This window comes from Hyperolius riggenbachi, chromosome 12 (genome assembly GCF_040937935.1).
Source record: "Hyperolius riggenbachi isolate aHypRig1 chromosome 12, aHypRig1.pri, whole genome shotgun sequence".
Taxonomy (NCBI): domain Eukaryota; kingdom Metazoa; phylum Chordata; class Amphibia; order Anura; family Hyperoliidae; genus Hyperolius; species Hyperolius riggenbachi.
In genome coordinates, this window is record NC_090657.1 from 143,503,857 (window position 1) to 143,643,080 (window position 139,224).

General features: G+C 45.3%; 1 protein-coding gene across 1 annotated transcript; it reads right to left on the minus strand.

The window, feature by feature from the left end:
- Nucleotides 1-9,790: 9,790 nt before the first annotated feature.
- On the minus strand, nucleotides 9,791-121,014 carry SGK2 (serum/glucocorticoid regulated kinase 2). Its single transcript, XM_068264542.1, has 12 exons — nucleotides 120,869-121,014; nucleotides 70,289-70,384; nucleotides 68,084-68,141; nucleotides 53,553-53,636; nucleotides 53,121-53,252; nucleotides 35,244-35,356; nucleotides 30,227-30,263; nucleotides 27,135-27,221; nucleotides 23,593-23,688; nucleotides 17,853-18,008; nucleotides 14,060-14,149; nucleotides 9,791-11,891 (listed from the first exon to the last, which is right to left on the minus strand). Exons 1-12 carry the CDS (start codon nucleotides 120,892-120,894, stop codon nucleotides 11,724-11,726), a joined length of 1,143 nt encoding a protein of 380 aa, XP_068120643.1. The 5' UTR covers nucleotides 120,895-121,014; the 3' UTR covers nucleotides 9,791-11,723.
- Between the last annotated feature and the right edge of the window lie 18,210 nt (nucleotides 121,015-139,224).

A 139,224-nucleotide genomic window follows, 5' to 3' on the forward strand; every position in this document is an offset into this window, starting at 1 on the left:
GCCATTATTTAGCCGGCGCAATTTTTCATTGTATGCCAAACAGAGGTGGGGACGTAGAAGAATGAACCTACAGTCCCTATCTTGTTCGTTAACCGTGGACTATCTGTACATTAAATAAACCAGAAACATCTCAATAGTGAAGTGAATAAAGCTAGATAAACTTTTGACCTTTATAAAAAACCTTTAAGGGCCCTTCTCCACCAGCGCGGTTGCGCTGGCTGAATCGCAAAGTCGCAAACCACTAGCGATTTTACAATCGCTATGGTTTGCTTTTTAACATAGGAATCGCGGTAGGTCATTTCCACTACTGAGATTCGTTTTTTACAGGAACGCGAACGCGCGGCGGAGCGATATTTGCCGCGATTTTGCTATGCAGTGCATAGCATAGCAAAATCGTGGCCGCAAACGTCGGGAAATCGCCGGCTTTGCGATTCAGCAATCGCTAGCGTTCAGCGTGAACGCTAGCGACTGCTAGTGGAAAAGGGCCCTAATATCTCAATAACGATAACAGATAGAACAGTGATTTTTGCAGCACAAATGAGCACAAACCCAGCACTAACCAACGACACCACTTTCGTGTCTGTATGCTGTTGTAGGGGGGCTGGGTGAACTTTTGACCTTTATAAAAAACCTTTAATATCTCAAAAACGATAACAGATAGTACAGTGATTTTTGCAGCACAAATGAGCACAAACCCAGCACTAACCAACGACCCCACTTTTGTGTCCGTGCGCCTTTGTAGGGGGGCTGGGTGATGTCATCGTTTGGAAAAAGATAATTGCTATTATCTTTAAAACAAAAGCAGCACAAATGTTTATTTTTGCGGCACAAACGGGCACAAACGTAGCACTAACCAAACATGCTAGAACTTTTATTTGTGCTGATTGTAGGGGGGCCAACTTCACATAGCCTATTGTGGCTCCCAAACTTCTGCCACTAGTGGGCACCCAAATTTCCTGCATCCGTGTTTCTCAATATAATTATAGCACAAATCCCTTTGTTAATGACTGTACTGGCCCTCTTATCTCCTCCCCAACCTCCTCTTTCCATGTGTTTTATCTCACTTTTTAATCTTAAAACTTGGTATAATGAATTGACTGTGACCAGTTCAAGTACCATGTATACCATGTTTTGAGAACCTAGGATATAGCTAACCTGGTGGCATACTTCAGTCCTTCTTTGTACCAATATGCTATGAATCCAAGTGTTCTTATGCATGCACATGATGCTGACCACCCTCTTTGAATAGGAGTATACGTGTATACGTGGGTGCATCGACGCACGCATGCACGGGAGTTTGTGTGTGCACAGATGCATGTGCTTAACCTCCTGAGCGGTATGGACGAGCTCAGCTCGTCCATCACCGCCGGAGGCTGCCGCTCAGGCCCTGCTGGGCCGATTTTTATCAAATAAAGTGCAGCACACGCAGCCGGCACTTTGCCAGCCGCGTGTGCTGCCTGATCGCCGCCGCTCTGCGGCGATTCGCCGCGAGCAGCGGCGAAAGAGGGCCCCCCTAGCCGCCTGAGCCCTGCGCAGCCGGAACAAAAAGTTCCGGCCAGCGCTAAGGGCTGGATCGGAGGCGGCTGACGTCAGGACGTCGGCTGACGTCCATGACGTCACTCCGCTCGTCGCCATGGCGACGATCTAAGCAAAACAAGGAAGGCCGCTCATTGCGGCCTTCCTTGTTTATTATGGGCGCCGGAGGCGATCGGAAGAACGCCTCCGGAGCGCCCTCTAGTGGGCTTTCATGCAGCCAACTTTCAGTTGGCTGCATGAAATAGTTTTTTTTTAATTAAAAAAAAACCCTCCCGCAGCCTCCCTGGCGATCTCAATAGAACGCCGAGGAGGTTAAGAAGTACTTGAAGTGGTATGGTGAGATACACACGTGTACATATAGTACCAATCCTACTAAGAACTTGCTTGTGAGTTCTTTTCCTTATGCAAAGGTTTATAAATCAGTGCTTTATCTATGAGAATAAAGGTGGCCATACACTTATAGATTTGCAGCAGATTCGACCATCAGATAGATTTCTGTCAGATGCCTGTCAAGTCAAATCTGACAGGAATCTATCTGATGTGTGCCACACACTAGGAACAGATTTCCAATAGATTTCAGAATGAAATCTATTGAAAATCAATCTAAATGCATTCTTGGATCATTAGATCCAATGCAAGTGCAACTCTATGGGCCATTAATCTGCTGCCAGCAGTAGATCGACCTAGATTTTCCATCCTGTCAGATAGATCAAATAGATCGAAGTCGATCGAAATCAGCCACAAATCGATCGATAGATTTGATAGAATTTATGATCAATCGACTATATAGAATCGATCGATCGATGGCTGAAGTCGACCAGTGTATGGGCCCCTTAAGTCTTCTCCTAGGTAATATTTGCACTCCTTATCAATAAAGTGCCTATTAAGCCGTCAGCAAACAAGAAAAATATTTTTAACCTAGTTTTTGGTACTGTAACCTAAACTGGTTTCAGTTGCAGGGTGCTAAAAAAATAATTTTAAACAAAGGATGAAAAATTATCTCCAAGGAAAAAGCTCAGGAGATGTGCATAGCGGCAGCCCCTTCTTTTTAATGAGCGCTTCCTCACATTAAGCTGTGCTGCTTTAACAGCGCAGCTTAAAGGGACACTTACGCCAAGAATAAAAACTCAGTTTTACTTGCCTGGGGCTTCTCCTAGCCCCCTGCAGCTGTCCCGTGCCCTTGCAGTCACTCACAGAGCCTCCAGTCCCCAGCTAGTTTTGCAGTAGTAGCACATTTTACTTTTGAAACAGCTATTTTGTCTACCTTTGCTTCAATACATTGTTAAATATGTGTTCTATCTATGTGTTTCTCTCTTTTGCAAAATGCAAAATTATATCCACAGCGTTTATGTTTTGCATATATAATAGGAAGTAATCTGATTTTGAAAATTCTTGAAAATAGCTATTTTATGTTTATCTGATCAGACATCAGAATTTTAAGTGTTTTTTGTTTTTGTTTTTTATAACTTAAAGAGAGTCTGAAGTGCTCCCCGGGCAGCACAGGGGGGATTTGGAGGGGAAAGGACCCTCGTTCAGCCGCGGGATAGTGGCGTTTTAGCAGGGGCACACATGCCCCTGCTATATATAAGCAAAAAAGCCATTTTTATTATGGCTTCAGACTCTCTTTAACTGTAATATAATGTGTAGGACTTTGTATAGTACATTCACTGTTCACCAGACAGAGCAGAGCCAATGCAACAAGACACTAGGGGCCATATGCAAATCACTTTTTCACCTGAGTTTTCTCCTAGGAGATAATTTTTCATTTTCAATTTAAAATAACTTCCCAGCATTTTTCAACTAAAAAGTACCAAAAAGTAGTTGGAAAGGTACTATCAAAATTATTTTTAGTATTTTGTTGCTTTCTGGTGGTTTACAAGGCATTTTTTTGACAAGTTTAAAAATATCAACTTGGAGAAAACGAAGGAGGAAAAGTGAATTGCATATGGGCCTATGGGTGATATGCAATTCACTTTTTCACTTGAGTTTTCTCCTAGGAGATAATTTTTCATCTTCGATTTAACCACTTAAGGACCGGGCTATGTTTTGTAGATCTGTGCTGCGTGGGCTCTCCAGCCCGCAGCACAGATCGTGTAAATGGCAGGGCGATCAGACTTTCCCCCTTTTTTCCCCACTAGGGGGATGACCTGCTGGGGGGGTCTGATTGCTGCCGTTCCGTGTGGCCGAGTGGAGGGGGGGGGGGCTCCTCAAAGCCTCCCTCCGCAGCGCGATTCCTCCCTCCCTACCTCTTGATCCCTGGACGGCACAGGACGCCGATGCGTCCTGTGCCACCTCTGATAGGCTTTAGCCTATCACACGGCGGCAATACCCGGCCAATCAGAGGCCGGGGATCGCCAATCTCCTTTACGGAGCTGCTGCACAGCAGTGCCATATTGATGTAAACAGCGGGGATTTCTTCTACAATTAGCCTGCGAGCCGCGATCGGAGGCTCGCAGGCAGTTCAAGGAGAGAACCTCCGTGAACTGACATGGCGTTTCCATGTAAAACCACAAACGACCAGCCGCCGCTTATCGGCGTTAGCTGGTCGTTAACTTTCAAGCACTTTTCAAATATAAATGTACCAAAAAGTAGGTGAAAAAATGCTATGAAAATTATTCAGAATATTTTCTTGCTTTCTGGTAGCTTAAAAGTCATTTTATTGACAGGTCACCTAGGAGGAAACTTGGGAGAAAAAGTAAATTGCATATGGCCCTATGGGCCCAATCTAGTTCACTTTGGGCCCGATCCAATTCCCTTTTTTTCCTAGGTTTTCTCCTAGGAGATAAGTTTTTATCTTCTGATTAAAAATAACTTTTCAGCACTCTGCACTCTGTAAGTGAAAAAAGTACCCAAAAGTAGGTAAAAGAGTACTTTTAAAATTATTCTGAGTATTTTCGTGCTTGCCGGTGGCTTAAAAGGCAATTTATTGCTAAGATGTAAAATATCACCTAGGAGAAAACTTAGGAGAAAAAATGAATTGGATCAGACCCTATGTATACTCACAGCGACCTATACAGGGCTACCCCTGGCTCAACCCAAGCCTCATTGTGACTGGATGGAGATCTGCAATCTTCCCTGTGAACTTAGGAACAAAAAAAACATTGCCAAGTTCTGGAATTTGCTTCTGGTCTGACGTCTTAGACTGCTAAGCTCTTTTCAGTGGGATTTCGTAAAAATAGAAGTCAGGAAACCAACTACAACTGGATTTGGATGCAACAGCTGTCACCATACTAAACAACAACAAACCCTTGCATAGAAGTATTCTTTTCTTGATCATGTTTTTGATGCTGTTGGTTATTTTCTGTATTTGTGATAGTTTTACCTCTTTTCTGTAAATACTGATACATTATATGAAACATATGTAAAGAAATCATTCAAAATCATTTGGGCATTTTTCCCGGATCTGGGTGTGGATAAGAAACCAAACTTTGACTCTGTAACGATACCATCAAAATCTTCTATGTTTGACATGGCCACACACGATACAATAAAATGATCAAAATGTACGGCAATTTGATGAAAAATCGAAAGCTTTTTTTTAATTCGAGCAAGAAATCCGATCAGATTTCCCATTTTTATCCGATAAAAGTTAATCGGGAATGGTGGATTTTTCTGATCAACTTTTATAAAGATTGAATGGTGTGTGGTAGATTGTCAATTTATTACCTAAGCAATTTTCTCAGAATTTACAATCATTTTTATCATAACTGAGTAAAAATTGAACATGTGTGTGTGTGGTACATAGGTCAGATTTTTGAAATGTTGCAATCAGCCAGAAAAAAAAAATGATTGCAATTCTAGAACAGATATTTAAAAAATTGTGTTGTGTGTGGCCACCTTAAAAGTGTCACAGACCTTACTTAGCAAAGGGGTTACAAGGGAAATCACATCGCTAGACTGTAGGCAGACTGTTTCCATTATAAAACACGTGGTGGCAGATATCTGTAGGTGTGTGAGCAGGGGTAAAAAAGTTTAGATAGTATTGCACGCTATTCCCGATTAGGTTTGGTGTTCAGCTTCAGGGTCCTTTACAAATCTGACCTGCTATCAGAACATGGTTACTACACATTATTATTTAGAGTGGGAGAGAAAAGCAGATGACTGCAGTGTGCAGGGTGGTGGTATGAAAAGATGGAACTTGTTCCTATGTATTCTGCTAACTGGTTGATCAGCAGGGAAGTCAGTATGCTCTGACTATATATGCAAACTGTGATAAATCAAAAAGTGAAGGGAAAAGTTGGCACCAGGGCCGGGCAGAGGCGAAAGAGAGGCTCCAGCCTCAGGGTGCAGTGTAGGAGGGGACGCACAACTCACTTAGCTATCATTCCCCTAGTGTGTTTGAAGCAGAAAGAAATCAGAAAAGGGGATATATGACAGTGACTGCAAGCCAGATAACTAGAGATTAAGGTGTTGGGGGCATGGGGCGCCTCTTACAGTCTAATAGCAATCAGTGTGTGACGGCTGGGGTGGGAGGGACGAAGGGGCGCACTTTGGTGTCTCAGCCTTGGGTGCTGGAGGACCTTGTTCCGGCTCTGGTCGGCACTGCCGGTAGCTGCTTTTATTCAAATAGTGCAGTTGCATCGTGACAATCCATATTGTGCATAGTAAATACATCACATACCGGTGAGCGGAGGCAAGCTGATGTAGCAGTGGGTGCTGGGCACTAACGCCTGAACGCCGTTTTGTGCATAACACGCTTCTACGGAGGCTACCTATCCATATGTCCAAGAATGTTACAATAACACTTGGGCCACCATAGGGTGTCCTAAGCTTTTCACATAACTATAAATATGTCAAAGTAAGAAGATGGAAATCATTTTGAAGTCACCACAAGCAAGAAAATACTTAATTTTTACAGTACTTTTTCAACTACTTTTTGGTACTTTTTTTCAATTACAGAGTACTGCAAAATTATCTTTAAGTAGAAAACTTGGGAGAAAAGGTGAATTGAATAAGGACTTTGGAGAGAGTTGGCTACTGAGGGAAATGTCTGGAGAAAAACTGTGAATGAGACCAAAATCTGTGGAGTTATGTAGCCCCACAGGAGTAGTAAGATTTTCTCCATGAACTTTCCTTGAGGAAAATAGATCACATGTGCCCCAGCACTGCTGTTCATATCCAGACATTATAGCTGAGATGCATTCAGTTGCATTCTCAATCTCCTGGCTCCTGTACGTTGAACCAAAGAATTGTAGCTCAGATGAAATATTAAAGTTCACTTGTGATGAGATGGGGTGCCTTGACACCTTAGGAAAAAGACACAGTGACAACGGGACGAAACAGGTTGTTTCAGCTCATGGAGCTCACCGCTGGGCGCTGTAATGCTGCGCGGGGGGGGGGGGGGGGGGGGGGAAGGAGTAATTCAAGGGTCTACAAAGCATTTCTTGGATCTATAGCATGAACTGATGTTTGCATGTCTAGATCTGTAAGGGAAGTAACTCCCCTGGGTGGACTGTCTGGAGAACTCTGAGTATAGAGGTCTCCACTGTGCTCCATGAGCTTATCAAAGACCAGAGGAGAAGTGGCAAAGTTGCCAAACAAAGGATTCTGGTTGGTTGCTCTACGCAGCTGCTCTGTTTTAGTTTTATTTTTTAGTGATCCAGTTTTCTTTTCAACATCTTGATAAATGTGCTCCACTAGTTTTACAGGTTTGTGTTGTGCTAATTCCCTATATAGACTGGCGTCTATATAGTGGGCCTGTGCTAGGGTCACTGTAGATACTGTAGACGAGAGCTCTCTGTTGTGTGCTGTGCTCACTGGGTTTGGACATTGGTGCTGAAATTTCTCTTTATAGGGAACGCCGCTGTGCTCACTGTAGAGATCAGGGTCTTAACTACAGGGAAGCAGCCCCTGTAAAGGGGGAGCCCAGAGGTGTAGGCGGCCTCCAACTACTAACTGTCCCTTCCACTGATAACACCAGTCTAATAAGGCAAAAAAGGTTGCGCGGTCAATGCTTTTGGCTGTGTACTTGCTTGGCACTTGTATTGGCCTGAGGAAGTGGGCATAGACCCATGAAACACATTGTCTGTGCTAAATAATCCTTTTTGCCTCATGAGACTGTCGTTACTGAGGAAAGCCACCTCACCCTTTTACATTTTTAGTTTTTAACTCAGTTGTATCTACATCTGGGTGCCTCTTGACCCCTTTGTGTATTTCAGCCCACTGATCAAAGTGATATAACAAAGTTTCAATAAACTTGGCACACCTTGTGTGAACATAGACTTTTTAATAAAATATAGCTATGCATTTCTATATTGTAAAATACATTCTAGATTTCACAGTTTATCTAAGCATCTTCTAAAAACAGACTTTTATCAGAAAATTCTCACATTTATAAAAAGAGATGAGTAGGCAAATTCTTAAAGGCATTACCAGCTAGTCTCTACATTGTTTATACAGACGACCTCTTTATTGAGTGACCAGGCTCAGGGTTTAGAGGGAGAAAGAGATAGGGGCCCATATGCAATTCATTTTTTCACCTGAGTTTTCTCCTGGGAGATATTTTTAAATTTGTCAATAAAATGCATTTTAAGCCATCAGAAAGCAAGAACATGCTCAAAATAATTTTGATAGTACTTTTTCATTTACTTTTTGGTACTTTTTTTTGTTGAAAAGTACTGGAAAGTGATTTTAATTCGGAGATAAAAAATTAGCTCCTAGGAGAAAACTCAGGAGAAAAAGTGAATTGCATATGGCCCAGAGGGTCTTATTTAATTCACTTATTTCACCTAGGTGATATCTTCATACCTTATCAATAAAATTCCTTTCAAGTCACCAGCAAGCGAGAAAATACTCTGAATAATTTTGACAGTACTTTACGAAATCTCAGGGGAAAAGTGAATTGAATAAGGGCCATAGAGAGACAAAAGGTAGACAGAAATGCAGTCTGTATAGAGCATAGAGCTTTTTCATTCTATGCTTGCTTCTCTTAGAACTCTCTTCAGAGCAGGGACGCAGCTCCTGCAATTGCACAGGGGGGCCCAGAGCTGTTTGTTGCCCCAACTACAGACCTTCCCTTCCTCCGATACAGGGGACTATACTTCAGATCATTTGCTTTTGTGGCTACACTTGTTATAGGTGTGAAGATAACGATGGCCACGCTTGTTTTATGACCCTTGTGAGATGGGCTCCAAGGTCATGGAGGGCACCAAGGGGAGGGGAGGGAAGGGTGTGAACACTGGGGGGGGGGGCATCAAAGTTTTGCTGGGGGGCCCCATGAATTTAGTTATGACACTGCCTCAGAGTGCGTTATTACAGTGTGAGAAAAGACCAGTCAATGACTTTTAGATCTTGCCAATACTAATTTTATCCAACCAGTAACAAATAGAATCACAACTTAAATTCAGCCTTTCACAACCCATTTAATGTATGAATATTATGTACAATGAAAGATGATGTACAAGCCAAGCCTCAGGGTTCATGGTGTTCTGTGGAAATTAATTGTATAGCACCGCCATTTAGATCAAACTACCTTGGTAGCCAACTAGAAGCTAGCATAGATGACAGAAGGCCAATCCATGGTATTGGGAGCTTTGTGTTGCATGGGTGGGGTGGAGGTCACAGAAGGCATTAAGAAATGTTTAGAGGAAGTTCTCCTGGATGTTTAGAACTTGCCTGGTTACCCATCCTTTTCAAGCATGATGTGCCTTTTAAATGGAAGCCATATTTCAAAGGACATACCTGATGACAACTTATAAAATATAAATTTGGGGCAACGCTGAGATGTGATTGAAAAGTGGCACTGTTATGACACACTTGGAATACAATTAAAAAGTATATTTTTTTTTAAACAAACACTGACAGATAAGAATAGTCCTAGTAAAAGAACCTTAAGGCAAACCTGTGACTTTAGATGGAGAGGAAAACACACTTACCTCGGTAGAGTCCCCCACATCCTCCTCGAGACCATCAATCCAGTGCTGGGACCCTCTGGCAGTTTGCAGCTAAGTTCCCATCCATGAACGAGCACAGCTGCACTGCACAATAGCACTGAGCCTGAGACACTCTGTGCTACTGCGTAGGCAAAAGGTATCTTGCACCTGCACAGTGCGGCCGCACTCATTCAGGGACAAGGGTATGGCCACACACCACTCAACAAGCCCTTCTCAGCGGGGTCACCTAGACTGCTCTGGGAGGAGAATTCCACACAGCTAAGCCATACTCATACTTTAAAAACATGCTGGTAAGCTAATCTTTTTGCACCTGTCTTGATAAATGTTTTGATCTGTATTTTGGAATCACAACAGAGATGAGAGATGGTCTGGCACTATGGTTTAATAAACAGCAGCATAGACACAAATTAGCAGTGGATAAAGTGCATTGCAAGATATGGCTTGACAGCAAACATAGGTAAGTTGTGTCATACCGTGGTGTCTTGATAGATGCCTGGGTGTAGATGGGAGGCAGCAGGTGTGGGTGCCAAAAGGTGCACGGCCTTATGACCGTTTAGTGAGGCAAATGCCAAACTTCTTCTAAGGCTGGATGTGCAACAGGTGTAGGATGCGCGGTGCAATGTATATGGAGGCGCGCGATGATGCGCCTCCGTTAGGCCATTGAGAACTCACCCCTTCCGGAAACCCAAGATCCAAAATTGCTCCGCCCTGGAGAGAGCTGGTGGCACGCACGGCCATGACAGCGGGGACGCGTGTACGCGTCATAGATGACGCTGTTATGCGCTGGCCAATGAAAAAGTGCGGATTTCCTGCTGAGTACGGAGCTGCTAGACAAGCGCTCACACAGTACACCAAAGTGGTTGCCATGGCAACCTCTGTCATCCTGCGCCCGAAATGTACGTGCAGGGGAAAACACAGGTAAATCCACCAGGCGCACCACAATGACAGGCTCTCCCACAAAATTCATCTGTATTTTGCCTGGTTGCTTGGGGTCCAGCTGTAGAAAGTGCACAATCTATTGCTATAATTAGCATCTTGTAGGGTATATTAAATAGGTAGACTATCCGCTGAAAAGAAGTTTAAAGTGGTTTCTACCTTGTACTTTCTGAAATGCTAACTGCTACCTGCTCCAATACCCACCTTCACCCTGGACCAATAACAACAGCGTAAATATTATTACGCCGCCCGGCAGGTGGGCGCAGGATGAGCCACACAGCAAGCGCCAAGTTGAGCTGCTTCGATAACAGCCAGCTGATTGTAGTCCACTCCATGAAGCTTACAATGCGGACTATTATTACCCCAATTGGCACAATGTTGTATTACTATCTCAGTTGAAGAAATCCAACTAGTTTTGAGTTCCATCTACAGTAGCTAGGTAATAAGAAGAGAAGCTAGTAACAAAAAGGGAAAACTGAGAGCCCCTGATGGTGTAGTATGTTATGAGAAATTCACAATCAGTGATATTTACGAGATGTATACTCACAAACACGGGTTACCGCTAAGCATTGGTGTAGCAATCACCCCTGCAATCGCAGGGAGGCCAAGAGGCTTTGGGGGCCTGCAATTAACCAAGCGCCTCTGTTCATTGCAGATTCTGTGTAGTTGCTCCTTTTAATTGCCGGATGAAGCAGGATGGCACCTGCGAAATGCGTTGCACCATGGAATAGGCGGTTAAAGTTTTGTGGAAAATGTAATTTTTTTTAACTGAAACCGTCATTTTCATGTCTTCTATTAGGGAGGTAAAACCACTGCTGCCTCCCTTTTTATATATACACATTTTTTTAAAGATGTTTTTACTCTGTTTGGCACCTCTGTACACACCTGCAGTGTTACATTAACTAGTAGTTAAGATCCAGTGAAGACCGCTGAACATCTGATCACTACTGACCTATAAAGAATAAATTTTCTAACTTTATTCTTGGAGAACCTCCTAAAGGGTAACAATACCTAACTACTTCAATTTCAATGAGAAATAAATGCTGTAGTATCACAAATTGGCAACATTTGATAGCACTATTTACAATAAAGTCCTATTACATAATACAATTGTATAATATATAATAAATTGATCAACATGATAGTCAGTGCTCACATACATTCCTCTCCCCTCATCTCTTTCCTCAGTCCATTAATGGCTCCAGATGGGTCTACAGACAGGTTGACAACAGACGGACATCATATGTCAAGCCTCAGGACATTACTTCACTTTAATCTTCAGATGGGAGTGTGATGGCGTCACTGGTTCATCCAAACCGTATTAACAATCTTCTAAAAACCTACATTTTACATACATGCTCAACTTAGAAAGTCCTCCTCACTTTGTGCATAGGAAAAGCCATAAAAGGCATTTGAGCAGCTGGAACTGCTGCTGCTGTTAGATAGTTCAGGCGTGCGGCTCACAGAATTTGGCACATCCTCCTGTGTGAACTCTGGATCAAAGTGTCGCAGATCAGCTGGACCAGCCTGTATGGAGAAAAGTTTCAGCACTGGATTTAGATATGTAGCTTACGGAGACTGCATCCCGAATGAACTGTATACACAACTGATCACATATTATAATGTCTGTTTGAAAATATAGCAGCAGTATAATTAATTGCTTTAGGTCACTTCTTATGTAGGTCAAACAATAGGTTAACCCTTCCCAATCCTATTTTGCGATGTCCTAAATTGCGGTGGCAGCGATGATCTCCAGGGTCTGTACCTCCTTGCTTTAGAGTGTACATGTCAAACTCCGACCCACGGGCCAAATCTGGCCCTTGGACCCATCAGATGCGGCCCTCAGGTGGTTTCCCCGCTTTGCATTATGTTTGGCCCACTCTAGACTGCCAGAGAAGCTATATGGGGAGGGGGACAGCACTAGATACCAGGGAACTGTATAGGAGAAGGAAGGGAGCCACTAGACACTAGGAAACTGTATAGGGGAGGAGGGGGTCACTAGACACCAGGAAACTGTATAGAAGAGGGAGGACCACTAAACATCAGGGAACTGTATAAGGGATGGAGGGGACTATTAGTCACCAAGGAACTTCATAAAAGAGAGAGGTGGCCACTAGAAATTGAGGTCGTCCCACAACTTGGTCCCAGAGCTCAATTTCGGCCCACTTTGTATTTGACTTCGACGCCCCTGCTTTAGAGCAAGGAGGCAATCCGGCATCAGGGGGAGGGGGTGGAGATGGCTCTCTCACTGCAAGTCCGCCCCCTTGCAAGTGGGGCAGCATAGTTCCATTATTACGTGTCGCTGGAGGGTATCAAAGTGTCAAACTTGGTCCAGCACTTTGATCCACAACGGGGGACGCTGTGCCCTAATGCACCAATGTAAAATTTATATTACATGGTGCAGCGGCGCATTAGGGCTTGCTGTTGGGGTGCTGCTGCCAGATCTGTTCGCCACAACAGAAGATGGGGCCAGTGGCAATCAGAATGTCAGACTCTGGCATTTTCCTCCATAGGTTCAATCTCATGTCAATGTTGGACATAGTCTGACACAGGACTGAAAAGGGTTATCTGGATGTTTACCCTAACTAGAATCCCATAAACAGTGCATGTTTTGTAGGCAACTTCACATACTGTACAATCAGGAAGTCTTACTAGTGGCACAACCAAGGGCATACCCCACGCCTGGTGTGTGTATATGTGAGGGAGGGGGGGGGGGGTGCCTGAGCCCAATGTACAGAGTTGGGTATGCAGCACTGTACACATTACCTGCCGTAAGTGCTGGATTAGATTTGCTCTCTTTTCAGTGCTATGAAGAAGGAGAGTGGATCTGATCCAGATCAGTATGTCTCCCAGGTGTTCTGTCATATGACATGCAGGAGCCCCTGAGAGCAGTACTGAGCTATGAGGCTGCATGCTATGCAGTGAAGAGAGTAGAGTGGATCCAACCCAGCACTGGAAGCAGGTTATGTGCACTGCTCCATGTGCTACTCTGCAAACATGAAGGTCAAGAAGGCTACCTAGTTCTAGTGGGGAAGGAGGGGTGCACAAAGCCTACCTATACTAGTAGTTTGGGCTGGTGTTGAAGGGAAATGTCCAAAGCTTTGCTGGGGTGGGGGTGGGAGGGCTTTAGGTCAAATCTTTGTTCAAATCTGGTGGCCATATACTCACAGAAGGCCACTATTTGATCAACAGCAAGATCCCTGTAAGATCAGTGTTTGTGCCAGACACTATGAACAGATTTTTAATACATTTAGCATGAAATCTATTAATCTATTTGACTGCAGCGGTGCTCTGAGCAGCGCTATGGCCCGTCCATCTGCCGACACTGTCGGCCCATTGGTAATCAATATATTCCGTTCGGCGTGATAAACTGATTCGATCGATCTTGGCTGAAAATCAATCAAACAATTGGTTGGGCCACCTACTGCATCAATTTCTAGCAGATTTGACCAGAGTGATCAAAGGAAAAAAGCAAGAAGTGTATGACCACCTTAATAATCCAGTCCAAATGACACAAGAAGGGTTGCAAATCATTAAACGCAGACACACGTTTCATAAATCCAGGCCAGTTTTGCAGGACATTTCTGTCCTCTCATGGTCTCCAGCCTGGTGGATTGCACTCATAATCTAGTAAAAGTTCACTATCCTTTTAATAGCTCTAGTTAGTGAAGCAGATGTACACAGCAACCACTTACCACATTAGGGTTATACGGTGGGGGGATTCTCTTGTGGTACAAGTCATCCCAGTTAATGGGGCTAAAGAAGACATGGTTCTTGATCTCCAGCTGCAGAACAAGCAATGACATTTCATTAGCATATCATACAAACAAAGACCCTGATTCTCTACGTTTTTTGAGCCTAGAGGCTAGGCAATGAAAGAATGGATGTTTCTTATTCTTAACACAATTTATTCTGTCTTGTCCAACCAAATGCAAGTCCTACAAGTCACTAAAGACCTGTTACTGAATCCCACAGGACTACTCCTTTCCCCTCCCTGCTCATGAATCTCAACTCTCTCCTGTCTGCTCTCCACTCATGCTGTCTGCTCTCTAAAGTGACTCTACCTGACCACTGTGGAGCCAGCCAGGTTTAAGGATTTTCATATAGCTGGATAGGGCAGAAGAAAAAAGGATATGCTGTTACTAAAGGTGGCTGGATGGTGTAATGGTTAAGGGCTCTGCCTCTGACACAGGAGACCAGGGCTCGAATCTCGGCTCTGCCTGTTCAGTAAGCCAGCACCTATTCAGTAGGAGACCTTAGGCAAGTCTCTCTAACACTGCTACTGCCTATAGAGCGCGCCCTAGTGGCTGCAGCTCTGGCGCTTTGAGTCCGCCAGGAGAAAAGCAGGATATAAATGTTATTTGTCTTGTCTCTAAAGACCTCTTTTTTAGCAGTTTCAGGATAAAACTGTGGATTTAAACTTATTGATCCAGTGCAGGGACATTATAAGTGATCCCAATCGTGATTCATTACGCAAATTCTGCTATTATGTGGCAACCCAAAAAAATAGATGAACAATCAATAGCAATTTGGATATTGTGTATATAATTTAAAAAAAACTACATACAAGGTTTCCATAAAATATGTAGCAGAGATATGTTATATGGCAACCTGTGTTGGACTGTAGCATCGCTCTCACTGATTATTAGAGACTGTAAACCCCTTTGTAGTTCAGGGAATGCAGGGAACAAATAAAAAGTCACTAAAAGTGTCCCATTTCCTTTAGATTAGATATTTTGACGCGATTTGAACAATCAAAACTAATTGGAAGGCAATTCTACATTGTTTCCATTAACGGAACGATGTAAGGAGGTTTTACATTCCCATTCGATCATAAAATACAACTTTCAGATCAATATTTTTACTTTTCCAATCGACCAAAGAACCGCTTCACATCAATTTGCGCCACACACAGCGCAGTTTTCTATACAATTCAAGCATTAAAATTCCATTGAAAGATCGAATATGAAGGAAAAAACTGTACCGTTAATAGGCACCTTTAGACTTATCTGTATGGAAACTGAAAAAAATCTGAAACTGAACTGAAATCACACATGTATAATAGTCAGGCAGTGTGACAGATAGTAATACATGCTCATGTTGAGTTTTAAACAAATTATCAAGTTTATCCAGCAATCAGCACATGAGTTTTGTATTACAAGAAGGTAGAATTACAAGGTTCAAACATAAAAATTCAAGACTTGCAGTAAGAATACTTCTATGAAGCCACAACGAAACAATACCTGTATATGCTAATATAAAGGGCAAACCTAAACAGAGAATAGAGACTGAGCTCGCATAGGATTGCCATTTCACAAGGATGCTTTTTGGGGGGGGGGGGGGGGGGGGGGTTGGCATGGAAAAGGGCGGGCTCTGGCTATTGTTGTTCCAGCGATGCCTCTGTATGCTCATCAACATTTTTAACCTTTAACAACTAAATAAGACTATGGGATTCCAGGAAAGTACTATATAAGAATAGTCGAGGGTTTGGAAGAGGCACTCCTTGCCGTATAAAGTTGTGTGCATAGCCGAGATGCAAAGCCACACACACACACACACACACACACACACACACACACACACACACACGACACAAACACACACACACACACACACACACGACACAAACACACACACACACACACACACACACACACACACACACGACACAAACACACACACACACACACACACACACACACACACACACACACACACACACACACACACACACACACACACACACACACACACACACACACACACACACACACACACTAGGTTTTCATTACCCAGATGATAGTGTGGACATTTTTAGTGACATCCTAGCTTGGGCACAAATATTGGTGGTCTTCCCTTCACCAATCCACCAACTTAGGAAATACTTGGTCTATTTCGTAGATTGGTACATCCTCCTTCTTCTCATTACCCCCCATTCCTCCATAGGACCAAAAGATCTGCACAGAAGGAAGCTTAGCAACACATCTGTAACGTATTGGAGGGTAAATAATCACAAAAGATTAATTTAGGTGATATTTGTTCCAAACGTATACGAAGCTTAAAGGGTACCTTAGGTAAGCACACAGGTATGTTCATGCTGGATCCACATACCTGTGTTTGTTGTCTGTTCCTCAACCAGGCTGTTTGTAAACGAAAGGGGAAAGAAACCCCCTTTGTTTACATCCGTACAGCGCTGCGGTCCCAGGCAGCGCTGTACGAGATTGGCGATCCCCAGCCTCTGATTGGCCGGGGAGCACCGTCCTCTCATAGGCTGATGCCTATGAGAGGCGGAAGAGGACGGATCGCCGTCCTGTTCCAATTCAGAAAACGGAGGGGAGGAGGGCAGAAAAAAAAAACACTGCCACAGCGATCGGACACCTCAGGCGGCATGTCCCCTTAAGGACAAAAAAGGAGGTGAGTCCGATCGCTGGGCTTCATAGCTGGGCTGTGCAGGAGGCTGAAAAGCCTGCACAGCCCAGCATAAAAAAAAAAACAGCCTGGTCGTTGGGGAGGGGGGGGGGGGGGGGGGGGTTAACACTGCAGTCCTCAAGTGGTCAAGAGGCAGGCTTGCAGTAATGTTCCCTCCCATCACCCTCCCATTATTTCCACTTCCCCACCCAATTCACTCCCGTTAAGGGGTAGGGATGAGGAAGGAAATGGGAGGGTGGTAAGAGGGAAAATCACTGCAAGCCTGCCTCTTCCTGTTTGAAAATTTGAGTTTAGCCAAAAGTAGAATTTTTGAAGGAATGATTAAAGGCCATCCGAGGTGAAAATACACTAACAATTGAATCTATCCTCCTCCTCCTAAAAATGACTTTTTCGTAGATACCCCATAGTTTTATTTTCTACTTAACCCTCCTGGCGGTCTATTAAAAACCGCTAGGGGGCAGCGCAGCAGTTTTTGTTTTTTTAAATCATGTAGCGAGTCCAGGGCTCGCTACATGATAGCCGCTGTGCAGTGGCATCCCCCCACCCGCTTCGATCGCCTCCGGTGATCTGCAATCAGGAAATCCCATTCCAATTTTATGGCTGTAATTCCTTATCATTGAGGGTTGCGCTATAGTCGACCCAGTCCCGACCCGGACAGAAACTGTCACTTGCATACCTAATGTTTAACTCTTTCAGGCAGAGAAAGAAAAAAAGGACAACAGCATAGTCATTTGTGTGCTTGACACTGTACATACACGTCTATCTCATCATGTCACGTCACCTCGGTTGTCCTTTAAAGGAATTGGGGGGGGAACGAGGAGAGTAGCAGGCAATGCACAAATGTATGTTGATCCAGCAACAAAAAACTCTGTGCTTTACCTTAGTTTTGCCTCAGATCACGTGTGCTTTAAGTAATTACAGTGTGGAGATTCATATTGTTACAAACGCCATTGTGTGTGAGGGGTTGACAGTGTACAGGCATAACAGCTCATGCCTTGTGACTCTATCCGCCATAAAAGAGGTGTGACTATAATACATATAGCCAGAGGGAATACATACAAAGTCAGACTTGGATCCGAGGCGGCAGTGCTGATCCTTATGCAGCAGACCCTGGAGGATGTCACAGGTTGCGGTGGTCTTCCCTCCTGGGAGCTGCAGCGGCTGGTTCAGGATGTTGTCATACATCTGTGAGACGTCCCGGCTGTAGAATGGCGGCTGGGCAAACATAAAAGTGGAAAATGAAAAAGCTGGCATTGAATAAATCTAGGCGATATGGTGAATGTAGGCCAGCGATAAGAAGAGGAAAAGTAAACACAGCATTGATTATTGTTGATGGAACAACACTTTCACAAGATGAAGTAGCAAATTTTATTTTGAATAAAAGGGAAACATGAGATTTAAAGAGAGCACGTCACTGAAACTTTGGAAGCAACCATACTGTGAGCAAGACCGATAGCATGAATGTCAGAAACAGCAAGCGACTGTTTCACAAACTGCACTTGTTACAAGGGATTGGCGGAAATGCCAATGACCGATGCCAGGGATTTCCATAGAAATACGAATTTCTCATTCCAATTTCCACCCAAATATATATATTTTTTTGCATTTTTTGTGACTACAGTTACCTACCATATTTCTTTATTTATTTTTTAAAAGGTTGATTTTTTGGAATCTGCTATATTTTGTAGATGTCTGCTATTATGTATCCTTCATATCCTTCATATACTACCGAATTCTCTGCTTGGCCAAATATTTCCAAGTCTGAAGTATTAGACCAGTCAGAGAATGTAAAAGTTTGCTGAGGAAATCGGATCTGGTGTAAAATTTCTGCGGTATTCCACTAAAATTTTCTTACCATCTCTACTCAAGGGCCCTTTTCCACGGAAGCAGCAGATTTGGGCGCATGAGACAAGTGGACAAAAAGGGCGCCCCATTCACTCCCATTATAAATATCGTTTAATGGGCGCCTAACAGGTAAAAAAAGGCGCTGGAGATTATTAACGTTTTAACAAAGGCGCTGGAGATTATTAACGTTTTAACAAACGGCGCCCGAAGATTTTTAAGGATTTATAACTATGTTTGTGATGATTTAACTTTACAAAATGAGTCCGTGACGAATAACGTTTATAAAGATACTAAATCACTATTTCAAAAACATTTCTAAAACATTATTATCCACCCAAAAAAATTATTTACATTTTTTTATTTATTAATGTCTGTAAAACATTATTATCCATCGGGGGTCTTAGGTTTAGGCACCACCAGGGGGGTCTTAGGTTTAGGCACCACCAGGGGGGTCTTAGGTTTAGGCACCAACTGGGGGGTCTTAGGTTTAGGCACCAACAGGGGGGTCTTAGGTTTAGGCACCAACAGGGGGGTCTTAGGTTTAGGCACCAACAGGGGGGTCTTAGGTTTAGGCACCAACAGGGGGGTCTTAGGTTTAGGCACCAACAGGGGGGTCTTAGGTTTAGGCACCAATAGGGGGGTCTTAGGTTTAGGCACCAATAGGGGGGTCTTAGGTTTAGGCACCTACAGGGGGGTCTTAGGTTTAGGCACCAACTGGGGGGTCTTAGGTTTAGGCACCAACAGGGGGGTCTAGGGGTTAGGGATAGGTACAGGGAGGGTTTTTAACAAACGTAAATATAAGTTTCAGTTTACAAACAGGGAAGATTAACGTTTTAAGAATTGCCGATCTCATACACATTATTTAGTGATTTATAAATTCTTAAAACACTATTTCTAAACGAAATTCTACACAATATTTCTATAAACGATAATACTGTTTATCGTTTACACCACGCGCCCTTTTTTCCCGACGCCCTTTTTTGATGTACGCAGATCTGTTTCCCAATCGCAATCGCCTGTCCTGCTGCATGACTCAAGTGATTGAGCGCCTATACTTTGTATAGGAGCACAGGAAAATCGCATAGCAATCATGCCGCTATGTGAATTTTCTGTGATTCAGCAATTTAAAACATTTTCGTGCTGGTTTCTTTCCTCCCACTGCAAATCGCAAACACATCGCAATCGTGCCATTCACCCCAAGGGCCCTTTCACACCGGGGCGGTGAGGCATTTTTACTGCACCCCACCTCCGTGCAATGAAAGTCTATGGAGACTTTCATATTGTGATGATACGGCGCAACAGGACATTTTTGTCGCATCCCGACACAAGTCAAGAACTACGATACCATGCGGCTTTCTACGCCGAGTTTTGGCGATCTGCGTCGGCCCGGGAGTCATGTTAGCCTATGGCCACACGGGATTTATAAAAAATTACAGAAGCGACGTTGCGTCGCATGCACTGAAGCGTATTTTTACATTTACACATACCCGAAGCAGGAAGTGACGTCACTTTACTTCCTGCTTGGCCAATAGGCAGACAGGGAACACTGTGCAATAGCATGGTGTTCCCTGAAGGCCTGTTTTTGGTGGTGCATCGGGCGCAATGCAACGCATCGCTAACGCTGGATTGCAGTCTGAAACCGGCCTGAAGAATCTTGGCATAATTGTGGAAATAGAAAATACAAAGAAAAGTGATTGCAGCTCTTTAGCAATAGCTTTTCTTAGTGGAATTACATCTTCCTCCAAGTTGCTACAGCTCATGGGAGAAATAGTATTTAATGCTGCTGGGGAGTTGAGCGGCAGCAGGGAGAGCCATCATTCGGCTCGCCATGCACCCAACTGCCCGATGCCTGAAAAATATGTACTCCCAATAAAGCAGAAAATGCAAGGTCCCAGGGCCACCACTGGTTGTTTTAGTTGCAAAATTTTCCAGACTGGCTGTAGTTTGAGGAATCACAAAACACTACTATCTGAACTGGGTTTTTGGACCACAGACAACACCTCTGCACTCGAAGTACACAACATTCTCAGGGGAGTCTCAACAGATCTGCAGGAAATGTATCAGAGCAAGATCATCCACCAGGCAACCTAAGCGGGTGCCTGGGGCCTAGTGGGTGTCAAGGAGCCCACCTGCCACCTTCTCTGAACTCTCTTTATTTCAGATCACCAAAAGGGGGCACCAAATCAACTACCTTTCCTAGGGCCCCATTACATCTTAATCAATCTCTGGAATGTATATAAAGAATCTAGCAGAACTGTATAATCCTGATTGATATATTTGAGTTTAATATTTATATAATTTAAACTAATTTATTTCCAGTGATGTGCAAACTTAAAGGGCAGCATGGAGTGCAGCTTCAAGAGGTGGTGTCATACCTGTAGGTAAGTTAACCCTCTTTGCTGTGGGTGTCTTGCAGCAACTAACCGGTTGATTCAGTTTCAGCTGTTCCTATTTATTTCATAAGCCTAGTGAATTTTAAACTCATGTGAAATTGGTCCTAAGTTGACAATTGCTTCACATGTTTAGACTCAAATGAACGTCTTTACACATATTACAGCTCAAATAAAATGAAACCGCTGTTTGTAATGTACTGTGGTGCAATCGAAAATGATGTATAAATGTCAGGCTGCATAACAGCTCAGCTGGACTTCACACTACAGGAACACTGGGATTTAAGGTGCCCATACACTTGTCAATTTTACACAGCAGATTCAATCACTGTAATCCAATCTGCTGGAGATTGTTGCCCCCGACCGATGATTGATTTGATTAATTTTTCAAACAATCCGTTTTCAGAAATGATCATTCACTCCAGTCAGAAAGATCTATCCTGAAAGAGGGCGGTCTGGTGCATAGCTGTAGATATGCAGCCAATCAACGGACCCCCAGATGGTCTTTCCCCTTCTAAAACGGTGTACCTCCGGGCCCCTGCGGAGTGTTGGTAGGGGAGCCTCACATGTCTGCCAGTGCTCTCCTCAGATCCTCTCTCCATTCTCGCCTGTACCCTGTGATATTGTGTTATATACGTGGCTGGCATAAAGAGAGGACACTGGAAGGAGCGCACCAGCAGACAGGTGTGTGCACTCCACTGCCAACACTCTACAGGAGCCCCAGGGGAGCACTGGATAGGAGAGCCCTAGGGGCACAGCCAGCCCTGCAGTGCAGTGGCAGAGGCGGTTCCATAGATTTTTACAGATTTCTAAGTAAAATCTATTAAAAATCTATTTTCACTGTGTGGAAGTAATAGATCCCTCTCTGATCAGATTTCAGAGAGGGATCCATTTGTTGGTCGAAATCTGGTGACTATCTGTATGGCCCACTGGAGTAACAATAGCACCTGTGAGCTCCACCGTAGGGGGGCCCAGGGGCTAAGTGTCCCGAAAGTGGCAGCTCCTCCTGAACATCTCTTCTCCCCCCTGTACCTCTGAGGACATGCAGAGCAGCGGCAGCAACAGCGGAGCGGTATACTTTACTTAATTCCGGTGGGACAGACAGGTCCTCTTCACTATTCCGTGTATCCGCGCTGTGCAGCCTATTGGTTTGAGGCTTGCAGCTTCCTATCACATGACATGCAGTGACGGGAGAGCCACAAGCTAATAGGCTGCATGTTGTGGCTACACAGAGTAGAGAAGAGGACCTGTCCTGCCAGAATAAGGTAAAGCATACAGCTATGCTGTGGCTTCCATTGCTCTGTATGATCTCAGAGGTGCAGGGAGGAGAAGAAGAGCTTGGAAGGCTTATGGTGGAAGGGGGGGGGGGGGCTTACAAATTTTACAGGGGGGCCCGGGCTGGAATGGCCACTTTGAAGGTGCCCATACACTTTATCACAATGGTACAGGCACACCGGAAGTGAAGGAGAGGGGACACAGGAGGAATGCACCTGCGGACAGGTGACTGCGCTCTGCTGCAACACTCTGAACTGCACATGGGGGAGCACAATAGACGGGAAGACCTTGGGGACCGGCAGTCGGCGCTGCACTTTGGCACTACAGTGTATGGCCACTTTTAGTCTTACAGCAGAATGTTAACTTTATTATGACTGTTATCTACAAAAAGGGACGTATTACAATTTTAATATAGTGTACCCAGTAATTGTTTCTGACTGGAGCCCTGGTGTGTTGAAAGCTTTTTCAACATTATCCATGTTTTCAGATAGCCTATTTATACACATTTTGCATGTGATCATTTGCATTTGCATTTTTCCAATGACAGCGCACCTAGTGCATTGTTCACATCATAAGCGATCTGAACCGTACGTTTTTCATTCACACAGAATCAATACTAGTGTGTGATCCACACCATGAATGGGCTTTGAAAATATGTACAAAAAAAGTGCACAAAATCAAGTATGCTTTTGTCATTTTGCATGCTTTTTCTCATACATTTTACAACACTTATATAATGCACGCTAAATTTGGGCTCATTACTTTGCTGTCTTTGTGAAGCAGTCCAGGGCAGGACTGGGGTAGTGACAGTGGGGTAGTGTGAGCCAACAACTACTTGGACTATTGAAAGTGAATGGTGGGTGGAGCAATTTATGCTCACTCAGACAGACATCTGCTGGAAAAGAATTGTAGTTATATATCTGTCCTGTTAAATGTGCTGCAACACATAGGAAATAATTATATTTAGGGAAACATTGTGTTCAGACATAAAAGTATATTTTATGAGTTTGAACAGACAGTGGCATAAAGAAATAGGGGGAAGTATGAACAATGAGGGTGGAGTTTCTCATGAAACAAAAATGTTGGAGACAAACTCTGACCTGCTCATCCAGTCTGAGATTGCTCAATTTGTCCTCACCTCTTCTGCAAGCTCCATGTCTTTATTGGAAAAGGAACAGCAGACAAACAGAAGAAAGAGAAAATACACAGGACTAAGGAAGTGACAGAAGAACAAGTCACAGCGTATAAAGAGATTCTAATAACTCTCTCTGTCTATAGGGGATACTTGCCAGCCCATACAGCATCTCATAGAGAACGGCTCCCAGACACCACCAGTCCACGGTGCGATCATACGGCTCCTTCTTCAGAACCTCAGGGGCCAGGTACTGCAGAAGTAAAGATAAGTCATTCCCAGTAGCACCACAATTATCCCAAATACCGGTCCATCCTGATTAGATGACGGCTGGTTTACCGAGGGGTAATCCCAAGGTGCAGCACTAACCTGCTTTTCTTTTTTCCTATAAATAGTACTGTAGACATCTGTCAGAGGGACACATTTATAAATCTAATCGTTTTCTTAGATGTAAATTCAGCACCACGGATCAGCAGGTGGTAGGGTTAATCACTCCCGCACAATCATTAATGACATAAACACCATCCCCCCTCAATAAGATAGCTACGGCCATGTTTCCTGAACTCTTCTAAAGCTGTGGCCACCCCTACCTGCTTGCTACGGCCTGCCCCCAGTCCGGCAGCCACCAATTAAGCCGCGGCTGCCGAGCTGAGGGCAGGCTGTACCAAACAGGTTGCGGGGAGGGGGCATAGAGCTTCAGAAGACTTTAGAAATATACCCATGGCAGCTTTGTGGAAGAGGGGGCAGTGTTTCTGTCATCCATGAATTATGGCCAACAGTTGAGTAATTAACCCTACCTTCCGCCAATCCATGCACCAATAATATAGAGCCTTACATTGCAGGCTCTCTATTTTACACTGGAAGTCGTCTTTAACTTTTTTCACTACGGTAATAGTGCTAAAAGTTTGGGATCAAGGTTAGGTGGTGATCTGCCTATATACTGCCACTTCTTTATTTTCCCTTTTAAGATAACAAGGAGATACTTTTATGATGGTAATCCGTGATTTGAGCACCCACTGTGATCACCCTGCCAAGTGGCGATCTGAAGTTGAATGGATCCTCCGATCATAAGTGGAAAACAGCAATTTTCCTAGGGAAAAAAAAGGAGGGGACCTCTACCGACTGCTATTGTGGCCAAGCATAATCCCTTTTTAGCTGAGGTTCTTGGCCTACAAAAAAAACCTTTCGCCTGAAGAAAGGGGAAAGCTTCTCTTCAGAAACACGTTGCGTAATAAAAATTCTATTGTTTTTTTCAACCAAACATGGACTTTGCCGTGCATCCTTTCCACACGCACTGCACCTTCCAGGAATCTTCAGCCGCATGTTCTATCCCCACACACAGTGGAAGTTCAGAGCTACCAACCTTGCACACACTGCCTCCAGGCACTACCTCCAGCAAAAACATACATATATCCAGGCACATCGCCTCTAGTTAGGACATTAAATAAATTATTAGGGAAAGGGAGGTGCTGAAGGGGGTGTGGCTAGAAAACAGCAAAAATCTATTAACCCTTCGCACACTCACATGCAAATGTTCAAACAATTGCATTCACAGATTCACTCATCCAGGCACAACTGTTATCCCTACAGCTAAATTAAAAGCCAGGGTTTTAGTTCACAGAAGAATGCATTCTTATGCTTAATCACCTATACTGCGCAGAAGTACCCAGGTAAACATAGGTGTCCTAACTCTGGCCCTGTAACATGCATAGTGCAGACATGCAAACACATTCATTGCATCAAACCTATCAATGGATTAGGAGCACACATCCTAACTTCCTCTCCTGGGAAAGACAGTGCATCATACCAATCGCACAAGGGAGCTAATGTTATGTGTCCATGTGCACAATGCGCATACACCAGCATAAGCTGTCTGCATGCTGACAAACATACAGGGGAAGGGGGAGTGCACCGAATTGGACCCTAGCCACAGGGGTCAATGATAAGAATAAACATACATATATCCAGGCACATCGCCTCTAGTTAGGACATTAAATAAATTATTAGGGAAAGGGAGGTGCTGAAGGGGGTGTGGCTAGAAAACAGCAAAAATCTATTAACCCTTCGCACACTATTAACCCTTCGAACATTTGCATGTGAGTGCTGTTTTCTAGCCACACCCCCTTCAGCACCTCCCTTTCCCTAATAATTTATTTAATGTCCTAACTAGAGGCGATGTGCCTGGATATATGTATGTTTATTCTTATCATTGACCCCTGTGGCTAGGGTCCAATTCGGTGCACTCCCCCTTCCCCTGTATGTTTGTCAGCATGCAGACAGCTTATGCCGGTGTATGCGCATTGTGCACATGGACACATAACATTAGCTCCCTTGTGCGATTGGTATGATGCACTGTCTTTCCCAGGAGAGGAAGTTAGGATGTGTGCTCCTAATCCATTGATAGGTTTGATGCAATGAATGTGTTTGCATGTCTGCACTATGCATGTTACAGGGCCAGAGTTAGGACACCTATGTTTACCTGGGTACTTCTGCGCAGTATAGGTGATTAAGCATAAGAATGCATTCTTCTGTGAACTAAAACCCTGGCTTTTAATTTAGCTGTAGGGATAACAGTTGTGCCTGGATGAGTGAATCTGTGAATGCAATTGTTTGAACATTTGCATGTGAGTGTGCGAAGGGTTAATAGATTTTTGCTGTTTTCTAGCCACACCCCCTTCAGCACCTCCCTTTCCCTAATAATTTATTTAATGTCCTAACTAGAGGCGATGTGCCTGGATATATGTATGTTTATTCTTATCATTGACCCCTGTGGCTAGGGTCCAATTCGGTGCACTCCCCCTTCCCCTGTATGTTTGTCAGCATGCAGACAGCTTATGCTGGTGTATGCGCATTGTGCACATGGACACATAACATTAGCTCCCTTGTGCGATTGGTATGATGCACTGTCTTTCCCAGGAGAGGAAGTTAGGATGTGTGCTCCTAATCCATTGATAGGTTTGATGCAATGAATGTGTTTGCATGTCTGCACTATGCATGTTACAGGGCCAGAGTTAGGACACCTATGTTTACCTGGGTACTTCTGCGCAGTATAGGTGATTAAGCATAAGAATGCATTCTTCTGTGAACTAAAACCCTGGCTTTTAATTTAGCTGTAGGGATAACAGTTGTGCCTGGATGAGTGAATCTGTGAATGCAATTGTTTGAACATTTGCATGTGAGTGTGCGAAGGGTTAATAGATTTTTACTACCTCCAGCAAGACCCAGCGAGTGGCCATCTATGGAGATCAGCTGATGCAACTGATCCTGCTTGAGAGCACCACAGCTGCCTGCGTCCCCGGCATAGAGAGGAACAACGCCAGACTGCTGACAGACCCATATGGGCTAGTCAGTCAGTCCTGAAGGTGAGATCAGACAACTGCTACCTTTCTGAGTGCACTCACCTCCCATTCCCCTCACCCCTTGTCTATACAGAGACTTGCACCACTATCCAGTGGCTTCCAGAGAGTGGCACCACCACTACTTTGATCCTCAGCCTACATACTGTCTAACACCACTACACTACGCTCCCCTATATATACAGGAGTATTCTATATATACACACTGTCCTTTACCTCAGTGTATATGGGACACTACCAACTGCAAACATTGTAGGCAAATCTTAAATGTCCTATTTATTCTTTAGGTTTCTTGTAAGGTATCCATCTAGGGGTAGCGTAGAACGGCTGAGATTTACTATACCTCAGGTGTTCCACAAAATGTACTGGTGGTCTCCTCTGGCTCCATACCTTCTTTACACAGTCCGAAATCGGTCAGCACAACATGACCCTGGAGGTAAGCAGAAAGCAACATGTATCTCAGTCTAGTTTCTGGGTCAGGGGGGTAACTGATCTGATCCAATGATCTGTTTCTATATGCAGCAGTGAGCCCCTCCACCCCCCATTCCACGTGTACAATCAATGTACAGTTAATGATGGTCATGTCTGGGAAAACACATGGAGAAGCATCTAATTTGTTTGATCAGATGATAGATTTGCAAAGCTCTGCTTTCCTGTGATCACATCCTGCTTTAGTACATGATCATGACTAGCAAATCAGAGACTTACATATCTATCACCTGACCAAACTGATCACATGCTTCTCCACGAGTTCTAGACATGACAATCATTATGTACAGTACAGCTGCATCTCTCTTTTATCTACAGCTTTCTTGGACAGCAGCAACCCTCTTCCATGTCTTTTTTTCAATATGTATCCTCTTCTTCCATGTCTAGTTACCCAATTCCATGTTCACCTGCCCTCTTGGGCTGTACCCACTCAATGCCTGGCACTGAATGATAGTCTGTATACATCAGATGCCTGAAGTTAAATGACACAGAATATATATACAAATCAGAGATAAGAGATGCAAAAAGCAGGCACCCCCAGGGATATTGTTGCTGAGCCGACATGCTCGATTGAGTGCTCGATGTTAACGGTGTGCAATATCGGGATGAGCACCAAACGCGACAGAACCCCTGGTGATGTCCACCCTAGTGTAAAATGTGCCCCCCCCCCCCCCAGTGCAACGTGCTGTACACTTTACCTGTCTGCTGCTGGCTCCGCACTCCGTCCTCCATGCACATACACACGCCCCACATGGTTGCCGGCATATATGTCAGTGCATGTGTGATGTCACACACGCACCCCTGTTACGCCGGTAACCACGTGCGACACATGTATGCACGGAGCATAGTGCCAGCGGCAGACACTGTCAGGTAAAGTATACAGCACAGGGCATTGTGTGTGTGGGAGGGGGGACGACACATTTTACATTGGGGGGGGGGGGGGGGGCAGCGGTAGCGCCGGTGAGGCGGCAGATGCAGCACCACAAGGCCAATTCCCGAGAGATTTCATGCTTAAATCGATCAGGAATTGGCCAGCAGTGTATGGACAGCCAACAGATCTTTCTCCGATCAGAGAGAGATCTGTCTCTTGGTCGATCTGCCCATAAATCGTCTGATGTATGGCCACCTTTAGCTTAAGTGTCCCATGTGTTTTTCTTTTCTGCTGTTGCCTCTCTTATCTGCTTTTATGTCTGTGCAACTGATGTGAGAGGGATATGGAGGCTGCCATATTTATTTCCCTTTAACCATTTCTGCCGCCTGGACGTGAAGCTCATGTCCGGGCGACTGCTCTGCTGCGGTGTCGCGCTCCCGCGCGTGATCGCCTGTGCGCCCCCATGCCGTCCCCGGTAGCCCTGGGATCAGTGAACGGGAACATGGTTCCCGATCACCGATCCGTGTCCCCAGCAGAAAAACCGAAGCACTCTTACAAGAGGCTTCAGTCTTTCTACACATAAAAATTTCCACATCCCCCTTGTGCTTCCGCTTAGCGAGAAGCACAAGGAGGGAAAAAAAAATTCAAGGTGGCCATCTTGTGGCCAAATAGTAAAACTACATCTACATATTATAAATAAATAGTTACCTAAAGGTCTGAACTTTTTAAATATGCATTTGAAGGGGGTATACTACGAACATTTTTTAAATTATAAGCTTGTAAAAAACGTGATGGACACAAAACGGAAAAAATGCACATTTATTTCCAAATAAAATATTGGCGCCATACATTGTGATAGGGACAAAATGTAAATGGTGTCATAGCCGAGACAAACGGGCAAATAAAATACATAGGTTTTAATTATGGTAGTGTGGATTATTATAAAGCTATAATGGCCGAAAACTGAGAAATAATGACATTTTTTCAATTTTTTCTTATTAATCCCGTTAAAATGCATTTATAAAAAAATAATTCTTAGCAAAATGTACCACCGAAAGAAAGCCTAATTAGTGGCGGAATAAACAAGATATAGATCAATAAAGTGTGATAAGTAGTGATAAAGTTATTAGCGAATGAATGGGAGGTGAAAATTGCTCTGATGCATATGGTGAAAAATTCCTGCGGGCTGAAATGGTTAAACAATGCAAATTGTCTGGCTGTTCTAATGTCCTTTAATATTCACACCTTACTGGAAAGATAGCATTGAGAGCAATAACAAAAGAAATGTTGAACTTTAGACTTCCTAAGCAAAAAAAATATATTGATAAAGGGTAACAGGATACATCCGCATACTTGCCTTATTTACTCAGATATAATACTGTATCTTCTGCGGGGGCTAGAGTTGTGCTACACAGGCCACGCATGCTGCATATGGAAACCGGAGTGTAGCAAATAAGAGGGTGATTCAAATGGGCCATAAAAGCTGCTTGCAAAGCATCCGCACATAGAAGAGTACATCTGGGCATCAAAGGGAGGCTGTACATGGAATGGGTGTACAGTACATGGGGGCTGCACATGGAATGGAGTAAGGGCTGCTCTCCACATGGAGGGCTGGGCATGGAATGAGTGGAGCTTCTGCCTGAGAAGGGGCTGCTGTGCTTGGGAGAGGATGCGGTTACACATTAGGGCTGCACATAGAATGGGGCTGCTGCGGTTTACAACAAAGGTAAACTGAAAGGATATACAGGAAGGGTGGTGCTGTACATGAGGGGCTTATGAGTGGTTAAAGAATGCATCTGGCCCTGGTTACTACTGTATATGTGAATTTATCAATTATGTTTTTTTCACAATAATTTCCACTATAATGGTTTAGTGAATCAAAATATGAAAAGGGGGACACGTTGATAGAAAATGGATTGGCTAATTCTGTATTACCGGTAGTGATGATGTGTTGGGACAGGGAGATGAGGTTATCTCAGGGTACAATATCCCCGGTTCCAGAGGTGAGTATTGTCACTAGCAGCCGCCCCTCCTCTGAATAAAGCAATCATTTTCACTTTCTCTTTGCTTCTTACCTGGCTATCCAGAAGGATGTTTTCAGGCTTTAGGTCTCTAAGAAAGTAAAAGGAGATAGCACAATATGAGGAATCATTTGTGGAAAAAAATAGTTCTGAACATTGTTCTTGTGGCCCTTAAAGGGACCCTGAGCAGTAAGCCCCCCCCCCAACCTGGGCTTCCTCCAGCACCCCGTAGTCCGCAAGTTCCCGGCATCCTCTTACTTGGTCCCGCTGGCGGCTCCAGCAATCCGGCGACTTCCTACGCATGCATAAGCAAGCATCCTGCGCCATAAGCATCCTGACCTTGTCCAGATTTGGGTTTTTTTGTTACTGCTCAGGGTCCCTTTAAAAGCAAAGCTACAGTCTTCATAATGTAGACATGTGCTCACTACACATAGATAAAGTCAAATAAAGATATCAGCTCAGCATACAGAAATGTCCCAGTGTTCACCATTTAACTGTGCTCAAAGTGTCATAAAAAGGAACCCAACACAGTATACCGGTACTCACAATATTGATTTTAGCCCCATTTTAGAATACTGGCAGGTCACCCCGACTATGTATAAGTGATTACTTTGTGCTTATTCTGATAGCAAACCAACTACGGTGTGTGGGCATTTCTTCAAGGAAAATCTGCTTCTCAAATGTTCCCTTCCCTTTTCTCTTGTTGTACAATGGCTGTTTGCTCTGCTGATCATCCCTGTGCAGCGCTTTTCAGCACATTGGCAAATGGTAAGTATGAGTTGAGTGAATTCTTACTGAGTAATATGCCAGTATTTTAAAACTGACCTAACATCAGTTATGTAAGTACATTGTATTATTAGGGGCAGCACGGTGGCGTAGTGGTTAGCTCTCTCGCCTTGCAGCGCTGGGTCCCTGGTTCGAATCCCAGCCAGGGCACTATCTGCAAAGAGTTTGTATGTTCTCTCCGTGTCTGCGTGGGTTTCCTCCGGGCACTCCGGTTTCCTGCCACATTCCAAAAACATATGGATAAGTTTATTGGTTCCCCCTAAAAAATTGGCCCTAGACTACTGTAGTACAGTACTACAGTACTTACACTACATAACATAGACATATGGCAATGGTAGGGATTAGATTGTGAGCTCCTTTGAGGGACAGTTAGTGACAAGATATATATATACTCTGTACAGCGCTGCGTAATATGTCGGCGCTATATAAATACTAAATAATAATAATAATTATTGGTCCCAGCTTCATTTTAAGACATTTTAAACATAATCTATAAGTACACTAATGCTTTAACTTAGGAACCACTGCTATAGTTTCACTTTGCAGTTCTAAGAAGCAGCCTAGCATCGGGGCATAACTACAAATCCTGGGGCTCCAGCAAAACTTATCGGTAACAAGCCTTCCCTCGGTGACCCTCACAGCCTCGGGGCCTTACAAGGGCCACAAAACAAGTGTGGCCATCATGATCTCAACACCCATAACATGTATCGCCACAAAAACACCTGACCTGGAGTACCGGAGGGAGGGAAGGTTAGTATTTGGGGGCCCCCATACCTCTGGGTTCTGGGCAGTCACAGGGGCTGCTCTCCTGTAGATACACAACTGCCAACCATAAAATAACCACTCAACTCAATGGCACTATTCCTGCTTACTTGTCTGTCTCCTGCAGCTAGCAGTAGCTGGCAGGTGTGCAGGTGCTGAGCATGGTAGTAATACCGCAGATGCTGGAGTGAAATAATAGTTTTTAGCACCTACATCACCCTTGTTCCAGTAGACAGAGTGAGACTTTGACCTCAGACACAGAAGTAACAGACTGGGAATGCTGAGGTAAAAAGAAACAAAGTGTGTCTAGAATGGAAATGTGTTACCCAGTCGATAAACTGTACTCCCCGACTACTTCTGAGGTCGCTTATTGATCCGGCATGCCGATAATGGCGGCCTAGTCCATTGTCAACCTCCTTACGTCGCCCACGGAAGCTGCTCTGTCTAAAGCCTTTCTGTTTTTCGCTCCGTGCCAAAGTTCCACCACTGCACTGCAGTCCGAATACCTCTTTGGGACTCCTTGTACAGGCTTCAGAAGTACTTTCAAAGACGAGCAGATTTGCTCTGCCCACACACGAGTCTGGGGTCACCCATTTGCAGTATGAAGTCTTTAGAAGCATTTGGGGACATGAGAGCTTCCAAAGCCTTCCAAGGCATCCCAAAGGTGCAACATTTGAATGACGGACAGCAGTAGAACGAGGGAACATAGCAAGGACCAGAAAAGCTCTTGGATCTAGAACCTTCCCTCCCCATAGGTGAGTATCTAATGTCTTTTTCTTCAATTCAGGGTTGCTTTAAACTCTGTGTTAGGCCTCCATTCTCCCCTCGACGTGTGGCTGGGCCTGGATCTTCTGCAAATGCATTATGCGCTTCCACAGTTCAGAGCACGATCACGAGAGGCACGTGGGGCACCTGCACATGCGCAGAAGATCCCACCTCAGCCATGGGTCACGATTTTAGGGGAGACAGGAGGCTAGGCGCAGAGCAAAACTGCGCCATGGAACCTAACAGACTTCTAGGGGCTGGAAGAAGCGCCAGGTGAGTGAAACTTTTATTTTTCAGATCACCTCATGTATTCAATGCACACAACCGATGTCAGATCCTGTTTAAGATAGACACAGTACTTAATAATTATATTACATCCTGGAAATAAAATTAATGTAAGAAAAATAAGCCAACCGTATTAACAATATTCCATTAATATTGCATTTCCAGTAAGTGACTCAGTTTCTTACTATTCTCAATTGGATTATAATTCAACATCAATCAGTTTATCTTGTGTGACATGGCAGCCAACCAGTATTTGATTTCATTTTAGTTTCCATTACTCAGTGAAGTACTTGTCTGAACTTAAGAGGAAAACTTGAAATTATGCTATTGTATTGGGCAATGGGTAAGTTAAGTATAGCATTTGTCATTTAGACTTTATGTTATTGTCTCTCAAAGGTTTTGAGCCCTGTTTATTAAACTTGGGGAACATTTGGGAAGCTGTCAAAAGCAAAGGAAAAATCAGGAACTGCTAATTGTAGTGTGTTGAGAAAACAAGAAAAAGATATGTGAAGTAGTTATACTCACAAAATTAGGTTGCATTTCAAGGTAACTACATTTTGTGAGTATAACTATTTTACATACCTCTTTTTCTTGTTTTCTCAACATGCTACTTCTTCAAGGCAACCACTGAGATTGCCCATGACCAACTGAGCTACTGGTCACTCTGGGTTCCCTATTAAAGTGGACATGAACTCTGAACTCCTCTCTGCTCTAAAAGATACACAACAGCATAATAACTTTTAAACAAAAAAAAATTCTTCATTGCAGCTTATACAAATCCTAAAATAAATCTGTAGTGTTTCTACTTTTTGATTCATGGAAGCAGACATATTGTTTACAGCCTGTACTTTCAAATGGGGCTTATCTGCTTACCTGCCATAGGCAGTCATGTCATGTCACAAGGGGAAGGGAGAGGGGGGAGGGCAGAGATGGATTAAGCTGCAATGGGGCCCAAGGCAAGATAGTAGATTTGGGGCCCCCTTGTGGTCCTTTTTCTAAGCTGAAGTGAAATGAGGTCAAAGAAGGTGGCAGGTGGGCCCCTTGACACTAATTAGAGCCCCAAGCACCTGCCTATGTTGCCTGGTGGATGATCCTGCTCTGGGGGGGGGGGGGGGGGGAGATCAGATTACAACTAGTGATTAGTCACAAATGAGGGGGAATTACACAGGCTAAACTCTTTCACCAATTTAGGCTTTACCCACCCCCTAAAGACCAGGCCATTTTTCACTAATTAGCCAATGCAGCTTTAATGGCTCGCTGCAGGGCTGTACATGTCAGCACACAAGTGATTCCCTCCCCCCCCCCCCCTTATTCTGTCCATCAACAGAGCTCTCTGTTGGTGGGCAAAGATCGCTCCCAGGATGTTTGTTTATTTTATTGTAAATATTTTCTTATTATTTTTGTAAGAAATTTGTGTTTTTAGTTTTTTTTCCCCTAGCTCCCTCCCTCCCCCCGCCAGCCAATCACTGTGATTGCATAGGCTTTAGCCTTTGACAGCGGATCACCCCCGAGCCTGCCAGGGGGACAGCCATGTGACACTGCCGTAGATCACAGCGCTGTACTAGACCGCTGACTCCCTTCCAATGCGCTCCATGCTGCTCTCCATTTTCTGAGACTCCCCCCTTCACATCAGAAGTACCCAGTTAGAAGGCAGAAGTGTCAGAGGATGAAGAGTGTCGTGGAGCGCATTGGACGGGAGGTGACGGCCTAGGTGAGTAGCTTACACAGCCTAAAGCCTCTGCACACCCTCGCTCATCTCTAGTGGTAAACAAAAGAAAACAGGTGACGTTTAACACTTTTGGGCATTCTTTAAGTGTATCAAACAAAACATTTTTTCAACAAAACATTGGGAATCGTCTGTTAGTAGCTTTATAAATGGGCTCCCTTAAGGTGCGTACACACCTTTGATGTATGCCACCCATCGGGTATCGGGGCCTGTTGGGGATCGGGACCTAATCCCCTTAGATGACATTGCTGGGCCGTGCTGCACAGACATGAGTCAGCTGTATAGCTGCTGGCATGCTGTGCTGCTATCTGGGTGGAGGGCGGGACGACAAAGTGGTGCATGCACACAGTGGAGAACGGCATGAACAATAAAGTTGGTTGTTGGTGGGAGCAAGTTGATCGGCTGGAGTGCTTGCGGATCATCATTTCTCAGCAAAACTCTCTTGAGGCAATCAGATCTATTCAAATGCAAACAATGAAAAGCAAAGTCCAGACAAAGGAACTTCTCATTCTACTGTCTGTGAAGGCCCCAAACAAGCTTAAAGTCTCCATTCCATTGCCTTAGTAGCCCTGGTTGGAGTGGCCCAGAGCACCCCTTATACCAGATAATTGTGTAATTGCCCCAAGCCTGCATGCAGGTCGCATTAGGTTATAAGGGGATTTCAGAGATTCTGAGACAGTTTATCTTAATAACCTTAATCTATTTATAATACAATTCTAGGTCATTTTTGTGTGTTTGTGGCCTTACCTGTAGATGATATTTTGGGAGTGCAGATACCCGATAGCGCTGGCCACCTCTGCAGAATAGAAGCGTGCCCGTGGCTCCAGGAAGGAACGCTCTCTTTGTAGGTGGAAGAAAAGCTGTAATGAGGAAATGATACAATGAAAAGGTTTACTAATATACTGTATATATAAATATCTGGTGAGTGGACTACTAAATAGATACTTTTAAAGCAGCTTATACACAGACACAAGTTTGCAAATGGGTATTTACACAGGTCTAGGAAAACCTTTATGGCCAGAGATGGACTTTTATTAAGTGTCTACCCAAGAGGTAAACTAAAGGTCCATACACATTTGCAACTTAATTCAGCTGAAACGGTCCCTCAGTATTATTTTGGGTGTCTTTCCCAAGTGTGGACGCTGGATAGGTAAAGTATAACTGCACGGGTACTGGGGGGACATAAAACACTACGGGGGACAGCGCCGGGGATTTCGTTGTGATCGTCGCTCATTCCGATTTTGCACACCATTACCAACTCACACCAGATCAAGCATGTTGGCCCGAGATTTCCCAGCATGTCCAATCGATGTATGCAACAAATGTTGGCAAGAAATTGGTCGATCGGGCTTGTTCTTAACAGCACCAATTTTCATCTGATTCAATTATAATTATTGAATTGGATGGTCGATCGGCTGTCAAGTTGAGTGATATATGGGCACCTTCAGACTGTAGAGATTACTGTGAGCTTCTTGAAGGACAGTCAGTGACATGACAAGATACTCTATAACAATTTGATAAAGATAACTTCACAGTTTAAAGTGACACTAAAGTGAAACAAATCTTATGATATAATGAATTGTATGTGTAGTACAGATAATTAATAGAACATTAGTAGCAATGAAAAGAGTCTCATATTTTTATTTTCAGTTATATAACTTTATAACATTGCTTCTTTTTCTAATATTTGCAGTTTAAAAACTACACTGTGAATTAAGTATGAAACAGAGCAGGGCTAATGACCCTTAGAACTTCTCTGCAGTAAAATCTTATATGAAGTTGTCCTTCATTGTTTCTTTGATGTTTAAAAGCTTCAAAAAAAACCTTTGCTCTCTGCCTAAATTAGTTTCAGGCTCTTCTGCATAGATAACAAGTGAAGTTTCTTAACTCTTACTGTACTGGAAACAATATGAGACGCATGAGGAAAAAACGACACAGGGACACCAAGAACCCAATATAGTGTAGTATGTATTGAAATGGGGAGGGGGGGTACTTAAAGTGCCAATCACCCACAACACAGTACAGAGGTGATTGGTGCAGACCCGGACAGCAATTGGTGAGTCTGATTACATTTATATATTTATTGTTGCACTATTTTTCTCTCCTACCCTTGCCTAACGCTTATACCTTACAACTAGCCTTACTACCCAGAACCCCCCCCCCCCCCGGCCTACTCTCCACACTCCACCTCCCTACATCCCTCAGTATTGCCTCTATTAACACAATACTAGCCCCAAGGGCCCTGTCTGACTCTGATATCACACTATATACCTATATAATATAGCCTTATTTCTCTGCCGTTTACCACATTCTCTGATCATTCTCCTTATGCATATTTTTGTATTTTTAAGTGTAGTTCCATATAATAAGCTGTGATGCGCTATTGAGTGATCTAATCTGCGACATTGTTCAATTGTAATTACATCCTGAAAAAACTCACTTCATATTTTATAACTCATTAATATTTTAGTATTTTAATTGTTATGGACATATATATATATATATATATATATATATATATATATATACATACTTTTTACTGATGATTAATTACATTGATTGAATATTAACCTCCCTAGCGTTATGATTATTTCCTGATTTAGGGTAATAAAAGATGTGTAATTTTTTCACAAGCTTTTACACCCTAAAAACAAGAAAAAAATACCACATTTAGATCAGCAACAGCTCCTGCATATAACTCACTCAGGCATGGGATTACCACTCTGAGCTGCAGATTTCCATCCCGAGCCTGACTCAGGATTACCGCTAAAGGAGATTATTATACATACATATGGTATATGCTGTGTCTAAAACTAAGCTGTCTCTGATCCACAGCTATATACTCCTGTCTGAACTGCCTGATGAAGCAGGGTCACGCCCGTGAAACGCGTTGCAAATATTGTGAAGTGGATGAATACATTTTTGTGTTATACGTTAAACACATGCCTGTTGTTGTGTCCTTTGGAGTGTGGAAAGAGTCCACCTCTACCATGTACATGTTTTAAAAATGTTATATTATTTTATCCTGTTGGCGTCTCTGTTCACTTGCACTAATATGAGACTTATATCTTTGCTACTAATGTTCTATTTCTTAGCTGTACTTACACATACAATTCACTATATCATAAGTTTATTTTCACTTTAGATTCCTTTTAAAGTGTGCAGGGGCCTTAACACTACAGTGTCTCTGCATATATCCACTGCCAACCCCTATACAGATCCTCCTTTGCTTCAGATAGAGACACAATAGTAAGCTTGATTAAATTACTAAAACATTAATCAGAGTTTGACAAGTTGCTGATCACACTGATTTAATCATCTCATCTGGTGTCTGTAATTACCTTGTTTATAAACTGACTGCACAGCATGCATGAGGGACACAATACGATGACACAGCACTGACCTAAATCACCAGGCATGACACATCCTCCCATGGGAAGCAAACTGTGACGTATTCATTGGCCTGTCGGTGGCATTTTTCATTAGAAAAAGAATACTTGCTTATGACGCAATTCTGGGCTCTGAGATCTGCTTATTTAGGCTGAAACATTTCTTATATGGGTTATAGATTTACAGTATGTCAAAGCCTCTCGGCTAGCTACAAACTTATGTATAGAATCTAGACGGATTTTTCCGCTCTAGGCCTAACGCTAAGGCCTAATGCTGGGAATACATCATACAATTTTCTGTTAGATTTTTCTGTTAGATTTTCTGTAATGCTAGGTACACACGATGCAATTTTCTATTAGATTTACCTGCAAGATTGTTTTTTTTCAACATGTCTGATCTTAATTTCGATCGATTTTCTGATTGATTTTCCGATCAATTTCCTTTCACGTTTATGGAAATCGATTGGAAAATCTATCGGAAAATCTATCGACATTAAGATCGGACATGCTGAAAAAAAAAATCAATCTGGCAGGTAAATCTAACAGGAAATTGTATTGTGTATAACTAGCATTAGATTTTTTCTGTAGAGACTGGTCATTATCTCTGGTGCATTGTCTTCTGGTTATCTCCCGCTGAGTAGAACAATGCCTAAGGGTGGCCATACACTTATAGATTTGCAGCAAATTTGACCATCAAATAGATTTCTGTCCTATGTCTGTCAAGTCAAATCTGACAGGAATCTATCTGATGTGTGCCACCCACTAGGAACAGATTTCCAATAGATTTCAGAATTAAATCTATTGGAAATCTATCTAAAGGGGCCCATACAGTGGTCGATTTCAGCCACCGATCGATTCTATAGAATCGATCAGAAATTGATTCTATCAAATTCCCCATTCAATCAATTTGCAGCTAGTTTTGATCGATTTGATCTGACTGGATGGAAAATCTAGGTCGATCTGCGCCTGGCAGCAGATCGATGGCCCATAGAGTTGCATTGGATCTAATGGTCCAATAATGCATTTAGATCAATTTCCAACAGATTTTATTCTGAAATCTATTGGAAATTGGTTCCTAGTGTGTGGCACACATCCTATTCGACTTGAGAGGCATCTGACAGAAATCTGATGGTCGAATCTGCTGCAAATCTATAATTGTATAGCCACCTTAAATGCATTATTGGACCATTAGATCCAATGCAACTCTATGGGGCATCGATCTGCTGCTGCATTGGATCTAATGGTCCAATAATGCATTTAGATTTTTCCATCCTGTCAGATAGATCAAATCGATCGAAATCGGCCGCAAAACGATTGATCGATAGATTTGATAGAATCAATTTCTGATCTATCGATTCTATAGAATTGATCAATGGCTGAAATTGACCAGTGTATGAGCCCCTTAATTGCTAGGCAGATAGATAATTTCCAACATGTTGTAAATGATCTATCTGAATCACGAGTGTGATAGCACCAGTGGATGATGACGTGCTGTGATCTCCCCTGGAGTATACAGGGAATGAAATCCAAACATTCAAAAATGACAGTGTGATTTTGAAGCCAAGAAGATAAAACACATTGAGAGTAATCTAACACTGGAAGAAAGGAGAGCTATAGGCTCCTTAGCCAAGAACAAGATGGTGACTATAAGGGCAGCAGACAAAGGAGGTGTCGTTGTGTTCATGGATACCATTAAATACAAGGATGAGATACAAAGGCAACTGAATGACACGGATGTCTATGAACAACTGACATCTGACCCCACTACTGGCATCCAAAAGATAATCAACAATTTACTGAGTAAAGCGAAGGACGAACAAATTATTGACAAAGATTTAAAAAACTTCCTGACAATTGACAATCCAAGGATAAAAATTCTATATACGTTACCTAAGATCCATAAAGGGTTGGCCAACCCCCTGGGCCGGCCTATCGTGTCCGGGGTGGGAGCCATTTTTTTCTAACATGGCGATTTTTTGAATAGAATACTTAAACCTATTGTCTTGACCTTGGATTCCTATTTGAGAGATACCCCGGAATTTTTGAAAGTCATCTCGACCTTTTCAGAATTGAGTGATGAAGTTTTACTAGTCACCATGGATGTTCACAATCTGTATACATCAATACCTCATACGGGTGGTCTGGAAGCTGTCGAACACTACCTGCAGATCAGCACAGATTTTGATGTGGAACATTGGAATTTTCTCATGAAACTTTTAGATCTGTTACTGAACTATAACAACTTTTTGCACATGGATACTTTTTACATGCAACACAGAGGCACGGCGATGGGCTCGAACGTGGCCCCATCCTATGCAAATGTATGTATGGGCCTCTATGAGGACGTTTTCGTTTATTCCAATGCATTATTTACTAAACACGTTTTACTTTGGCGTTGCTATATCGACGACATATTTTGCATATGGGAGGGGCCACATTCGAGCCTAGAAGCCTTTGTAAAGGATCTACATAGATCCTGTCCAGAAATAAAGCTTACAGTGGAGAGTAGTTATGAAAGTGTCAATTTTTTGGACACTCTGATAATTAAAAACTGTGGAAAATTGGAGACGGATCTTTTTGTCAAGCCCACAGACAGGAACTCCATATTACACTACTTGAGTTTTCATGTGCCACACATCAAAGATAATATACCCAAGGGTCAATTCAAGAGAGTCTCAATGATTGTGAATGATCCGGTCAAAAGACAGACCAGATTGGAAGAAATGAGATATAAGTTTCTTGCCCGTGGATATCCAATGAGGCGTTTGGTAGAAGACAATAACAAGAGACAATTCAAGAGACGGACTCATTTGTGGAGATGCCCTAAGGGAAAAGGAGTTGACTTCATGAAAGGTTGTAATAATGTGCTGCTTGAACCACCCTGATATTAAACGATATACAGCACATCAAATTTTCATTTTGTCGTCTGTCTGGCCAGAAACACATTATTGTGCCATACAGGAGACAAATATGTTGTATATTTATTAAAGTGCCTATGTGGGTTTGGATACGTGGGTGAAACCACCAAGGCCCTTAGGGATAGGATAGTGTCCCACAAATCCAACATCAGAAACAATAATTTGGAGATGTCAGCTTCACAACATTTTTTTTAAATGTGGCCATAGATTATCTCAGCTGAGAGTTCAGGTGCTAGAGGGGGTCCCAGTCCCAAGAAGAAGAGGGGGTGACAGGCATACATTATTGTTAAAGAGAGAATTATATTGGATCAAAAAATTAGAAACCTTGGAGCCCAAAGGATTGAACAGAGATTATGAACTTACTAGTATTCTAACATGATTATTTTTTAGCCACTGTTGATATGACTCAACTATTTAGGATAGGAGTTTATACTGCATTTAAAAAAATTGTCTTCTATACTTAGGCGAATCATCCAGCCAGATCCCCCTAATTTACTATTGCATTGTTTACATGCTTTAAAGTGGACCGAGTTCCTGATTGGTTCATGACTGACTTTTAGGCTACAGCTTGGATTGGTTTGCTTTGGATGAGGGGGTGTTTTATCTTTTTGATGCAACGTTATCAGGTCACCGGTTGCAGTCTTTGGGCGGACGCTGTAGCCGCTCATTTGGTCGGTGCAGGGACTGCAGTCTTGGAGCGGACGTTGTAGCCGCTCTGCTGATTGGCCAATGTCATGCAACTCTACCGTCGTATGGACTGTAGTCTTGGGGAGGACGTTGTAGCCGCTCTATTGATTGGCTAGTGCTGCGCGGCTTTTTCGGCGCACGTTTTCGAGCGGACGCTGTAGCCGCTCATCTGATTGGCTGTTTCGCCTGAAGTCTTCACACGGACGTTGTAGCTAAGTATCCTATTGGCTGAATTTGAACTTGAACTACACAATGAATGAAGCGCAGCCAAGCTATTTGAGTGCAGGCAGGCGCCTCTGAGTGTATATTTATTTATTTATGGATATATATCATGCAGCCTCTATAAGTGATGACTTGGCTACAGGGTTTCTATACAATTTATAATTTATTGTGTATCATTTAGGAGACACATACTAGCTGCCTTAGCTTTTTCCCATTGGTGATAGGTGTATGAATATTCATGTATGCAAATGGTGCAGTTTTCCATCAGGTCCTCCAATTGAGCATATATACAGAGTGTTTTGTGGAAATGAATGTAGTGTGTTTTGCCATATGATGAAAGAACTATGTTCTGAAACTCCGTGCATCATGGTGACCCGGCACACTAAATTTTCATGCCTTTTTTGATGAGCTATAAATAAAAAGAAGATTTTTTAGATGGTGCGGATCCTGACAACTTATTTAGAAATGATCTATCTGGCAGGTAAATCTAACAGAAAATCTAACAGAAAATTGTATGGTGTATTCTCAGCATAATAGTTAAAACAATTCTCCATGTTGTATGGCTGTAGGCAGTGAAGTTCTTAAAGTAAACCTGTAATGAAAAAAAATCTCCCCTAGGGGGTACTCCGCTAAGTAGGGGGAATCCTAAGTAGGGGGAACCATAACAGACACATCAGTGCTCCTGAGCAGGTGCAGTAGCGGCATTCCAATGGACTCTGGTGGAAATAGCCGCGCCCAATCAGGTCTGCTCTACTGCGCAGGTGCAGAAGGCTCGTACCTGCAAAGTAGAGTGGACCCAATCAGGCTCGGCTATTTCCGCCAGAGCCCATTGGGAAGCCGCTACTGAGTCTGCACAGGAGCGCCGACAAGGAGACTTTTGTGGGGGTCCCACCGCTGGATCCCCTCTGGTAAGGAGGATGGGGGAAGACTCTTTAGGATCCAGTGGCTTCCCCCACCTGAGGCCTCCCAAAGTAAGTACACCCCAGGGGCACTTTTTTCTTACAGGTTTACTTTAAAGTGCACCTGTAAATAAAAAAAGTGCTGCATATAGATACTTGCAAATACCAGGGGAGTGTATTACTAATCTAAGTCCAAAGAACAGCCCTATGAGGTACTAGAGGTCAACAGATGTAAAGTGCACAACATCTATTATACAATACACGTGAAGAGACCTCCCCACATGAGTCAGTGTGGGAGGCTCACATGCCCGACAGGTGTGCTCGGGTTCTTGATGATCCCCCACCTCCCTAATATGTGATCTGTAGGGAGGGGGTGTAGCTATCTCACATGTAGGGCTGAGCAGTGACAGATGCAGGTCAGTGTAACCAATGGGTGAAAAATCACTGCCCCAATTGGACACAACAAGGCCCTGTACAAACTACTGTCTACTGCTCACTAAACTGAGAAAACAACATAAGCGGTGCAAATATATACAGTGACACCAGTTTCGACTTGTTTCACCCCAAAAGGGTTCATCAGGAAAATATATAGTGTACAGTGCAACAATATACAATAGAGACATTAGACACCCCCCCCCCCCCCCCCCACCAACAGAATTCCCAGAAGCACCAGCCCAAGGCTGTTTTTCACCTGAGTTTTCTCCTAGGAGAAAGTTAATTGCATATAGCCCCAGATGCTTGACTTAAAGGACAACTGTAGCAAGAGGGATAAGGAGACTGCCATATTTATTTATTTTTTAAGCAGTACCAGTTGCCTGGCTGTCCCGCTGATCCTCTGCCTCTAATACTTTTATCCCTAGACCCTGAACAGGCATGTAGCAGATCAGGTATTTCTGACAGTTTGTCAGATCTGACAAGATTAGCTGCATGCTTGTTTCTGGTGTTATTCAAACCTCTGCTACAGCCAAATAGACCAGCAGGGGTGCCAGGCAACTGGTATTGTTTAAAAGGAAATCAATATGGCAGCCTACATATCCTTCTTACTTCAGTTGTCCTTTAAGTTTGTATACAGAAGGCAGAAGGGTAATGTTGGGTTGGCACTACAGCAGAACACCTGGTGCGTAGAGCTGTGTACTATAGGCTATATGGTGCGATTCCTCCATAGGCAGCTTCACTGGCATGCTCAAGCAGTGTAGTACATTATGTATGTACTGTACATATAAGGGTAGACAAAAGAGGTATGGAGCTGGCACTGCTGATTTATTGGTACAAAAGTATAAAAAAAATCACAAGTGCAGGCTTGCAGATATGATAAATACAACGGTGCACCAGGGATGCTCGGATACCCCTTTTTATTATTCGAGTTAGGTCGAATTAGAATAGTAAATTATTCGAGGTCGGTCGAATATTCGACTCGAATATTTTTTACTATTCGATTCGACCTCGGAATTCAAGCTCACTATTCGAGTCGGTATTCGAGCTCATTATTCGAGCTGACTATTCGAATTGGCCTTAAATAGCTTCCAACACTTGTTTTGGGGGTGAATGATGCAAGAAACATCTTTTTTTCCAAGTAACAACAGCAAGTAATTATGTGGGGATGTTCCTTTAAAAAAAAAAAAAAGTGGAAAGAGAAGTTGTGTCCAAAATTCTGTTCAGTACTGTATCTTCTTCTTCTTCTTCTATATATTTTTTTTTTTACAGAAATGCAGCTATTTTTGAGCGTAATAAATAGCTGGTGGCGCATGGTGGAAGCGCCATTGTATGTGCTCCCTGGCAGTGGAAACACACAGACAGCAGGAGGTAAATTCAGCAGCAGCAGCAGGAGGAGGATGATTGTGTGGCAGCAGGCAGTCAATGAGGCAGGCAGCGAGACGAGACATAATAGGCTGTGGTACCTAGCGGTGGTACCAGGCCGTAAATACACAGCATGAGGTTCCAGACAGCGGTCGTGAAGCCCACATCATGTCCAATACACAACTGGGACAACACAGTTTTCAACCCGGACACCTCTAAAAATAATATCACAAAGTATTAAAAAGTATATATATATATTTTTTTTTTTTTTTTACAGAAATGCAGCTATTTTTGAGCGTAATAAATAGCTGGTGGCGCATGGTGGAAGCGCCATTGTATGTGCTCCCTGGCAGTGGAAACACACAGACAGCAGGAGGTAAATTCAGCAGCAGCAGCAGGAGAAGGATGATTGTGTGGCAGCAGGCAGTCAATGAGGCAGGCAGCAAGACATAATAGGCTGTGGTACCTAGTGGTGGCACCAGCCCATAAATACACAACAGGAGGTCCCAGACAGCGGTCGTGCAACCCACATCGTGTCCAATACACAACTGGGACAACACAGTTTTCAACCCGGGCACCTCAGAAAAATTAAACCTTTTTTTTTTTTGATTGGTGTATTTTTTTTTTAAAGGCAAATTAAACAGATAGCTATTGTTGGACGTAATAGCTGGTGGCAGAGTGGCAGCAGAAGGTAAATCTGTGTACCCTGGCAGTGGGAAACACAGACAGACAGCAGAGGGGCAGTACACAGCAGCCCACTGTAGGTGTAAAATGTGTGGGTACAGGCGACGTAATAGTCAAACTGAACCAGGCTGGCTTAGTGAGCAGGAGCCAGGAGGTGGTAAAGGGTGGTAAGGCATATTAACGATGGTTCCGGCAGCCAGTTCATGTCCCCCTCTCGCCGACAACAGGGGCCAGGAACTCGCCTTCCACCCACGCCTGGTTCATCTTGAGAAACGTCAGTCTGTCCACAGACTTGTGAGACAGACATGAGCGTTTCTCGGTGACCACGCCAACAGCTGCACTGAAGCAGCGCTCGGACAGCACGCTGGAAGGGGGGCAGGACAGCACTTCCAGGGCGTACTGCGCCAGCTCGCTCCAGATCTCCAGGCGCTTGACCCAATACTCCATGGGATCAACAGGGGCATCGCTGTCAAGCCCGCTGTAGGACCCCATGTAGTCAGCCACCATGTGGGTCAGGCGCTGGCTGTGACCGGAGGAGGATGCTGCTGCATGCACCTTCTCTCTAGTCACTGCTGGAGCCTCTACAGTCCTGTAGAGCTCGTTGCTGAGAGACAGCAGGTCTGTGGGGCGCTTGCTGCTGGATGCCGGCACCTGCTGCTGCCTCTGTGCTGGCTGGACAGTGGGGGTGGAAGGCTGGGGGAAGGCTTCCTCCAAGCGCTCAACAAGGGCCTGCTGCAAGCTCCTTATTTGTTGCGCTGGGTCTCCTCCTGCAGGAGGCAGGAACTGGCTCAACTTCCCCTTGAGGCGCGGTTCCAACATCATGCTGATCCAGATGTCCTCTCTCTGCTTCATCTGGATCACCCTGGGGTCCCTGCGCAGGCACGTCAGCATGTGCGCTGCCATTGGGAAGAGGCGGGCCACGTGTGCTGGCACATCGACGGCAGTGCTGTCCTCATCCTCCTCCTCTGCCGCCTCATCCTCTCTCCACCCCCGCACCAACTCAGCTGCACTGTGCTGATCCCCCTCATCAGCAGAAAGGTCATGGACCTCCACCAAGTCCTCCTCCTCCTCCCCCTCAGAGGTGGACTGTGCAGCTGCATGCCGCTCCTGCTGGGCCAAGGCTGTCGCTCCCTGTTCCAGCAAAGCATCGAGGACCCTGTTCAGCAGACAAACCAAGGGCACCCACTCGCACACCATAGCATGATCCCTGCTCACCATGTGTGTGGCCTGCAGAAAGGGAGCCAGCACTAAGCACACCTGCTGCATGTGCCCCCAGTCGTCATCGGGGACGATGGACGGGATGTTGCTGGTCTTGTCCCTTTTCTGAGCGGCGGACACAGTGGCCAGGGCAAGGTACTGGTTGACAGCGTGCTTCTGTTCAACCAGACGCTCCAACATCGCCAGGGTGGAGTTCCAGCGAGTTGGAACGTCAAGGATCTGCCGATGGCGTGGCAGCTCCAGCTCCTTTTGCTCGTCTTCCAGGCTCGCAGAGGCTGCAGGCGAGCACCGGAAGTGACGCACAACATTCCTTGCCGTTTCCAGCAGTTCGCCCATCCCCTGGTAGGTGCGCAAGAACTTCTGCACCACCAGGTTCAGCACATGGGCAAGACAGGGGATGTGGGTCAGGTTTCCCCTGTCGATTGCGGCAACCAGATTGGCCCCATTGTCGGCCACCACCTCTCCGACTCTGAGGCCTCTGGGGGTCAGCCAAATCCTCTCCTGCTCCTGGAGTTTGGCCAACACATGGGTTGCCGTCAGTTTGGTCTTCCCAAGGCTGACCAACTGCAGCAGCGCTTGGCAGTGGCGTGGCTTCACGCTGCTGCTGAGGCGGGGGGGTTGACAAGGTGTGCCGGAGGAAGGCAGAGGATCGGAGGAACCTGCTGCAGTTCCCCTGACTCTGCGGGGTGGCACCACCCACTGTGTTGCTGCTGCTGCTGCAGGGGCATCTGCTAAGGACAAGTACAAACTCCAAAGGGTAATTAACACCGCAGAGAAGATCATAGGATCGCCCCTACCACCTCTGGACCTTCTCCACACAGCGAGACTGGGGTTGAGGGCTTCCAAGATTTCACGGGACCCCTCTCACCCGGGTAACTGCCACTTCAAATTTATGCAAACAGGCCGACATTACAGGACCATCTATTCCAGAACTACCAGGCGCAGGAACACATTCTTCCCTCAAGCTGTCCTCCACCTGAACTCCACATCCTCCCTCCATAACTGTCCGCAGCGCCTAGTCCCTAGCCAATGCTCTGATCCCTGATCTCTCACCACTCTGGGCAGTACTGCCCCACACTCTAGCTACTAGTGCCCTCAAATGAACTGTTCCCCAGTTTCTAGTTTCTAAAATGCATGCTGCTATACCCATCCCATTGTATATACCTGTCTGTTCTTGTTCTGTCTGTCATGTAAAGAAATGCTTATGCCATGTGTACCACAACCAATTCCGGGCACGACAATTGTCGTACTTGGCGAATAAAGTCAATTCTGATTCTGATTCTGCTGTGCCCGCTGCTGCTCTCCCATCCTCACCCCCTTCCACCAAGCTGACCCAGTGGACAGTGAAGGACAGGTAGTGGCCTGTCCCGAAGCGGCTGCTCCAGGAGTCCATGGTGACGTGGACAATTTCACCAACCGCGTGCTCCAGCCCTCGCTCCACATTGGCCATCACAAAGCGGTGCAGTGCAGGCATGACCTGGCAGGCGAAGAAGTGTCTGCTGGGGAGCTGCCAGTCTGGGGCTGCACAAGCAAGCAGCGCACGCATGTCGCTCCCCTCCTGCACGAGCGTGTACGGCAGGAGTTGGGAGCACATGGCCCGTGCCAGCAAGCCGTTCAGCTGCCGCACGCGACGGCTGCTCTGAGGCAGAGCCCTAACCACCCCCTGGAAGGACTCGTTCAAAAGGCTCTGGCGTGGCCTTTTGCTAGCACGGGAATCAGCGGAGACAGCAGAGGAGGCCACTGAGGACTGGCTGCCAGAACAGGCCTCAGTGTCGGCGGCAGGAGTTGCAGAGGGGGGAGGAGCAGTGCGTTTCCGCACTCCTGCTGGTGCTGCTGGAGGAGCAGGAGGGCGGGTGGCTGCTGTGGCTGCTGCTGCTACTGAAGGCTGTGCAGTGCTGGGTGTGGTGCCACTGCCAGCACCAGATGCCTTCAGCCTCTTGAACTCCTCATGCTGGTGGTAATGTTTAGCAGCAAGATGGTTGATAAGAGAGCTGGTGCTGAACTTTAAGGGGTCTGCACCTCTGCTCAACTTCCGCTGACAGTGGTTGCAAGTGGCGTACTTGCTGTGAACTGTGGGCATGGTGAAAAATTGGCAGATTGGTGACGTGAAAAACCCCCTACGGACTGGAGCCACTGCTGCCTGTCTCCCTGTGGTGGTTGGGGGGAGGGGGCTTGGGTGCGGCTGGTGGTGGTACTGGCAGATGCTGCTGCTGCTGAGCCTGAGACACCAGCAGGCTGTGGGACTTGCCTACTGCTGCCACTGCTTGCAATGATGCGCCTCCTTGCAAGGCCCACAAGCGCATCCTCCTCCTCCTCCTCAGAGCTGCTGATGATGACATCCCCAGGTGCTGGTGGTGGCACCCAGTCTTTGTCCGTCATCCTGTCGTCATCATCATCATCATCATCCTCCCCCTCCTGAAACATGTCCTGCTGGGATGATGACCCCCCAAACTCCTCTCCTGATGCATGGATGGGCTGCTTGACTGTCGCCACAGTCTTGCTGTCCAATCCCTCCTCCCCCAAAGTGCCCATCAGCATCTCCTCCTCAAAATCGCCAACAACAGCAGACAATTCACTCATGATGCCTGGGGTCAAAAGACTGCTGAATGACAGGTCGCCAACTGACGGTGAACTGGCCTCCTCCCTAGGCCCTGCTGGGCGGCTGCTGCGAACAGGGGTGGTGGTGGTGAGGGTGGAGGCCTCGGATGCAGAGCTGATGGCGGGCTGCTCATCCTCCGTCATCAGTTGCACCACAGTGGCTGCATCCTTTTCCTCAATGGGACGTTTCCGACCCGGCTGGAGGAAAATAGGAGCAGGTACTACACGCTGCTGCTGCTGTGTCTCTGCAGCGTGAGTTGCAGATGCTCCTGCTGGGCGCCCAAGGCGTCCACGGCCAGTGGCTATAGGCGGAATGTTAGCCACTGACGCAGCTGCTGCTGCTGCTGCTGCGGAACTGTGCATGGTGGCGCGGCTTGCCACAATGCTGCTCCCTCTCCTCCTGATTCCCTTGCTGCCCTTCCCCTTGCCCAAACCACGCTGGCTGCCACTTCCAGACATCTTAGATATTTTTGGCGTAAACAAAAAAGTTTTTTTAAAAGGGCGGGTGAAAAAGTGGGGTACTTTAATGGAGTGGGTTGGTGGGTGAGGTGACACTAATCACTAAGTGATTAGATCGCTAAGTGATTACTAGTACAGTACAAATACAAAATACAATAATCAGTAATCAGTAAGTGTGAACAGTGAACAGTGAGTGTGTTCCCTAGTACACTAGAAAATACAATAATCAGTAGTAATCAGATTCAGTAGAAGGAAATAGAGTGTGTGTACACTACAGACAGTGCACGCACACACACACGCAGGAGCTAGCCTATGAACAGTGACTGAGTGTCCCTAGTACAGTAAGTACAACTAGAAAATACAATAATCAGATTCAGTAGTAATCAGATGATTCAGTAGAAGGGAATAGAGTGTGTACTGTGTACACTACAGACAGTGCATGCACACACACACGCAGGAGCTATGAACAGTGACAGTGAGTGTCCCTAGTACAGTATAACTACAAAATACAATAATCACTCAGTAGTAAAGGACAAGACAGGGTAGAATACACAGCACAAACACTGGTATAGATGAGAAATAAACTAACAGAGGACAGAAGGACAGCTGCCCACACAGGCAAGGCCCTGAGGCCTAAAGCTGTGTAAGCTTGCCTGCAGCAGCAGCTGTCTATGTAACACACAAGCTACTAACTAAAATACAATCTCTATCTAGCTAACAACAATATAGGTGTGTATAGCAGGTGTATGTGAGCAAAAATGCTAGGTGATTGACCACAATAGAGCACTTGCTAAGCCAAAGCACAAAGGAGCAGATCTCTCTCTGTACAAGTCAAGCAAGGACGGAAAAACCTAACATGGCGGCCGCTATTTATAAGGTAGGGGCTGGCCAGGGTCCCCCTCTGTGATTGGCTGCCGTCAGAGGGCCTGGGAGCCCTCTGATTGGCTCTAAGGACATCAATCTGGGCTATGACGCTATTCGAGCTCGGTATTCGAGCTCGAATAGCGCTGTTTGCTCGAATAGCGCGAATAGTGAGTGGGCTATTCGACTTCACTCGAATAGCCCATTCGAATAGCTGCAGCTATTCGAGCTCGAATACCAAGCTCGAATAGCTGAAAAAGAGCTCGAATATTCGAGCTACTCGATTATTCGAGCTCTGCTGAGCATCCCTGCGGTGCACATGCCAGAGTGAGAGGAGGCACAGTGGTGATGGTGGGTGCTGGGTACAGGATGCCTAAAGGCATCAGGCATCCTGTATCCAGCACCCACTATCACCACTGTGCCTCCTCTCACTCCGGTATGTCCACTGTTGTATTTATCATATCTGCATTCCTGCACTGGGATTTTTTATACTTTTGTACCAATAAATCAATGTTCACAGCAGTGTCAGCTCCATACCTCTTTTGTCTGTCCTTTAAGTTTGCTCTGAGAATTGATGTGTGGTTCTTGCTCCAAGATCTTTCCCAATAGTTGAACTGGTTGACTGGGACAGGTTTAGCAGGGCAGGAATGTAACCAACTACTTTGTTAGAAAGATGGAGTTCTATGAGACACATAGATGAAAGCCAATGATCTTTTATCAGTACAACCCATTTAGCTGCTGGTGTTTGTCTATGGAAATTGCTGTATGCTTAACCCTATATAACCCTTATGCCTCATACACACTATTAGGCTAGACTGTTCTTGGCTGAGGCAGTTGGTCAAGACCATATCAGCCGAGAATCTAGCATGTGTACAGGTGTACCCCGAGGTCTGCCAAAGTTGCTTAATGATCCGGCATGCTGGATCCCTTAAGCCCCATCTACACGATACGATTCTTTGTGCGATTCAATTACGATTCTGTTTACGATCCAATTAAATCCAACATGGCAAATCGAATTGAATCGAATCCTGATCGGACATGTCGGATTTAATCTGATCTTAAATAGAATCGTAAGCGAATCGCACAAAAAATCGTATCGTGTAGATTGGGCTTTAGAGACAATTGGCAGCCAGGTCAATTGTTCACTTCTTCCTCCCGCTGGAAACTGCACCATTGTTTGCCGCACAGTTGTTCATCCTCACCCCTCCTTAGCTATAGCAAGGTGAGGTGTCTACACAGAGCTTCACTTCCAAACTGTCAACTGAAGGATCAAGTCCCGATTCCTTGTATATGTGTATAGGGCTTAAGGCCAATTTCGAGAGAAATCAATTAACATCTCTGTAGGTTTTGGGAATGTTGGAGGAAACTGAAGTGCCCAGAGAAGACCTAGGCCAAAACTGGGAGAAAATAAAAACTTCATGTAGATAGTGTCTTGGCCAAGTGACACTATTACAATGATGTGAAAATGTGAGTGATAAAAATGAAAGTCAGACTGTACCACCCCATCACAACCACCTATGCTGCCCTAACTAAAAGCTTAAAGAGACTCCGTAACAAAAATAGCATCCTGTTTTTTATCATCCTACAAGTTCCAAAAGCTATTCTAATGTGGTCTAGCTGACTGCAGCACTTTCTACTATCACAGTCTCTGTAATAAATCAATGTATCTTTCCCCTGTCAGACTTGACGGCCTGTGTCTGGAAGGCTGCCAAGTTCTTCAGTGTTGTGGTTCTGCTATGAACTCCCCCTTCCAGGCCCCTCTATGCACACTGTCTGTGTATTATTTAGATTAGGGCAGCTTCTCTCTTCTCTCTTATCTTTTACAAGCTGGATAAATCGTCCTCTGAGCTGGCTGGGCTTTCACATACTGAAGAATTACAGACAAGGGCAAAGCTGTTTGCAGGAAGAAACGAGCAGCCTGAAACTTCAGTGCATGAGAACAGGGGGAAAGAAACACACAAATGATCTCTTGAGATTCAAAAGGAAGGCTGTATACAGCCTGCTTGTGTATGGATGTATTTTCTATGTGTGGACATACTGTACATCAACCTACTTCCTGTTTTGGTGGCCATTTTGTTTGTTTATAAACAAACTTTTTAAAACTGTTTTTAACCGCTTTTAATGCGGCGAGGAGCGGCGAAATTGTGTCAGAGGGTAATAGGAGATGTCCCCTAACGCACTGGTATGTTTACTTTTGTGCGATTTTAACAATACAGATTCTCTTTAAAGCGAACCTGCAGCTCATCTTCCTGGTTTAGCGGTTTAGCCCGTGGCTCCGCGTTACTGCGCATGCATGGGCGTGCTCAGTCGGGTATTGCACGCACTAAACCACATGTATTTTAAATTTTACAAATGTTTGCAATATTAACTATTTCAGGTATCAAAATAAAAAAAGTAAAACAGCCTGGTTATTAATATGTTTTGCACTGTACATACACATGTTTTTCTCATCATGTCACATGTCGCCTCGGGCACACTTTAAACACGGCGACAACAGCTTTTCAATCAACCTAAACCATCTCTTTTATAAAAACTTCATAGTCTCTAACCTTTGTGAAAATTATTTGTTCTTTGTTGCCCATAGAAACCGGCCATTTTATTTGTTTCTTTTTTTAACCAGCACATGGAAATTAACAGTCATTTTCACAAACGCAGAGACAATACTTTCTGTGACCAAATGCAATCTCAGAGGTTTCAAATATTAATTAAAAAGCCTACAGACCACACAAAAAGAAAGAAAGAAAGAAAGAAAACAGACAGCAGGCAAGTATTATCAATCATTATAGTGGTACATTCTTTTAACTCAATAGGACATTTTGAATCAGATTCACTTTCTTTTCTTTTGAGCATAGGACTTTGAAAACCTCTGGCCTGCAGTAGAGACAGCCTCACCTCTCCTCCATTGACATAGTCCAGAACAAAGTAGAGTTTCTCTGCGGTTTGGAAGGAGTAGTGTAGGCCCACCAGGAAAGGGTGCTTTAGGTTTTTCAGCAGAACGTTTCTCTCAGCCATGATGTGAGATTGCTAAAAAATAAAATGAAATTATTTTCCCTTCTCCAAAACGTGAATATCAGCCCATATCTGCCATTAGTGAATGCCATGGCATGGGTCAATTGCATTTAGAATAGACAGCCTTCCGCATAATCTAATATGCCTCAAAGGAGGTCTACAGGCTCTCATCACCTACTAGCAGACAATTTTTAAGAAATTCGAGCAAGGCTTGTTGAATCAATTAATGTTTTCTGATGATTTCCAGGCTTAAGAACCTTAGAAAACCAAACTCAATGTACTATCATAGAATACATTGTCCACAAGATTTCTTACCTCCTTTTTTTTCAAAATTGTTTTCTTCTGCAGGACCTTCACTGCATAAAATTTATTGTCACATTTGCGTTTTGCTAGAAGAACCTTGAGGATAGAAAATAATCAATGGCATCTGTCAATGGATCAGACAAGAACGAGTGACGCTCCACTTTCAAGACAAAAAAACAAACAAGCTGCTGCAGGATTCGAGTTCTTGCAGGTGTGGGAAACAAGCAACCAAGTTCATTGCAGCTAATTACTCAGACAGGAAGAGAATATTACCATGGCATAAGAACAATCTAACATGTGTACAAAGCTCTACAGCCATCCTACCAGGATTCAGTCACTGCAGACCGATTAGGACTTATAATTCTGTTTTAGCAGACAAACTAAGCAGCAGCTAAGTATTATAACTTCATCTTTCCACAAGGGCCAGCACACTCCAAAGATTCTTCTAAAACTTGCAACATTTTTTTACTAGTAAAAACTTCTTGCAAAATGTCTATTAGCAAAAACTTCTTCAGTGTGAAAACACATTAAAAATGTAACAGATCCAAGGAACACCTCTGCAAACAGATAACCATCAAAGACAGTCAATGTCCATCAATAGCTTACTTCCTCAGACCAAAAAAGTATAGCATTTAAGTATGCAAAGGGTCAAGAAATTCTTTAATGTCCCAACATTACGTCGACAGAGACCGGCCTAGAGCTGTTTTGGGCATCCAGCCTGTTTTCAAGCCAAATAAAGTGTACATCAAACCGCACACATACACTCCGTTTAAATACCCAAGAGTACCAATCAGCACATGGTAACAAATTCAAAATGCCCAATTCAGTACAGAACTTACCCTTAGAGGACTCTAAGGGTATGATCTGTCCTGATTGGAGGTTTTAAATTTGTTACCATGTGCCTTGGATCTGTCACGTTTTCAATGTGTTTTCACGCTGAGGAATTTTTTTGCTAATAAAGACATTTTGCAAGTTTAGAAGAATCTTTAGAGTGTGCTGGTCCTTGTAAAAATTTGAGTGTGTCCGGCCTTGTGCTCTGGCGGACTGATCGTGCACCTTATTTAGGCTGTGGGGCAGTGCGGCCTGGAGACCACTTTAGAACATTACAATAACTTCATAAGCATAAGTGCTTGACATAGCTGTTTTGTGCAGATGGTGCCATATGCAGCTGGCTAGTTTCCTTGTGCCTAAACTTAGCTCTGACTCTGAATATTTCCTGAGCCAATTTGAATGGAAAGGGTTAATTTCTGAATGATAACTAGCAATGGCAAGTTTTGAAAGAGCTCATTGTTGCAGGAACAGATTTCCAACACATGCTTATTTAGCAATGGTTTCTTTAGGGAGCAATCACAGCAATGCGTGTCCCATCAGTTGATTCTAGGGCAAAGGTCTCAGAGGGTCTCTGTAGTGTGACAGTCTAAAATAATATTTTCAGATTTTTTGATCCTGTTGGAAAACCATCTATATATCCTGTCACTTATGACCACATGTTCTATTTAATAACAGTTTACCCAGTTTTCTACAAATATATTTTTTGGTACTCACATAGTATACCATCTACAAATTTTGTCAGTTTTCTGTTAAAACTCTCTTCACTCCCCTGGCAACATTGTACCATCGTTAGAAAGCTGTGAGGCTTTGCTTTCATTTGCTCCAGGTCTCAGAGTCTGTGTGATACACTGTTCTCGAGTTAGGGGATGTGGAATGAGGGGTCTGCGTTTCTCTCGGCTACAAAGAGGGATGTGAAGGGCTGGAAGAGGGAGAGAGCTCATGAGGTAAAGAGAAGAGTGTGTTTAGGAATAGTCCCCAACAAACCTACAGAGGCTGTCGGTAGAGTGACTGCAGGATTTCCAGAGGTGGTGCAGCTTCTCCTCCTCGCCCCTGCCCTCCCCCACGATGGCAGCTGGTGGCTTTCTCTCTGATCTATGGACTGTGCATCAGAACATACATGCCTTGTTAGCCTGCTATTTGTAGGCAGGAACTGGAAGTCCAGTGCTGTGAGTCTTGGATTTCGCTTACAGGTCTCGAGTGTGATAGCCTACAAGGCAAAAGCAGCCTTCATCCATAGGCAAAAGATACCGGGGCACTACTCTAGTTGAGGGGACCCAGTGGGAACACTATCCATGCCACTAACTGAATAGGCTGTGGACAAAGGTCCTGGTGTGCAATTTTAGAGATTATTTAATGGATAGTGTTTCCTGCTGGATCCCCGTATTTCTGACAAAAGAAAAAAAAAAAATCAGTGTAATGTAGGTTAGTTGATGTAGTCTACTTTGTTGGCACAGCTCTCTCTCTGCCAAGAGCAGTGGGCACACCCCTTTCAACATTCCCCCAAATTGTAAGCTTATCACACCGACTTGAGACCCCTAAATGAGATCCAAAACTCACGGTTTTTCAATGGTGGTCAAACGTTGCCAGGGGAGTAGAAAGAATTTAACAGGAGACAAAATCGGTAGATGTTTTATATGTAAGTAGCTATTTTTTATATGTTCTTGAAAACATAGTCCATCCCATTGACAGTTATTGCTGTATTTCTGCTCATCAAAGAAACATTCCATCACTTCCTGTCTCAGAGACCTCCATGTAGCTTTGTGGCTTTAAGGTGAACCTCCGGACTAAAAATCTACTCAGCAGAACTGAAAAGGCTTGGTGTTTCTTTAACCACTTCAGCCTTCAGTCATTTTCACTTTATGCATCCGAGCAATGTTCACCTCCCATTCATTAGCCTATAACTTTATCACTACTTATCACAATGAACTGATCTATATCTTGTATTTTTGCCACCAATTAGGCTTTTTTTGGGTGGTACATTTTGCTAAGAGCTTCTATACTGTAAATGCATTTTAACAGTAAGAATAAGAAAAAAACTGAAAAAATTCATTATTTCTCAGTTTTCGGCCATTATAGTTTTAAAATAATACATGCCTCCATAATTAAAACCCACGTATTGTATTTGCCTATTTGTCCCGGTTATTAAACCGTTTAAATTATGTCCCCATCACAATGTATGGCGACAATATTTTATTTGGAAATAAAAGTGCATTTTTTCCGTTTTGCATCCATCACTATTTACAAGCTTATAATTAAAAAAAAAAATAGAAATATTTCATCTTTACATAGATATTTAAAAAGTTTAGACCCTTAGGTAAATATTCATGTTTTTTTTATTGTAATTTTTTTTTATTATTATTAAACATTTTATTTGGGTATTTTTGGGAGGGAGGGATGTAAATAGTAATTTTTGTAACGTAAATATAGGTTTATTTTTTATTTTTTTATGTAGATGTAGTTTTACTTTTTGGCCACAAGATGGCAACCTTAGGTTTGTTTACATGACGTCACTCTAAAAGTAAGGTACGCTTAGAGGGACGTAGGGGGGCGTAGGTGGCAGAAAAAGCTATGCTTCCGAGAGCAGCTGTCGCTTTTTCCGCGGGGGAGAGGAATCAGTGATCGGGCACCATAGCCCGATTCACTGATTCCCTGGCTAACGAACGGGCGGCCGGGAGCGCGCGTGCACACGCGCGGTCAGCCGCGGGACCGCACATGGCCTCCTGGACGTAGCTTCTACGTCCAGGAGGCAAAAGTAGTTAACAGTTTCACAGCATCAGAACTTTGTTTTTCTTACCAAAGCATCATTTTTAGCTGCATTTTTAGCTAAGCTCCACCCATCAAAGAAAACTGCCCTGGCTTTTTTTCCCTAATGCTGTGCAAAGCATGATGGGATTTCCTATGTTGTTATTCACGTTGCCTAGCAACTGGGAGGGGTGATCAGAACACAGGACAGTTGGAACTGTGTCTCATGCTCCCTGTCACCTCCTTTCAACCAAAAAGATGGCTGCCCTCATGAAATCAAACATTTGCCTGTTCTTTTAAAACAGGGTGGGTAAGAGATAATATTATCTATCTATTTTAATTAACATAACTAATATAACTTAATGACAGTATGTTTGTTTAGGCTGGAGTTCCTCTTTAAGATAGTCAGGGGAATGGAAAGGAGGCACCATTAAAAACTAGTCAGGATTCTAGCTCTTCCCCTCTCAACAAAATATGGTTTTATCTGCTGCTGACTCTGCTACTCTTAAAGAGATCAGTACTTGTGGAAACAAAAAACACACGGACACAGAGCCTGATCTGGTGAAGTATAACCAGGTAATTGGTGAAGTTGTTACAAAATACTCACAGATGTGGGTTGCTTCAGGAGGCAACCAGTCATACAGGCATGTAGAGAAGTACCATCCCCACTTGGCCTTTGGTAAGGATGTGGCGGTCCCAGCGACAGGACAAGTGTTTACTCCACAGAAGCCCTAATGGAGCAAGTCCCTTAGCAAGGGACTTACTGTAGTAAGATTATTAGTAGACTGGAGGTGCCCAAAAGGATATATCAATCAGTATAAAAGTGTTTCTGTATATAATATACTTGAAAGGTCCTACTTTAAAGAAGGAGGTTCGACTTCCGATTCCGGCGCCGGCATGGAAGGATGAGCATCAGGAGAGCTCCGCTTAGCTTCATCTAACCAGCGACTAACCGTCGCTATCATACATCCACCGGCTGGCCGAGTGGGTGGCCCATAGCACAGAGAACGCATCACCAAAGTCTGATGGATAAATACGTTACCGGATCGGCACGGAAAAGCCTCCGTCCCGAGGGACCTAAAAACAAGATGGCGCAGGCGGAAAAACGCCAGACCAGAGCCTCACATCAAGACGCTGAAGTTAGAGGCTGGGAGACAGACCCTGAGGAGTACGAGGAGAGGCCTCGGATGCACTTAACAACGGCAGACTACCGGGAAATAGCAAAAGAGGTAGCCACATACATTGCTCCCGACCTCAAGGAGATCGTGGAAGCGGCAGTCACGAGCTCGCTGGCCGCCATCACACAAGCCCTACAGTCACACGCTACCCGCCTGGACGAAGTAGAAGCACGCATCAAAACCTGCGAGACAGATACAAGCCAAAACAGTGGCAAACTAGCCACGGTCCTGCAGGAAAACAAAGAGCTGAAAGAGAAGCTAGACGATATTGAAAATTGTACCAGGCGTAACAACCTCCGGATTGTAGGCCTTACTGAGTCACATAAGCCTGAGCACCTGCAAGAACTTTGCGAATCCACCATCCAAAATCTCCTAGGCCTCCCGGGCTCGTGCAGAGTGGAACGCGCACACAGAGTAGGCCCGCCTAAAACCAATACGTCTTTACCGAGAGTGGTCATGACAAGGTACCTAGATTATAATGATAAGTTTAAAATCATCAATGCCTTCAAGGCACGAAAAGAACCACTGCTGCTACAAGATACTGAAATTAGAGTTTTCAACGACTACTCCGCGGAAGTCACAAAGAAACGCAAGCTATTTAGCGTAGTTTGTTCCGAACTTTACCACAGAAACAAAGTTTGCACTCCTATATCCAGCAACCCTCCGGGTAACATCGGAAGAAAACGAGGTACTTCTCTTCAAAGAACCCTCAGAAGCCAAAAAGCATTTTGATATTCCTGGCTCAAGATCAAACAAGTCTCCAAGAAGCTGAAACCTGCTAAGCTCCGGCTCCTTATTTTTCATCATTTAGTCTACACCAACCATAAACCTTAAACATGGTGATGCGACTCTCGACTGCTCCAATTCACTCAAAAAGAAGCTATGGAGGGGGGAGTGAAGAACGCTTCCTACCGGGAAGAAGTGGAGTCAATGCCGAGGAAAGGCTCACGTTGTCAGGACAGTGAGTATGCCCCTAGTCTCACTAGGAGACATCACAACGTACAATTTTCTTCAAGTTCTTGTTTAAAATGTAAACTGTTTATTTTCAGGGGATGTTTTGATAGATTAAGGGGGTATAATTTTCTGGGATCTCTCTTTGCTCTCTCTCAGGGGTATGACACAGGCTCGTCACATTATTATTATTGTCTGATGCTACTTATGCCTTTTTACCACACACTGACCTAAATCATCATGGCAATAAAGATAATATCTTGGAATGTCAAGGGCCTTCGATCACCTATCAAAAGGGGACAGGTACTTAGACATCTTAAAAAGCTGAATGCGGATATAGCATTATTGCAAGAAACGCATTTAGGCCAAAACAAAATCAAATACATGAGGAAAAAATGGGTGGCACATAGTGTGGGGTCCCCCGCAAAAGGGAAGAAAGCGGGCACCATGATATTAATAAGTAAAACAGTGGGAGCTGAGATATTGGATATTGCACATGATGATGAAGGTCGCTGGACATATGTAATGCTGCAACTTCCGGGGGAAACCCTGGGTATTTTGAATGTCTATGCCCCAAACACAGAAATTCGCTCCTTCTTAAAAACACTACAATGGAAAATCTCTAGTCTGTCAGGGGGAAACTTGATATTGGGTGGTGACTGGAATGAGGTCATGTCACATGCAGAAGACAGATCCACACGCGGGGCACGGCTTTTGCAGTCTTCTCAGGGAATAACTCCTCTCTCAGAAATGATTAAATCACTATCCTTTATAGATGCGTGGCGCTATCTTCACCCATATGATAGAGAATACTCTTTTTATTCCCACGTACATCAATCACGATCTCGCATAGACTATTTATTTCTTCCTCCCTCCATGACTACTAGATTGCAAGACGCCGAGATACATGATCTTGTTATTTCAGATCATGCTCCCGTCTCCATAACTCTAAATGAAGCGATACCACGCGGCACCGACATTATTTGGCGCTTTCCTCAATTCTTATACGGAGATGAAGGCTTCCATCAACTCTTGTCTAATTGGTGGGAAGAATATATGTACAATAACAGAGCACATATATCTAACCCTGTTCTACTATGGGAAACCGCAAAGGCTGTCCTCAGGGGGAAAATAATATCGTACGTCAAGGGGAAAAAAAAACAAGAACGAGGCACAATATAGACAAGCACTGATCACAGTAAGAACCGCATATACATTATATACTCTAACCCCTACAGAGGAAAATAGAAAAGAGTGGCTGGAAGCAAAAAAATCCTTAGATACGTGGGCAAAAGCAAGGGAACAACATGCAAAATCATATAAAGACCTATACATGCACAAATTTGGAAGTAAATCAGGCAGACTTCTTGCTAGACTTGCTGGGGGGGATTCACTATCCCCACGCATATATAGGCTCAAAGACAAAAACAATGTCATTGTACACCACCCTAAAGACATTAATGAAATATTTGCAGACTACTATAGTACATTCTACAAAAATCCAATAACCCCTGACCCCTCATCCACACACTCCATACTTTCCAGTGTATGCTTACCAAAACTAACAGAAACACAATTAGATCTGCTAAACGCCCCGATAACAATAGAAGAAGTAAGAGCCACGATAACTAATCTCGACAACAGCAAAGCCCCAGGGCCTGACGGCCTGACAGCAGAATTCTTTAAAATTCTAAAACAAGACATAGCTCCGTCACTGACCAAAATCTATAATCAAATTCTTACAGGCACAAATTTCCCTGACTCTGCAAATGAAGCACACATTAAATTAATAGGCAAGAAGGGAAAAGACCCTCTTCTCCCCGATTCCTATCGCCCAATCTCCCTCATAAATCAAGATTTAAAGATCCTCACCAAATTAATGGCAGATAGACTCTCACAAGTCATCCCATCCCTAATCCACCCAAACCAAGTGGGGTTCATACGAGGGAGAGCAGCGGTGACAAATGTAAGACGCCTTCTGGCGGTCCTAGAACACGTCAAAGCCTATCCCATATCAAACAAGAACGCAGCAATTTTAACACTAGACGCAGAAAAAGCGTTTGACGCTGTACAATGGAACTGGCTTGAACAAGTCCTCCTCAAAATGGGCTTTAAGGACTCATTCATGAAATTCTTTCATCTTCTATACGCAAACCCTAGAGCCAGAATTGCTACACCAGGTTTCCTATCTAAGCCATTCCCTCTTTGTCGAGGTACAAGACAGGGGTGCCCCCTGTCCAGGGGCGTAGCAATAGGCCCTGCAGTGCCTGCGCCCGCGGGGGGGCCCGGCCCCCCCCTGGGGCCTGCTCGGGGCTGTTTTTTGGGGGCTGGAGGGGTGGCAGCATGAGGGGAAAGCCTTGCCCACAGTCGGCGGGGAGAGGGGAAGTTCCCCCCTCTCCCTCATCTCGGGGCTCTCCCCTCTGCGCCCCCCTCCAGCTAGTGAATGTGTGTGGGCAGCGGGCAGCAGCGGCGGCGGGATACATACCTTCTTCCTTGCGTTCCATCGCCGCCTTCTCGCTCTAGCGGCTGACGTCACTTCCGGAAGCGGCGTTCCATCGCCGCCTTCTCGCTCTAGCGGCTGACGTCACTTCCGGAAGCGGAAGTGACGTCAGCCGCTAGAGCGAGAAGGCGGCGATGGAACGCAAGGAAGAAGGTATGTATCCCGCCGCCGCTGACGTCACTGCAGGGGGATTTTCAGGTGTCTGCTGCCCACATTACGATTTTCAGGTGTCTGCTGCCCATATTACGATTTTCTGGTCACTGCTACCCACATTGTGATTTTCAGGTGTCTGCTGCCCACATTACGATTTTCAGGTGTCTGCTGCCCACATTACGATTTTCTGGTGTCTGCTGCCCACATTGCGATTTTCAGGTGTCTGCTGCCCACATTACGATTTTCTGGTCACTGCTGCCCACATTGCGATTTTCAGGTGTCTGCTGCCCCCATTACGATTTTCAGGTGCCTGCTGCCCACATTACGATTTTCAGGTGTCTGCTGCCCACATTGTGATTTTCTGGTGTCTGCTGCCCACATTACGATTTTCTGGTCACTGCTGCCCACATTGCGATTTTCTGTGGACTGCTGCCCACATTAGGATTTTCTGGTGTCTGCTGCCCACATTAAGGATTTTCTGGTCACTGCTGCCCACATTGCGATTTTCTGGTGTCTGCTGCCCACATTACGATTTTCAGGTGTCTGCTGCCCACATTACAATTTTCAGGTGTCTGCTGCCCACATTGCGATTTTCAGGTGTCTGCTGCCCACATTGCGATTTTCAGGTGCCTGCTGCCCACATTACGATTTTCAGGTGTCTGCTGCCCACATTACGATTTTCAGGTGTCTGCTGCCCACATTACGATTTTCAGGTGTCTGCTGCCCACATTACGATTTTCAGGTGTCTGCTGCCCACATTACGATTTTCTGGTGTATGCTGCCCACATTAGGATTTTCTGGTGACTGCTGCCCACATTAGGATTTTCTGGTGTGTGCTGCCCACATTATGATATTCTGGTGACTGCTGCCCACATTAGGATTTTCTGGTGACTGCTGCCCACATTACGATATTCTGGTGACTGCTGCCCACATTAGGATTTTCTGGTGACTGATGCCCACATTGCGATTTTCTGGTGACTGCTGCCCACATGGCGATTTTCTGGTGACTGCTGCCCACATTGCGATTTTCTGGTGAACTCTGCCCACATTACGATTTTCTGTCCCACATTACGATATTCTGGTGAACGCTGCCCACATTACAATTGTCTGGTGAATGCTGTCCACGTTACAATTTTCTGGTGACTGCTGCTCACGTTACGATTTTCTGGTGACTGGTGCCCACATTACGATTTTTTGGTGAACTCTGCCCACATTATGATTTTCTGGTGAACTCTGCCCACATTACGATTGTCTGGTGAATGCTGCCCACATTACGATTGTCTGGTGAATGCTGCCCACATTACGATTGTCTGGTGAACGCTGCCCACATTATGATTTTCTAAAGGCCCACATTACGATTTTCTGGTGAACTCTGCCCACATTACGATTTTCTGGCCCACATTACGATTGTCTGGTAAAATGCTGCCCACTTTACAATTAATTTACAGTGAAACGCTGCCCCATTACGATTATTTGGCACCTATGGGGGGGGGGGCCCATCCAAATATTCGCAGGGGGGCCCAGTGATTTCTAGTTCCGCCCCTGCCCCTGTCGCCGCTGCTCTTCAATATAGCCTTAGAACCACTGGCCAGACTTCTAGATAGCAACATAAGTGGTATCAAGATAGGTGAACAGAGGGTGTCCTCGGCACTTTTTGCAGATGATATACTCCTCTTTCTAGACAATCCCCACCAGCAAGTCTCCCATGTGCTAGACATAATACAAAAAGTAGGTAGGGAATCAGGATTCAGAATAAATGCTCACAAAAGTGAACTTCTCTTTCTCTCCCATAAAGCAGACTTAACTCACACCCACTCTTTAGGAGTGAAAATAGCCCACAACCATATCACATATCTAGGCCTCACAATAAATAAAAACCCTTTCCAGATATATGCAGACAATATTACTCCAATCATAGCCAAGGTAGTAACTCAACTAGAGGGCTGGGCAAACATTCCCCTGGGACTGGTGGGAAGGGCTGCATTGATAAAAATGATAAGCTTCGGCAAACTGTTGTATCCGATGCAGGTCCTTCCACTACTCCTCAAGCACAAAGACCTGAACAAGCTAAATAAAGCCTTCTCGTCTTTTTTATGGGCGGGCAAAAAAGTCAGAATAAAACTCAATAGACTACAATTACCTAAAGAATCAGGGGGATTAAATCTTTCAGATGTCAGAAAATACAACTTAGCTTGCATAACGAGGCATGTTCGAGATTGGGTATCGGAGACCAATTCCTTTTCAAACTATAATTTAGAAAGTAGCATAACTGAGCCCTGGCACCTCAGAGGCCTGCTTCATTCCCCATGGCCGAACTTGCCAACCAGAATCAAACAAAGCCAGTTACTACGAGACACTATAATCGCGTGGAAAGAAATTCACAAGCTTTTTGGTCTCCCCTGGACAATCTCAAAGTATATGCCCCTCTGGGGACACCCAGGTTTCACACCAGGTATGATGCACGAAACTTATAGTACATGGGAAGACAAGGGCCTAACAAAGTTGGGAGCCTTCTTTAACCTTGCAGAACACAGATGGCTCACTTTCAAAGAACTCCAACGAGAACATAACCTCCCTAACCATCATTATTTCATGTACACACAAATCAGATCATATACCAAAGCACACTTACGCGATATCTCTACCATTGCCAAGCTTACTCATTTTGACTCATTTCTTAAGCCAGGAAGCATAAAACTATCATTATCAGAATTACAAAAGGCACTGGCAATGCTAAAGATTGAGCCCAAAATAAAGCAGAATTTTAAAAGTTGGGTACCACATATAGAAGACGAGCAAATTGAAAATAAGATAGTGGAGGGAAACAACAAAATTAGAAGTATCATAACAAGTGAGAGATGGAGGGAATCGCACTTATTATTTATTTTTAGAGCAAAGTATGCCTTTGATATTAAATATGCTACACCCCCAGCCCACTATAAAAACCAGTGCCCCAAGTGTTCAGAGCAAAATGCTGGCCTATTCCACTGCATATGGTCCTGCCCAAAAATTCGTAAATTCTGGTTGGAAGTGAGCACTCTACTGAGATCTATATGTAAAAAAACAATTCCACAGCAACTGATACTCCTCCTCTTCAATTATGTGGACCCCTCACAGCAAGGACAATCCAATACATCAATACCGGACATAGCGCATCTTATCATATTGGCAGCCAGAAAGGCCATATTTAACCGTTGGATCTACCCAACTCCCCCCTTCACACAAGATGTCCATGATGAACTCTCTTATCTGATGAAACTGGAAAGACTGGACGCCACCTTGAACATATCCAAAGGTACTAAACGGTTCTTCAAAATGTGGAAACCCTATATCCTACACACAATTCCTCCAAAAGATATCAAAGACTTTATGGAACCTTTCAAATACTCGGAGTGGTATGCCTACAACCAGCTTTCAGGAACGCTTGGAGCCCTGGAGATAACGCCTGAATCCACCCATTGCTGATTTAACAGTCCTCATACCTCTATACCGTAGAGTATTTACCGACTTTGATAAATCCCTGGCACGTCACAACTGTAACCAAATTGCAGAAAGTGACCTTGATACCTTTAGACTCCCCTTTTATAGGCTGCCGGTGTCAGTTTTTGAGCCTGAGAGTGAGCAAAGAGATGAAAAGGAGGGGGGGGGGGGGGGGGGGGAGTTCTTTTCGAGGGGGTTTTAAAGGGGGGGAGGGAATGGGGCGAGTAAGTACATAGAAAATCCCCAGAGCAACACTCAAAAAATCTAGCCCAACTGAGGATTCACGAGCTTTTAAATAAGACTTTCTTGTTCTTTGTACTCTTTTGAAGTTGCCTCAGATGTATCTTACACACTTACCTTGTTTTCTTGTTAAATATATGAAAAATCAATAAAAACTTTTCAAAAAAAAAAAAAAAGAAGGAGGTTCACAGATCGGGAATGGCCCCCAAACTTTCTGCAATTCTATATATTTGCACAATTACTGACCTGATGAAGCAGTTTGTACTGTGAAGAGCATTGTCCTACGTGCTGAATAAATATCCTACTTATACCCTGTCTGTTAACCTCCTTCTTTAAAGGGAATCTGTACTCTAAAATTCTTACAATAAAAAGCATACCATTCTATTCATCATGTTCTCCTGGGCCCCTCTGTGCTGTTTCTGCCACTCCCTGCTGCAATCCTGGCTTGTAATTGCCAGTTTTAGGCAGTGTTTACAAACAAAAGACATGGCTGCTAACCAGCTTGTGATAGGCTCAGAGAAGCTCAGTCTGTGACTCATACAGAGCCTGCAGGGGGCGTGGAGAGGGTGTGTATAGCTTCTCCCTATTACACGCAGAGCAGCACATTCTTGCCGGAGCCGACAAAGCTGACAAAGTAAAGAAGATTAGATTAGATAACAATATTACAGCGACTGTGCAACTAGGAAAGGCTGCAGTAAGACAGACCACATTAGAACATGTATAGGAACTTATATATAGAAGATAGAAGAAATACGGCTGAACATTTTGTTACAGAGTCTCTTTAAGGTAGGATATTTTCAAGTATATTATATACTGTATCATTGTTTTTTACTGATTGATCTATCCTTTTGGGTGCCTCCAGTCTATTAATAGTCTAATGCTGGGAATACAATACAATCGTTTTAGAGGTGATTAGATGGCTAAATAGATCATTTCCGACATGACCGATCATTTTGCCGCTCGATTCCTGATAGAAGTGAATGGAAAAAGATAAGAAAAACGAGCGGAAGATAAGAGAATCGAGCGGCAAAATTGATCGAGCGGAGAACTGAGCAGAAAAAAACGAATCGTGTATGCCCACCATTACTCTTAGGAAGAAAAACTTGCCCATATCCTGTCTGGACAGGAAATTGTGGAAGTTCTCAAAGGGCACACAAGATAGCAAAAAATATTCAAAAGGTAAAGTTAACAAAAATGCTGTCATTGATCTCTAAGTTTAGTTCATTGTCGAAAGCCGTTGTGGAATATGGCGGAAGGGGAGGTTGCTTGTCAAAATGTAAAATATGTTAGTGAGAATAATTAGGGGCATGTGAAGCTCAGCTCAGACTGAAAAAATAGCAATTTGTGCTCAGAAAGAGAGAGTGATAAAGTAGCCCCCACTTCCCTCTGGAATGTCCTGTCGAGTCAGCTCTAGATTATGAGATTAGTGACAAACTTCAAGTCCTTGGCAGCGGTGGCTGGAATTCTCACAGCAGTGCACCACAATTCAGTGCTCCTTCCTCACAATGCAATCCACTGAGCACAAGGTTCAGTCAGGAACAGGAGTCAGAGTTCTTTCATGTGTAGGTTTTTGGGGAAAAGGGCAATGATGTCAAGCAACTGTAAGCATCTACTCAGATTTCAGGAGTTAAAGGTGTATTCTAGGAGTAAAAGAAAGCCCACTAGAGCTCCTTCAGGCCAGAATCAGCAATTAACGGGAGAAGCTAGGATGACGCCGGGGTACCTTGCAGGCTACGGTGGGCTGGAGGAAGGAAGCCCCATGTAAGTCCAAATTGTGATTTTAAGGAGAGCTCAGGGTCCCTTTAACCGTGGTTATTAGACCAGTCAGAATAACTTCTTGTCAGTTTTTATTGGTCTAAGTTCAAGCTGCATATAATTTATATGAAATTTGAATGTTAGAAGAAATTAGTTGCATCTCATTGATATCCCTACAAAGGGAGACTTGAAAAATAAAGACCCGGCAAGTTGGTATAACTTTTTCCCTGAAGGGGATTCATCTAATGTGTAATTGTGGCTGTCTCTTTAAGGTCTCAGTCATAATTTATGCACACCTCTTCCTCCACCACTAAGAGCCCATTTCCACGAAGAAGGAAATCTCAATGTGATTATTCACATTGAAACTGAAACTGGAACCAATGCACATCAATGGAGTCATTTCCACTGAATGCTGCATAAGGAAAAACATGTGCGATCTGTAATATTCTAGTGGAGCTGGGCCCCAAGTTGCTTCCATTGGCCATCTGTCACCACCGCTAGTCAACCATTTGTGTGGCTGAAAATCACTTACTTAGCAGCTCTCATTAAAAGTTATGTAATGCACAGACATTATCTCAGGAGATTTTAGTAACACGGCTGAGTGATAGCCTAGCCTGAAAAGTAGGCGCTTATGAGTATTTGACTTTTTGCGGGGGTTAGTGATTATTCAGTTTCGAGATTACATTAAGATTTTATGTACTTCAGTAACAAACCTTTCCAAAGCTCCCTTTTCCAATCACCTTCAGAAAGTCAAAGTCAGTGGGTTTAGCACTGAAAACACAAGACAAGACATAATAATAAGTTAGTTCAGTTTTGTATGACACTGACACAAAAACAGTCAAAGAAAGAGGAAAATACAGGTTTTGTAGATGGGGGGGGGGAGGGGGGCGCATACGACAACTTTTTTGCCGACAACCATTCTGTGCGTAGAGCAGCCATCAACCAATCCTGCTTGGGCGTTGTGTCAGATTCTTAATGACTCCCAACACTCATCAGGACCGATCGCAATGTTATTTTTGCCTCTGTTATGTGGCAATTGCCGTCCCTCACATGCGGTACAGCACTGTGCTCCAAATTTTTGTCCGAGGGAGGAATTGCTCCCCGATTCCCAACAGGCAACAATTATTGCATGTGTGTACTTAATATGTTTGATTCTTAATTAGCTGTAAGAATATTTGCTATATCCTGAATTGATTCGAAAATGATCTGATTTTACGGCAATTCGATAAAAAAAAAAAAAAAAAAAAGAAGATCAGATTTCCCGAAAAATCTAAAGCTTTTTTTTTTTGCTTTTTTTTTTTTTTTATATTCGAGCAAGAAATCTGATCAGATTTCCAGTTTTTATGCAATAAAAGTTGATTGGGAATGGTGGATTTTTCTGATAAATTTTTATGAAAATTAAATGGTGTGTGGTAGATTGTCAATGTATTATATACTGTAGGTACCCAAGCAATTTTCTCAAGAGTTTCCAATCTTTTTTATTATAATTGAGGAAAAATTGAACATGTGTGTGGTACATTGGTCAGATTTTTGAAATGTTACAATCAGCCAGAAAAAAAATTGATTGCTATTCTTGAATCGAACAGATATTTAAAAAATTTGTATGGCATGTGGTCACCTTTTGTGCAGACATTCCCCGTCCTCCACGCATACCAAAATGTACTAAAATCCAGATGACAAGCAGTTAGCAGTAAATATTGAAGCAGATAGGCAAGCATTGTATGCAAACAGGTTACATTTCCATTTGGGTCTCCATGCGTCTTGCAAGATATGATGCTGGTACATTACAAAGTGAAAGCCCATCAGAATCCCTCTAGCTGTGCCATACACGGTTAGGGGGATTTGCATGCACAATGCAATATTATGGTGCCGACCGCTAGGTTTCCCCGCACGCGAATTTAGGCGAAGCCTTTTGATTTCAACAGGCTGTGAAATGGACACAAATCCCAGAATTCTCAGCATAGCCACGACAGGCCAGTAATTAGCATCTAAATTAGAAAGAGGTAAGCAATGACAACTTTTGTAGTCTCTTAAGGTGCCCATACAATCATGAATTTCTCCCAATACTGCAAAATTATATCTCCAATCCCCACACAGCACATCAATTACATTGCGGCATTGCACTGTTCGGTGCAATACAATGGTATGGCCCATCGATCCACCATGGCTCCTACCCTGTCTATACTCATTAGAAGAAAGAGTTGGCACATCCAAAGTACATTTTTATTGGTTCTATGTAAAAGCATATGGCCAATGTTTCAAAGCCACGTAGGGCCCCTTTATCAAGGCAAATCTGCTGTGTAGGAATACCTGTAGAGTAGTCAGACTCCTCTAAACACTTGCACACAGTGATGTGTACTAATCTGGGATTAGCGAACATCCTGCACAGCAGCAGACAGATTTTTGCCTCCAAGTAAACATTGCCTTGATAAAGGGGCCCTAAATGGCTCTGAAACGTTGGCCATATGTTTTTACATGGAAGCAGTAAAGATTTACTTTGGATGTGCCAGCTCTTTCTTCTATTGAATACTGCATAGAGGGCATCATCCCTCTTTTTTTCAGCTGTTGCACTCCACTTAAAGACAAAGGGTTTGATCCTTTAGTGTCTGCCAGACAATACTACAAATTGATGCTATCCGATCAATACTGATCAATGCACAGACATCTTGGTGCAATAGATTTGTGGCTGATTTGATAAAAATGATTGAATATGCCATTGAACAGGCAAAATCTGACCATAGATGAAGCTACAAATAACATTTTTTTTGTAAATGATGGTATGTTACACCTAATAAAATCATAAGTGATCTCTGAACGCCTTGTTAAATACTTTTACTGACTGCCCTGAACAGGTTTGCCTCTGTCACATCTCATTCCAGAGAGAGAGGCTCCTTACAAGGTGGGGGCAGGGTACTCACTTAGGATTGGCTGACGGGCCCAGATTGATGTTGGAAGTCATGATGGCAGAGGGGTGGCTGCGTTCACCTGTCCTGGCCTCGATGTCATTCAGTGAACTGTAAAATGAAGAGATTAGATTCCATTGCAAGCTAACCACAAACACGAATGGAGCAGAATGTCCTACGCAGAGTGACAGGAATGTACAAGAAAACAATGAAAATTCACAGATTATTCTTCACCTTCTATGAACAGCATTAACTGGAACTTCAGCCAAATCCTTTTAGTTAAATCCGTAGTTCACCCACTCAGATTTTTCATTGTTAGTCAAAGTAAACAGGGGATTATACCATTGCACAGATTTCCCATTTCCATATTTGATACAGGAGTTGCAGTGAAATCTCTTTTGGAAAAGTCAGTTCCATAGATCAGAGCTCTCCAGAATAATATGGAGCTACCAGGAGAGGCACTGATGCTTCCCCAACATAGAGCCATTACCTGTCTTTGCCCCCCTCCTCCTTATGCATCCTCCTGTACAGCCCAGAGGAAGTGGGCAGGGTCAGCACTGTGTTCAGAAGGTAAAACAATTACAATTTATGGAAGTCCTAAAAACATTTTAGAACTTAGTTTCACTTTGCAGGGAGCAGTGGAGGGGTTAAGCCTCAGTGTTTACTCAGTAGGAAGAGAGCCAGTGGTGCTCCTGCAGTTATTCACAGCTGCTGATAAAAACTAACTAGATACTTTGATCTGGGTAGACAAAGTGCCGTTTGAGTTTGAGAGGCTCACAGACTTGGTGTTCTCTCAGGCAAGCAGCTTCTGATAGAGGCACAAGACCGCTGTCAGTAGTAGGAAAAGTACCTCTGCAGCGGAGAGCGGCGCGGCCGCCACTCTCGCATCTGGCGTCACGGCGGATGCCGCCGCCGCCTTCTCGGCATCGCGTCACACCAGGCCAGATCTCTCCAGCTCACATCAGAACAGAAGGGCGCACGCGCGCGCACACAGAGAAAGGACCTTTATGTGCTGAGGAGGAGGGTCAGCTGACCGGCCGGTCAGCTGACAACTCAGCCTGACCTTTCGCTATCCCATTGGCTGAGGCTAGTGGGTGGAGCCGCAGGTACATCTTGTGTATTTTAGACCGTAGCGGTCAGTGCATCATTGTCTGCTGTTACTGAAACTTTGCGGTTAAGCTCTCAGACCTTAGATAGTTCCGGTGTGCTTTGATCCGGGAGGAAACCGGGGATTTCACACAAGATAGGAATTGTTTGATAGCTATAAGCATAATTGATATTATTGCTTCTATGTGTATGAACCTTGCCTGAACTCTGTTTATCCTTTTGCCTCACAATTCTGTACTCAGTATTCTGTCTAGTTGCCGACCTCGGCCCAACCTCGATTCTGCTCTCGCTCTCTGATTCTGTACCTCTGCATATCTGATTGTTGCTAACCTTGGCTATACTCTGAGTACGACTCTGATTGCTGATTTAGTACCAACTTCTGACCGATCCGTTACTGACCTTGCCTGAATGACCACTCTTGTTATAAGTGATAGACCCCACAGCTAGGGGCTATCACTTACTTGTGATATTCCCCACAGCCAGGGGTTATCACATAGGAGTACTCCTGAACTACTGTGCACTCAAACACGCGTGATCACACCTTTATTAAAATACTGACATATTGCTGTACTTTATATGTATATTGATACCTAGTCTGTTGAGCTCACTCCGACCAGCAGAGCACCACCGATCATTACAACCGCTTTTCAAACTCATCCAGCCAGTAATTAAGAAAAAAATGTTATAGGGTAGGTGCACACATAACATAGCATGAAAGGCTGCGTTTTAAGTCACGTGCAGGTTTTTTTGTGTACGTTTTTGGTACGTATTTGCTGCATTTTTACTGCGTGTTTGGTGCGTTTGCATTAGCTTTTTTTTTACCACAGATGCGTATGACGTATATGCGTTTTGTATGCGTTTTACAATTGCGTTTTATGCAAATAACTAGGAAGAAAACAGGAAGCAGAAATACATCACAAAACATAAAAATGCATGGAAAATGCATACCATTGCGTTTCCATTGGCTTTCATTATGTGCATTTTTGATGCCTTTTGCATACTATGCAATAAAACCAGCGTTTTTTAAACCGCATACATAGAAAACGCATATGCGTTTTTATGTGCATTTTTTTTCCCATTAGCGGCAAAAGCGATGCGTGTTTTACGCAGCGCTAGCATTTCTGATAAGTGTGCACCTAGCCTTATGCGTATCGGAGATGAGAAACTAACTATAACAAGTAACTTGTCTATATATCTTCTTATCTAAAGTTTAGATTCGTTTACATAGCAAATCTAACTGCAAACAGCTTCAACAGTATATGATTATTTCTTCCTGTAATACAGGGTGGGTCATTTATATGGATACAGCTGTCATTCTCCCACCATCAACAAGGACTAGGTCTCCACCTGGATAGATGTAACTACTGTATAGCACTCATTTATTGTACCATAGTAGTAAAATAACACAACATTTTGAGCCAACAGGCCTTTATCAAGGCCTGTCAGCTGAAACATTGTGTTGTCTTACTACTATGGTATAATAAATGAGTGCTATAATTGCATCTATCCAGGTGGAGACCCAGTCGTTCTTTCCTTGTTGCTGCTGCTGACTCTTGCACCTTTGGTGATCCGGGTGTGGACTGGTTGACTCCCTGGTTTCTTTATACTGCAGCAGCTTGAGCTTCCTAGACTGTTCATTTCTTTCTTGGTCATTATCCCACCATACAAGAATGCCTGCCGTAAAGATCATCACCTAGCCTGCTCCAGGTCACATGGCAACATTATTTTAAAAAAAAAAAACAGGTGTTTTGGGGGCTAAATCTTTGTCAGTCTGTGCTAGTAGTTGGGTTATAACATTTACCCAACCGATGATATATCCACTTTGAAAGTACAGTAGAGTCTTGGTTATCCGGCAGGACCGGCACCAATGGGGATTGGCTGTTGCTGGATAAGTGTGCTTTCTGGTTGCTTGAGACTCAAACATAGCCCCCAATTGTCCCTTTTTTGGAGGGACAGTCCCTCTTTGGGAGCCAAATCCCCTTGTCCCTCTTTCATCCTCATTTATCTTTCTTTCCTTCAAATGTTTATATAAAAGGAAAACTAGTGATTATAGAAATGGCCAGTGTGGTTGAAAGTATAAAATTACAGTACGTGTTTTACTTATGAATTCATTGTGGTATGTGTGACTAGTGGTATGGTGGGGTGTAATTAAAGGTGTGGCAGGGTCGTGGTTAAAGGTGTCCCTATTTCTTATCTCAAAAAGTTGGGAGGTATGCTCGGTGTTAAAAATAGGCCTAGCCAATACAGTACTATACCCCACTCTATATATACATACAGCAGAGTCCCCGTTACACGGAATTCAAGCAACTGGAAGTCTCAACTAATCGGCTTGCCTGAAGGATAATGGGGACTATAGTTTTCCAGTGTTTGGGGGCATTTTGAATACTTACTGAGCCTCCAGCCATGTCTGGCAGTCCCGTGGGCTCCTAGCACCTTTCCGGAGCAGTGCACAAAAGCCAGCGTGTCACATGACCTGATGCGGGTCATGTGACTCGCCGACTTGTGTGGACAAAGGATGCCAGAAAACGGTTAGGAGTTATGGGGAGCAAACGGTTAGGAGGTATAGGGAGACTGCCAGACATCACTGGAGGCTCAGTGAGTATTTGCCGGGGAAGGTCTGTGCTTTTTTAGCCGCTTGCTCAAGCAACCGGCAAGCAGATGTATCCGGCATCAGGCGCTTTCTGCTGGTGCCTGATAGTGGGGATTATGCTGTACCATTAACTCTCATATATTAACTACAGTAAGTTAAAGTTTGTTAACCTTGGGTTAGTCATGGAACCCAGGGAAGCAGGAAATTTGAGTGCCGCCTTACGTGCCCACAGAAATAGTGATATTAAGGGGAAATTTGGGTACCCAAGTCCAGCACAGTCCCTGATGCTGGTGTATGCTGGGGGATGTGGTGTGCACGGTGCAGCGGCATGCTGGGAGATGTAGTCCATGGCCGGCCTTGACCTGAGCGACTGGAGCGGTCGCTCATGGCGCCGGCTTTCAGGGGGGCGCACATGCATTCATCTACCTTGTCTGGACTGGCCATGGCTGAATTTCTACCTGGCTGCTGGCTCCACCGGGTCTGTCTGTGGCTGCTGCGAATGGTAGCTCTACCTCCCCCCCTGGTACCAATGGGGGTGAAGACTCCAGGAACCTGCTGCTGCCCCTTGTGGATTATGTATTAGCCGTGCAAGCCAGCAGTACAGCCCCTCGCTCACAATGACGTCTGATTGGAGCAATCTGCCTATATACACTAAAAAGGGGGGGGGGATCTGCCTATTTACACTAAAGGGGGATCTGCCTATATACACTAAAGGGAGGGGGGGGGGATCTTACTATAGACACTGAAGGGGTGAGGATTAATGATGATCCTCCTGTGCACAATTACTTGATTCCTGAGCCTAGCTGCAGTATAAAACGTAAACGGATCCTAGGGTTCACGTACCATTTCCAATTCAGAGTTTTGTTAACTGATAGGGCTGGTTCACACGGGCGTCTGCTGAGCTTTTGCTTGACATTGCATTCAAACGCCAGCGTTTAAACGCCAGCGTTTAAAAGCTAGCTTTTGAAGGCTTTTGAAAAGCGTTCAAGGCTACCAGTTCTGGTCTCTGCTATTGTTTCCTCGCGTTTACCGCCTCTGAAAGCAGCATGTTGCTTTTGTGACTAGACGCAACGCTGGGATCTACTGCCAGGCTTTCATGAAAGCCTGCAAAAGCCAGCTCTAAACGCTCCCATTCACTTGCATGGGATGGCAGTAGATCCCAAAAAACGCTGCGTCTGAAACGCTGCGTTAAACGCCACAAAAACGCCCGTCTGAACTAGCCCTTACAATGGCCTCAATTCACTAAGCTTATATCCTGTCTTTAATGACCTTTCTACAGTTATCACCATGGTGATGAGGCATGTCTTATTCAGGAAACATTCTACCTCAGACAAACCTAAAGTTAACTCTTCTGTCTTTAAGTTAACTCTTCAAGCCTTAAAATAACTCCAGAATTCTAAAGTTAAAGACAGGCTGTTAATTAACTGCTGTTGAAAATAACTACAGAGGAGGTAAATTAACTACAGAGGAGGTAACTTAAGGAATGAAGAGATAAGATAACTCTCTCACTGTGTGGAGGTAAGTTTTCTCTTGCCTTATCTTCAGCAAGTTTTCTCTTGCCTTATTATCTCTTAGTGAATTGAGGCCAATGATTTTAGAGCATCCTATACAATAAAATGCAAGTGTCCCTGCACCATCAACTGAATGATTGCGTGTCCCTGGCTTTTGTGTACTGAGCACGTGCGCAGCCAGGGCAATTAGGACACAGGGCTGGATCTGACAGTTTGCTGTCTGTGGTTCACAGAGGTTTGCATTGCACTGTGGGAAATAACAGCTTTTTCCAACTGCCAAGCAAGCAGCTCCCTGTGTGCATATACTTCAGACAGTGGTGGGGAACGAGCAAGCAGGACGCGTATGTGTGCGCACTCTGGGGGGTGTAGCAGCCGTGACCTAGTACCCGTTTTTAACGGGCGGGCCTTTGTACTAGTGATATTTTCACACCTTGTCATCAAATGCATTTTAAACCACCAGCAAACAAGAAAAAAATAATAATTTTGTTAACACATTTTCACCAACTTTTAGGTAATTTTTCAAATGTAAAATGCTGCAAAGTTACTGGATTTTAAAGCGAAGATGAAAATGATCTCCTAGGAAACATCTCAGAAGAAAAGGTGAATTGCATATAGACCTGTGTGTGTTTGCGCGTGTGCAAAAAAGTTGAATGGGGGGGATGGGGCCCAAAATGTGGTTTCGCTCAGGGCACTGTGAAACCTAAGGCCTGCCCTGATGTAGTCTTTCATGTCCAAGGCATACTGCATCTCCTGCCATGAAGCAGCACTGGGAACACCACGTCCCCTGGCATACACCAGCACCCGGGGATGTACTGGACTTGTGGCCCCTTAAAAGCGCGGCTGCAAGATGGACACCTTCGTGGAGACGGGGGCTACAGTGTAGGTAAATTAATTTACTGCTGCCTCCACCGCAAAGCCACCATCAGTTACAACCGCCCTCGGTGGGAGGTTAATTTTAAATACTTTATGTAGATGATGCTCAGGTCACTTTAAAGAGGAACTCCAGTGAAAATAATGTAGTAAAAAAAGTGCTTCATTTTTTACCATAATTATGTATAAATGATTTAGTCAGTGTTTTCTCATTGTAAAATCTTTCCTCTCCCCGATTTACATTCTGACATTTATTACATGGTGACATTTTTACTGTGGGCAGGTTATGTAGCTGCTCCTAGCTGTTTTGGCTGTTAGAGACAGCTGTAAACAGCTATTTCCTGTCTGTGAACCTTGTTACATTGTAACAAACTGCCAAAAGTACCGCGGTACTCAGAGCTTCTTGTGGGAGGGGTTTCAGCACAAAATCAGTCATACAGCACCCCCTGATGGTCTGTTTGTGAAAAGCATATTTCTCATGTAAAAGGGGGTATCAGCTACTGATTGGGATAAAGTTCAATTCTAGGTTGGAGTTTCTCTTTAAGGCCTAAACATGATAATTGAAAAGCTAGAAAATGTTGCCTTAGACCAGGCTTCTACAGTAAGGCTAAAAATAATAATAAGCAGCTAATGGTACAGTTAATTATAATAACCAGGGGTTTGGAAGGAGTTCATTACATGAAAACAAAGTTTTTCTTGTTTCAGAAAACAACCCACGTTTCTAAAAATGTACAGTATACAGTGTAATGAGCGAAACAAGTTTATCTAGTTATCACATGCTATGAAGACAATGTAAAACAGATTGTGTTTTGGAAACATTCTTACTAAACTGCAATACTTCCAGTCCTCACTCTCTCCTATGCAGGGTCCTCCTCCATGACAGAGCTGCTGTCGCTGTGCAGATAGATTACAACGCTGGGCTCAGGAGGAGTATGGGGCTGCTTCTAATTGGGTCACTCCTGATAACACGATGTCCGTATGATGGGCTCACATAGCAAAGGTTCAGCAACCTAGAAACATGGGATGCAGAGGTTGCGACCACACTGGGTCCCCTGAACTAGAGAGGAGGCCCACTAGGCAGGGGTGCAGCTAGGGTTTTGGTGGCCCCAAGCGGCTATAACTTGAGGCCCCTCCAACTCCTTCCAAGAATCGTGTGGCGCAAAAATGGGTGTGGACCTACTATTGAAGAAAGCGCCGCAGTGAAAAAGTGGGCATGGCCAAAACATGTGGGTAGAGCCAAATACTAGCAAAATACAGGTAGTCCCCGATTAATATGAGATAGGGTACAGGTAGTGCCCTCAGTATAGGTAGCGAGCTATAGGTGCTGCAGTATAGATAGCCAGGAACATGTGGTGCCCCCGTATAGGTAGCAAGTTATAGGTACTGCAGTATAGGTAGCCAGGTACAGGTGGTGCATTCAGGAATAGGAGTAGCCAGGAATACGTATAGCCAGAATAGGTAGCCAAGAATAAGTATTCAGGAATAGGTAGTCTGAGCCCCCTCCCCCCCCCCTCCGTTTACCTAATCTGCCACCTGGTCCCCTCCTCCTGTTGGATCCCCCTCTTGCTTATACAGGAAGTAAACATCACTTCCTGTATAACAGCAGCATCATTATTGGGCATTGCCTAGCTGCTGGCTGTTTGCGTGTCACCGCTGATATGCGGTGAGAACAGCAGCTGGGCAGGAGGGGGATCTGGAGTTTCAGGAGGGGACCAGGTAGCAGATTACTAAAGCGGTGGGCGGGCAGGCTAGGGGGAGCAGCCGCCAGGCGCCAGCAGCAGAGCCCCCCCTTACAGTGAAGCCCCAAGCGGGGGCGTGCCTCGCTTGTACACTGACTGCACCCTTGCCACTAGGGACCCTCCTTTAACTGCTGTATTAGCTCTTCAATGGTGCTACAGTGGTAATGATCACCTCTACATGTGATTTGGATAGTAGTAAATCATTAACAAACTCATCCTCTACCCCTGCTTACACTTCTAGAACACTTTGCCTGTTATTGGTAGGTTGTGGTGCTCCATATCATGCAATTATTATGTATAGAGCGCTTGAGGGGTTGCAATGCAAACCTTGCACTAAGATCCATAGCTCTTTAAAGGCAATCTGAGATGGGGCCACAATAAAAAAAAAAAAAAAAAAAACATACATACCTGGGGCTTCCTCCAGCCCCCTCGATCCCATTCTGTCCTCTTCGGACTCCAGGTTTACCCGCAAATTCTTCTTTAGTTCTGTGCCTGCGCAGTAGGTACTACTACAGTACTGCTGTGCAGGTGCAGAGCGCTCCCAGCGACGGGTGCGAGATGGGAGAGCATGCCTGGCCGGAATGCACCTGTGACGACTGGAGGATTTTCTGGGGCCAGTTGCGGGCAAACGGGGAGTTAGAAGAGGACATTGTGGGAGCAATCAGGTCAAAGGGGGCTGGAGGAAGCCCCAGATATATATGCTTTATTTGTAGTCGCCCCATCTCAGGTACACTTTAAAGCACACATGAAGTGAGAGTGATATGGAGGCTGTTATAACAAAACAATGCAATGTAACAGTAAACAATGTAAACCATGCAAATAGCCTGGCAGCCCTGCAGATCCTGTGTCTCTAATACTTTTAGCCATAGACCCTGATCAAGCATGCAGATCAGGTGTTCTGACTAATGTCTGATTGGATTGGCCACATGCTTGTTTCAGGTGTGTGCTTCAGACACTACTGCAGCCCAAGAGATCAGTAGGGCAACTAGGAAATTGGTATTATTTACATGGAAATAAATATGGCAGCCTCCATATCACTCTGCTTCAGGTGTCCTTTAAGATACACCCAAAGTTAGAAAAAGTTGCATACTTAGCATTGGGGGGTCATTAAAGATCTGACAGGACGGATCCTTAATGACTACCGATGCCAAAGCAATATCGATCATCTGCCACTGTACACACATAACAATCGTTGGCTGAAATAGTCGTTATCAGCTGTTTCAGCCAACGGTTATCGCACGTGTGCACGTAGCTTAAAGCTGCATACACAGATGAAATAAAAGTAATTGGATAAGAACGATCAGCCAATAATGCTTTGAAAAAGACCTCTAAAGATAGCAGCCACCAGGCATGGGCTTAAATTCGGATTCGGGTGATTCGGTTACTATCCGGATTTTACCCAGTAATGCTGTGCGGGCTGGGGGGGGGTCAAGGTTACCCGTCTGACGTCTTCTTCGCTTGTCCCTCGGCGCCTTCCACGATGCGTTCCAATGCGCCTACAAACACTTCCTCCTTCTGGGTTGAAGGAGGAAGTGTTTGTAGTCACGTGACGGCGCATTGGAACGCATCGTGGGAGGCGCTGAGGGACGAGCGAAGAAGACGTCAGACGGGTAACCTTGACCCCCCGCCCAGCCCGCACAGCATTACTGGGTGAAATCCGGATAGTAACTATCCGAATCACCCGAATCCGAATTTAAGCCCATGCCTGGCAGCCACAGATATTTGTCTCTCAGTTATTTTTCAAATCCATCCTGGAGGATCTGGTCTGCAGACGATCGTTCGTTAACACAGTGTGTATGAGATCTCCAGGTATTTCTAAACACCTGTGTGCACAGTGCTTGCATGAAAAAAGAAGGAAGTAAAGTGACTACAAAAGCATTTCTTGGATCTATAGCATGAACTGATGTTTGCATGTCTAGATCACTAAGGGAAGTAACTCCCCTGGGCGGACTGTCTGGAGAACACAGAGTATAGAGGTCTCCACTGTGCTCAATGAGCTCATCAAAGACTGGAGGAGAAGTGGCAAAGTTGCCAAAGCAAGGATTCTGGTTGGTTGCTCTACGCAGCTGCTCTGTTTTAGTTTCATTTTTTTTTTTCTTTTTGTGCTCCAGTTTTCTTTTCAACATCTTGATAAACGTGCTTCACTGGTTTTACAGGTTTGTGTTGTGCTATTAATTCCCTATATAGACTAGCGTCTATATAGTGGGCCTGTGCTAGGGTCACTGTATATACTGTAGACGAGAGCTCTTTGTTGTGTGCTGTGCTCACTGGGTCTGGACATTGGTGCTGTACTTTCTATTTATAGGGAACTCTGCTGTGCTCACTGTAGAGATAAGGGGCCTAACAGCTGGGGAGCAGCCCCTGTAACTGCAGGAGGCCCAGAGGTGTGGGCAGCCCCCAACTAATAGCCTTCCCTTCCACTGATACACCAGATCAGGTGTTTTTGTGGATACATGGGTGAGAAGATCCTGATGGCCACACTTGTTTTATGAACCTTGTAAGATGGGCGTCCAGGGGCGAAGCAAGGCTTTTTGGTGCTCCCCATGTGCCATGTAGCGCCCAAGTTTGGCGTGGCTATAATAGTAATGCTATAGCCCTCGCCCTGTGCACGGGTAATTTGTCGGACCCTGAATTACTTCTCCCTGTGAGTTGCGACGACTCTGAGGGGGAATAGTATTTAAACACCCCCCCCCCCCCCCCCCCCCAAATTTGTGTGGCAGCAGAGTGAGCTGTCATTCGGCTCACCCTGCACCAAAAAGCCTCGCGCCAAACTGCCATGTACACCTCCAGGGGAGTCAATGGTAGGGTTGTGAACATTAAGCGGCCCCCATCACAGCTTATCTGCACTGTGCTACCAGTGTAAAAATCTGTGCTATGCTCTCTGTGAGTAGAGTTATGTCCTGTCCTCACTGTGTATTCAGCTCTGTGCGGTATAGGTGTACATCTAAAAAGGTGCCTGCAAACTTGTCCACTGAATGCCAAAACTAAAATATTGGTAATCAATATTCAACTATTGCCTTACCTAACCTATCTCACACACTAAACGTTTCACCTACCTACTCCTAACACTAACCTCCGCACCCAGTTAGACAACATGGGGTTTGGCTACATATTAGCCGAACTCCAGGAACCACTCTATGACTCCCTTTGAAAATATCAGGGTTATGGCTACAGAATAATAATTTAAATATCTGTATAGCGCTTTTCTCCTGTTGGACTGAAAGCGCTTGCAAGGCAGCCACTAGAACGCACTCAGTAGGCAGTAGCACCACTATCTTCCCTGTCATCTGGAGTTTGGCTGCCGGGCCCCATAGTTCTCCCTTCAACTTTATAGTCCCTGTGGCTCTTGCAGAGTTTTGGGCAGCATAGTGACTCACCTGTTCCAGCTGTCCAGCTGTCACACTGCTCCATTAGGCGTGTATCAAAAAAGGGCGCCTGGAAAAATGGGCGCGGGATATAGCCGAAATTATAGGTTGTAATGTAAAACAATAATTTGTTTGTAGCTTGTAAACGAAAATGTAGTGCTAAATAGGTTAACTTAACGGAGATTAAACGGCAAAATACCGTCTATAACAACAAACGAATTCTGAAATGAAACGTCAAATAGCATCTAGAACAAAAAACGATATTTTCACTTGTATTAAGCATAGTAATACAATGGTAGATTGGTAGGTTTTACAGATATTTTACTGCAATTATACCTAACTGTAGGCTCACACAGATCTCTCCCTATTCCTAACCCCCAGACCCCCTCTTTGTTTAACCACCCTGGCGTTCTATTAAGATCGCCAGGGCGGCTGCGGGAGGGTTTTTTTAAATTAAAAAAAACTATTTCATGCAGCCAAAATAAGTTGGCTGCATGAAAGCCCACTAGATGGCGCTCCGGAGGCGTTCTTCTAATCGCCTCCGGCGGCCAAAAGTAACACGGAAGGCCGCAATGAGCGGCCTTCCGTGTTTTGCTTACTTCGTCGCCATGGCGACGAGCGAAGTGACGTCATGGACGTCAGCCGACGTCCTGACGTCAGCCGCCTCCGATCCAGCCCTTAGCGCTGGCCGGAACTATTTGTTCCGGCTGCGCAGGGCTCAGGCGGCTGGGGGGACCCTCTTTCGCCGCTGCTCGCGGCGGATCGCCGCAGAGCGGCGGCGATCAGGCAGCACACGCGGCTGGCAAAGTGCCGGCTGCGTGTGCTGCTTTTTATTTCGTAAAAATCGGCTAAGCAGGGCCTGAGCGGCAGCCATCGGCGGGGATGGACGAGCTGAGCTCGTCCATACCGCTAAGATGGTTAAATATACGGTACATAATTTAATAAATTGTTTATATTACATATATTGTGCTGTAACTATACCTAACCTTACTCTCACACAGAACCCTCCCTGTACCTATCCCTAACCCTTAGACCCCCCTGGTGATGCCTAACCCTAACCAACCCCTGGTGGTGTATATTGTACTGTAACTATACCTAACCCTACTCTCACACAGAAACCTCCCTGTACCTATCCCTAACCCCTAGACCCCCCTGGTGGTGCCTAACCCTAAGCCCCCCTGGTGGTGCCTAACCCTAAGACCCCCCTGGTGGTGCCTAACCCTAACCACTCCCTGGTGGTGCCTAACCCTAACCACTCCCTGGTGGTGCCTAACCCTAACCACTCCCTGGTGGTGCCTAACCCTAAAACTCCCCTGGTGGTGCCTAACCCTAACCACCCCCCTGGTGGTGTAACCCTAACCATCCCCCTGGTGGTGCCTAACCCTAACCATCCCCACTGCACAAACACCCTTACACACATATAAACAATAATATATTTAATCCTTAAAATACTTCACTATAAATAACATGAATAGAATAATTTATATATTTGTAATAGAATAAATTGCCTTACAATCACATACGCATTAGAATTCTTAAAATAACGGTAATATTAAAAGCAATATGTTAGTAAGTTAATAAAACTATAATCGACGCATTATAAGGGTGAAAAAGAAAGTTAATACCGAAAGCGATGTATTTCTAATAGAATAAGGTTGAAAACGATATTTATACAATACAATAACATTTCTATAGCGCTTTTCTCCCATAGGACTCAAAGCGCTTAGGCTCTCTCAGATTCAGTAATTGGTAGTAGGATGAAGTATTCACACAACAAAAGTTATAATTCTGCAAATGCCAAACTGAACAGGTGGGTTTTCAGACTGGATTTAAACACGGCCAGGGATGGAGCTGTCCTGATCTGTTGAGGTAGGGAGTTCCAAAACGTAGGGGCAGCATGACAGAAGGCTCTGGGACCAAAAGTTTCCAAGTGGACTCTGGGTATGACTAGATTATTAGAACGTATAAGCATTATACGTATGAAAAAAAAATTAAATGACAAAATAAGCGTAATCGAAAATGTACTTGTTACAGTCCTTTAAGCGAAATTTAAAAACGAAAAAATAAGTAAACCACAAGGTTAAAATAAACTTGTAAATGATATTTGTAATAAACCTTATTCTGTAAACGAAAACTTTTGTTAACACGATCCCTGCAACCGCTATTTCTCGGGCGCCCTTTTTTACTGTCGGGCGCCCAATAGCCGATATTTTGCATTGCAGTCTATGGCGGCGCCCTTTTTGTTCACTAGCCATATGCGCCCTTATTTGCTCCATTAGGCCATGCGTTTCCGTCTTCATTCTCACAGGGCCGCCTCTTCTCAAAGACCAGGCACATGTGTTATTGCGTAATATGCCACTGAGAAGTAGAGTTGGGCCGAACGGTTCGCCGGCGAACGTGGTTCGCGCGAACGTAGGTGGTTCGCGTGCGGGTACCGCACGCGAACCTTTTGCGGAAGAAGTTCGGTTCGCCCCATAATGCACTGAGGGTCAACTTTGACCCTCTACATCACAGTCAGCAGGCCCAGTGTAGCCAATTAGGCTACACTAGCCCCTGGAGCCCCACCCCCCCTTATATAAGGCAGGCAGCGGCGGCCATTACGGCCACTCGTGTGCCTGCATTAGTGAGAGTAGGGCGAGCTGCTGCAGTCTCTCATATAGGGAAAGATTAGTTAGGCTTAACTTCTTCCTGGCTGCATACCTGTTCTGTTCAGTGAGCCCTCAGCCCACTGCATACCTGTACTGTGATCCTGCCACTGCATACCTGTTCAGTGATCCTGCCACTGCATACCTGTTCAGTGATCCTGCCAGTGCATACCTGTTCTGTTCAGTGAGCCCTCAGCCCACTGCATACCTGTACTGTGATCCTGCCACTCCATACCTGTTCAGTGATCCTGCCACTGCATACCTGTTCTGTTCAGTGAGCCCTCAGCCCACTGCATACCTGTACTGTGATCCTGCCACTGCATACCTGTTCAGTGATCCTGCCACTGCATACCTGTTCTGTTCAGTGAGCCCTCAGCCCACTGCATACCTGTACTGTGATCCTGCCACTCCATACCTGTTCAGTGATCCTGCCACTGCATACCTGTTCTGTTCAGTGAGCCCTCAGCCCACTGCATACCTGTACTGTGATCCTGCCACTGCATACCTGTTCAGTGATCCTGCCACTGCATACCTGTTCAGTGATCCTGCCACTGCATACCTGCTCTGTTCAGTGAGCCCTCAGCCCACTGCATACCTGTACTGTGATCCTGCCACTCCATACCTGTTCAGTGATCCTGCCACTGCATACCTGTTCTGTTCAGTGAGCCCTCAGCCCACTGCATACCTGTACTGTGATCCTGCCACTCCATACCTGTTCAGTGATCCTGCCACTGCATACCTGTTCAGTGATCCTGCCACTGCATACCTGTTCTGTGAACCCGCCACTGTATACCTGTTCTGTTCAGTGGACCCGCCACTGTATACCTGTTCTGTGAACCCGCCACTGTATACCTGTTCTGTTCAGTGGACCCGCCACTGTATACCTGTTCTGTTCAGTGGACCCGCCACTGTATACCTGTTCTGTTCAGTGGACCCGCCACTGTATACCTGTTCTGTTCAGTGGACCCGCCACTGTATACCTGTTCTGTTCAGTGGACCCGCCACTGTATACCTGTTCTGTGAACCCGCCACTGTATACCTGTTCTGTTCAGTGGACCCGCCACTGTATACCTGTTTAGTGAACACGCCACTGCATACCTATTGTGTTCAGTGATCCTGCCACTGCATACCTGTTCTGTGGACCCGCCACTGTATACCTGTTCTGTTCAGTGGACCCGCCACTGTATACCTGTTCTGTTCAGTGGACCCGCCACTGTATACCTGTTCTGTTCAGTGGACCCGCCACTGTATACCTGTTCTGTTCAGTGGACCCGCCACTGTATACCTGTTCTGTGAACCCGCCACTGTATACCTGTTCTGTTCAGTGGACCCGCCACTGTATACCTGTTTAGTGAACACGCCACTGCATACCTATTGTGTTCAGTGATCCTGCCACTGCATACCTGTTCTGTGGACCCGCCACTGTATACCTGTTCTGTTCAGTGGACCCGCCACTGTATACCTGTTCTGTTCAGTGGACCCGCCACTGTATACCTGTTTAGTGAACACGCCACTGCATACCTATTGTGTTCAGTGATCCTGCCACTGCATACCTGTTCTGTGGACCCGCCACTGTATACCTGTTCTGTTCAGTGGACCCGCCACTGTATACCTGTTCTGTTCAGTGGACCCGCCACTGTATACCTGTTCTGTTCAGTGGACCCGCCACTGTATACCTGTTCTGTTCAGTGGACCCGCCACTGTATACCTGTTCTGTTCAGTGGACCCGCCACTGTATACCTGTTCTGTGAACCCGCCACTGTATACCTGTTCTGTTCAGTGGACCCGCCACTGTATACCTGTTTAGTGAACACGCCACTGCATACCTATTGTGTTCAGTGATCCTGCCACTGCATACCTGTTCTGTGGACCCGCCACTGTATACCTGTTCTGTTCAGTGGACCCGCCACTGTATACCTGTTCTGTTCAGTGGACCCGCCACTGTATACCTGTTTAGTGAACACGCCACTGCATACCTATTGTGTTCAGTGATCCTGCCACTGCATACCTGTTCTGTGGACCCGCCACTGTATACCTGTTCTGTTCAGTGGACCCGCCACTGTATACCTGTTCTGTTCAGTGGACCCGCCACTGTATACCTGTTTAGTGAACACGCCACTGCATACCTATTGTGTTCAGTGATCCTGCCACTGCATACCTGTTCTGTGGACCCGCCACTGTATACCTGTTCTGTTCAGTGGACCCGCCACTGTATACCTGTTCTGTTCAGTGGACCCGCCACTGTATACCTGTTCTGTTCAGTGGACCCGCCACTGTATACCTGTTCTGTTCAGTGGACCCGCCACTGTATACCTGTTTAGTGAACACGCCACTGCATACCTATTGTGTTCAGTGATCCTGCCACTGCATACCTGTTCTGTGAACCCGCCACTGTATACCTGTTCTGTTCAGTGGACCCGCCACTGTATACCTGTTCTGTGAACCCGCCACTGTATACCTGTTCTGTTCAGTGGACCCGCCACTGTATACCTGTTCTGTTCAGTGGACCCGCCACTGTATACCTGTTCTGTTCAGTGGACCCGCCACTGTATACCTGTTCTGTTCAGTGGACCCGCCACTGTATACCTGTTCTGTTCAGTGGACCCGCCACTGTATACCTGTTTAGTGAACACGCCACTGCATACCTATTGTGTTCAGTGATCCTGCCACTGCATACCTGTTCTGTGAACCCGCCACTGTATACCTGTTCTGTTCAGTGGACCCGCCACTGTATACCTGTTCTGTGAACCCGCCACTGTATACCTGTTCTGTTCAGTGGACCCGCCACTGTATACCTGTTCTGTTCAGTGGACCCGCCACTGTATACCTGTTCTGTTCAGTGGACCCGCCACTGTATACCTGTTCTGTTCAGTGGACCCGCCACTGTATACCTGTTCTGTGAACCCGCCACTGTATACCTGTTCTGTTCAGTGGACCCGCCACTGTATACCTGTTTAGTGAACACGCCACTGCATACCTATTGTGTTCAGTGATCCTGCCACTGCATACCTGTTCTGTGAACCCGCCACTGTATACCTGTTCTGTTCAGTGAACCCACCGCATCAGTGCGCATACCTGTGCAGTTAAGTGAACCCACCTACCTACGTGAGTGCACGCAGTGTGATATACCACTCCGTGCATACCCAATATGGACAAAACAGGTAGAGGAAGAGGAAGAGGTAGTGGCAGAGGCAGAGGAAGGCCACCCGGCAGGTCTGCGCGAGGTCGTGTAAATGTAATTTCGTGTGGACCTGGCCCACAGTACAGTGCTCGGAAGAAGGCACGTCCCATCACCTCCCAAGATTGTCAGGACGTGGTTGAGTATTTAGCGACACAGAACACCTCATCTTGCTCAGCCACCAGCGCTACTACTAGCACCACTTCCGCTGCATTTGACACTTCGCAAGAATTATTTAGTGTTGAAATCACTGATGCACAGCCATTGTTGTTACAGCCAGATGAATTTTCACCAGCTAATATGTCTGAGTTACGCGGCAACACTATGGATGTAACGTGTCAGGAGGATGAAGGACCTACTGATGGTGCAAGTTTGGATTTGTCTGAGGCAAGCGAAGCTGGGCAGGATGACTACGATGATGACGGTAATAGGGATCCTCTGTATGTTCCCAATAGAGGAGATGAAGAGGGGGACAGTTCAGAGGGGGAGTCAGAGAGTAGTAGGAGGAGAGAAGTTGCTGAAAGAAGCTGGGGCAGCTCTTCGTCAGAAACAGCTGGTGGCAGAGTCCGGCACCATGTATCGCCACCTATGTACAGCCAGCCAACTTGCCCTTCAGCATCAGCTGCTGAGGTCCCCATAGTGCCCACATCCCAGGGTGGCTCAGCGGTGTGGAAATTTTTTAATGTGTGTGCCTCAGATCGGACCAAAGCCATCTGTTCGCTCTGCCAACAAAAATTGAGCCGTGGAAAGGCCAACACTCACGTAGGGACAAGTGCCTTACGAAGGCACCTGGAGAAAAGGCACAAACAGCAATGGGATGGCCACCTGAGCAAAAGCAGCAGCAGCACACAAAAGAAAAGTCACCCTCCTTCTCCTCTTCCTCCTTCAGGTGCATCATCTGCTTCTGCCGCTTTCTCCCTTGCACCTTCACAGGCACCCTCCTCCACTCCGCCTCTGCCCTTGAGCGGTTCCTGCTCCTCTGCCCACAGCAGCAGTCAGGTGTCCGTGAAGGAAATGTTTGAGCGGAAGAAGCCACTTTTGGCCAGTCACCCCCTTGCCCGGCGTCTGACAGCTGGCGTGGCGGAACTGTTAGCTCGCCAGCTGTTACCATACCGGCTGGTGGACTCTGAGGCCTTCCGTAAATTTGTGGCCATCGGAACACCGCAGTGGAAGATGCCAGGCCGCACTTATTTTTCGAGAAAGGCCATACCCCAACTGCACCGTGAAGTTGAGAGGCAAGTGGTGTCATCTCTTGCGAAGAGCGTTGGGTCAAGGGTACACCTGACCACGGATGGCTGGTCTGCCAAGCACGGGCAGGGCCGCTACATTACCTACACAGCCCATTGGGTGAACCTGGTGGTGAACGATGGCAAGCAGAAAGCGGCGGACCAAATTGTGACACCTCCACGGCTTGCAGGCAGGCCTCCTGCCACCTCCTCTCCTCCTGCTACATGCTCTTCGCTGTCCTCCTCCTCCTCCTTGGCTGAGTGGCAGTTCTCCTCTCCAGCTACACAGCCCCAGCTCCGCAGGGCCTATGCTGCATGCCAGGTACGACGGTGTCACGCCATCTTAGACATGGCTTGTCTCAAAGCGGAGAGTCACACTGGAGCAGCTCTCCTGGCTGCTCTTAAGAAACAGGTGGATGAGTGGCTGACCCCGCACCACCTGGAGATAGGCAACGTGGTGTGCGACAACGGCAGCAATCTGCTTGCCGCTTTGCATATGGGGAAGCTGACACACATACCCTGCATGGCACATGTCATGAATCTAGTGGTTCAAAGATTTGTGGCAAAGTACCCTGGCTTAGCGGATGTCCTGAAGCAGGCCAGGAAGTTCTGTGGGCATTTGAGGCGCTCTTACACAGCCATGGCACGATTTGCAGAAATTCAGCGTAAAAACAACATGCCGGTGAGACGCCTCATTTGCGATAGCCCCACTCGCTGGAACTCGACCCTGCTCATGTTCTCCCGCCTGCTAGAACAGAAGAAAGCCGTCACCCAGTACCTCTACAACTGGAGTAGAACGAAACAGTCTGGGAAGATGGGGATGTTCTGGCCCGACAACTGGACACTGATGAAAAATGCATGCAGGCTCATGCGGCCGTTTGAGGAGGTGACCAACCTGGTGAGCCGCAGTGAGGGCACCATCAGCGACTTAATTCCCTACGCGTACTTCTTGGAGCGTGCTGTGCGTAGAGTGGCGGATGAAGCTGCGAATGAGCGTGACCAGGAACCGTTACGGCAGGAACAGGCATGGGACCAATTTTCATCAGACCCAGCTGTTTCCTCAACACCTGCGGCAGCACAGAGGGGGGAGGAGGAGGAAGAAGAGAGGTCGTGTGCAGAAGACGAGTCAGACTCAGAGGATGATGAGCAAGGTGTTTCTTTGGGGGAGGAGGAGGAGGAGGAGGAGGGGACAGCGGCAGGAGAACAACCGCAGCAGGTGTCGCAGGGGGCTTGTGCTGCTCAACCTTCCCGTGGTATTGTTCGCGGCTGGGGGGAGGAGGTTGACTTACCTGACGTCACTGAGGAAGAGCAAGAGGAGATGGAGGGTACTGGATCCGACTTTGTGCAGATGTCGTCTTTTATGCTGTCCTGCCTGTTGAGGGACCCCCGTATAAAAAACCTCAAGGGGAATGAGCTGTACTGGGTGGCCACACTACTAGACCCTCGGTACAGGCACAAAGTGGCGGACCTGTTACCAACTCACCGGAAGGTGGAAAGGATGCAGCACATGCAGAACCAGCTGTCAACTATGCTTTACAATGCCTTTAAGGGTGATGTGACAGCACAACGCCAGCAAGGTACCACTGCCACTAATCCTCCTCCCGTGTCCACGCAGTCAAAGACAGGACGCTCCAGCGATCTCATGGTGATGTCGGACATGCGGACGTTCTTTAGTCCAACGCCTCGCCGTAGCCCTTCCGGATCCACCCTCCACCAACGCCTCGACCGGCAGGTAGCCGACTACCTGGCCTTAAGTGTGGATGTAGACACTGCTGTGAACAGCGATGAGGAACCCTTGAACTACTGGGTGCGCAGGCTTGACCTGTGGCCAGAGCTGTCCCAATTTGCCATCCAACTTCTCTCCTGCCCTGCCGCAAGCGTCCTCTCAGAAAGGACCTTCAGCGCAGCTGGAGGCATTGTCACAGAGAAGAGAAGTCGCCTAAGTCACAAAAGTGTTAAGTACCTCACCTTTATCAAAATGAATGAGGCATGGATCCCGGAGGGCTGCTGCCCGCCCCAAGACTAAGTCAGTCCCCGCACACACAGCATCTCTGCCTGCACGCCGTGTGACTGGCTGCCTGGCCTGCCCCAAAAAGACTAAGTCGCTCCCAGTCCCTCCACACAGCATGTCTGCCTGCAGGCCGCTTCACTACCTTCTCCGCCACCACCAACAGGGTCCGGGACTCCAGGCGGATTGCTGAATTTTTTAGGCCGCTGCTAGCAGCGGCCGCTGTAATAATTTTTATGGTGCGTGTACATGACTGCCTAATTTTTCTGGCTGCACTGAGGGCAGCTGCAACAACAAAAGAAAAGGCATGTACATGCGCCCATTCCCCTTCGTGATCATTACCTTGCCGTGGTGAAGGGGCTTGCGTATCACAATGAAGCAATGACCGGCGCCTAGATGAGTGTCTCGGGGGGCACACAAAAGATAATAAGGTCGTTGCTTCATTGTGGTCAGACCAAATTTGATCAGCTGGACAGTCACTGTTCTGTCATTCAGCTACATCAGCCAGGCCGACCATATGGGCTGTAAAGCCACCAAAACCTGCACTCTCGCCATGGTGCGCACCAGTCCAGCACGGCCGTCACTAGTACAAACAGCTGTTTGCGGTGCGTTACACGGTGAGTTTGGTGTGTCAGTGTGAAGCAGTACCTTAATTACACTACCTGATTGATGTATACACATGCAAGATGTTTTAAAGCACTTTAGGCCTGTCATTTAGCATTCAATGTGATTTCTGCCCTTAAAACGCTGCTTTGCGTCAAATCCAGATTTTTCCCGGGGACTTTTGGCGTGTATCCCACTCCGCCATGCCCCCCTCCAGGTGTTAGACCTCTTGAAACATCTTTTCCATCACTTTTGTGGCCAGCATAATTATTTTTTTTTTTTCAAAGTTCGCATCCCCATTGAAGTCTATTGCGGTTCGCGAACTTTAACGCGAACCGAACGTTCCGCGAAAGTTCGCGAACCCGGTTCGCGAACCTAAAATCGGAGGTTCGGCCCAACTCTACTGAGAAGATGTGGCCAGTGAAGATGAAGACAGGAACACATGGACTAATGGAGGAGTGTGCCAACTGGGACAGGTGAGTCATTAGGCTGTCAAACACACTGCAGGAGACCCATGGAACCAAAGCTCTAGGGCCCTGAGCAATTGCCCAGTTTGCCCCTATGGAAGCACTGGCCCTGAGTTTGTATAGAGATCTGAACTATGCTGTCCTCACTGTGAAGAGATATCTGTGTTGGGCTCAGTGCTGTGCTCACTAAATAAGGCAAACGTTGTACAATTAGTGGTAGATTAGGCAAATTATCAAATTATTTTTGATATTTATACATTTTCTACAAATTTGCACCATGTGATATGAGACAAGATTGCAGCACCGCTGCGGCCAGTATCTTTGTACTTTCTGATCCAATGCAAAACAATAATGCCATTTATCATATTATTATTAAAATTATAATTATTATTTTACATAGCATTCGTCCAAGCATATATCCATCGAACATCAATAGCAAGAAGAACCGAATGTCTGATCAATACTGTGCAAAATACTGATAAATAAAATATTGATCAGGGCTGCCCTAGTTTTCAATTTCATTTTTCTATCAAGTCCATCCAATCTGTAAAAAAAATAATGCATAGTGTATGTGAACCTAATCCTACAAGAAGGTTCTCTTTACAGAAAAATCACAGGTGCCAGACTTTCACGATAACAGTTTCCATAACTGCACATAAACACGTGTTAAAGATAGCTTTATCTCTGTTGCCTTCTAACCTTATTAGTCATCATATTGGCTATACTGGGACATACTCCTTATATGAACTTTCCTTTGTATGCTCACACTGAACAGTAATCCCTCTTCCACCATTCATTGCATCCACTTCAGTCACTAGTGCTACTTAACCACTTCACCCCACAGGCTATTTTACCCTTTCCACCAAGAGCCATTTTCACATTTCAGTGCTCCTCCCATTCATTTGGTCATAACTTTATCACTACATATCACTCCTAAATGATCTAGATTTAGGGAGGGGGGGGGGGGGGGTTATTTCGTCACAAATTAGGCTTTTTGTGGTTGATATTTGTTTTCAGCAATTAATTTATTTTCTTTGCATTTTATAGGGAAAAACATGAAAATTTACACTATTTCTCAAATTCCATTCGCTATAGTTTTGAAATAAACTATGCTACTGTAGACAAAACCCATATATTTTATCTGCCTATTTGTTCTGGTTATCACAAGATTTAAATGATGTCCCTAGTACACTCATGGTGACAAGTCCTTATTTGCAAAAATAACAGTAATACCTTCATAACATACATATTAACCACTTAAGGACCACAGGCTTACCCCCTCCCCACAGGCTTTGTCACAAAGCTGTCCCATTACAGCGCTGCGCATAGATCACAGTGCTGCAAAAAATAACCGTTTTTTTCCTTCTATCAGCCTGCTAGCTGTGACAGCGCACTAGCCGCTCCGTAACTAAAGAGGGGATGTGCGTGCATCGGCATGCGCAATCCCTGCTAATCTGTGCCCACCACTCTTGACGCCTTTCAGCATTAGGCAGTCCTGGGGCTGCCACCTTCCCGATGCCTAATGGCATTAGGCGGTCGGGAAGGGCTTAAAAGTCCCTAAGGAAACTATTCATGCATTTTTTTTAAAGTGCTGTCACTTTGGCTTTTATTTTCTTTTTATGTGCTTAATTTAGGTAACTATGGGAGGAGGGTACGGTTGCAGAAGGGGTTGAAAACTATAGTAGATATTTTTTGTAATGTATTTTTATTTCGCTTTTTGTACACTAGATGGCGCTCCACACTTTATCCTGTGTTCACAGGAAGTGTATAATTTTTCTGAATGAACAGGGCTTCCGATTTAAGCCATGTTCATTCATACACAGCCACTTGGATCAGGGGACACGTTCCCGTTCACCGATCACCCATGTAGGTCCTGCCATGAACAAGCGGGGGTCGCATGTGCGTATCTGCTGCTTATTGACAAGATGTATTTGTATGTCCAGTTTGAGTGAGCAAAGCACAAACTGGAAGTGTATATACAGTACATCCAGTATGTGTTAAGTGGTTAAACTGGTGCTTGAAATGTTTGTCATCATTTTTAAATGCTGAATATTATTGCTTAAAGCACACCTGATCTTATACATTTCAAACCACATCTACTGGTTTGTACTCTTACCTACAGGCAGATTCCACATGATTCTTCCCGTTCCATGCAGTTCCCTGCTCAATCTCAGTCATTTAAGTCCATGCACAAGCAAGCTCCTGTGAACTTGGCATGTGCAAGCTCACGAGCTGCATGTACTCAATGCACAGGAGCTAGTGCATCTGAACTGGGCATGCACAAGCACTCTACTACACAAGTTAGCAAGCACTTATGAATGAGCACTTGTTTTCAATGGGCATACGGAAAATAGAGCTAAGCATGCTCAGTTCAGATGCTCACTATACACCAACAAGGACGCTTCCAGTCAAGAAGAACACACACTGGACCGAGAGAACGGCGGGGCTCAGGTGAAAATAGACACCTCAACAATTTAACGCCAATGTCAAATACTTTTTCTGTGCGATAGCAAAAAAGCAAAAATAACACTGAAGTCCAATTTAAAAAGAACAGATGTTAAAGTTCCTGATGTTGTTAAAATGAGTTTGCAAAAACATCTTTCACTGGGTCATGTTTGAGGATCCTAACAGATCAATGGCGTTGTAAAAATTGGTGTCCTGATTGGAGATAACTGGAGTTTATCTTACCCTCCCTCCTAACAGTAAACTTTGATATGATGAAAAATGCACTTGCCAACTAGATGTCGTCTTATTGTAGACTGCTCAGAACCAGTCTGGGCAAGGGCCAAGCTCAGCATAATGAGTTTGATGATCAAAAGAGTTGTCGGAGCTTTCACTTTCTGTAACAGACCAATTCATGCTTTTCTAAGCCAACCTGAAGTTGTGGTGTCCCTGCCAAGGAACTGGACTTAGAATTTCTTGCTCCATTTCTTATCATTAAGAGGGTAACCAGGCTGTGTACAAACTCTGCCTTTCTCTACTACAAGCTCCATAACATTTTACATCTATCCTTGTTGAAAGAAATCCTAAAGTGAAAAATAAAACAAACACTAGATACTTACATCAGCACTGGGAAGCCGCTGGATAGTCCAGAGACTTATGTGATCCTCCTGCAGCCCACCATTCCAGTGCCCTTTATCTTCAGGCCATGAGTGTGGCCAAAAACAAGTGACTCCACACTGGGCATGTGTACATGCTCAGTGGAAGAAAGTACTCGTTTACAGGTTTTTTCCCTATGCTTATAAATGCTTCCATCTAATCAAACCTGCCCAGTCCAGTTGAGCTCTTCCACGAACACACTCATGACCAGAAGAAACATATACAGGAAGCCTGCCCTTTAATGGTTGGCTGGGGGAGGTTCAGGAAAGTCTCCAGTTAGTCACTTCAGGATTGTTTTAATTCACATCAACAGTATTTATAACTTTGAGATGAAACATTTGCTATTCTGGTTAAACTGCTTATGCATGTGGAGGTAGGTTCTGGAGTGGGAGTCTTACAGTAGAATTTGGGAGCCCCCTTTAATTATTAGTGGGGCCCCCAGATGTCAATCCCCGAGTCCCAAGCAGACAGGTAAATAGGTGAGTAGTTGTCTTTGGAGCCCTTACCTGTTTAAAAGTGGTAACACTAAAATCTATGTTGTTGCTTTTTTCATCTGTATACTATGTTCTTGTGCCGTTATCCTCTTCTTCAATATATTTCTTTCAGTTCCTCTGTATACTTTTTTTTATTCTTGTTTTAATTTACTTTTCTTCTCTTCTTCCTTCTTTTAAAACTTGCCTGCAGCTTCACACCTCACCACTGCCAGGCACCCATGATACTGCCACACCATTGCCAGGCACCAAGGGCACCGATACTCCCTGTCAACACCACCAGGCACAACAGCTACAACACTACTTCCTGCAGCAATATGGTAAAGGCAACACTAGCTGAGGCATATTTAAATCTCCCACTAAAATTTCTCATTAGTCAAAACAGTGTACCAATTAAATTCTTCCCTCAGAAGGACTTCCAATGGTCAAATACAGGATCAAAAGGTCCAATGGTGAGCCCCAGCAGTAGATTAAAAAATGCTTTTTGTCAACACTCCCTATACTGTACTAATACAACTGTAAAATGAACCCTGGCAAAAGCATTTGAATTTGCCGCGGTTTCTTATTGGTCAAAACACTAACCTATGGTATTTCTTAAAATATCATTCGAGACCAAAAAAACAATAGTAAAGGTTGTACATAGTTTTGTTAGTAAAGGTATCCTTTGGCGTCTGTGTCATCCATTCACCCCATCCACCTCCTTTCATCCATTATAAGTCCCGTCAGTATGCCCGACTAGTACTAGTCAGGACCTTTGAAGCTTTGAAGCAGAAGTAATAGCCCTCGTACATGTGCAGTAGCCTCCCCATAGTCACTGTGAGCAAGTGCCAGACAGGAGAGCCGTCGGATGCGCTGAGACAGAGTGACTATGAGGAGGCCACTGCGCAAGCATGAGGGCCATAAGGCTCAGTCCACACTAGGTACGGTTGCAGAACGCAATCCATGGTCCGGGCTCCAGTTTTCAAAAACCGTAACGCAAAAGGATCCGTGCTGCCCTTTTGCAACATACGGTTTCAGTCCATTTGCGTCTTAAAAAACGTGCCCCCAGCCCTGCCCGTGGATGGAGGGGGGGCCGAGCTGGAGGCGGTAGCAGCCAGGAAGGGAGGCAGTGAGCACAGCAGCGGGGGTGGTCGGACCCTCCCCTCACCTCACCTGGGTTCCCCCATCCCCGCACCCCCTCCAGCTATTTGCGAATGCAGCGAGCGGGGAACCAATTACCTTCCTTGAGCTCCACCACTCACCGCGTGATTTCCTGCAATGCCGCCCGCTACACTTTAGTGGGTGGCATTGCAGGAAGTCACATGGCGAGCGGAGGAAGGAAGTAGGTAATTGCTTCACCGCTCGCTGCTTAGCTGGAAGGGGAGCGAGCACAAAGGGACCCAGGTGAGGGAGGGGGGGTCTGACCCACCTCCTCGCCACTGTGTCCGCTGCCCCCCCCCCCTTCCTGGCTGCTATCTCTTCCAGGCTACTTGGGGGAAACCTATGGTGTGGAGGTCCGCAAAGATGGCGTTGAGGGGAGGAGCAGGCAGTAGGCAACCCGGTTCTCCCCCCGTTTGTGTGTGCAAAGTAGCCTGTGTAGAGGGAGATCAGTTTTTGTATGGCCTTTCATTGCCTATGTTGGTATCCGGTCTCCGTGAAAATGTTGCAAATCCGGACTCTCCGTTCAGTTTTTAAAGTGTGTGAAGATGGCTGCTATTTTTAACATTGGTGTCCGTGGCTCCGGTTTGGGTCAAAAAAAACTGAGCCAAAGATTCCTTTGTTTAAACAAGTGTGACCTGACCCTTACTTCCAATTCATGACTAGTAGGGGCATACTAACGGGACGACGGGACCTATAATGGACAAAAGGAGGCGGCCAGGAGGTAATGTACGACACAGCCTGCCAAAGATGCCATTTCAATTTCTTTTTTATCTCTATTTTTTTTTCTTTCTTTCTACTCTTTTTTTGGTCTCAGATGTCCATTTAAGTACACCTGAACTGAGAGGGATATGCAGTCTATACATAACATTTGAAATGGCGCAAGAAAACCTGCCAAGGACAACCACAGTGACAGAGGTGCAAGAAGGGGATGGAGAGTTTATTAATGATTACTATTCAAAGCATGTATAGAAGTAATTTTGGGAGACGCATGCGGAGACGTATAGCGTCATATCTGACGCATTGACCCGACGTTGCGTGTTACCCAAGGCGCCGTACGGATGTGACGTCAGCTTCCGGATATTGCGTCCCACGGCTAGGAAGTTACACAGAAACACGGCGGTTTTCCCAGCGTGCGTTCCATACACCAAGGGCGCACCCAAGGCTGATTGATGGCGGCTGCTCATACAGGGTGAGTGTTACACTTATTTAAGGGGGGATGACAAAGGGGGTGGTTGTCCTGATGATGCGCCACTACACATAATCGGCGCGAAACGGCTGTTGACCTCCCTATCTGCCTGTACCTCTCTTTCCACCACAAAGGAGATGTAATGTATGCCTTTTATCTGGATTAATTAAAAGTGAAGTTTTAGTGATGTGCAAGGCCTCTTTTTCTTTTTTGGATATGAACTGTTGCAATAGTTATTGGCCTTCTGCACTCTGTGTTTAAAACATAAAGCCATTCCTGTGCACGGAGCTACATCTATTCTATTGGACTGATCGATTGTACCTGCTTGTTTTTCGTTCTGCTGCACGGACCCTGCATTTGTTCAGGGTTGCTTTATTATGGCCATGTCTGCTTTCAGAGAGGGACGTAAGGATGTGGACTCCTTTCTAGAAGAGGATAAGGACACTAGTAATATTTCCACTCCTCTCCCTCAGGAGCTGAAGAGCCTTGAGAGCAGACTTTACAACTTAATGGAAAGAGAGGTACGCAAATATTGGACTATAGTCACTCTAAAAAAAATATAGGGCAGTAGGGAGAGCCCCACGAGGGATACGTTTCTACAAACATTTATCTCAGTCAAAGGTCCGCCCCTCTGCAAAGACTAAATGTGATGCCTTGTTTGATAAATGTGTACTGCTATATCAGGACTTGGTGATTGAGGAGAACGAAATTGACTATCAGGAGATTTTGGACAAGATGGAAAATACTAAGAAATTGATAGTGGCCCTCACCGATGAGGACAGTTTAAATCTATTAATCACCAGGTTCGAACTATGATTGACCCCGATACAGGAGCAGATTAAAAAGGATAAAAATACAAAATTTGCCCGAGACCGAGTGGACTATGAGCAACAGCAGGTCTTCTCCTGGAGAAAGGAAAGATCCTTCTGGAGCCCCAATAAGAGAAATAAGGGGAGGAGGAGACGCAATCCCTCTGGGAACAGCTTGGGAAGATCTTCACCTGATAGCTCACCTAATAGTTCACATGCCTCTATGAGACATCCAGGATCATCCTCGGAGGATGAGGCCCCTTTAGAAAGAGGAAGGTCAGGAGAGGCAAACGGAAATCACAAGAGCATTCTGAAACAGGTCTCGTGGACCAAACCACAACCGAGACGGTCAGAGAGAAACAGGAAGAAATAAAAGTATACAATCTGTCAGGGGTTGAACTAAGTGATGCAGTATATTCCCTCTTGAATAAAGGTCTAAATTTTTGCCCGACGGTGGAGTTTGATTTCGTGAGGTTTGAACAGGAACTTTTTTTGAATACGAGAAAACTATCACTGCACAGGTTTTTTGCCAACAAGGAGAGACTGCCAAATCAATCGCAGGATGCGGACTTTAGAACTATACCACTGTTAGTTGGTACTTCTGAACATCTTTGGGAGTGTGAAACACTAGGAGACCTCTGTGAATTATCAGAGGCCCACACTCCCAATACAGTAGAGTTTGGCCGCAGACTCCCCTCCAACATAGGGAATAGATCAGTTTTCAACCCTCCGACCATACCAGGTGGCTCAGTTGAGTTGTTCTACTCTAAGGTTTTGGAGGATTGCAGGGCATTAATTTACCCTAGGGATGCTTCTAATCTGTCACGCCAAGAGTTGGAGGCCTTGAGATGGTTACAATCTAGGGCTGATCTTACTATTAAGGAAGCCGATAAGGGGGGAGGGGTAGTTGTATTGGCAACTAATCGATATAAGGAAGAATGTTTGCGACAACTGGATGATAGGTCTACGTATTCTAAATTGTCTGCAGATCCAACTATACAATACACTAGGGATTTAAAGAGATTGCTGCAGAAGGGAGTTCAGGATGGTGCTCTAGATAGGACTGTGGCAAATAAATTACTTCCTCATTTCCCCCGCAGCCCGGTGTGGTATTGTATTCCAAAGATACACAAAACTTTGAATAACCCACCGGGCCGTCCCATTGTTTCGGCAATCGGATCACTGACAGAGGCATTATCCCAATTTGTTGATTTTCAATTGAGACCCCTGTTAAGATCTATGCCATCGTATGTAGGTGACACCACAGAGGTTCTCAATGTTTTGGGCACTTTTGAGTGGCAATCTGAGTATCATCTAGCTTCAATAGATGTGGTGTCCCTTTACAGCAGAATTTGTCATCCAGATGGTTTAAGAGCTATTGAATCCTTCATCCCTGAGGTTATTGACGATGAGCCTTTGCAGTGGTTTGTCATGGCGGGTCTGGAGTTTGTCCTAACCAGGAACTCATTTCTCTTTGACCGACAGTGGTACCATCAGGAGGTCGGCACGGCGATGGGGAGCATTGTGGCCCCCACCTATGCCGGCCTCTTCATGGGCCGCTGGGAGGCGGATTACATTTACTCATCGAGGAATGGGTTCCTGGATCGGATTAAACTCTGGATCCGCTACATAGATGATATTTTGATCATATGGGAGGGGCCACAAGATGAATTTAAATTATTCATGGACTATCTTGGGTCCAATGATGTCAACATGTCTTTTACTTACACCTGGGGTGACCAACAATTGGACTTTTTGGATTTAGACATAAAAATACAAGAAGGGGTGATATTGACTAAAACCTATAGGAAACAGACGGCAGTTAACTCCTTACTTAATGCAAAAAGTTACCACCCTACTTCTACTCTCAGGGGGGTCCCCTATGGGCAGTTTTTGAGGCTACGAAGAAATGCCAGTTGCTGGGAAGATTTTATAGAACAGTCAGACGATTTAGGACAGAGGCTACAACAAAGGGGGTATCAATCACAAGATATTCAGCGGGCATTTTCCAGGGCTGCTTCCAGAGATAGAACCTCACTATTATCATATACTAAAAGGCCCAATAGATCTGTTTCACAAGAGAGATTCTTTATGCATTTTACGTATTCTCCCATGTTTCAGTGTATTCAACAAACGATTTGAAAAAACTGGTGGATCATCCAACAGGATAAAATGCTAAAATCTAAAAGTACCCTATATCCCTGTGTTTCCTATAAACGTGTTCCTAACTTAAAGGACAAACTTTCACATAGTGAGTTCATCAGTCCACAAACCTCATGCTGGTTAGGCTCCAATCGTCCCAAAGGAAATTTCAGATGCCAAAGGTGTTCCTGCTGCAATTTTATTGAATTGGGTGACACCTTCACCCGCTTTGGACGGACGTGCAAGATTAGACAGTTCATTAACTGTCGGACCAGAGGCTTGGTCTATGCACTTGTATGTCCTTGTAGGCGTATTTACATGGGAGAAACCACGAATATGCTTAAGGATAGATATCAGGCCCATTGCAGGTCCGTCCACAGCGGAGAGGGTTGCCCTAGGGTGATAGACCATATGCGGGAGGTTCACAATAGTGACGTGACCAAACTGAGATTCCTAGGTTTAGAACAAGTGGGGCATGACAAAAGAGGGGGTGACTGGCATCGTAGGCTTTTGCAGAGAGAGAGCTATTGGATTTCGTACTTTGATGCAGTTGGACCTTTGGGTCTTAACGAAAGAAATAATTTGGCCGTATTCATCTGAGATTCTTTGTTTTATGTTTTAATTGTTATTAGTATCCTGCATTTATTACCTCTCTTTATGTATTTTAATTGTCTTATTGCCCAAACAGAATCACCATGGGTCTTGCTGTCCAGTCCATCTCATGTGGGTGGTGAGTATTTAATTAATACTGATACACATTTAAATATTATATATATATATATATATATATATATATATATAATTAGAATTTGTAAATCTTTTCTCCCCCCCCCCCCCCCCCCCCCAAAGGAGATGGACTGTTTTCAGTAACTCTATGTAGGTTACATGGATATGTAATTTCGTCTTGACAATGGTGTAGTCTGAGAGCAGCGGCCATCTGTATTATAATGATTAGTCTATCTGCTGCTATAATTCTATTTATGCCTCTTTGGATGTAATTATATATTTACACATTAGATGGCAGCAGAGTGACTGTTTATCCAGCCTGGGTAGCTTTATTCAATTGGGTGTATGGTTATACAGCTCCCGTTTGCCCTCTGGTGGAAAGTTCTATTTTGGGAGACGCATGCGGAGACGTATAGCGTCATATCTGACGCATTGACCCGACGTTGCGTGTTACCCAAGGCACCGTACGGATGTGACGTCAGCTTCCGGATATTGCGTCCCACGGCTAGGAAGTTACACAGAAACACAGCGGTTTTCCCAGCGTGCGTTCCATACACCAAGGGCGCACCCAAGGCTGATTGATGGCGGCTGCTCATACAGGGTGAGTGTTACACTTATTTAAGGGGGGATGACAAAGGGGGTGGTTGTCCTGATGATGCGCCACTACACATAATCGGCGCGAAACGGCTGTTGACCTCCCTATCTGCCTGTACCTCTCTTTCCACCACAAAGGAGATGTAATGCATGCCTTTTATCTGGATTAATTAAAAATGAAGTTTTAGTGATGTGCAAGGCCTCTTTTTCTTTTTTGGATATGAACTGTTGCAATAGTTATTGGCCTTCTGCACTCTGTGTTTAAAACATAAAGCCATTCCTGTGCACGGAGCTACATCTATTCTATTGGACTGATCCATGTATAGAAGTAATTTTTACTAGCACAGGAAAAGTAAAGTGCTAATACTGCAGTTGAGGGAGGTCCCCACGGGGCCCATAGGCGTAAGGGCCCCAGTGCAATCGTAACCTTTGCTACAACACTGCTTCAGTCAGAGCACCTGATCTGAGTGCTTGTTGAGGGTCTATAGCTAAGAGTATTTGAAACGGAGGCTCAGCAGGGCAGTCAGGTATCTGCTTTAAACACCAATAAGTATAGCGCACAGTGCCACCTGAAAAGTGACAAACCAAAGTCCTTTACACTTAAAACAGTCTCTCAAACTTCAGTTTTCAACGTATTTCCAACAAGTTCCGTGACGCCCGTGGGATCTCTAAACTTGAGTGAGCACCACTACCTAACTCCAAAAGGGGGGGGGGGGGGGGGGGGGAAACGCACCCTTTTTGAATGACCCTCAGCTAGATTGGGTCAAGAAGAGCTTTCAAGGTCATTAAAGGCCACCCTCAGCCTGCCACGACCCTTTGATACATCAGTTGTCTCCACACAGGTTCAGCGCATAACACCTCAAAGATAAAAAATGCACCTCTCCATGGCGTAAAACCATGGCAACTTGTATAATTAGGCATAGCGTTTAGAGGGCTCTCTCCCTTAGTGGTGGTCGTCTGGCCTCTTCTACTCCTCCATATACCTTCATAAATCCGCATTAGTCCCGCCCTACTAGTTTCAACAGTATATGTCTCATTAGGGGCTCACTCACTCAAGTTTAGAGATCCCACGGGTGTCATGGAACTTGTTGGAAATACGTTGAAAACTGAAGTTTGAGAGACTGTTTTAAGTGTAAAGGACTTTGGTTTGTCACTTTTCAGGTGGCACTGAGCGCTATTCTTATTGGTGTTTTTTTGCTGTTATATTTAAGAGGCGCTCCATAGGACATTAGTCCAATTTGTGCTTTATTGCCGGTGCAGTGTTTTTGGGACTTTATATTAGGCAATCTGCATTGTTTAAAAGGAAAAAATATGGCAGCCTCCATATGTCTTTCACTTCAGGTGAAGTTTAAGGTATAACACTCAATAACTAAATGTATTACCTATATATTTCTTAACAAATAGAGTTTCACTGTTACTCATATTCTTGCAGTCAAGGGGGCTGCATAGTAGCCACTGTGGAGAGGGAGCTATGTGGAGTCCAGGCTGACAGTCTTGCACTGAGATCCAAATGAGTGTTTGTTGCAGAAATCTGCTCAGTTTGAATGGTTTACATAAGCAGATAAGAGGAACTATATCAAGTCTACCTACAAACAATTCCGGAATAGTTCACAGAGGCAGGGCTGTACTCCAGCCAATTCAAATGCTGCATTGCTCTGTTATTCTCTCTGCAGATTTTATCTCTTTTTAACTGTCAAGCAGCAGCTAAGTCTCCACCACTTGCCCTTCACAGCAGTTATTTTACAAGCCTGACATTTTTAAAGTGAACCTGCATCCAAATCCTGAGGTGTCAAAGCCTTACATGTGCCCTGCGTACAAAGGTGGCAACCAGCTGATCATCAGAAAAATTCCCAAATTACTGCACTTAAATGATTGACGCTTTGATAAAACACTCCTACTTTGCCATTATTAATGTGCTTATGTATTTACAATAGGATAGCTAATCACCATTTTTTGGATGTCCAAACTTGTAAAGAAAGGAAAGAACACCGGGAGCCCAGTCTGGTGTATTACAGTATGACAATGAATTAATGACATTAATGATTTGTATAATCACAAGTGTGGGTTGCTAAGGGAGGCATGTGGGGGAAGTACCGTCCCCACTCAGCCTTGTATTCCGATATGGTGGCCCCAGCACCCAAAGGAAGTTTCACTCTACAGTGCTTGTAGGTTGAATCGCTTGACTAGGGTCAGTGGCATACCTAGAGAATTTGACACACGGTGCTGATTAGACCAAGCACATCGCAGCAAATTTGGGGGGATTTTGGGGGGGAAAGTAGTTATCAGGATGGGGATGGAGCTGACCATTATGAAATTCTGTACTCTATATAATTCTGCAAAGAGGTCAGTGCTATATAAATACACAATAATAATATGGTAGGACATTAGACTATGACTATGGAACGATTAGATTGTGAGCTCCTCTGAGGACAGTCAGACATACAAAAGAGGAGGATGCAGAGGAGGAGGGGGGGATAAAGAATTAGAGGCACAAGACAGAGAGCCTGGTGGGAGAAGGAGAAATGGCAGGAATTGCTGACATCACCCATGCTGTTTGGCAGAGACATGCTGTTAAAGAGAGTCTGAAGCCTCGAAAATTACCTGTTTTTATTAGCCAGACCTCTTCAGCATTAATGCTATAGCTGAGACGCCGCATTCCCGTGGCAAAACGAGCCTTAATCACCCCAAAATCCCTGGGGCTCCTTCCTGTTAGAGGCAGAGCTTTGTGCAGTAGTTCTGCCTCTATTCGTGTCCATCCCCTCGGATCGGCGCCTCCTCCTGCCCCTCTCAGTCTGCTTCCACTGAGAGGGGCAGGAGGAGGCGGAGAGTCGCGGAGATTGATGCGACTGGAGGCAGAGCTACAGCGTTAGCTCTGCCTCCCCTGGGCAGAGAAATACACGACTGGAATGTTGTGGATTTTTGCCCTGGGCTTTTGGGGTGATTAAGGCCTCGTTTTGCTGCATGCAGCTTTTTAGCTATGGCATTAATGCTGAACAGGTTTGGCTAATAAAAACAGTTAATTTATGAGGCTTCAGTGTCTTTTTAAAAGAGGCCACTAAAATCTGAAAAGACGAAAGGGTCATGGGAAAGACAACAGTGTGGGAGGGGAGCTGGGAAAAGAGATAAGATTTGACCACGCTAATCCAAATTGCCGGAAACTTGCTTCTCTGCTCACTACAGAAGTAGGCTGTCAGCACCTGTATCACTTCTGAAGCACTAAACACATCCTGCCACCTCTCCCTGCTAATGTCCCAGCAATCATTCTCTTCACTCACCCTGCTGCTCTGCACATTTAGTCACTGCAGGCTGTGTGTAGAAAGCAAGGAAACACAATGCCCATGGGACAGGAAGGGGGAGGGATGCTACATCTAGTGCAAGAAGTTGTACAGTCCCCTGCACTGCCTACAGCTATTTTCCCAAATGTTGCTCAAACTATGAAAAAATGTCCCAGGTGGAAGAACACAGTGACTGAGCATCACAGCGGCACCCCTAGACATGGCTACACCCGGTGCTGTGCGCACCTGCAGCCTTATGGTAGGTATGCTACAGACTAGGGTCACTGTTACACAACTAAAAGGTAGCTAGTATACTACTCCCTCTGTATAAATCACTTTTTGAGGCCACATCTGGAGTATGGGATACAGTTTCGGGCACCACACTATAGAAAGGACATTGACCTTCCAGAACAGGTACAAAGACAGGCAACTAAATTAATCAGAGGGATGGAAGATCTCACTTACCAAGAAACGTTGGACAATGTGGGCTTATTCAGCTTGGAAAAAGGTGACTGAGAGGTGACCTGATTAACATGTATAAATACTTTAGAGGGCAATACAAAAGCTTGGCAGATTAGCTTTTTGTCCCTAGGGTTGTACAACGGACAAAGGGACATGATCTGTGGATTGAGGGAAAAGGTTTGGGTTTTTTTTATTATGAGGGCAGCATGGTGGCGTAGTGGTTAGCGCTCTCGCCTTACATCGCTGGGTTCCCGGTTCGAATCCCAGCCAGGTCAGCATCTGCTGGGAGTTTGTATGTTCTCCCTGTGATCTGTGTGGGTTTCCTTCAGACACTCCGGTTTCCTCCCACATCCCAAAACCATACAGATAAGTTAATTGGCTTCCCCCTAAATTGTCCCTAGACTACGATACACACACTACACAATACAAACATAGACATATGACTACGGTATGGACTAAATTGTGAGCTCCTCCGAGGGACAGTTAGTGACAAGACTATATATACTCTGTACAGCACTGTGGAAGATGTCGGCGCGGCGCTATATAAATAATAATAATAATACCATCTATTCAGGAACGGGGTCCTTTACAGTAAGAGTTAAAATCTGGAATATCTTACCTCAGGAAGTAGTTATGAGAAATTCTATATCTGCATTAAAAAGGGGGCTTGGATGCTTTCCTAGCATTGAAGGACATCCACGGCTATAATTACCGGTTCATATGTTGAGGTTGATTCAAAAAAACGGATTCATGAATAATCTAACCTTGCTTATTACCTCAGGACTATACATGCTCTGTAAAGTGCTGCAGAAGATGTCAGCGCTATATGAAAACTAAAAATAATAATAATTAACTCCCAATGTATCTCTCCTTATCTGTCTTCTCTCATGAATTACCTGGTCTTAAAGTACACCTGAAGTGGAAAAAAGCCCTGCACTGTAGAGAGTCACCTGATATGGAAGGAGTGCGCTCCTCCATTTGGCCATGGCTCAGAGCACTCCTGTTTTAAAGGGCGTCACTCCTATATAAAACATTCATCTCCCCTTCGAGGGTGATAATCAGAGTGCATGGAGCCATGGACATATGGAGGAGCGTGCGCCAAAAAGGTGAGTTGCTACAGTGCAGCTCCCCCCTAGAAAGGGGGGGGGGGAGGATTCCAGGTGGGGACTCACAGGAAAATTTGGCAGCCCCAATGAAACTTTGGGGGAGGGGTCTGTTGGGGCAGCCACCGTTTAATTTTAATAGTGAATTACAGTAAGGCCCCCTGCACACTGCAAATCCGATTTGCAATTCCGATTTTCCCCGGATGCTATCAAAACAAGAATAAACACGCAGAAAAACGCAGCATGCAGTACCGATTATAAAGCGCAAACCGGAATCGCATGTAAAACCGCGGCAAAAATCGCAAATTGGAATCACATGTAGTGTGCAAGAGCCCTAAAACAGCAGTTGGCAGCAGGAGAAACATTATTAGGCTGAATTCAAACTATGCTGGATGCACAACAATGCAATGACAGTCTATCCGGAGCAGATATGCTATATCCCACATAATGGCCTCATGTTAGGAGTGATTTAGTTACCTCTGCAGTGGGAAGCGGTGCAGCCGCTGCTCCCGCGCCTGACGTCACCGCGGATCTCGCCGCGTCCTTACAGACATCTCCTTCCGGCAGAGCAGGTCTCTCCAGGTTGCATCAGAGCAGAGTAGCGCACACGCGCACCAGGAGACAGGACCTTTATGCGGTGAGGAGGCGGGTCAGCTGACCCGCCGGTCAGCTGACAGCAGTGCTCTGACTCTCACTGCTGATTGGCCGGGTTTCGCTGGGCGGGTAGTTTGGAATTGCCTGACTGTATTTAAACCCTGTGTTGTCAGTGGCTCGTTGTCTGCTGTTAATGAAACTACGCAGTGAAATCTCTCAGACCTTAGTCAGATCCGTGTGTGTTTGATCCGGCAGGACCCCGGGGATTCACACTTAGCTTAGGAAAATATTATTATTATTGTATATTGATTTATTGTTTATGACCTCTTGCCTGAACCTCTGATTACTCTCTTCCTCTCGATTCTGTACCTTTGCCAATCTGATCTGTTGCCGACATCTGCCCGACCTCTTACTCTAATTAAGCCTTCTGATTCTCTGCCTTAGCTCATCTGATCTGTTGCCGACCTCGGCCTGTATACTCACTACGATTTTGCCTGACGTTTCTGTACCGCTGCCTGACTGACCTGTTACCGACATTGCTTGTACGACCACTCTTTATCTAGTGATAGTCCCTGCCACTAAGGGCTATCACTTAGGAGTACTCCTGTATACTACTGTGCACCCATTGAATAAAATACTGACTTTTGTTCTGATAGAGCTGGTTCTGATCATTAGATATCTCACTGAGCGGGCGGTCCTAGCCTACCTCAAGCTCTACACTTCGCCCCTCCTAGACCCCTACCAGTTCGCCTACAGGGCAAACAGGTCCACCGACGACGCAATTAATATCTGCATGGAGCTCATCAATGACCATCTCGATAGGCCAAACGCGTATGTCAGGATACTACTCCTCGACTTCAGCTCGGCTTTTAACATCATCTGTCCACGCATACTACAGGAGGACCTTGCCGCACTTGGTGTTAACTCAAGCCTACGCCTTTGGATCACAGACTTTCTCACCAACAGGTCCCAAGTCGTCAGGCTGAGCGACATCTGCTCCAAAGCAGTGATAACAAACACAGGTGCCCCTCAGGGCTGTGTGCTGTCTCCACTACTGTTCTTCCTCTACACGAACAACTGCAGATCGGAGACGGACTCTGTCAAGGTCATCAAGTTTGCCGCTGACACCACCGTTGTCGGTCTTGTCACTAAGGATAACATCCAGGGGTGCTGTCAGCAGGTGGAGAGAATCTGCAACTGATGCAAGGAGAACAGGCTGGTGCTTAACGCTGCTAAAACTGTTGAGCTAATCATTGACTTCAGGAGGTCGGCCCCCACCCCTCCCCCAATCTATATTGAAGGCACTGAAGTAGCTAGAGTGCCCTGTGCTCGTCTTCTGGGCACTACTATCTCCAGTGATCTCAGTTGGAAGCCCAATATCACTGCAATCCATCGGAAAGCTCAGCAAAGACTCTACTTCCTCCGACAGCTAAGGAAGGTCGGCATGACCCGAGAAATTCTGACCAGCTTCTACTCCGCCACCACTGAGTCGATCCTCTGCTCTTCCATCCTGGTCTGGTACGCTGGTGCCACCACCAGTGACAAGTTCAAACTACAGAGGGTCATTAGGTCGGCGGAGAGGATCACTGGGTGCCCCCTCCCCTCACTTGCACTACTGTACAACAAAAGACTGAAATCCAGGGCACTGAGGATCGCAAATGACCCCTCACACCCAGGCCACCGATACTTCAGCTTGCTTCCGCTAGGCCGGAGACTTCGAGCCATCCCCACAAAGACTGTTAGACACAGGAACTCTTTTTTCCCATCGGCGGTCAGCTACTTAAACTCCCTCCACATACTTCCATCGGTGCAAGCCCTAACGAACGGTGGAACAAGCCGGGCCACGGCCGAACAGTCGACCAAACCACCCAGCCCACAAGATTAACCACTGGTCATCTCGGGGTCAATTAATGGACTGGAATGTTATATAATGTAATGTAATGTAATGCTATTTATAGTAGCAAATATATCGGCGCCAAGGGACAATGGAACCGCCGCTGAGAAGAACAATGTCCAAAAGTTCAGAAGTCAGGCATACATCAAAGGTCAGCGCAGGTTTAGAAAGTAATTGTATGTAGGGAATGGTAAATTCTTCACCACAATATATCAAATGCTCAGAGGTAGGTATCCGCCAAACATCAAAACTAGAAAAGGCTTACCAGCTCCCAACAACCCACATTATAAGGTTGTGAAATGGCTCATGTCACAGATGACGTCCAGGGAACATCAGACGTCGTGAAGATCCAGTGGACATCCGTGTGGAGGTAAAGTTTCAGGAATTTATATAGGAAAACAAAAACGGCAATATCTAAGCGTAACCCGTTTATTTAGATAAAATTTCTTTAAAAGGCAGTAGACATAAAAACGATAACTCACATACGGGGCCCATAAACAGGGAACCCCAGAAGATTAGCGCGCATGTAATGGTCAATCGAAGATCAATAGACAATGGTGCCGCCTGTTACCTTCCCGACCGGTTTCGCAGTCTTGCGTCATCAGGGGAGAAAAGGCGAACAGGCGGCAGGCACCAAATTTATAGCTTTTAGTCTGGGAAAAGAAGGTGGGGTGAAAGAAAACTTCCTCAGAAGGGCATCACTAATCAAAGTAGGAAAGAGTCACCCAAATGTGTAAATAAAGTGAAAAACAGAACAATATGTAAATAGCATATTAATAGCAAATAATGGTGTAAAAAAATATAATGATATCAATAGTAAAAACAAGATTACAAACAAAAAACACCTAGACTTTTGAAAATCAATAGGCAGCTTGATTACTCTAGTCTGCACAGGAAGCAGAGCAAGGGAGGGAAAAAAAAAAAAAAAAAAAAAAAAAAAAAAAGGGAATATTGGAACATACACTTCCTCTCTACACACAATAAGGAAGTGTCTATTGGGACATACAGGCACCCCTGCATATCAGCAGAAGAGGCATAGAGAACACACAAAAAAAGATTCATTTCCACACAGTGGTAATGTAGTGCAATGGTCAAGGGCTCAGACTACGACACAGGAGACCCGGGTTCAACTCCCGGCTCCTCCAGCCCAAAAAACACACCCATCAAGCAAGGGACTCTTGAAGACAAGGGGAGAGCCACATGGGGCACAAAAAGAGCCCCCAATTTTAAGGGGGGGAGGAAATAAAAAAATATAAAGTAAAAGCGCAAAAAGCGCTATGTGCTAACTAATATTGATTTATATAAAAAAAAAAAAAAAAAAAAAAAAAAAAAAAAAATAAAATTGACATTCTAAACCTCATAAACAAAGTGTGTATGAGGTATAGATGTGACTAGAGCTACGCACGTCACAAAGAGTGAAAAGTGCAAATACAATGAAATGCGACATAAACATCGCAAAGGGAAAACATGTGTTTCTATCTGGATAGCTCTAGGGAGCAAGCTAGTGACAACAAGGCAAGTAGGATGAAGTAAAGAGTACATGTGATAATGAGAATGGTGTAAAATAACCCACATATTAAATAGCCAGGGTAACTCGGGAGATTAAAATTATGTATATAATAAATTTAGCATAAAAATCTGTACGTAGCGTTGATTCGACCAGTACATGAGCACCATTACAGATAATAACAATAGATACATAGAATAAAAAATTAAAAAATAAAAATAAAAAGTTGTTAAGAATCATTAATAAAACAATTAACGTCTAATTCAATATTCAACCCTGCAGGGCATGATGTGCGAAGTTTAAAAATCCATTCCGTTTCAAGTCTGGAGACCTCCCTCTCTAGGTTTTGACCTCTCCAATTAATCCGAATACCGTCAATGACGCAGTATTTCAAAAGTGCAGGATTTCTGTCGTGTTGTGCTGCAAAGTGTTTGGAGACGGAATGTCCCTGAAAACCTTTACCAATCAGATATATATGTTCCCCTAATCTTTCTTTAAAAGGTCTGGTAGTTCTACCAACATATTTTAACCCGCAAGGGCATTCCAGTAAATAAACTACAAAGGTGCTATCGCAAGTAAAAAGACGATTGATCTGAAATGTAGGGGAATAGGGGTCCCCACCTAAAAAGGAGGAAATTTTTCTTGGCATATCTTTGCATGCTTTACATCCCTTACATTTCCCACACCTGTAAAAACCTTTTAATGGCACTATACCAGAGGCTGTCCTAGAAGGTGGGTCAATATAGCTATGTACAAGTCGGTCCCGCAGGTTTGGAGCTCTCCGAAAGATGACCCCAGGATTGTCCGCAAGCATAGGACCAATCACTGGGTCACCTCTCAGGAGATGCCAATGCCTGGAGAGAAGCTTTTTAATTTCTTTATGCTGTATATTGTACTGAGTGAGAAAGTGAAACCCTCCACTCCTGGTAGGATCTGATGGTCGAACTTTACGCAAGAAAGACCGGTCAGTTTGACCAATCTGGTCTCTGACGGTCTCCAATGCATTCTTCTTATACCCTTTGGCCTCAAATCTAGAAATCAACAAATTACTCTGAATAACATAATCAGATGGTGAAGAACAGTTTCTATGTATTCTAGTAAACTGGCCTCTAGGTACCCCCTTCAACCATGGAGCATAGTGACAGCTGGTGGTGGGAATAAAGCTGTTCCTATCCGTATCTTTAAAGAAAGTTTTTGTAATAAACTTATTGGAATCAAATTGAATATGTAAATCAAGAAAATGTATCTCATGTGAACTACAGACACAGTTAAAAACCAGGTGATCAGTATTATTATTAATATGGTTGATAAACAACTGTAATGAATCTTGATCTCCGTTCCAAATAACCACCACGTCATCAATATATCTCTTATATAATAAAAGTTGTGGGAATAGTGTTTTATCAATAAAAGACTCCTCCCAGATGGCCAAAAATAGGTTCGCAAGGCTGGGTGCAAATTTAGCACCCATAGCCACACCCACCTTTTGTAAAAAGTATCGGCCATCAAACCAAAAATAGTTCCTTCCGGGACATAGCAAAATTTAAACATTCAATGATAAAATCAATTTGTGCAAGGTTAAGTTGCTGGTTTTTTACTAGACACAATCGAACTGCCTGGGCTCCAGCCTCCTGTTCAATAACAGTATATAAAGAGGAGATATCAGCAGCCATAAGAATGCAGGGACCCTCACAGGATATGGACCCAAGCAGTTTATGGGCCCCGTATGTGAGTTATCGTTTTTATGTCTACTGCCTTTTAAAGAAATTTTATCTAAATAAACGGGTTACGCTTAGATATTGCCGTTTTTGTTTTCCTATATAAATTCCTGAAACTTTACCTCCACACGGATGTCCACTGGATCTTCACGACGTCTGATGTTCCCTGGACGTCATCTGTGACATGAGCCATTTCACAACCTTATAATGTGGGTTGTTGGGAGCTGGTAAGCCTTTTCTAGTTTTGATGTTTGGCGGATACCTACCTCTGAGCATTTGATATATTGTGGTGAAGAATTTACCATTCCCTACATACAATTACTTTCTAAACCTGCGCTGACCTTTGATGAATGTAATGCTATTGATTGCTTCTGCTGTTGTGACATCGATCCATTTCTCTACTATATGTCCCTTTTTATATGTCTTTTTCCTGAGCTATATGTATGTGCCAAAAATAATTCCGGGCATGACCAATCATGCTTGGCGAAATAAACGATTCTGATTATTACACCTCAATTCACTAAGCTTTATCAAACGTTTCATAATTTACCTCATGGGTAAAATCTAATTTTGAATTCACTAAGATGTTATAGATTTATTGAATGTTTTATCGAGAAAACATTCGATAAATATATAACACATTAGTGAATTCAAAATTAGATTTTACCCAATGAGGTACATTATCAAACGTTCGATAAAGTGTTTGATAAAGCTTAGTGAATTGAGTCCAATGTCTGTTGCAGTGTTCGTCCACTTGACGATGGACTCTCTATGTACCTGTGCCACGTGTTGATGTGGCGCAGGTACATCGATGATATCTTCATCGTGTGGACGGGGACATCTGACGAACTTTACCAGTTTGTCAATGTCCTCAATTTGAATACGAAGAATTTACGCTTTACGATGTCAATGGACTCTGAGAAGATTTCGTTCTTAGACATCTGGGTCATAATTGATGATCAGGGCTGCTTGTCTACGAGCTTATACAGGAAGGAAACATCCACCAATGCCCTATTGATGGCTGATAGTTTCCACCCCGGACATACTGTCAGGGGTATCCCTGTGGGCCAGTACCTCCGCGTCAGGAGAAATTGTTCGTCTCCTGATGCATTTGAGAATGAAGCAATGAATCTTAGGTCACGTTTTAGAGACCGGGGATATCCTGATCGCTTACTGCGTCAGGCTTATCAGCGAGCTCGTATGGCTGATCGCAGTGCACTCTTGTCAGTGCACGGGCCCCGGAGAGATGAGGCCAATCCTACACGTTTATGTGTGCGCTATTCTGCACAATATAAAGAAATCACTCGCATTTTGCAACGACATTGGTATATCCTTACCAATGATCCTAAAATTGAGCCTCTAGTGACATCTGAGCCTAAGGTCACGTTTAGGCGTGCACCATCTCTCCGCGACCTGATCGTTAAGAGCCACTTTAAGGGCACTGCGGTCACACGACCCCATTGTATCGTAGCCGGGACCTACGGTTGTGGTGGATGCAATGTCTGTCGGTTTTTGGCCATCGGAAGGGAAGTAACTCTTCCCGGTGGACACCGTTGGCGTTTACAACACTATGTAAATTGTAATACCCATTTTGTGGTTTACCTTCTTATGTGCCAATGTGGCGCGTTTTACATCGGTAAAACAGGACGCGATTTTAAAATCGAGAATTGGTGAACATATAGCCAACATCAAGAGCATTGCGTCCACCACACCGGTTGCGAGACATTTTAGATCTGTGCATGGGGGCGATTTTCGAGGTATACGCTTTGTCGGCCTCGACCGTGTGCACACCACCATCAGAGGTGGCAATTACGATCGTCTGCTCTTGCAAAAAGAGTCTAGATGGATTTTTGAGCTAGGGGCCACTGAACATCCTGGCCTTAACGAAACGGTTGGTTTTGCGGCCTTTTTACCCAACTGATTCACTCTGTCCCCTGATCCATATCACTGTGGATCCTCCCACCCAACCCCTCCTTCTCTCTTCGCTTTGGTCTGTGGAGTATGCGCCCCCTATACTTTCTCTCCCTTTTCCCCCCGTGTCTGGTTCCCACCTGTGTCTCCTTGTCTGTCCTGGTGCAGCATCGCTGCACGGCAGGCATTCGATCATTATTACTATTTTTGTTTCACTGTAAGTGATTGTGCCATGCTGGCACACTCTTGGGACATATTTTTGCATTTTGCAATTTTATTGTGTCCATACTTAACATGTTTTGTGAATATGCTGTCTCTGCTCCAAAACCAATGTTTGAATGATTTTGAATAATTTTTGAATGATTTTGTTTTGTTTGACTGTGTGTTTGTGTTTGGTTCACTTTAGTTAATTCCTCTCTTTTTTGTTAATTTATTTTGTCCCCGTTCTTCAGCTATGCCCCTTCTCTTCCCCCCCCCCGTCCTGACCAACCACGCTGGCCATTCCATCTGCCGCGAGTCGCCGGGATGGTTTTTCCGGCACCATGATTGGTTGTGGATGGGAGGGGGAGTCGGGTGACGCGTATGACGCATATGTAATGACGCGTGCGGACATTTGCATGTCCGCTTGCGCGTCCTGCATAAATGACTGGATGCGGGGATTCCTCCCTGCCACGCCTCCCTTCGTAAAAGCCGGTAGACCCGGCGAAACATGTCAGGGCTGCTGGCGTGCTGCTAGCACGGTCCCTGCCTGGAGACCTCCGCATGCTCTCCATTTTCCATCCATGTTCCTTGCCTGGTCATCTCTCAGCCCCTGGGCGTCCATCGGACTGACGACAGCCAGCCCACGGCCCTTTGATCATACAGAGTGATACATTACAACAAACTGCATGAGTGATCTATACAGCCATACCCAGCAGCATTGATGCATGGACCCATCGATATTGGATCTTCTGGTACTCCCCCAGCTGTGAGTTTCCATCAAGGGGTCGAGATACCTGAAAAGTGAGGAGCTAACTGGACTCCATTTAGGCTGCGTCTGGAGTGGGTACAGTATGTTTCCTTCCTGTGCTCATACGCATTTGTGCTTTTGCTGCTACCTTTTCTACTGATCTGGGCTTCGCTTGCTTGCTAACTGACTGTTTGCTTTCTTGTGCTGCTGCATCCGGATCTTTCTCTGCATTTTTTGAACATTGTCAGTTTGCTGTTTGACCCGTCTGGAGGACACTTTGTTCAAGGAATTTCCCCAGGCCTATGTTTGTACCCATCCGGGATCCCCGATCACATTAGGTGATCCTAGGTAGTGGTATGTTTGTTGGATGCGTGCGGGGTGAGGCTCTATGGCAGTGTGTACCGGTGCTTTCTTTTAAAACTTGTTTAAGATGAAATTAATAAAATTTGTATATTTTTATATTGAATTTGGTCAATGTGGCTTTATGACTTATGCTCCCCACCCCCCCTTTTTCCTTTACTTTTACGTTTCGTCCACTTGTCCACTTTATGCACCCATTAGGTCAGGGGACAAATGCTGCTATACAGATCAAAGCCCCAGAAGAAGCATTATGGGTCTCCCCATTGTAATTTAACTGACCAATGGGGATCCTTAATTCCCAGGGGAGAACTTTCATTGGTGGACCAATGACAATCCTCCCTCGGGAGGGAAGATTCCCATCGCTCTGTTGCAATCCAACGGGGAACCACTTCTGCCAGACCTCAGATCTGTATAGAAGCACTTGTTTCCTGAAGTGGCCCCCGAGCGGCAGCGGACCTGAAGGCTGAAGATGACAGTAGGCATTTGAGTAAAATAAAAGAAAGTATGCAGCTAACAGCCTGGTGAGAATGGACCCAATCCATTCTCATAGATTTCCATTGATTACTTTGGTATCCGCTCCACGGCCTCACTGGAACAGAACAAACAGATCTGTTCCGAACGTACATACATGAATTGATCCGCTTTCCCTGCACAGGGTCTGTTCATATGTCCGTTGATCCGCTCAGTTCCACTCTGATAAATGGAACCATTTTTATGCCAGTGTGAATGCAGGCGAAGGGGACCAACAATCCTACACAATGAAAGTGAGGAAGGCAAATGCAAGGGACATACTTCCTGTTCCCACATACACCAATCAAAGATAGCTTTCATTAGAAAACTTCTAAACCGCAAAAAGAAAACAGACAGCAGGCAAGTCCTTATCGCGTTATATCTGTATATGGATCAAAATTTAGTAAGCCCTTTTTTTTTATAATAGGTTTGCCTTGAAAAGAAATGCTCAGTTGTGGTGTGCTTATGGTATTATAAGGCATCAAATCATCACTGTTGTATCAAGTGATGTAAGTGGTGAACCAGAATTTTCTAACTCATAAGATGGTCTTAAATAATCTGATGACATAATTCATAATTAAATGTTAAAACTGCTGCAGGCCTCATTTGTCAGGTTATTTTCGATCTGGAGGTTTGTTTTTTCACTAGATTTATCTCATAAAATTGTCAAAATGCGAACTGAATTTAACAACATCATTCAAATAGTGTATCTGAAGGGGTTTCTAAAGCAGTCTGAAGTTAAACTAAGTTATAAATGAGTATCTGAAGAAAGGATATGAGGAGATTATATAAACACAGAATTTTTCCACAGACAAAACTTCATACAAAACTGACTGCAGTTCAATGTTACATACAGCTATGTTTCGCAATTCAATCATAACATGCTCAATCAAACAATCACATCTCTCTGTGTAAGACCAGCATCCTGTTTGTATTTAGTTTATAGTTGCCACTCAAGAAGATATTAATGGTACAATTTTTCCTTTAGATTCGATCTTTTGATGTTATTCTTATGATTGAATTATATAGCAAACTGCGCCATGTGTGGCGCAAATCGATGTGAAACGATTCTTTGGTCAATTGGAAAAGGAAAAAAATATTAATCCGAAAACTGGATTTTATGATCAAACTGGAATGTAAAACCTTCTTAAATCCTTCTGTAAATGGAAACAACGATAATTGACTTTCGATCATTCAAATCACATCGAAAGATCGAATCTGAAGGAGAAATGGTAACGTTAATGGGCACCTTTAGGGGCCGTTCACACTAGGGGCGTTTTCCGCCTTTTTTCAAGCGCAGAAGACTCTTAAAATCGCCCACAGAACGCTTTTGCAATGATTCCCTATGAGAGAGTTCACAGCTGAGTGGTTCGTTTCCGATCCACTCAGAAAAGCGGTGCCTGTACCATTTTTGCTATAATGGAAGGTATAGAAAAAACGCAAAACGCTCACAAAATCGGGTCAAATAGTTCAGTTCCTGACTTACATCAATTACAAAACCGCTCTGAAAAAAGTGCTTTGAAAAGCGCTTTCTACAAAAACGCAGTGCACAGTGGATCGCCAGGAGAGATAAAAAAACAGCGCACAAATACGCAAAACACTTGCGTTTTCTTTTTTAGGTCTGAATGGGGCCTAATGCTGGCCATACATGGTACAATTTTTTCATACAGTCTTACCATTTCTATGTAATATAAGGGAACTGCATAAATGATCCTTTCAGTATATTCACTTAACCCTCCCTAGCGGTATGGACAGATATATCCGTCCATAAAAACATGCTGTGAACAGTATAAACGTGCATACACATCAATACTCTCCTGCACTGTATACTAGACCCTTGCTTGACACATTTTGGCAAGTTACAGGAAAAAAAAAGTTTTAAAAATAAATTTTATCACTTTTTGCACAGAAATCCTGGGAGAATTGAACGCCAGGGAGGTTTACCCTTAACCTTCTTACACAGTAAGACGTTGCGTTTGATGCGACGTTAAGGTTGCATAACGTGCCCCTAATGCAACGCATTGAAAGACTATAACTTGGACGTTATTTAGCTGGGCGTTTGGTGCACCGTTTTCATTGCACAGTGATAAAACAAAAACAGCGCATGCGTTAAAAAGAAAAAAAAAGAAAAAACATTACTGAGCATGTGCAAACAGTCTAACGCAGCTAAAAACGTGTATAACGTATAGCATGCAGCACTTTCATTTAAGCGTTAGACACCAACTACCAGTAACTGTCTAACTGTGAACAGCCCATTGAATTTTCATTGCTGTAAGTTATCGTGCTTTACATGTTGTTGTAACGTGCGACTTTAATGTTGCACTGTGAAAGAGCCCTTATACTACATAGAAATGGTAAGATTGTATGAAAAAAATTGTACCATGTATGGCCACCATTAGAAAGATCTAATAAACCGATTTGTTTTTGTAGACAGTTGTTGAAAAATCAATCATGGCAAAGCAATGTGAGCAATTCTAGCAGAATAAACATTTTTGGTAGATTACATAAAACAAAAATATTAAGCAGGGATGATCTTTACGATAACTGATTTTAGGCCAGAAAGCCACTAGGAGCGATTTCTAATCGCTAGTGATTTGAAACAGCTCTTGCTAATGTAATGCTATGGGGGATTTTTATAAAATCAAGTGGGATCACAGCCATAGCATTACATTAGCAAGAGTTTTCAAGTCGCAAAGAAAAACGCTCCTAGTGGGTTTCTGGCCTTGAGGGCCCATTCACACTTGAGCGTTTTGCCGGCTATTTCGGCAAAATGCTCAAACGCTAGTGCTTTTGAAAGCGCTAGTGTAATTAAACCCTATGGGCCCGTTCTTACGTGGGCGATTTGCGCTAATCGCCGTAAATCGCCCAAACCCGCAAAACGCAAACGCGTAGCCTGCAACAGGCGTTTTTGTTACAGAAACTGTTCAGTAACAGCTTTACTGTAATAATATTTGAAATCTGCTACACAAAAGCGCTGCAAAAAACGCTAGGCATGTTTAGAAAACCTCTCTATACATGCCTAGAATCGCTCTGAAAATCTGCTTCAAAAACCCCTAGCGTTTTGCGGATCTGCTGGAGGTTTTTGGTGTGCACTGGGCCTCAGTGTAGGTTTTCCACCATGTCATTAAGCAATCCACTATGCTGGGTCACTTAGGCCTAGTGCACACCAGAGCGGTTCTGCTGCGGTTTGTGATCCGCTTGCGGGTGCGGATCCGCTAGGGTAATGTATTTCAATGGGCTGGTGCGGGAGGCGTTTTGCAGAAACGCATACTCCCGGGCTGCTGCAGATTTTGGATTGCGGATGCGTTTCTGCCTCAATGTTAAGTATAGGAAAAACGCAAACCGCTCTGAAAAACGGCACTTCAGAGCGGTTTGCCAGGCGTTTTTTTGTTACAGTAGCTGTTCAGTAACAGCTTTACTGTAACAATACATAAAATCTACTACACCAAAAATGCTTCACAAAACCGCAAAATGCTAGTTGAAACGCTGCAGAAAAAGAAGAAAAAGCATTTCAAAATCTGCTAGCATTTTGCAGATCTGCTAGCGTTTTTTGGTGTGCACCAGGCCTAAATGACCGACTGCTATTGCTCTCCTACAGCGGGGCACCTCCTGCTCATCCTTCCACCTCCCCTCTGCACAGAACAGGCTACTCGGTGGTTCCAGTACAACAACTGTTTGTAAAACTGTCAGGCCTCATTCACTCTTGCCCGCGCTGAGCGATTTTTCTCTTTTTTTAAATCGCTCTGCATGTTATAAGCGCTTTTATAAGCGCTTTAGCAGAGCAGTTATTTAAATCACTTCCTGACATCAGTCAGGAAGTGATTACTTTGCCCCCAGGAATGAATAAATACAATGTATTTATTCATTAAAGCGCTGGGGAAATCGCTATACAGAGCACTTTTTCAAGCGCTTTCCGATTTCCCTATACCTTCCATTCAGGGCAAATTGCCCTAAAAATGGTACATGCAGAGCTTTTGTCAGCGACAAGCCAACGGAACGCTCCAATGAGAACTATCTCATTGGAAAGCATAGTGTAATCGCTTTTAGAGCGATTTGTACAAATCGCCTGCGCTTAGAGAATCCTTAAACCGCCTCAAGTGTGAACGAGCCCTCACACAAAACAATCACCTGTCTCTCCACAGAAATGAACCTAACAGTCGGCCAGGCCAAGCATTCATGTTTACATGCATATCTCTCATGAATGATCCAATGGTCTTCAAATTGTGCATTGCATGTCTGACTAGTGCTAGGTACGCACAATGCAATTTTCTGGCAATTTCACTGTCAGATCAATTATTTTCAGCGTGTCCGATCTGATTTCTGATCGATTTTCCATAGAAGTGGGCAGAAAATCGATCGGAAATCAAATTGGACATATTGGAAGTTGATGTCAGAAAAATTGCATTGTGTGTACCAAGCATAAAGGTGCTCAGTAATGGTAAAATTTTCAGCCAATAATCCCCCAAGAGATCATATAAATTGCATCAGACTGGCAGAAAATAAACATTTTACTTCCCATCCCAATCCCATCACATTTGAAAATTGTATTGGGGAAATGAATATACAATGTATTTTGCATGAGGCGCAACCTAAACCAATGAATTAACCTTCAGCTTTCACCAGTCTGGCTACCTGAAACTGCAATTTGATTGGCTGCTAGTACAGCCTTTGTTATTGCAATCTGCAATCACTGCACTTTTATTCAGATCTCTCAATCAGCTGGCCAGCAGACAACTGCAACATACAGACAACTGCAAATATATTTAACCCTGTCCTCTCAGGAATAAATAGATGTCCTCAGTTCGAATGTGCTCACCTGAAGTTTGATAAGGAGGTGTGCATCCAGCAGTCCCTTGCATCTCAGCCCCTGAATTACCTTTATGGTTAATAAGCAGGCTTGTTTTTGAGCCGGAGGAGGTGGGGAGAATGTGGGCAGGGAAGGAGGCAGAGGAGGAGGCTGCTGAGCTGGGAACAGGGGTGGGGGACAGTGTGAAGGTCACATCTATTTCGTTCAAGGAACAGCTGAAGTTGGGCAAGTTAATAAGTAACCCCTCAGTGTTTGGGCATTTTTATGGTGAATTATGAGTGTGCAGAAACAATCCATTCTCCTAGTGACACCTTTGCATTAGCTGAAGGGTGCTGCAGCATAACCAGCCAGAAACAGCTGGAAGAGAGACTGGCTAGTCAAGATAAGGAGGGGGGGGAGTAACTATGTTCACAGGTACAGAAAAGCCAGAAAAACAGGGAGGCGGATTTCACACATGGACAGCTCCGCAGATTAATCATTCAAAAAACTCTGAAGCTGCGAAAAACAGGAGAGACAACTTTACTAAAGACTTTCACAGTTGCTGTAAACTTTGATCCTTGGCTTCACACTTTTTTTTTCTAGGTAATACAGGTGACTTTTTTCTCATAGCGTATTCACAAGAACGCAGTGTGGCAGGCTGCCATCTGGCGGTAGAATGTTGCCACTTCTAGCTAGAAGTGACTAAACAAGGCGGGCAATTAGCTAGAAACAGGAAAAGAAATCCCTGAGGGAATTCAGAAACAACGGGGCAGTTTATGTTATTAGTCGAAATTTTACGTTAAATCGACAGCTGTTTTTTTTCTCTCTCTCAATCTGTAACTGGAATTAGCGAGGGAAACAGGGCTAACAAGAATCAGCACAAATGACTAATTTGAGGACTCTCACACAAACGGTATGTTAAGCACTGCCCGATTGCTGGGGTTAAGCACATTATAGTTGCAAAATAATGTGACCGAATGGCAGCGTTTGTGACACACGGGCCCATATGCAATTAGCTTTTTCTCCTACAGTGGTCCTCAAACTAAGGCCCGCGTGCCGAATGTGGCCCCTGAGGTTTTTTTACCGGCCCCCTACACACAAAAAGTATTACATATAGATGCGGTCTTTAAATATTGGTGGTCCGCATATAGAATAGCAGTGCTGGCACCACCCATCCACATGGAAGCCAGAAAGCAGTAATTTGCTGGTTTCCAATCAAATTCCACATCAGGTGACACTTGTCCAATTGGACTGCATGTTGTCACCTGCGTATGCTTCACTGTCTGGCCCGCAAAATACTTCTACATCATTTTCTGTATACTCCGGCCCCCCCAGCAGTCTGTAGTATGTTGACCCAGCCCTCGATCCAAAATGTTTGGGGACCCCTATCCTAGAAGATAATTTTTCATCTTCTGTTTGCATAGCTCCCAACTGTCCCTCTTTTGGAGGAACAGTTCCTCTTTGGGAGCCCTGTCCCTCTGGCCCTCTTTCCTCCTCATTTGTCCCTCTCTCAGGACTTTGTCCCTCTTTCTATGTAAATATATATATATTTCTCTGCTAAAAAATGTGTTTGACTCTAAACAGTGGGGTAGCAATAGGGATTGCAGAGGTAGCGACCGCATCTGGGCCCTTGGGCCAGATGGGGCCCTTCCTCAACCAAAGTATTAGCTGTTTATTGCTCCTGTGGTGGTAATAATCACTTCTATAGATGCTTTGAATAGTAGTAATCACTAGCAAACTGTTCCCCATCCCCTTCTTGCACCTCTGTGGATGACCTTGGCAGGTTTTGTTGCACGTATCAAGTGTTATATATAGAGTGCTTGGGGGCCCCATGTAAAACTCTCCCCAGGGCCCATAGCTCATTGCTTTGCCACTGACTCTAAACTTTGTTCCCATCCTTTAAATTGATATATTACTAATTTTAAAATGTTAATATGAAGGAAAATGAACCAGGATAGAAAGGACCAGTGTGGTTTGAATTATAAAACCTATTTTTCTTATGAAATCTTTAAGGTATGCGTGGCTAGGGGTGTGATGGGGCGTGATCAGGGGCGTGGCTTAAGTGTCCCTCTTTCTCATCTCAAAAAGTTGGGAGGTATATATTTAGACTAATTTTTTAGCACTTTGCAATTGAAAAAAATACCAAAAAGTAGATGAAAAAGTACTGTCAAAATTATTGTAAGTATTTTCTTGCTTGCTGTTGGTTTAAAAGACATTTTATTGACAAGTTTGAAAATATCACATAGGAGTATACTCAGGAGAAAACTGTACGGTAATTGCATATGGGCCACGGTGCAGTCATTGCCCCGTAAAAAAACACAGGATGTTGTGTCCAGGGGTGATGACCGCTCAGATGCCCATGCAAGAGATCGTTGCAAGAGCTCGGGCTGCATAGCAAATAAACAGGAGCTTCAGACAAGCAGTTAAAGCGAAACTGAAAAAAAAAAGTGTTTCACTTACCTGGGGCTTCTGCCAGCCCCTTGCAGCCTTCCTGTCCCACGCCAGTCCTCCATGATCCTACGTTCCCCCTTCGCCAGCTAGTTCCGTTACCGCCGACTCGCCAACTGTGCCTTTGCACCCTGGGCCACACTTATCTTTCTTTGTGTTCCCACCTGCAATAGTGTCCTGTGCTATTAGCGGGCGGAATCGCGAGGAAGGATATGTGTGGCTTGGGGCACGCAGGCGAAGTTGCCATGGACTTACAAGTTGACGGTACAACAGTTACCAAGCTAGCAGAAGCCCCAGGTAAGTGAAACACTTTTTTTTTCTTTCAGTTCCGCTTTAAAGAGCAAATACAGTCTACATGTTATATTGTATGGATCCTCTCCTAACATACGTTATAATAAAATCTCTGAATTGCTGCGTCCATGTCAGTCAGGTTTGTCAGTTTGGCCACTCCTTGAGGGGTATGAAGCAGAAAACCGAGAGCCCAATATAGTGTAGTAAGTATTGGAACAGGGAGGGATAATAAATCGTAAGTATTATGCTTACAAACCTGGGTTACCTCTAAGCCTTAGAGTCTAAGGCAACCACTGTAAAGGCAGGTAGGGAGATTAGGGATCTTCCCTTTAAGGCTCCGGGCATGCCGTGACTCCTGATTGGCTGCCCGTACAGGGGGGGAAGCAGTCTGAAGCCCAGGAGAACTGACTGTGTGTGGAGGGGGATGGAGGGCAAACCTGGGGAATGATGCTGCTGCCCTCAGGGTGGGGAGATGGAGCTGCCGTGGGTTCTAGTGTCGTTATTGGGCCTAAGGTCTGGTAAAGTTATAATTATCTGCTAGGTCTTCTGATTCACTCCCAGAGCCCTGTGTCCACCATCTTCCGGCATGAAGACCCACCTTCTTGCAGAAAACCACCATGGCACTTTCTTTATCAGGATATGCGCCGGAGGGTGGCAGACACAAACCTCCAGGAGTGATTCAGAAGAAAAATAATTATTTTATATTAGAAGAGGGCCCATACAATGTGACATTTAGATTGAATGTGCTCTTTAAAGGAGAACTGAAGCAATAGGGATATGGAGGCTGCCATATTTATTTCCTTTTAAGCAATACCAGTTGCATGGCTATCCAGCTGATCCTCTGCCTTTAATACTTACTTTAATAAAAATTAGCCATAGACCCTGAACAAGAATGCAGCAGATGAGATGTTTCTGGCATTATTATCAGATCTGACAATATTAGCTGCATGCTTTTTTTCCAGGTGTTATTCAGACATTACTGCAGCCAAATAGATCAGCAGGGCTGCCAGGCAACTGATATTGTTTTAAAGGGACACTGAGGAGTGCCCAAATTTAAAAGAGTGCACTTACCTGGGGCTTCTTCCAGCTCACCGTAGGCGGTGAGGTCCCCCGGCGTCCTCCTGGCTCCTCTCCTTCAGCCTCCGCCGGCTCCCGTTACCGGCGACACCCGTGTCGGGTGTCGTGGCGGCTCTTCCTGGTTAATGACGCATGGCGTCATCACATCGGCCGCTTCGCATCATCATGGCGGCCGGTGTGACAGGTCTGCGCATGCACGGGTTTTCCGCACATGCGCAGACCTGTCACGCCGGCCGCTGTGATGACACAAAGCGGCCGGCGTGATGACGCCATGCGTCATTAACTAGGAAGAGCTGGCCTGGGTGACGCCGGTAACGGGAGCCGGCGGAGGCTGAAGAAGAGGAGCCAGGAGGACGCCGGGGGAACTCACCCCCTACGATGAGCTGGAAGAAGCCCCAGGTAAGTGTACTCATTTAAATTCGGGCACTCCTCAGTGTCCCTTTAAAGGAAATATGGCAGGCTCCATATTCTTCTCACTTCAGTTGTCCTTTAAGTGTACTGCTGTCAGCCATTGGTGGGAAAGAGCCCTAAAGGTGCATTCACACTATGGGCCTGATGCACAAAAAGCTGGTAATTTTGTCATGCATAGGCAGCGCACTGCAATTTTATCGGTACTAACTCCAGGGGCACCTGTCTATTAGTGCCACGTGCATTAAAAGGGTAACATGCATTATGCCACGCATTACAATAGTGGCACACGTGTTATTATTTCGGTGATACTTGCCTGCTGTTAGGACCAGTAAAATTACCCAGCACTACCTGCCTTACCACCCATTTGTGCAGCAGGCTTTATAGCTGTTGCATTGCAGAATAATTCTGCATGTCCGCTCACTGCCCATATCATTCTATGATCTTGTTCTTTTTACTTGCTGTATGCAAGCTCTGAATTAACATGTATGCTATAATGCACACAGACCCACTGCAAAGTGCTAACGCAATCGCTGGTGCTTTGTGGTAGCGATTTGTAAGCGTTTTCCCTGCTCCTATACAATACATTAGAGTGCAAACGCTCCCAAAAATGCTGCATGTCCTGCACTTGCAATTTCCCTAATCACAGTCGCTCCAGTGGGGTCCGCTCTTTCCACTTACACTGGGAAATCGCAAGTGATTGAAAGCGATCTCAAAACGCTGCCAAAGTAGGTCCTAGCCCTAAGAGTTAAAGTAAACTAAGCACAAGGAGTTATACTAACCTGGGCTTTCTCCAGCTCCCTGTAGTATGTTAGCTCCTTCCATGTTTATCCGGGCCCTTCTGTTCTGCTGCTATGGAGTCCACGATTCAGCCAGGTTGTGGCCACTGTGCATGTCCGCTCCTGGCTGCGTGCGCCCCTGGTCGCACTCCCGGCTGCATGATCGGGGGTGTGCGCTGTCAGAACCTTGACCGTGCAGTGCTCCCTAAACTGGTTCAGTCAGGGACTTCACTGGGGCTGATAGCGCTGCCCTTGAGGGAGCAGAGCGGATGGAGAGGAAGCAGATAGATTATAGGGGTCGGGAGGAAGCCCCAGGTAAGTGTAAATTCATTTGCTTTCATTATCTCAGGTACACTTTAAATTAAATAATCAAGCTGTCAGTTAATTAATGACTAACTTCTGAATCCGATTTTCCCCATGCAAAATAGAAGCATTTTCTGGCCAGGATGAGACACCCACTGTCAGTCCGCTCACCCTCTTATATTTCACAAATAGTAGTCTGTGAATACTTAAAGGAACCAGAGATCTCAAAAAAAAAAAAATAAGTTTTATACATACCTGGGGCTTCCTCCAGCCCCATCGGCACGGATAGCTCCCACGCCGCCGTCCTCCGCTGCCTGCAGCTTCGGTATCGGGTCTCTTTAGTTCTGTCAGTCACAGCCAGGCTGCACAAGAGAAGTGCACCCTCTACATATCCCTACATATCTCTTAGAGGAAACCCCAGGCAGTGATGCTCATCTGAGCTAGGATATCCGAGTTACTCGGATATCCTAGCTCTTTTTTCACTATTCGAGCTAGAATACCGAGCTCGAATAGTATTAGCTATCCGGGCTGTGCTATCCGAGCGCACTCGGATAGCAAGCAGCTATCCGGAGATATCCTATAGCTATCCGAGCTCGGATAGCGTCACGAGCTCAGATAGCGTCACGGCAGACGTCACCTCGAGTCCTCACAAGCGAATCAGAGGGCTCCCAGCCCTCTGACTGCAGCCAATCACAGAGGGGGAGCCTGGCCAATATTAAAAATATACAATGTCTGGCACTGGCAGCCGCGGTTTGGGCAGGGGCAGCAAGGGCATCGCCAAGAGAGGAGATCGTGGGCGTGGCAGCCGCGCCACCACCACCATGCGCAGTTCTGCGTCTGCACCAGTGGCTATTCCGCCATTAGCCACTGGCCGTGAACGCCTTGGCCGCCCAACAGCTGGGAGTCACGCTGCAGAGACACAGCAGCAGCGTGTGGCCCAGATGTTCCTCGCACCGCCAGGTCGTAGCCATCCTATTGAGGAGAAGGACGCAGACGCTGTGGTGGAACTGATGGTGGATGAGCAGGCCACCATTAGCTCTGGAACCGAGTCCTCCACCCCCGCCACCACTCCTGTTCGCAAGAGCAGCAGCAGCCGACCAGCACTGCCTGAGGAGCAGGAGGAGGAGGAGGAGTGCAGTTCTCCAGCCCCAGCGGGCGACACCAGCACCCTGTCACTCAGCACCTTGTTATCCCCAAGTGCAGTGGGGTTATGGAATGCTGTTGCGGCAGAATTGGCGGAGGAAGGAATGCTCATGGGCACTTTGGGGGATGATGCTTTGGACAGTCAGACAGTGTTGACTGTCCATCCGCCTATGCATGCAGAAGGGGAGTTTGGGGGATCCCAGCAGGACATGTTTGCGGAGGGGGAGGATGATGATGACAGGGTGAAGGACAAAGACTGGGTGCCAGGTCCTGGGAGTGGGGATGTCATCAGTTCGGAGGAGGAGGAGGATGCGTCTGTGGGCCTTGCTAGAAGGATCAGCATCGCAGGCATGGGCAGGATCACAAGCGGGCGTAGTATGCAGGCCACACAGCGTGCTGATCAGGAGACGAGTTCTGCCAGTGCCACCACCAGCCGTACCAAGAACCCCCCCCCCCCCCAACCACCACAGGGAGACCAGCGGCAGCAGCACCTTCCAGCCGAAGGGGCAACTTCACCTCCCCAATATGGAATTTTTTCACCATGCCATATTTGGAGTGCAAGTATGCCACCTGCAACCAGTGCCGCCAGCAGCTCAGCAGAGGGAAGGAGCCCTCTGCGTTTGGCACCACCTCTCTGGTCAACCATCTTGCAGGGAAACACTTTCACGAGCATGAGGAGTTCGTGAAGTTAAAGAAAGCTGGCAGTGGCAGACCCGCCACCACTGCGAAGCCGTCGGCAGCAGCCACCCGCCCCCCTCCACCTCCTCCAGCAGCACCAGCCGGAGTGCGTCAGCAACGCACTGCTCCTCCTCCCTCTGCAACTCCTGCCGCCGACATTGAGGCCTGTTCTGGCAGCCAGTCCTCAGTGGCCTCCTCTGCTCCCTCCACTGATTACTGTGCCAGCAAAAGGCCTCGCCAGACCCTGCTCAGCGACACCTTCCAGGGGGTGGTCAGGGTTCTGCCTCCCAGCAGCCGTCGCGTGCGTCAGCTGAACGGTTTGCTGGCACGGGCCATGTGCTCCCAACTCCTGCCTTATTCCTTTGTGCAGGAGGGGAGCGACATGCATGCGCTCCTGATGTGTGCAGCCCCCAATTGGCCAATCCCCAGCCGACATTTTTTCTCACGCACGGCCATCCCTGCACTTCACCGCTCTGTAATGGCCAATGTCGGGAGAGGGCTGGAGCACGCGGTGGGTCAACGGGTCCACGTCACCATGGACTCATGAAGCAGCCGGTTTGGGACAGGCCGCTATCTGTCCTTCACCGCACATTGGGTCAGCTTGGTGGAAGGGGGTGAGGAGGAGGGAGCAGCATCGGGCACTGTCAGAGCAGCAGCACCAACAACGCAGTGGGTGGTGCCACCATGCAGGGTCAGCGGAACAGCAGCAGGTTCCTCTGATCCGCTTCCATCCTCCGGCACACCAGCCCAAACCTACCGCCTCAGCAGCAGCGTGAAGCCCCGCCACTGCCAAGCGCTGCTGGAATTGGTCAGCCTGGGGAAGACCAAACTGACTGCGAACCACGTCCTGGCCAAACTCCGAGAGCAGGAGAGGAATTGGCTGACCCCCAGAGGCCTCAGATTCGGAGAGGTGGTGTCCGACAATGGGGCAAACCTGGTTGCTGCCATCAGCAGGGGAGACCTGACCCACATCCCCTGCCTGGCGCACGTCCTGAACCTGGTAGTCCAAAAGTCCTGCGGACCTACCAGGGGATGGACCGACTCCTTGAGGCGGCAAGGAAGGTCATGCGTCATTTCCGGTTCTCACCTACAGCCGTAGCGAGCCTGGAAGAGGCGCAGAAGGAGCTACACCTGCCACAGCGGCTCATGATCGATGTTCCAACTCGCTGGAACTCCACCCTGGCGATGTTGGAGCGTCTGGTTGAACAGAGGCAGGCTGTCAGCCAGTACCTTGCACGTGCAACAGTTGCCTCCATCACTGCAACTGGGCGTGCCGCCACCAACCTCCCGTCCATCATCTCCACAGAGGACTGGGGGCACATGCAACAGGTGTGCTCAGTCCTGGCACCCTTCCTGCAGGCCACCAACATGGTCAGCAGGGACCATGCAATGGTGTGCGAGTGGGTCCCCTTGGTGTGTGTGCTGGACAGGGCCCTGTATGCACTGGTGGAAGAGGGAGCGGCAGCCTTGGACCAGCAGGAGCTGCAGGCAGCTTCACATGCCACATCTGAGGAGGAGGGCTTGGAGTTGGTGGAGGTCCCTGACCTTGCTGCTGATGCGGGGGAGCAGCAGAGCGCAGCTGGACTGGTGCGGGGGTGGAGAGAGGATGAGGTGAAGGAGGCAGAGGAGGACAGCAATGTCGGCTCTGGGGCTGCCGATGATGTGCCAACAGACGTGGCCAGACTCTTCCCAATGGCAGCGCACATGCTGAGGTGCCTGCGCAAGGACCCAAGGGTGATCCAGATGAAGCAGAGGGAGTACATCTGGATCTGCATGATGCTGGACCCACGTCTGAAGGGGAAGCTCAGCCAGTTCCTGCCTGCAGGAGGAGACCGTGCGCAACAAATGAGGGATTTGCAGCTGTCCCTTGTTGAGCGCTTGGAGAAAGCCTTCCCTCAGACATCCACCCACACTGTCCAGCCAGCACAGAGACAGCAGCAGGTGCCTGCATCCACCAGCAGCAAGCGCACGCGCACCACAGACCTGCTGTCTCTGACCCAAGAGCTCTACATGAGTGTAGAGCTGCCAAGGACTAGAGAGAAGGTGCCTGCAGCAGCATCCTTCTCCAGTCACAGGCAGCGCTTGACCCGCATGGTGGCTGACTACATGGGGTCCTTTAGCGGGCTTGACAGCGTGGCCCCTGTTGATCCCATGGAGTATTGGGTCAAGCACCTGCCGATCTGGAGCGTGCTTGCGCAGTACGCCCTGGAAGTGCTCTCCTACCCCCCTTCCAGCGTACTGTCAGAGCGTTGCTTCAGTGCAGCCGGTGGAGTCGTCACTGAGAAGTGATCTCGTCTGTCTCACAAGTCTGTGGACAGACTGACGTTTCTCAAAATGAACCAGGCTTTGGTGGAAGGCGAATTCCTGGCCCCTGTTGTCGGCGAGAGGGGGACATGAAGTGGCGCGCACACACATTACATTTGCTGCTGCTGCTGCTGCTGTATTTCTTCCTGCTATCTGTGTCTCCAGTGCCAGGGAACACATTACAAGGTGCTGCTGCCCATGCGCCACCAGCTATTACGCTCAACAATAGCTGCATTAATTTGAAAAAAAAAAAAAGAAATTGTAATTATTTTAGAGGTGTCCGGGTTGAAAACTGTGCTGTCCCAATTGTGTATTGGACACAATGTGGGCTTCACGACCGCTGTCTGGAACTTCATGCTGTGTATTTACGGCCCTGGAACCACCGCTAGGACCCAGGGCCTCCTATGTCTCGCTGCCTGCCCTCCTGCCTGCTGCCAAATGCCAGTCTGCCACACACACTTATCCTCCTCACGCTGCCTGCTGTTGTATTTCCTCCTGCTGTCTGTGTCTTCACTGCCAGGGAACACATTACAAGGTGCTGCTGTCCATGCGCCACCAGCTATTACGCTCAACAATAGCTGCATTAATTTGAAAAAAAAAAATTGTAATTATTTTACAGGTGTCCGGGTTGAAAACTGTGCTGTCCCAATTGTGTATTGGACACAATATGGGCTTCAAGACCGCTGTCTGGAAACTCATGCTGTGTATTTACGGCCCTGGAACCACCGCTAGGACCCAGGGCCTACTATGTCTCGCTGCCTGCCCTGCTGCCAGTCTGCCACACACACTCATCCTCCTCATGCTGCCTGCTGTTGTATTTCCTCCTGCTGTCTGTGTCTCCACTGCCAGGGAACACATTAGAAGGTGCTGCTGCCCATGCGCCACCAGCTATTACGCTCAACAATAGCTGCATTAATTTGAAAAAAAAAATTGTAATTATTTTAGAGGTGTCCGGGTTGAAAACTGTGCTGTCCCATTTGTGTATTGGACACAATGTGGGCTTCACTACCGCTGTCTGGAACCTCATGCTGTGTATTTACGGCCCTGGAACCACCGCTAGGACCCAGGGCCTACTATGTCTCGCTGCCTGCCCTCCTGCCTGCTGCCAAATGCCAGTCTGCAACACACACTCATCCTCCTCACGCTGCCTGCTGTTGTATTTCCTCCTGCTGTCTGTGTCTCCACTGCCAGGGAACACATTACAAGGTGCTGCTGCCCATGCGTCACCAAATATTACGCTCAACAATAGCTGCATTAATTTGAAAAAAAAAATTGTAATTATTTTAGAGGTGTCCGGGTTGAAAACTGTGCTGTCCCAATTGTGTATTGGACACAATGTGGGCTTCACGACCGCTGTCTGGAACCTCATGCTGTGTATTTACGGCCCTGGAACCACCGCTAGGACCCAGGGCCTACTATGTCTCGCTGCCTGCCCTCCTGCCTGCTGCCAGTCTGCCACACACACTCATCCTCCTCATGCTGCCTGCTGTTGTATTTCCTCCTGCTGTCTGTGTCTCCACTGCCAGGGAACACATTACAAGGTGCTGCTGCCCATGCGCCACCAGCTATTACGCTCAAAAATAGCTGCATCCATTTGAAAAAAAAAATTGTAATTAATTTAGAGGTGTCCGGGTTGAAAACTGTGCTGTCCCAATTGTGTATTGGACACAATGTGGGCTTCACGACCGCTGTCTGGAACCTCATGCTGTTTATTTACAGCCCTGGTAACACAGCTAGGAACCAGGGCCTATTATGTCAGTCACATCACACTGCCTGACGCACACTACTCCTCCTCCTGTAGCTGCATTGAGCTTCTGCTGTCTGTGTGCTGCTACCACTGCCAGGGAGAACAGAAGAAGAACTATTTTCTGCTGCCACCTGCCCACCCACTCTCCTACCGAGTACCGACTATTACCACACACTACAAATAGCTGCAAGCTTGCAACTACTTCCTCCTCCTGCTGATGTCTGTGTTTTACCACCGCCAGGGTACACAGAAAAGGCGCTGTGGCTTGCAATGTGCCACTACCTACCTATTATGCCATCAACACAAATATAACGATGGTGTTATTAAAATAAAATATTTCCTCAAATGAAGTAAAAAAAAATATTACAAAAGAAAGGAAAACCAAGACACATAATATAATGATAGAGAAGAAGAGGAAGAAGAAGAAGATATAGAAGAAGATGAAGATGAAGAAGAAGAAGAAGATTGAAGAAGAAGATTGAAGAAGAAGAAGATTGAAGAAGAAGATTGAAGAAGATATAGAACAAGAAGAAAAAGAAGAAGATATAGAAGAAGAAGATGAAGACGACATAAATGAAGACTGTTTGTGAGAAAACGCGGAAAAGCCGCCGCATATGCCAAGAGCGAGGCGGCTGACTCCGTGTCCAAAGCGGCGGTTTGCACGCATGGACACGCGTCTGGTAGTATGGTGAAATGCGGAAAAGCCGCCGCATGTCCTGACAGCAAAGCGGCTGTTTCCGCGTCCAACGCGGCGGTTTGCATGCAGCAGCATGCGCTTGGTGTGGCTGGGTCTGTTAGTGCACATAGGCAGATGGAGAGCTACGCGCGCGCGGGCCTGAACTCAGGACCTTTATACCAGCAGGGGAAGTGTCAGCTGATCAGGAAGATCAGCTGATTCCTGCAGGACTCATGATTGGCTGAATGGCTCGGGCGGGGCGGCAGAGTCCAGCAACTATATATTCTGCTGCTTGTCAGTTGCTGGTTGTCTGCCATTGCTAACACTTGCGTGAAGGCACTCAGACCTTAGCTAGACCCGACAGTGTGCCAGAACCGGCTGGAGCTGGGAATCCACACTGAGTCAGATTCTTGATAGCTTAAAGTACTAATTGAATTGTATTATTTGTTAGACCAGTTCCAGGGTGTTGAGATCAAGGCCCTCACATCCAAGACTAGGGAACTGTATTATCATTTATGTTATACTCCAGACTAGTTCCAGGGTGTTGATGATCACGGAACTCACACCCAAGACTAGGGAATTGTATTATCATTTATGTTATGCTCCAGACTAGTTCCAGGGTGTTGTGAATACGGACCTCACACCCCAGACTAGGTTGTGTTATTACTGTGTTACGTTAGCTCAGTTCAGGGCAAAACCTTACATATTAGCAGGGCTTCCTGCATCCCAGCCTTGGTCCCTCGCTCAGGGATCCACAGGCTACAGGAATATCACCCACCGCTCAGGGGTGAATTCCTCAGGAGTATAGGCCGCCAGCTCCTCTGGTGGTCTTTACTCAGAGTTGTTACTGTTGCACCAGGTTAGACATATCTGATTATTGACGATTCCGCAGATCCTCAATAATCGGGTATATCTGTATTCTTGGGGATACTGCGGATCGCCAAGGATCAGATTCTCTCTCTGGTTGCTGACACCGATCGTTACACTGTTCCAACAACCATTTTGGACACACCTTCTCATGCAAACACTTTTCATGAAGTTAATTTACTATTTTTGATACCTTTTTTATAACTACTACATCACCACATAATCACTTGATGTTTTTCTTCATAAAAAAGGTGGTTTCATGCATCATTGACCTCCAATACAAGTTTTACAAGCTATTTAAGGCCAGCTCGAATATTTTACTCGAATACAGACTCGGATAGTGACGTCGGATATCCGAAGTCGAATCGGATATTCGATTAAATCGGATATTGAACTTCGAGTGAATTCGGATAGTTTACTATCCGAATTCGACCAAACTCGAATAGGATAATGAGGTATCCGAGAAACACTGACCCCAGGTATGTATAAAACTTTTTTTTTGGAGGGGGGGGGGTCTCTGGTAAAGCAAACCTGAAGCTAAAAAAAAATATGATACAATTAATTGTATGTGTAGTATGGATAACAAATAAACCATTAGTAGCAAAGAGAAGAGTCTCATATTTTTATTTTTAGTTATATGTTTTTGTTTTTTATAACTTTGCATTATTCTGTCATATGTACAGTTTAGAAACCATACTCTTGTCTTTTACGCTATAAAACAAAGCAGAAATAATGACCCTTTATACTTTCCTGCAGTAAAACCTTATCTCAGACTGTCGCTCATTGTTTCTTAGCTGTTTAAGTGCTTTAGAAAACAGGATTATATTCGATCCAGTGGGTTGTAGTGCTCAGAGAAGCTCTTGCATATGTAACAACTGAAGTTTTTAAAGGGACCCTGAAAAGCGGTAAAAAAAGCAAATTTGGATTTACTTGGTGCTTACTCCAGCCCCCTGTAGCCAGCAAGGTCCCTTGGCATCCTCTGGGTCCCCTCCATGGTCTCTCTGGCGGCTCCAGTAGGTGCGCGACATGTCATCATGCCCGTCACCGTAAGGGTCTTGCGCATGCATGGTACTTGAAAGACTAAACCATGCATGCACAGGATCCTTACGGTGATGGGCGCAATGATGCGCCGGGTGCCTAGATGGCACTTCAGCTGAAGTCTTCAGGTTTATGGAGCCACCAGCGGGACCACAGAGGGGACCCAGAGGACACTTTTTTTTACCACTGCTCAGGGTCCCTTTAACTCTTCTTGTACTGGAAAACAACATTAGACTCTTTTCTTTGTTTACTAATTTTCTTTGCTACTAATGTTCCATTTCTTAGCTGTACTACACATACAATTTATTATCTCATGGTTATTTTACTTCAATATGTGTTTAACGTAATTCTACTTGACTTATTTGCCAGAGAACTAATGTACAGGGATAAGAAAGTTCACCATTTTTGACATGCATTCAGTACGTGTATTCAGTGCATTACACAGTCCTGCTGTGCTTATGTCCTTGAATTTGAGAGGTGCTGAGACAGCCAACAAAGGACAAATCTAAATAATGATATGCTTAATAGCTCTGGTTGCACCACTGAGTGCCCATTTAGGTGTTAATACATTTCTGGATTTGCTAGCTATAACAACATACTCTGTGAATGTTTTGCTCCACAATTACACCACAGCTTTATCCTGTACCGTTCATCATGTAACCAGTAGCTGTGCATAACAGTTCTATAAAGAATGGTATAGGTTGTTTTTATTTAATTTTTGCCAAACCCTTGCCAATCATCCACACATCCCTGAATCCCTATCCTCATTTGAGCGGTTGCACCTGCCACTCTTCTCTATGACATCATAAGCAGGTGAGGTGTCGATATATAGTTAGTGGTTATGCATCTGAGGAAGGACGGAAGTCCGTAACATGTAATGCAGTGCTTTGCTCCATAATACACAGCAACAGTTTTGCAGCCAATTGTGTGCCGTCTCTTTTTCGTTTGTTTGAGGTGTCGATATATGCCTCTTATCAAGGCATGCTACGGTAAAACCATATCACTGGGCAGCACGGTGACGTAGTGGTTAGAACTCTCTACTGATCGAGTGCAGTGATAGGCCCAACGACAGTGCTGTGATCCCGCCTGCGAGACTATATGCACCAGTTAGCAAAAGGAGCAGTGGGCAGCTGTGATTGGCCAGTCTGGTGCCAGCACCCCGCCTGATTGGTCGGGTGCCAAAGCTTCCCCTCTGACTGACCATGGTGATCTCTCGCCGGTGATGTGATTTAAATGGATAATATATATCAGTGATTCCAGGGGGAGGGGGGGGGGGCGGTGCTCCAAATTTTGCAACAGGCCACTGGAAAGTCTAGAACTGGTCCCTGGGAGCACACTTCAGAGGTTGTCAACTTTCTGTCAATAGCTACAGACTTTCAAACGTTGTATAACCTGCCAATTAGATTAGTACAAGAACAGTGAATAGATAGCATCATGGAATGGGTTTCCATGGCCGAGCAGCTGCATCCAAGCCTTATATCACCAAGTGTAATCTAAAGCATTGGATGCCAGCACTGAGCTCTAGAGCAGTGATGTGTTCTGTGGAGTGAAGGATCACACTTCTCTCTGGTAATCTGATGGATCCGGGTTGGGTGGATGGCAGGAGAACGATACCTAACTGGCTAAGTGTAAGAATTAACTGGGGGGGGGGGGGGGGATTAAGGTGTGGGGTTGTTCTTCAGGGTTTGGGCTTAGCTCCTTTGTTCAGGAACAGAGCCCTGACCTCAACACAATAGAATAGAAGTGGAGATAGTGAGCCAGGCCTTTTTGCCCAGCATCAGTGACTGACTTCACAAATGCAATTCGTAAAGAACCGCACACCTTAGGAATGTGGACGCTGGTGCTGGACTAGGCAAATGTTCAACCAAAACCAAAGGAGGAATCCGCGCACAGACTTGCTGGAACAAAAATCGCTTTTACTGTCCCATCACACGCATAAAGTACATCTGAAAATGGTACCAATCTCCAAATGGTAGAACAGTCACACGTACTTCGTGTGTGTGATGTGACAATAAAAGCGATTTGTGTTTCAGCAAGACTGTGTGCAGATCCCTCTCTTTATAGGGTATTCTCAGCATGGCCTTTATTCATTATAAAGACGCTCCCTGAAAAAGATTTATACAAAGATGCTGACCAGTCTCCCTGCCCACCATACACTTTTTAGGCAGTTGGACAGAGCAACTCCCATTCACTAAGTGCCTTTTAAAAATAAAGAAATCCCTGTGAACCCACTATGAAGAGATGGACTAGTCCAAAATCTGTCGGTTCTGTCAGATTTCTACTACCTACTGTTAGTGACAGCAACATAGAAGAAAAGTAATTTATGGCTCATTTTACTCTGGAAGAAACGTAGTTCTTAATTGTTTATGTTTACATACATTTAAAAAAATTTCTACAGAGGTTCTTTAAGGACCACTGGGTTAAACCCCCCCCCCCCCCCCCCCCCCTAGTGACCAGGTCATTTTTTTACAAAATAGGCCACTGCAATTTTAAGGCCTTGCTGCAGGGTTGTACAACTCGGCAAGTGATTCCCCCCCATTTTCTGCCCACCAACAGAGTTTTCTGTTGGTAGGCTGTAATGGCTCCCAGGATGTTTGTTTGTTTTTTTTTACAAATATTTACTGTATTTTTTTTATATTAAATAAAGGTATTTTGCTTTTATTTTTGTAAACCCTCCCCTGCCAGCCAACCTATGACAACGATCGTCTGACAGCGATGAGCGCAGGTGCGCCTGTGCAGTAAGCACAGAGCTGCTCGTGCACGAGTGGCACCTGCTTTCTGCGCAGGCGCATCTGCAGTCTAGTAGGCCCACTATGACCACGCTTGTGCATGAAGAAGGGCGCCGTCACGAACAGAATCCCTAAAGCTCTTTTGAGGGTCCATGGACAGCAACATTGGGGCCAGAAAGACATGGGAAGGCTCTGAAGGATCCAGATGCTTCCCTCTTCTTAAGTAAGCATCTATTTTTTTATTTTATTTGCCTTGGGTATACTTTAAGATGCAGCATTCCACTTATGTGATGAAGAAGAAAGAGCTAGATGACTATTAGAACACTAGATTCAGGAATCCAGAATGATAAAATAGATTTTTTTTTTCTTATCATATCACCTACTGTATTCCCTTATTTGTAGGTGGTACATGGGAAGGTAGAACTCAGCAATTGAGTGGTATGTAACTCATACAGAAAAAGCACATGAAAAGACACCTGTCTTTACCATGTGTCAATGTGCTGTTAGAAATGATTTATGATTACATTGTGCCTGGGTAGGTATAAGAGACCTCACCCAGCACATTGTGCTTAGGCAAACTGTTACTTAAAGTAAGCCTGAGATGGGGGTGAAAGTTGACTTTTATTTACTTGTTTCTTTAATTCCACTGTAGTATTTCAGGTCCCTCAGTGTCCTCCCGATTTCCTCTGTGTGCTGCTTTCAGCCATGTGACTGGGTTGGGTTGTGCACTACGGCACATGCAGTGTCCTAGCCATGTGCAGATGTTTGTCAGTACGAATGCTCCCGGTCACAAGAGCACGTTCAAGGAGGTGTGTGGCCAGGACAGCCAGTTTCAGATTTTAATTGGGGTGACAGCAGCACAACGGAGCGGACCAGGAGGACACAAAGGGGCCTAAAAGGCTGCAGAGGCAGGAAAAGCCCCTGTAAGTAAAAGTCAACCTTTTCCTTTTAAAGTATACTTAATTGTAAAGCATACCATAGCCGACCTTGGCTACTCACATCTGAAAAACCAGAGCATCTACGCTATCACTGGCACCCAACTTAACAACCTGGTGCACCATAGCCGAGCGTGGCTACTCACATCTGAACCCCAGAGCAGCCATGCTGTCACTGGTGCCCAACTAAGCAACCTGGTGCACCATAGCCAAGCTTGGCTTCTCACATCTGAACCCCAGAGCAGCTACACTATCACTGGCACCCAACTAAGCAACCTGGTGCACCGCAGCCAAGCTTGGCTACTCACATCTGAACCCCAGAGCAGCTACACTATCACTGGCACCCAACTTAACAACCTGGTGCTCCATAGCCGAGCTTGGCTACTCACATCTGAACCCCAGAGCAGCCATGCTGTCACTGGTGCCCAACTAAGCAACCTGGTGCACTATAGCCAAGCTTGGCTTCTCACATCTGAACCCCATAGCAGCTACACTATCACTGGCACCCAACTAAGCAACCTGGTGCACCACAGCCGAGCTTGGCTACTCACATCTAAACCCCAGAGCAGCTACACTATCACTGGCACCCAACTTAACAACCTGGTGCACATAGCCGAACTTGCCTACTCACATCTGAACCCCAGAGCAGCTTGCGCTATCACTGGCACCCAACTTAACAACTTGGTGCACCAAAGCTGAGCGTGGCTACTCGCATCTGAACCCCAGAGCAGCTACACTATCACTGGCACCCAACTAAGCAACCTCGTGCACCATAGCAGAACTTGGCTACTCACATCTGAACTGCAGAGCAGCTACACTATCACTGGCACCCAACTTAACAACCTGATGCACCATAGGCGAGCTTGGCTACTCACATTTGAACCCCAGAGAAGCTATGCTACCACTGGCACCCAACTTAACTTGGTGCACCGCAGCCGAGCTTGGCTACTTACATCTGAACCC

What these genes read in the sequence shown, in the direction of transcription:
- SGK2 (XM_068264542.1), bottom strand. Translation starts at nt 120,894, where the DNA reads ATGCACACCTCCTTATCAAACTTCAG. An exon ending in CATTTTGTGGAACACCTGAG is followed by an intron (nt 23,689 to 27,134) that starts GTATAGTAAATC and finishes TTACTTCTGCAG; the next exon opens with TACCTGGCCCCTGAGGTTCT. An exon ending in CACCGTATAACCCTAATGTG is followed by an intron (nt 11,892 to 14,059) that starts GTAAGTGGTTGC and finishes TTCTCCATACAG; the next exon opens with GCTGGTCCAGCTGATCTGCG.